This window comes from Ochotona curzoniae, unplaced genomic scaffold (genome assembly GCF_017591425.1).
Source record: "Ochotona curzoniae isolate NIBS_2020 unplaced genomic scaffold, NIBS_Ocur_1.0 patch175, whole genome shotgun sequence".
NCBI lineage: Eukaryota > Metazoa > Chordata > Mammalia > Lagomorpha > Ochotonidae > Ochotona > Ochotona curzoniae.
The window spans coordinates 287,272-391,660 of NW_024466723.1; the positions used below are offsets into that span (position 1 = coordinate 287,272).

General features: G+C 52.3%; 4 protein-coding genes and 1 non-coding gene across 10 annotated transcripts; 4 read left to right on the forward strand and 1 right to left on the reverse strand.

Moving 5' to 3' along the window:
• Positions 1–4,374: 4,374 nt before the first annotated feature.
• Positions 4,375–15,674, reverse strand: LOC121166576 (caveolae-associated protein 1). 2 transcript variants are annotated; one of them, XM_040995777.1, is made up of 2 exons: positions 15,069–15,674; positions 4,375–6,666 (listed from the first exon to the last, which is right to left on the reverse strand). In XM_040995777.1, the coding sequence occupies exons 1-2, from the start codon at positions 15,537–15,539 to the stop codon at positions 5,965–5,967; spliced, it is 1,173 nt and encodes a 390-aa protein (XP_040851711.1). In that variant the 5' UTR covers positions 15,540–15,674; the 3' UTR covers positions 4,375–5,964. The 2 variants fall into 2 exon arrangements, with proteins under 2 accessions (XP_040851711.1, XP_040851712.1); XM_040995778.1 differs by lacking the exon at positions 4,375–6,666 and adding an exon at positions 10,342–10,571.
• A 13,749-nt stretch (positions 15,675–29,423) lies between these two features.
• LOC121166577 (V-type proton ATPase 116 kDa subunit a1) lies at positions 29,424–81,047 on the forward strand. Of its 5 annotated transcripts, XM_040995779.1 has the most exons (23): positions 29,424–29,486; positions 31,546–31,707; positions 40,147–40,225; positions 44,316–44,413; positions 44,952–45,080; positions 50,972–51,075; positions 51,338–51,464; positions 53,116–53,198; positions 53,722–53,815; positions 56,682–56,894; positions 58,562–58,712; positions 60,495–60,634; positions 60,934–61,091; positions 61,492–61,582; positions 63,391–63,509; positions 64,684–64,900; positions 65,921–66,028; positions 66,866–66,940; positions 70,105–70,212; positions 71,098–71,115; positions 74,927–75,044; positions 75,305–75,476; positions 79,810–81,047. In XM_040995779.1, exons 2-23 carry the CDS (start codon positions 31,591–31,593, stop codon positions 79,901–79,903), a joined length of 2,613 nt encoding a protein of 870 aa, XP_040851713.1. In that variant the 5' UTR covers positions 29,424–29,486; positions 31,546–31,590; the 3' UTR covers positions 79,904–81,047. The 5 variants fall into 5 exon arrangements, with proteins under 5 accessions (XP_040851713.1, XP_040851714.1, XP_040851715.1 ...); XM_040995780.1 differs by lacking the exons at positions 29,424–29,486; positions 66,866–66,940; positions 71,098–71,115 and adding an exon at positions 30,518–30,729; XM_040995781.1 differs by lacking the exons at positions 29,424–29,486; positions 66,866–66,940; positions 71,098–71,115 and adding an exon at positions 30,518–30,729 and having other exon boundaries at positions 50,993–51,075.
• LOC121166614 lies at positions 32,133–32,235 on the forward strand. The gene has a single exon (XR_005885444.1). It is a non-coding gene; the product is annotated as a U6 spliceosomal RNA (small nuclear RNA).
• A 7,054-nt stretch (positions 81,048–88,101) lies between the features above and the next one.
• LOC121166579 (alpha-N-acetylglucosaminidase-like) lies at positions 88,102–97,506 on the forward strand. The gene is made up of 6 exons (XM_040995785.1): positions 88,102–88,509; positions 89,046–89,193; positions 89,693–89,839; positions 90,022–90,107; positions 91,032–91,288; positions 96,050–97,506. Exons 1-6 carry the CDS (start codon positions 88,133–88,135, stop codon positions 97,258–97,260), a joined length of 2,226 nt encoding a protein of 741 aa, XP_040851719.1. The 5' UTR covers positions 88,102–88,132; the 3' UTR covers positions 97,261–97,506.
• A 131-nt stretch (positions 97,507–97,637) lies between these two features.
• On the forward strand, positions 97,638–99,668 carry LOC121166555 (estradiol 17-beta-dehydrogenase 1-like). Its single transcript, XM_040995748.1, has 6 exons — positions 97,638–98,148; positions 98,235–98,402; positions 98,507–98,686; positions 98,794–98,887; positions 99,180–99,357; positions 99,453–99,668. Exons 1-6 carry the CDS (start codon positions 97,695–97,697, stop codon positions 99,666–99,668), a joined length of 1,290 nt encoding a protein of 429 aa, XP_040851682.1. The 5' UTR covers positions 97,638–97,694.
• The last annotated feature ends 4,721 nt before the right edge of the window (positions 99,669–104,389 follow it).

Below are 104,389 nucleotides of genomic sequence, written 5' to 3' on the forward strand. Positions count from 1 at the left end.
GTACTTGGGGTCCTGCACCCACATGCAAGATCCAGAAGCTCCTGGGTTTGGGCTAGCTCAACTCTGGCCACTTGGGGTTATTTCAGGGAGTGAATCAGCGGATCTCTGTCCCTCCTTCTCTGGAAAATCTGCCTTTCAAATAAAAATAAAGCTTAAAGTAAAAAGGGAAAAGAGAGAGAGAGAGAGAGAGAGAGCACCAGAGCCTGGGAGCTCTCAGAGCTGAATTCCATTAAGGTCTGCACTTGGCTCCATCAGCCCCTCTGCAGAGTCCCGGAGGCCCGCAGTTCCTGTTCTCCCCGCCTGTGTGTACCGATCCCCTGGGGTGCTTGACTTTCTTGGCCACCTTCCAGCATGATTTTCTTTTTCACTGTAAGCTGGCCACTGTAAGTCTTTTTCTTCCACACTCACGCATCCCATCAGAACGTTCAACCACGGACTGTCTATCAGGCAGAGGTCACCTAGGATGGTGTCATACAGGGAAGTGGTGGCTGTCTCCGTCTCTGAACGCACATTCTGCTGTTGGCACTGTGAAAACACCTGCGGTCGTGTGGGCACCCGTCATATGCCCCCCCGTCTTTACAGAATGCATGACTGAATTCTCAACCTTAACCAATGCTGTCCAATTTAAGACATGTCGAGGCTCTGATGACACAAGCGCCAAGCAAAAAGCTGCCTCCATCCTCCAGCGGCATCTCCTGGGATCCTCGCCATATTTATGGCAGTGACAGAAAAGCCCCCCTCCCTTAAGTTTTCCCATTTCCCCCAAGCAGCATTAATCCATCTCCAGGGTCCTGCTGGCCTGGATGGTTTATCTCTTGTCATCTCTCTGAGATGTTTGACCATTTGCCACTCCCGCTAATTGCAAGCCTTGAAAGCCAAGCAGCACATCTTGTCTTCTCGTCTCTGGCTCCTGGCACAGATACAAACAGGTTATTTGCGAGGAACCTCTGCTGTTTTTGCCTGTGCATTTTCCTTTCCACTTTCTACTGGCATGAGCAACCTCATTTCACTTTTAATTTCACATTTCCAGCATGTTCTAGAAATAATCACATGCTTGTAAGTTCCAGGTCTGGTTCCTGATTTTCCAGGCTGTTGTGGGTTTTTAGGAAATGAACCAGTGGGTGGAAACTCTGTATTTTTGCCTCTTGGATAAATAAAATAATAATAGATAAATGTAAAAGATATATTTACTTACTTGAAAGCCAGAGTTACAGAGAGAAAGAGAGGGAGGGAGGGATAGAGAAAGAGATCTTTCTTTTGCTGGTTCACTCCTCAAATGGCTGCAGTGGCCAGAGCAGGACAGGGCCTGAAGCCAGAAGCTTTATCTGGTTTCCCATATGGATGCAGGGACCCAAGGACTTGCACCATCCTCTGATGTTCTCCCAGGCACATTAGCAGGGAGTTGGATCAGAAATGGAGCAGCCAGGAATTGAATTGGTGCCCATCTGGGATGCCGGCCTCATAGGAAATGGCTTTAACTGCTATGCCATAGCATTCACCATACCACTAGCCCCATAAATGAATTTTTAAAAGATTTATTTGTTTTTATTGCAAAGTCAGATATATATAGAGAGGAGGAGAGACAGAAAGATCTTCCACCTGATGATTCACTCCCCAAGTGAGCCGCAACGGCCAGTGCTGCGCTGATCCAAAGCCAGGAGCCAGGAGCTTCTTCCGGGTCTCCCACGCAGGTGCGGTGTCCCAAGGCTTTGGGCCGTCCTCGACTGCTTTCCCAGGCCACAAGCAGGGAGCTGAATGGGAAGTGGAGTGGCTGGGAGTAGAACTGACGCCCATATGGGATCCCGGCGTGTTCAAGGTGAGGATTTTAGCCACTAGGCCACGGCGCTGGACCCATAAATGAATTTTTTTAACAAAAGGGCACAAATGGGGCCCAATGTGATAGCCTAGTGGCTAAAATCCTCAACTTACATGCATTGAGATCCCATTCCATATGGAGACCAGTTCACATCCCAGCTGTTCCACTTCCCTTCCAGCTCCCTGCCTGTGGCCTGGGAAAACAGCAGAGGACGGCCCAAAGCTTTGGGATCCTGCACCCATCCATGTAGGAGGCCCAGAAGAAGTTCCTGGTGCCTGGCTTCAGATGAACTCAACTCTGGCCATTGCAGCCACTTGGGGATTGAGCCAACAGACAGAATGTTTTTCTGTCTCTCCTTCTCTGTAAATCTATCATGTCCAAAGCTATCATGTCCCCATGTGCATCTGGGCCTGTTGTCCACTGCACAGCCGTCTCCAACTGAGGAAGCCCAGAGGCAGTACTCTTAACAAATAGGTGGGCAGGACAGCACTGGGTAAGAACAGAGCTGCACAGCACTGCTTAGTATGGAAAGCAAAGCTGAGGGGGGCAGTGAGGGGCATGGCTTGCAGTGGAAGGGGGCGGAGCCCAGAGGCTTTCACCTGTGGCAATGGCTGGGTATCTCTAGCGTCCTCTAGCCCAGAGAAAGATCCTTGATAGGTCTCTCTTGGCAGGAACAAAGTTCCTGGATCCCAGGCTCTGATTTCAAACTCCATTTCCTTTTGTAGGTACCTAACACTTTCTGGGCTGGTCCATCCTGGATGCTGTTCTAGAGAGCAGGAGAATGTTCAGCTCCCCAGGTGGCAGAGTGCACATGTTGGGCTGGTGGCAGGAAGCTGAGGTGCAACACAAGCACAGCATTCTTTTGATCAGGGCTGGCCCTCTTCAGGTGGTTCTGTTGCAGGCAGAACCCATGTAATGTCCTGAGTCCACTGCTCCAGGAACTTCATAACCTGGGGGTAAGTGGGGCAGGTGGCTCCGGGGGAAGCACTCAGTGTCAGGTATGTTGCCCATCACAGCTGGCGGAAAGAAGGATGCTGTAGGGATGTAACTCACATGTGCAAAGGTACTTCCAAAAATGCACAGAAAATAGTATTCAAAGAGAAACGCATTTTAGTGCAAGATATTCTGAAATCCACGTCTATGAGAGGCCTTCAAAAAGTCCACGGAAAATGTGGATTATGAAAAACTAGGCACCAACTTCACATTTCTAATTCCATTCTGCACACCCTCTTCTCTTTGACATTCACCTTCTCTGAGGCATAACCTTCGATGTTGCATCCCCACGGATGCGTCCTTTGGGTCAGGGATGCTGAAGGGAGCCTCTGGGGAAAGCCCAGGCTGCTGTGCCTCACAGCAAGGAAGTGACTCCCCCAGGGATACAAGGTCCAGACTCTCTGACCATTGGGCTACAGAGCCAGGATGCCTGCTTTAGAATACCACATCAGCCAGGTACCAGCTGAGTGACCTACGACAAGTCACTATCAGTTTCCTTCTCTCTAAAATGGGATGATGATGGCCAGTTCTGGCTCATGGGGCCCTCAGGAGACTCCATAAGCACGGGCACACATTGTTTGCAAGGGTTAAGCAGTCACTCAGGACAACCGCATCCCACATTGGAGTTCCTGTTCAAGTCCTGGCTCTCCTGCTTCCAATCCATCTTGCTACAGGTGGACAACCTGGGAATGGCAGGTGGTGATGCTTCAAGTGCTTGGGTCCCTGCCACCCACAGGAGAGACACAGTTTGAGCTTCTGGCTCCTGGCTTCGGCAGGGCCCAGTCCCAGCTATTGCAGACATTTGGGGAATAAACCAGAGGACAGAAGATGTTTCCGCTTTTCAAATAAAATTAGAAATAGGTAAAACCGAATTTACAAAGCAAATCCAGGCCAAAAGTTTCATAGCAACAGTTCTTGGTATAAAGTTACAGCTCCAGGGGTAGTGTGAGGATGTGGGGGTGGGGTTGCAGTGGCTGTAAAGGCTAATCCTCTGCCTGCAAGGATGCCAGTTCTAGTCCTGGTTGCTCTACTTCTGGTCCAGCTCCCTGCTTCTGGCCTGGGAAAGCAGCAGAGGACAGCTCAAGTCCTTGGGCCTCTGCTCCCACATGGGAAATCCAGAGAAGGCTCCCGGCTATGGATCGGCTCAGCTCCAGCTGTTGCAGCCATTTGGGGAGTGAATCAACAGTCTCTCTATAAATCTACCTTTCAAAGAAAAACTGATACATAAATATATCTTTGAAAAAGAAAAAAAAGTCAAGTGGGCTGGTGTTGCAAGTTAATCTACTGCTACTGGCCATGCTGGTGTTCTACATCAGAGTGACTGTTCGAATCCCCGCTGCTCCCCAAGGCAGTGGAAGATGGCCCATTTACTTGGGTCCCTGCCACCCGTGTGTTTCTCTCCCTTTGTTATTCCTGCTCCTCAGATAAACAACTATTTTTAAAATTCATAAAATCAGGGCGCTATACATTGGGTTTGAGTGCTGCAGGCGCCCCCACCCCCCTTGTCCCACACTTCCTTCAGTATCAGCTGCCTTCAGAAAACATTCCAACACACATGCTTCTAGAAAAGCAGGTTTATTGGTCGGGCTGCTCACCAGGACACAGCAAGGGGACAGGCTCCCCAAGAGCCGCAGGAAACTGTTTCAGCTCACAGCTCAGGCCCCTCTGTCCATCAGCACCAGGGGACCTGGCTGCATGTCCCCATCCTCCCTCAGCTAACCACCTCCAATCACTCCCAGAACATTAGGGAACCAAGGAAAGGAAAAGGAAGGAAAAAAAAAAAAAAGCCAAGCTTGTATTGTATAAAAGGTTGTGTCCCCAGGCTCGCCCCACCCCCCACCCCTTTAAACAATTAGCTGCAATTCTATAAAGCAGAGCTGGGGAAGGAGGAGGAGGCATCCAGTTTGGGATCCCTCCCTCTGGTGTTGACGGGGAGTGGGATGAGGGATGCGTTTGCTTCTGTCCAGGGGCATCTCTGGGCAGTGGACTCCAGAAAATGAGGCTCCAGACAGGAAGGAACTCCCTTCCCCCCCTCACCCACAAGATTCAGGAAAGCTGCCCTGGAGAGGCAGGGAAACCAGTGGGATCTTGGCAAGTCCTGCAGCTTTGTGTGGCAGCTCTGGGGAGGATTCTGGAAATGCTGCCGGGGATGAGGCGGGCTGCAGGGCTAGCTGCTGCGCACGGCGCTCTCCCCACCTGACGTGCAGCTCGCGCGGCTGGGTAGTCGGCCATTCTTAGCTTTTTCGGCTCGGTCTTTCTCCCAACTCTCTGCGCTCTGCAGCCTGCTGCTGCCCCCTTCTGGAACATTCGTTTTCCCAGCTTGGCGAGAACAGGCTGCAAGAGCCACCCAGGCCCCTGGACGCGGGCCTGGTGAGACTTCACTTTCTTCCCTTTGAGTCTTACCTTCCTTACACACTCCTTCCTCTTGACCCTAAAAAGGGACCTGCTGTCCCGGGCTTTAGCATACTGTTAACGAGGGGACGAATCCTCTCTGCACCCACTGCCACCTTCTCTTTCCCGTTCCTTTTCCCAAAGCCACAGCCGTGTGCACACTCCTGCGTGCAGATGCGTAAGCATGGAATTTTGTGGGTCGCTTCCCCACGCCCACTTTCCCCAAAGCTCTTCGTTATTGGGGGACCCCCTGTCCTGCTAAATCCCTTGCGCGACTCTCTCCTCCCCCGCCCCTGCCCCCCACCCCAGGTCTCAGATCCGCCTACAAAGGGGGGGGGGTCTTTTAAGTGAGCCAAGGTCCCCTGTAGGATTCCATTCTCCTCTTTAGAAAATTTGGCTTTGAAGAGTGGGCCCAGAAGAGCAGGAAAAAGAGCTCACGCACGCACGTGGCAGTTTCGGAGCGTGAGTGCGGCCAAAGGGCAGGCAGTCCTCCACCCACCCATCGGGAGAGCCCACCAAGGCCTGGCAGCGACTTCCTCCTGGATCTCCAACGCGGAGCACGCATTTTCACCCAGACTACGTCTGCACTGGGGCTGCCTCCCGCTCCGCCCTCTTGAGGGTAAGGGGTGCTGCTTTCCACTGCGGACCCCAGCAGCGAATCTGGGAGTGGAGGACTGGGGAGTGGGAGAGAGTAGGGGAGCGCAGGTGGTGCGAAAGAGGAAAGTATGTGCGGGAGAGGGGAGCAAGCGCGGGGCGGGGCGGGTTCAGTCGCTGTCGCTCCGGTCCACCAGCACGGCATCCGACTCCTCGGTGATCTCCAGCAGCGTGTGCACGTCGGGGCTGCTGGCGCGCAGCAGGTCGCCCGCCTCGCCGGGCTCGGCGCCAGCCTCGTCATCATCGGGACCCACCTCCACCATCTCGGTGGCTTTAAGCACCTCCACCTCGCCCTCGCGGATCTTCTTGACGTGGAAGGTGAAGGGTGGCACCTTGTACACGGCCGTCTTGGAGCGCGCGTACACCACGTGGTCGGGCGTGAACGACTTGCGCAGCTTGTCCCGGGACGTCTTGAGCTTCTCGCGCCGCTCGGCTGGCACGAGGCGCGTGCCCAGCTTGTTCATGCGCTTCTCCAGGGTGTGGCGCGTCTTCTCCAGGTTCTCCTTGGTCTTCAGGCGCGTCTTCTCCAGGTTCTCACGCGTGCGCACCCTGGTCTTCTCCATCTTCTCCTTGGAAAAGGCCTTCTTGAAGTCGTCCACGCGCCGCAGGCCGCTGCGCTTGATGCGCTCAGCGCGCGACTCCTCCACGACCTCCTCCACCTCCACCGCCTCGTCCGAGGACAGCTCCAGCGCGGCCGCGTCCTCCTCGGGACGCTCGCCCTCACCGGCCTCGTCGCCCTCCTTCTCCGGCAGCGCCTCTGACTCCTTCAGCGACTTGCTGATGCTCAGTTTGGCCGGCAATTTCACTTCGTCCTGCGAAAGGGAGAAAGAGCGGAGCGGACTTGAGTGAGAGGGTTCAAGAGAAGGGCTGGGCGAGGACTTGGGGCCAGCGAGGGGGATGGAGACGCAGGGCCGTGGTGGCGAGCCGGGGAGAGGGGGGCGCCCTGTGTGGTACTTGGGCCCGCCGAGGGGCGCTCGATCATACAGACAACCCGAGGGGTGACTCCAGGCTTCAGGTCAGAGCTGGGTGTGGGATCGTGGCGCGCTCCCATCTTGTCCTCGCGCCCTGCACGCACCGGCCGGAGCATTGGCACCACTCGCGGCCTCGGGAGACAGATCGACATTGGAAACGGGCAGAGCGCCCTCTGGTGCCCCGTGCCCCACACTGCCCGAGCCAGGCCTCAGCACCAGCGAGTGGCCGAGTTGGCTCAGGTCGGGGTGTAAGAGTTGAGCTCAACGGCCACCTCCGGCGGCGCCGAAGGAGGGAGATGTGAAGGTAACGTCATGGGCGTCCGTGGCCTTCATTCAAGCCATGTCAGATCAGCCTTTGGTGGGGAGGACAGCGGTGGTCCTAGCCACGCTTCCTTTGCTTATCTCCTCATTACTGTTTGGCTCTGTCCCAGCCCCTCCCCTTCAAGCAGGCTGAGCTCCGAGGGCCCGGGAACAGTGGATGGTCCCAAATTCCCCCTGATCCCAGAGCTCAGAGCAGCCTCCTGCCCTTCCCTCTTTCCCTTGGGGAACTCAGTGCTACCAGCGATTTCCATTCTAAGACTCCAACATCCGGTCTCAGGATCCCTGCTCCCTCACCACCACCACCAGGAGCCAGGGAAGCCCAGCGAGGGATGATGCCACCGCAGGCTCTGTGCTGTGTGCTCTTGAGAAGCAGCTCGAAGTCACAAACACCCTCCTCCCGTGCGCCCCTGGGAATCTCTGTACCACTGGCACAGAAATGCACTCCTCAGCCCTCAGTCTCTTTCCTCTTCCCGCCCATCCAGCTCCACCCCCCCCACCCCGCCCCGCAATTTCCTGGTTTACACTGAAGACTAAGGAACATCCTCTCCTAATTTCCTTTCCTCCCTGTCAATGGCATTAGCACGGACAAAGAAGGAATGCTGGCTCCACTTCTCCCAGCTGGCCACCAGCTCCGCAGGGCACCCAGCCACTTCCAAGTGCTCTGTCACCCTACTACACCTCCCAACAGGCCAGGTGACCTGGGCACAGGGCATGCTGGGACTTGTAGTCTCCACCTGCCACAAATGGCTCCTCGCTATCCTGGGTATCTTCGGCCTTTCTGTCCATGCCCCTGCCTCTTATCATCCACCGAATCATTAAAGAGGGTGTTTGGTTCTGAGTGTAGAAAGGGGCCCGATTCGCGTTGGCATCGCCTCCAATTTCCAGTTGTCCTCCGTGGGTCTCGCGCAGCCATTCTTCCTGACTGCTACTGGAGACTGGGGTTCCCTGACTAAGGCTTTTATGTGTCCTCTGGGTCCCAGCTCTCCGCCATGTCTTCATCCCTCATCAGCTGGAAGTTACCTGCAAACCCATTATCAAAAACATTTCCTTTCTTCCCTCCTCTTCACTCTCCCAACCTAAGGGGGGGTGGGGGGGGGGGAAAGCCGCACCTCACCAAAGTATGGGGAAGAGCCTTTCCTTTCCCTAAGCACAATGTGGATGTGCTGGGGAGGGCTTTAGGGTGACTGTGGGGGAACAGCCAGGAAACTGCCCCAGCTGCTGGAACACAAAGCCACATTGTCTCCCTGCCCCGCCCCCAGCATCCCTGCCTCTCCCTCCTGTTCCATCCCAGAAGGCGATTTTCCTGGCCTCTAGCTTCTTTGGCTAGCTGAGCTTGGGAGTGGGCAGAACTGCGGAGGGCACTGCAGGCTGTTGGCAGCCAAGGCTGACAGCCAAGGACTGCACCATCTGAGAGCAAGCCCACAGAGGGGTTTACCCTTGGTGTCTCCCCAGGCCGGGGGGTGGCGGGGAAGAAGGTCCTGGGAGGCCTGAGGCTGTAATAACCTCCATTCCCAGTGGCCGCCCCGGACGCTGCGTTCTTGGTGGACAGACAGGAGACAGGCGAAGTGGATTTGGCTGCCTGAATACCATCCTTTGGGCCTGGTGCTGGAGAGGAAGGTGCCACACCCTCTCCCCTCCATTCATGGGCTTCTCTCCCGTCGCCCCCCCTTCCTTGGCAAGTCAGGTTTCCCCCGTGACTCACAGCCTTGGAGTGCTGGATGGGCCCACCCAGTCTGCCTGTTGCTACAACAACCTTCAACACAATCCAAAACCGCCTCCCCCCACCCTGGTTGCACGGGCAGGTACCTTTGTCCCACCCTGGCGGAGCTCCTGAGCCCCAGGAGGGGAAAGGTCCTGCTCTCCTGCTGTTTTCCCCTTTGCATTCAACAAAACCACCACTCCCAACAGGCTGGTGTCCAGAGTGACCTTTAATGACCAGGTCAGAACAAAACCATGCATGGCCTCCTAGCATGTCCCCGCTATCCCCCCCGCTGTGCCCTGCCCCACTTGCACACAGCAGCTCCCCAACCCAGGAAGGCACCAGTTGAGGATGGATTTAGAGGAATCCCAGGCAAGTTTCCAGTCCCTGCTCCATCTCCATCCCCAGCCTCACTGTACAAAGCCAAGCTCTTCTGACTGAGGTGGCTTTGGTGAAGGCTGTCATTACATTGAACACCTATGATGCACCTGGCCCTCAGCCAGACACTTCACATTTGTGAAAGGGAAAAGAGGGCCAAATAAGAACCTCTCTTGACTCAGTGCTAGCCAGTTTTGTTCCCAATCCCTGTTGGGGAATGGCCAGAGAGGACACTGGAGGGAGTAGTGGGGAGTAATGGTGCAGGTGGAGGGAGGGTCCTAGACACTCAAAGCCCACCACTGGAACAGGCTGAGACTAGGAAGTGAAAGCCACCCCCTTCCTGCCACCATGAGCATTCTCAACAGGGGCAGGCCAGGGGGAGGGACTTGGGCTACCCCTCCAGAGCCGTGAACATAAACTGACAGGTTATATATGTCTGTAGTATGGAAATGTCATGGGGAGGAACAGATGGCAATTAGAGGGAAATTATTAAAAAAAAAAAAAAAAAAGCTCCTTTTGAGGGAAGAAGTGCTCATGAAAAAAGAAGAATTTGAGAAATAGCTGTGTTCCCAGGAGGCTGGAGGGTCTGGGCCAAGACAGCCAAGGCAGCCTCAGAGGGCCTCAGTGAGCTGGCAGCTGTGGGAAGCCCCGCCCAGGGCAGGCTCTGGCAAACAGGAGGGATCGCTTTGCAAAACAGCTTAAAAAAAAAAAAACCTGGAAAAAATCTGCGTCAATGTTTCCCTCAGCTCCAGGGAGGATGCGTAGAGGACACGCATCAGCCCCGCCACTCCTCCCCCCACCCCACCCAGAGAGGCGGGGGTGGCTTGGAAGGCTGTGGCAGCAGGCAGAGGGGGCAGGGAGGGGACCCTGCTGCTTCATGCACAGCTTCATGCAGGGCAGCCTGGGCGAAGTGCAGGTAAGGGGCTAACCTACCATGGAAACAGAAGCCAGGCATCATGTCCCCACCCGTCCCCTCCCCGTCACACACACATATTTCACATTCACTTGAACTCTACATAGCACCAGGGGCTTCCCCATGCCTGTCACACACAAACACACAGCAGTGGGCATCCTGCTCTGGCTGCCACCAAGCAAGGAGCCAATGGCAGACAGGAATGACTTCCTGTGCCCACCACAGCCCCACGCCACCCTAGATTCCCGCCTCGGCTGTTGGCTTCTCTGGGACAGGCTCCGGGTAATAGGGCAGGGTCCTGGGTGCCTGCTCAAAGGCTGTACACTCGGGCACGGGGTCGGGCTGCAGGTCAAAGGGTTCAGTCTCAGGCAGAAGGTCCAAAGGCACGGTCTTGGGTGTGGCCGGCTCAGAGGATGCCTTCGGCTTCTTCTTGGGCTAAGATGAGGAAAACGGGTTTAAAGGGGGCTTGAGGTAGGAGTGGAAAGGGTTGTGTGTGTCGGGGCTTGGGGACATGCAGACAAAGGCTGGTGAGGAGTGAGAGACACACCACACATTAGAGGGAATGGAAATCAGTTTAGATGCCACATCCAGGCAGTCAGGGTACACTCAGGTGAAACAAGTCCATGCCCACCAATGCACCCCACCTCCCCCACCACATCCCTGGGCACCTACTGTCCACCTTTCCCCAGCCATGGTGGCAAGATGACCATGGCTACCATGAGAGTGGGATGCAGCGGGGAGGGGAGGGCAGGGGAAAGCATTTCCCAAGAGGCCCATTGCTGGCCTCTGCCCGGGCCGGCTCTGCAGAGTGAGAGGGAAGCGCACCACTCCACTGTTTGTGGGCGCAGACACCGCCCATTCCAGCTCTTGCTCTTCTTCGGGGCAGGGTGGACACTGGGTACCGCCCCGGATAGGCACAGAAGAGCGCCTTCCGGGCTATTTTCCCCTTGGCCACATCCTCGCCTCCTGCTACCCTTGCCACCCTCCCTTCCCCGCCCCTCAAAGCTTGGGATGATGTAAGGCTTTAAAACGCACAGAGAGATCAGGCTGCAAGGCCAAGCTGGCTTGAGGACAGATCAGCCTGTGTCTCAGGGAACCCTCAGTGGCTCCTAACCCTCCCCGCTGAGGGGCTAGGCTGTCACTCTTGCTCTGGGCATTCGGAAGTCAACAGAAAGGGACAATGTCAGCACTGTCAGACTCAAGAAATGACAGGAGCAGTAAGGCCGAAAGTCGCCAACAACAAGCGATGGGTCCCGTGTGGCCCTCCAGGTGGGTACTGAGTCCACACCTTGACTACACATTGGCCTGCTTCGGCACTTAGAGGCTGAGCAGCTAATGGCCATCAATACTGCACACTCCTACACAAACACACACACAGGGTAGCCCAATGCCCAACTGTCTGCGTTAGAGAATGGGGACGCTATGCCCCAGTGTAGGACAAGGCCCCACCCTGATATATGCAGCAAAGCCTGGAAAAGAAGCTGGAGATGGGAAAAGTGAGCCTCCCCACGTAACCCCTGGGCACCCCTACTTGAATGACAATGAACAAGTGATTGCCCCTCTTAGAGTCTGGGTGGGGTGAGTGGAGAGTTCCCAAGCTAGGACAGGAAGGAGATGACGTGGGTATCTTTCAGGTGTCTTCAAGCTCGAGCTTCCAGGAAAAGGCTACTTTTAAAAGCTCATAGAGGACCCAGTGCAGTAGCCTAGTGGCTAAAGTCCTTGCCTTCAATGTACCAGGGTCCCATATGGGTGTGTTCCAGCAGCCCCACTTCCCATCACCTCCCTGATTGTGGCCTGGGAAAGCAGTCGAGGACGGCCCAAAGCCTTGGGACCCAGCACATGTGTGGGAGACCTGTGGGAGGCTCCAGCCATTTGTGGCCACTTGGGGAGTGAGCCAGCAGATGGAAGATCTTCCTCTGTCTCTCTTCCTCCCTGCATATCTGACTTTCCAATAGAAAGAAAATATTTTTTTTTAAGTTCATGGAAAAACAATCACTTGCACAGATTTTTTTTCATAATAGATGTTCCCTGACTCTCAGCTGCCTACTGTGCCATCACCTGACCTTTTCAACTGTGACCTTTATGATAGTCAAAATTGTATTAAATTGAAGAGGGAAGAGCACGTGGCTGGCATGATTTCCATTAATCCTGAGCATACCCTACAAATACCCTCTTAGCTTTGGATTCTGCCCAGGAGGAAAAAAAAAAACTCAGCTATTTTGGAGGAAGAGTATGGAAGGCATGCTCTCCGTGGCCATTGGGTGTACGGGCTGAAAGCAACCAGAGTCTTGATGTGGGAACAGGTTTGGGGTTCTTCTGGAGTCAAAGGAACTGTGACGGAGGGAGATTTGAGTGGGGTTGGGACTTGGCAAGGAGGAGCCAGCCAAGCCATCGCCATGGCCCAGGCATTCCAGAGGCTCCCCAAACCTCGGCAGCAGAGCTGGGGGTTTCAGCTGCCAGTCCCTAGGTGTAGTTCATCAACTCTAGAAACCTCTGTTTCCATTGTATAAACCTCCTCTGCTGGGTTCTCAAAGAACTCTAAAGAACTGGCCTGTGCAAGGGGTTTTAGAGCCAGTGCCACTTGGCCTGACCCGCCCACCGGTCCTCAGTCCACTCATTCCTGTTCCTAATTCCTGTTCTTGGCGGAGTTGATGATCCCCAACCCCCCCCACCCCACCTGCCTCAGCTGCTACCCCAGGGGAGGGGGCTGCCAAGCTTTTAGTCCTGTTCTGGGTACAGGAGGGAAAATGTCCCCAGGGGATCTCAGAAGTGGGCTGCATCTACTGTTTATGAATTGGATTAAAAGGGGGTGTGCGTGACTTCCCAGGTCCCTGAACCCAGCAGGGAGCCACACAGGGGTTCCTCCACTCCGTGTCCTCCTCCAACCCGTCCCGGTGCCACATCATCACCTCCCCCATCTGCAGCTGCAGCACTGCCTTCCTTTGCACAGGAAGCGCTTGCTCTCACGGCTGAAGTTCTTTGTCCAGTCCTTCCCTGTCTTGGCCTGGCTGCAGTTACACGCACGGCATCCTACCCCGCTGGGCCTGACTTTACCATAAACATTGCTGCCCCCAGTCTTCCCTATTAGGGCTGCCAAGGCACACGGCTATTTTTACTTCATTCTCTTCTCAGGGGAGGCCCTGCCTCTGCCTTCCTCCAGGCTGAGCCCCACCCCCCAGCCCCCACCTGGAACATCTGTTCTGCAGCTCAGGGAAGTTCAAGTTCAGCCCCACCCCAGTCGTTGGAGTCTCTTCCTCACCTCTGAGCTCCCAACACTTATTTCCCCAGTGGCTTGGGGGATGTGGGAGGTTGGCTCTCTGCCCCTCCCTGGCCCTGCTTTAGGACAGTCTGTCAAAGTTCACCAGTGATTATCCAGCTGTCAGGAGCTGCTGCTCCAAGCTCCCACCTTGTACCTCTCCCTCCTATGTCCCTCGGGGGTTACTCAGGCCTCTAACAATTTCTCAAGCCTCCACCCCACCCCACCCCCATCCTGTTTCCTCCACATTCTTTAAGGACACAGCCCCAGGCAAACATTTTGTACCCAATAGTTCTACTATTGGCCAAGAAAGTGCCTCTTAGGAAACAGTGGGAAAGGATAGAAAGGGGGACAAAGCCATTTCTGCCTTAGTCCCAAGGACCAGCTCCAGCACGCTCTCCTCCCTGTCTCTGTCACTCCCTCTACCCCAACCTCTGAGCCCTGTGCGCTTCTCTGAGCTCTCCCTAATAGAGCCCAAGCAGCTTATCCAAGCCCTGGGGCTGTCAGGGAACGGGGCTCCCAGAAAGACCCTCTCAAGCTGCAGCGGCGTGTTCAAGCCTCCCTGGCCTTTCCAACCTTCCAGCAGGGAGAAGGAGGGTAAGAAGGCGCCTAGGCTAGCCCTCCCTGGGGCCCCAGGATCCCGCCTCCCTGGGGTAACAGCTCCAGTCAGGCCCACGGGCAGCAGGGACAAGGGAGGCCCGGGCGTGGTCGTTCCCGGCTCAGCCCAGCCCTATCGGGACCCTGCACAGGAGTGGAGGGGAGGAGCTACACAGAAATTCCGGGGTGTATTTGGGACTAGGATTCAAAAATCGCACTTATATACGAGCGGGACCCAGAGGGAAGAGGTGCACAGAGAGCTTCCAGCGGCTTGGGGCCCGCCAACCTCCTCCAGCCCACTGCCTGGCCGCTCCCAGCCCTCGCTCCCGCAGATGTGCGGGGTGATTCACGGCGCCTACACCGCACAGCCCAGCCAGCCACCCGCCTACTCTCCTCCTCCGCAAGCCTCTGGGAGGCCCAGGCGACGGGCGCGCACCCGGAGGGTGTCTCCAAGGGCGGGCCTAAAGGCGCCCGGAGGCAGGGGACAGGCCACAGCAAGGAGTCAGGGCTGGATCGCGGAGGCTGGTGCGGGGGCGTGGGGTCCGGGAAGCGGGGCTGGCGGTCGGTCGCGTCTCCCGCCTGGCGCAGCCCCCGCCGGTGCGTTCCTGAGCCCTGAATCACCCGCTATATCGGGCGGGCAGCGGCGGAGGCCCCAGGTCCGGGCCCCGCTGCCAGTGTCTGCTTACAGCGGGGCCCCTAAAAGCCGCTACGGACCCCCTGGCGTTCCTGGAAACGGCCCCCAAGTAGGAAAGCGTTTCACCCGATTCTAGTTGGGAGCGGAGTGGTCTGCGAGGGGCAGGGTTCCCAAGTCCAGCTCCCTAACCTAGTCCCATTAGGAGTTTGGGATCCGAGGGAGGGGCCTGGCTGGGGAGGCAAGGAGTACAGGCGCGACCCTAAATCCCGCCGCTTTCCCTGACCGCACCCCACTTCCGCAGGGACTGGGCGGGAAGGAGGGCGGATCCCGCGCGAGGACACGGGCCCGGGAGGGCTGGAGAGTCGCGCCTGGAGCCGGTCTGCCAACCCCGAGCCCTGGGCCGGAGCAGCGCGAATGCTGGGCGCGGTCCTCTCCCCGGCCTCACCTGGTAGATCATGACTTTGAAGTTGCGGCGCCGCAGCAGCTCGGCCTCGTTGACCTCCAGCTTCTTAATCTGACCGGCCTGGCGCTCCAAGCTGCCCCGTACGGTCTTCACGTTGACGCTGACCTTGCGCACCTTCTCCAGGAGCTTGCTCACCGTGTTGCTCGTGGTGGCGTGCGCCTTGCCCAGCTTAGCCAGTTCGCCCTGGATGCTCTGCACCGCGCCCTCCATCTCCGCCTGCCGCTCCTCCAGCTGGGCTTGGGTCAGCTGGATCTGGTCGACGGCGCCGATTATCTTGTCCAAGAGGCTCAGCACCAGCACGCCATTCACCTGGTCCGACTTGATCAGCTCCTCCGAGCCGGTCCCCGACGGCTCCTCAGCGGCCGGTGCCCCCATCTGGGAGGGCTCACGATCCTCAACTTCGGGCGTCCCGGAAAACGGCCTCTCCACGATATGAAGTGTGACGTCCTCCATGGCTCCCCGGAGCCGTGCGGGACCGGCCGAGCGGAGCTGGAGCTGGAGCGGAACGAGAGGATCCGGAGAGAAAAGGGGAGCGAGAGGAAGAGAGCGAGAACCGAGAGGCGAGGAAACTCAAGCCACGTCCGTGCGCACCGGGACGCCGGCCAGCACTGTGGGGCGGGGGATCCGAGAGCAGCCCGGCACTCAGGCCAAACCCTGGAGCCTAGTCCCCCATTGGCTGGCCCTACCCCAGAAAGGGAGGGACCGGGGCAGTAGGGGTGACTGACTCGGAGGAGGGGTGCCACGGAGGGGGGCCGAGAGCTGAGCGCCCCACCCTGCCCAGCATGGTTGGAATAGTTGGAGCGGGAGACCCGGGCTTGGGCTGCGGAGGCGGCGGGCGCTGGACGCGGGTGGAGGAATGTGAGGGGGTGGGGTGGGGGCAGAAATCAGGTCCTGGGAGTGTTGCTCTAGTTCCCTCTGGCAAAAAAAAAAAAAAAAAAAAAAAAGCCACAAGAGTCCCTTCAGCTACTCAAGAATGGAGAGAGTCAGGTGGACGCTCATCAAGCAAGCCTTGCGATAGGAAGGGTATTCCAAAAGATCATCAGAAGGTGCATTTTTTTCCACGGGGTCAAAGACCCCTTCCACTTGCCTGTGTCTTTTGGTTTGAGTAGTGAACGGATCCCTGTCCGTTTTCAAGGAACGTCTGCCACTCCCAAGTGCTGGAAAAGCTTGAGGGGTCGCTTGGGGAACGGAAGGGAGATCTTGAGTGGAGTCTATGTCCGTGGGGTGAGGGCTGCCAGCTCCTGTTCCCCTGGGACGACCCTGACCGCCGGGCGAGGGCGGGCAATGTGATCTAGCAGAAAGCCTTCACCCACCTTACACCTCTCTACCAACCCACCCTCACGTCCAGGGCACCAGTGCCCTGAGGATTGAGTGACTAGAAGAGGGCCTGGAATTCCACCTCCATGTCCTACAATGAGAAGAGGCCCCTGTTGAAGGCAGGTGCCTGCCTGGACCACGCCTCCCACCTTCCCACCGCCTCAGCACTCTAAAGCTTGGGTAGAGACTGGAAGGTTGGCAAGCATGGCCAACCCACATGTGCTGTTTTTGAGCGTGCTGGTGGAATGGTCACCGAGCCACACCTCACCTACAGCGTGTACAAAGCAGCAGCGTAGCCACAGAAGTGCCAGATCCAGCTGACCCAAGCCCAGCTGGAGGAGCTACAGAAGGGCCTCCATTTTGCTGGCAGAGTCCCCTGGAGTGGCACCAGCTCCCTTTCCCACAGAAAAGTTGCAAACCTTTTCCCTGCTTGGGAAATCAGGCCTGAGCTTCCCTGGCTGGCCACAGATGAGGTTGACAAAAGGTCATTGCTGGTATGGCACCCATCCCCCTTGGGAGAGGTGACAAGCTGCCCTGCATAGATCCCAGACTCTGTCAGGCTGCCAGAGCGGCCACCAGCCAAGCAAAGGCTGTCCATGGCCCAGGCAGTGCCCTAATAGCCATTGAATCAAGTATTTTCCCTGCAGGAACATGTGGGCTTCATGCATGGGGCTTAAAGAGAGTAAACTGGTGTCTGAGATCCTGTATTTCTTAATGTCTACAGCTACTAGAACCGGCAGGTTAGTAACTAGTCTTAGCATTGGTAAGGCATCTGTTACAGTAGTTCACGTTCCTGATAAAGCCATTAGAGGATACAGTGACAGTAGAGAACCTAACAAACCTTCCTAAGGGTCTTAGATCTTAAAACAAACAAACAAAAAAATTATAGGGCCTGGTGTGGTAGCCTAGTGGCCAAAGTCCTCGCCTTGCACACACTGGCATCCCATATGGGCGCTGGCTCTAATCCCGGCAGCCCTGTTTCCCATCTAGTTCCCTGCTTGTGACCTGGGAAAGCAGTCAAGGATGACCCAAAGCCTTGGGACCCACGTGGGAGACCCAAAAGAAGCTCCTGGCTCCTGGCTTCCGATTGGCACATCTCTGGCTGTTGTGGCTGCTTGGGGAATGAATCAATGAATGGTTCTTCCTTTCTGTCTCTCTTCTCTGTATATCTGTCTTTCCAAGAAAAAAATAAAATAAATCTTTAAAAAAAAGATTAAAAAAAAAGATTTTAAACCATCTTTTAAAAATTATATTTACAGAGAGAAGGAGAGACAGAAAGATATATCTTGCATCTATTGATTCACTTTCCAAATGGCTGCAATGGCTGGAACTGAGCAATTCTGAAGCCAGGAGCCAGGAGCTTTTTCTGGGTCTCCCACACAGGTACAGAGTCCCAACTTTTAATTCCATTTTCCGTGAACTTTTGAAGCATCCTTATATGTGCCAACAATACATCTCAGCATTGTACTTTTTTTTCTAGCTGTGAATGTATGCTGGGTGTTGTTTCTTATCAGTACATATGGAACTGCAATGTCGGGATTATATTGTATTTATTTAACCAGATCCCCACCAAGGGACATTTGCAGATTACAATTTAAGCCCTCAGGAAGGGTAGCTTTGAAACAATTTTACTAGTTACTTTGTTTTGTTTCTGGTTGTCTGTTTACTAGGAGAAATTAACTCCATACCATTCTGGAAATGTGTTTCTCTTCTTCTTCAAGAAGGAATGCCAGTTGTTATGTACGAGTCAAATTATACTCCAAGACAAGTCCAGGGAGTGCGTCTCTGACTCATTTAATGCCTCCTTCACAGAATTCTTGCAAAAAGGCTCTGCCGTTGCATAGCTACATTGCAGACAGTTTCTTTCACTGTCCCACTTCTTGTTAAGTGCCAACTACATCCAACAGGGGGCATGCTGAGCCATGGTGCACCAGCCTCACCAACACCCCTATGCACCCACCACCACCTCCACCATGTCACAACATGTCTAGAACATTCCACTGGGTTACAGGGAAAAGAAGCAGTCATTCCCCAGGAGGAGGTCAGTGCGCCCAGCTTTGCATTTCCCCTGGCTTGCTGGGCTCGCCTACAGGCACACTGTTCCATTGTGTGCTTTCAGCCCCAGAGACAGAGCCTGCAAAAGGGAGAGTGAGGTCAAAGCAAACAACCCTGTGGCCCTGAAAAAGAACACCAGGAGGCAGCCCTGTCAGCAGTTAGAATCTCAGAGCATTCCTCCCACCTCCCCCACCCGCCTCCCCGCCTTTCTCTCTCCTTCACTCCCTCCCTCCATGTCTTCAGTAAAGTGTGACTGTTAACCATGAGCTAGATCTTGGGCTGGGGAATCTAAAAGAATGAAGGAATAAAGTCCAGTTTCTCTTATCGAGAAAGACAGACAGATAAGCAGCTTCTAGCATAACAAGACAGGTACCCCAGCAGCTTAGGGAAGGTGGTCACTCTTTGGGGCAGAGCACAGTGTCCAGGTTTGATAGACAAGGCAGGCAGCGCCTCCTAACCTCAGGAATCACATGAGGTCTGATAATGTTCAGGGACTGGCCAGGCCTTGCTCATCCTCTCTTATTCTGGTTCTGCTCTGAGTTTTATCCATTTACATCTAGGGATATCCAGCCAAAGGTGTGCTATGCTACACTGGGCGCTGGAGCTATACCGAGAGAGCTCCTGGGGTGGCAGTGGGTTTTGCTAATCATGACCAGCTTGGATAAGGGGTGCACCTGCACATCACAGAAGCTGTCCTATGTGTGTGGAGGACCAACCCCTGACAGCTGGTTTGCAGCTGCCACATGCAGGAGTGGGAATTTTCCATTTGTGTAACTTGCTGGCTTGATAGGCCCTGTCCTATCCTTGTTGTCAGTGAGATGTGCCTTCTTCAAAAGTGCCTTCTTTTTTTCTTCAAACATTAGGAGGTGGGGTAACTTTCTTGAGCGAGAAAAGCAGGACTGTTGTTTATCTGGTGCTGATGGAGGTGTCACTTGGGTGGTAAAACCCACTTCAAGGACACAGCCAGTGTGTTTGCTGTGGGGTGGGAAATTTTGTTTCAGGGAAACTACATTTCAGACCCATGTCCTGAAAATACCAAGAAAATAAGGGAGAGAGCATCCCACAAAATCCCTCCTTATTGCCTTGAGCATGCACAAAAATGAACACACACACATGCACACACACACGTTCCAGGGTCAATGGATGGCCCTGCCCTGACTGCTCAAGATTGGAGCCACCTGTTCTCACTTTTGTTCAGACTCTGTCTTCTATCACTGCACCCACCAGTCCCTCACCCTGAGCTTCTAGAGTTTATCCCAAATGGAGCCTTCCTGTCTGCTCAAAGAAGGGCATTCAAAAGTCACCCAGAAACCGTACCCCACCAATTACCTCTCCTTTTCTAATTTTCTAATTTCTGCTTTAAATAAAGCAGAGTTTTATTATTATTATTATTTTATCCTTGCTGACCAATATGTCCTTGGGAAATCTTCCATTAGGCCTTGGGACACAGTATTATTTTTATCTCTTTCTTGTCCTATTTGCTAGATTATATTTTCTTTCATTTTCTTTTTTTTTTGAAAATCAATTTTAGTAACTGCTGGCAAAAGTACAAGAAATTGGCCGCTTTATGAAGGTATAATTCACATACCACACAGTTTAAAGTATATAATTCAGTATTTTTTGGTTTCACTTTTACATTTTTAAAATTTCTTATTTTAGAGACAGATTGGGCTCCCATCGCGGATCATTCCCTCAATGCCTGTAACAGCTGGGGCTGGCCAAGGTTGAAGCTGGGAGCTGGGAACTCGATCCAGGTCTTCCACACGGGTGGCCAAGGCCCAAGGACTTGAACCCTCATCTGCTGCCTCCCAGGGAGCACAGGAGCAGAAAACTGGGATTGCAAGTGGAGTTTGGGCTTGAACACAGGCGTACCAGGGGTGCCCCAGATGCTGCACCAAATGCCGGGCAGTCCTGGCATAATGAGTTAGTATCACATGCTGCAGGGTGGGTCAAGACTTCCGTTGTTTTTGTAGCAGGATAATCTCCCTTTGTATGAACATGCCATATGGTGTTTGTTCATCAGTTAATGGAAATTCGAGTTGTTTTCGTCTGCAGGCTATTACAAATAATTCAACTATGAGCTTTCATGACATTTTCTTTTTTTAAATTTTACATTTTGATTTTATTTTTAACATTGTTTACATAGTTGAGAGGGATGCAAGCCCAGTGGTCTCCAACTAGGGTAGAGAGGGTTGAGATATGGAGAAAAGTGAGTGGGACAAAGAGTTCAATTTTTTTTTTCTACTGTGTCTGCAAGGGAGGAGAGGGAGCTGCACCTTGCTGTCAAACTATATTATTATCCAGGAATGAGGGTATGATGCTTCGATCATGTTTTAGAGACCCTGGTGTGGGGAAAGAGACTGTTACTTGAGTGGTTTTGATACTTCTGAGACATCATTGGTTTAGAAGGACCAGGATTGAGAAAATCTTTCCAAAGTCTCTCCAAGTCCACCTTAAACAGACACACACACCCACACACACACCCACACACACATTCTGTGTTGGCGTGCCTGGGTTCCAGTTCCAACTGGGCTCCTGGTTCTATTTTCCTGCTGATGCACAGCCTGGGGGCAGCAGATGACAGCCAAAACAGGAGTTTGGGTTCTTGCTAACCACTGGCTTGAATTTCTGGCTTTGGCCTGGTTAAGCTTTCACTATTGAAAGCATTTAGCGAGCCAATGAGGAGAGACACATTCTATCTATTTATATGCCCATGAGCCAGTGGGGAGAGACTCTCTCTGCCTTTCAAATCAATTTTAAAAGCTATTGAAGAAAACCTTAAAAAGTAAAAAGGAATGAATAGACAGCTGCTGAGCAGGAAAAAAAAAATGGCAAGGAGTTGGCTTTCTAAGCAGAAGAAAGAACTTGGTAAAAGCACAAGGACCTCTGAGCCATAAGCTGAGATACAGGAGTGAATGCAGGTACATGTTGCCCAGCATAGAGCATCTTGGGAGGCCTGCTAGCAGGTCTAGAGGATGCATCGCACAGGTGTGTGGCATGCTTGAAGCAGGCTAACCAAATTGGAAAGAGGAATTCATTTACTCCCCTGCTAATGCAGACCCTGAGAAGCAGTGGCAAATTGACCACCGGAATGGAAGATTTGGAAGAAAGAAAGAAAGAAAGAGAGGATTATGAAAAAGGGGAAATCATAGAGGTTCAGGTTCCCTGGGAGTCCTGGAAGAAGCTCCTGGCTTCTGGCTTCAGATCTGCTGGGCTCCAATTGTTGCAGCCACTTGGGGAGTGAAGCAACAGACAAATCTTTCTCTCTGTCTCTGCTTCACTCTGTATATCTGCTTTCCCAATAAAAATTTTAAAAATCTCTAAAACAAATAAATGAATACATAAATAATAATTTTAAAAGATGAACCCCTTTCCTTTCTGCTTTCCTGCTGCAACCATGAGCAAGGCTTTCGAATGAGCCACTCTCAACACATGTAGTATGTGTCCAACAGATGTGTGCCTGTTGGCAAAAACCATGTCGTTTGTGGAATCTGGCCCTTATCCCAGAGAACAGCGCTTCCGCTCCACGTCAGGAACAGGAAGAGTATGAACTCTTGTTTGCACATTGATTCTCGGTGCTCTGTTCAGTTTCCACACTCCCATTGTGCTCTGTGTGTGCTTAAGAGCAATGACTCATTTTTCCACCCAGGTACATAGTCCTATGAATCCCAGGGGCCGCACACGGGTGTGAAAGAGCGGGCAGCACTGACTTATTTCCTAGTGTTCAACTCCAAAGAGATCATTTCAATGCTTCTTCCATTAGCTTGAAAAGAATGCGGCAGTTGAACTGATCAGATCACTCACACCCCAAGCCTGCTGGCGTTGACAAAAAAAGGCTCCATGCTGATCACAGGGATACAGAAGGAATAGATGAATAATTTGTATATTTCAAGGGCTTAATAATGTCACTGAGGAAATAAATGCACAAGAAGGAGAAGAGCTTCCTCCCAAAATGTCTCTTGATTAATACAAATGGGTATGAACTAGATCAACTAAAGTTTAGGAACTGAATTAAGATTTTCTTCAAAAATTAAAAAGAAAAGAATTAAAACAAAATGTGGAGACTAGCTGGGAAAAAGATTTTCACTCCAAAAATGTCTAAATGATTGGAGTCAGTGTTGTGGTATGCTCAGTTAAGATACTGCTTGCAATGCCAGCCAGCATCCCATATGAGCGCTGATTCCGTTCCAGTCCAACTCCCTTCCAGTGCACCTGGGAAGACGGCAGAAGATGGCCCGAGTTCTTGGGTCCCTGAATCTGTGTGGAAGATCTGGGTGAAGTTCTACTCCTTAAATTCCAGATTCCTGGCTTCAGCTGAAACTAGCCCTGCCTTTGCATGTATTTGGGAAGCAAACCAACAGATGGAAGATCTCTTCTGTCCTAGCAGCTAGGACATGAACTCGCTCCCATATGGGATCCCAGCACATGCAAGGTGAGGATTTAATCACTGAGCCAGTATGCTGGGCCTTCCTCTTCATTTTTTGCAACTCCACCTTTTTAATAAAATAAATAAATCTTTTAAAAATATTTTAAAATGATGGGGCTGTCAGGCTAATCCCCTGCCTGTTTTACCATATCCTATATGGATGCTGCAGCTGCTCCACTTCCCATTCAGCTCCCTGCTTGTGGCCCACAACAGCAGTAACGGATGGCTCAACCTTGGGACCCTGCACCCATATGGGAGACCTGGAAGAAGTTCCTGGCTTTGGATCAGCTCAGCTCTGGCTGTTGCAGCCACCTGGGGAGTGAGGCAGTGGACAGAAGATCTTCCTCTTGTATCTCCTTCACTCTCCAAATCTGCCTTTCCAATCAAAATAAAATTTTATTTAAAAGAAATTAATTTCAAAAAAGTGTGTATTTTCCCCACTCTCAATATGTGTATATTTATAAACTGAAGAGCAAAATGTACAAAACACATGTTACAGAAACATAGAAGGGACCCTCAGGCCTCAGATTCATACACCCTACTCCTAAGTAGGGGTTTGTAAGAATAACCCAGGACCCCTAATCCCTGAAAATATGTGGGAGGGGAAGGGGACAAGGGAAAAGAAGAAACTGAGAAGTACAGTGTTACCAGCTGGGTCTCCCTCGCTCGTGCTAAGGGGCGGCAGGGCAGCAGGCAGTGCAGTCAGCGAGGGTCAGTCCACATGTTACAGAGGTCCGCAGCACAGCCCCACGGCCAGGTTGGTCTCTAATCGGTGAGTGTGGAGGCCCAAACCCCGAAGACTGAAAGAAGAGCAGGATCAAATACCCCTAAACAACCTTGGGACTCCTACTGGCCTACCTTCGGCTTCCCCGGGGTTGCACCATGCACAAGCGCTCCTGCAGGCCGCCCTTAGCAACCCAGCTCTGGTTCCACCTCTACAAGGCCTCCAGTAGGCCTCAACCAGGCCTCCGAGTGCTTTGCCACCGCCCTGGGCTCCAGCCAGCAGCAGGCCGGGTGGCTTGGCGGATCCTGCACTTCTCTCACTGGTTCCTCCACGCTCTTTTGGCCCAGTCCCAGGACACCAGTCACCCAGAAATCGCGACAAGGGCTTGGTTGGCTCTGGTTTTGTTTTGTCCCCCTGCAGATCGCCCATCTCCAGCCCTCACTGATTGTCCTCTCTCTCTATGTATATAAACATGGTTCATTAATCTGTTTAAAAGGCAGGATGGTAGATAGAGATGACTTCCATCTGCTTGCTTACTCCCTAGATGGCCACAACAGCCAAGCTGAAGTGAAGAGACAAGCACTCCACAAGGGTCTCCCTTCTGTTGCCTTCTCGGGCATATTAACAAGAAGCTGGATCGGAAGCAGGGTAGGCAGCACTTCATGACACTTCCATGTGGGATGTTAGTGTTGCAAGCTGTAGCTTAACCCACTCCCCACACTGCCAGCACCCCTCATCTGTGCTCTCACATCTGTTTTTTCCCCCCACAGTGAGAACTCTTGCTCCCAAATCAGTAGACATGTCATTTGCTCATTTCTACAGTATGCACATAATTCCTATTCCCATGCCACTATGAAAACAAAACCATGAAGAGTTTTTTCTTGCTGTTTTTCCTGTCAAGACTGTGAAGGCCCAGGAATCATATTTTATTCAAAAGCGATCTGCGGGAAAGATTTTGGTTCTCAGGACTGAAACGCTGGCTGGGTACCACCTTCCACATCGGAGTGCCTGTGTTCAGTTCTTAGCCCTGGCTCCTGCAACCACAGCTTCTTGCAGGGACAGACCCTGGTGGCTTCAATACCTGGGCCCCTGCCACCACCATGAGAGACCTGTATTAAGTGCCTGTTCTTGGCCACTGGATTTCTGGTTGCTGCAGGCATTCAGGGAATGGGCTCAGCAACAGGAGCTCTTTCTGCCTTTTGGAAAAAAAAATTACTTGAGTTAGTTCATTTTCTTTTCTAGTATGGTGTTGTTATTCATTTGAAAGATGGGTTAGGGGCCCGGCGCGGTGGCGCAAGTGGTTAAAGGTCCTCGCCTTGCACGCCCGGGATCCCATATGGGCGCCGGTTCTAATCCCGGCAGCCCCGCTTCCCTTCCAGCTCCCTGCTTGTGCCCTGGGAAAGCAGTCGAGGACTGCCCAAAGCTTTGGGACCCTGCACCTGTGTGGGAGACCCGGAAGAGGCTCCTGGCTTCGGATTGGCATAGTATCGGCCCGTTGCGCTCACTAGGGGAGTGAATCATCGGACAGAAGATCTTCCTCTCTGTCTCTCTTCTCTGTATATCCGCCTTTCCAATGGAAAAAAAAAAAATAAATCTTTAAAAAAAAAAAAAAGAAAGATGGGTTAGTTTGGTTGTACTTCTAGTCAGTTCAGAATTTTCTCCAATTTTGTTGACTTAATCTTTTTAAATGTCATTGAAATGTTTAAATTTTTGAATAACCTATAAGGTTCTTGCTTTTAAATTTGGTTGTTACAGCTCTATCAAGATATAATCCCTATACCCAATTATTTATTTAAGGCATACAACTAAGTCTTTTTTAAAAATTAACTTATTTTTATTGGAAAATCAGATTTTTACAGTGAGGAGGAGAGACAGATCTCCAGCTTCTGTTTTACTCCCCAAGTAGCTGCAATGGCCGGAGTTCAGCTGATCCAAAGCCAGGAACCAGGGGTGTCTTTCGGGTCTCGCACACAGGTGTAGGGTCCCAAGGCTTTGGGCCATCTCAACTGCTTTCCCAGGCCACAAATAGGGAGCTGGATGGGAAGTGGGGCTGCTGGGATACGAACCGGCGCCCATATGGGATCCTGGTGCATTCAAGACAAGGAGTTCAGCCGCTAGGTCACAGTGCCGGGCCCCCAGCATGGCATTTCTAATTCCCACTGGCCAGAAGGCTCTCTGTCTCACATGCCCTTCATGGGAGTCACATGGGGTGTATAAAGTGTCACATGCCTCCGGCTCATTCCGATCTCCTTCTCCGTGTAATCATTAGCAGAGTTAAAGGATTCTGATCTCCCTTTAACTTCAAAGGAAGCCTCACAATCTGGTAGGCAGAAGTTTTAGACATTGCTTTTTTTTTTTTTTTTTTTTTTTTACCAAAACAGAACAAAATCCCAAACAACAAAAACCTTAACTTAAACACTCACAGGCTTTTAAAGTAAAGTAGAAGTGTTAGCTTGAGGAATTCAAGGTGAAATTGTAAAAGGGACTATTTCCATGGAAATCTGCAAGCCAACATTGCAGAATAGCAGTCAGAGGTTCTGAAACACTCCCATCAAAGATTCTTGGTAAAGGAGCTTATAAAGGGCTCTGTATTGTAGCCTAGTGGCTGAACTCCTTGCCTTGCATGCACTGGGATGCCATATGGGTGCTGGTTTGTGTCCTGGCATCCCCATTTCCCATCAGTGCCTTGCTTGTAGCCTAGGAAAGCAGTCAAGGATGGCCAAAGCCTTGGAACCCTGTACTCACCTGGGAGACCTGGAGGAGGTTCCTGGCTTCCAGCTTCAGATCAGCTCAGTTTCGGCCATTGTGGCCACTTGGGTAGTGTACCAGTGGACAGAAGATATTTTTCTCTATGCTCTCTGGATAGCTGACTTTCCAATAAAAATGAACAAATCTTTAACAAAAGAGTTTATAAGAATTAGAGTTCATTTTGACAAAGGAGGAAAACATTTTAAAACTTATTTAATAAGCTAGAACCATTTAAATGATCTACTAAAAGAATACAAGACTGTAACTTTAAAATCCAGGGCACAGCAATGAAGACATCTCTTGAAATGTTCACATCTCATACTGGAGTGCTGGGCTCAAGTTGTGACTCCGATTTGGATTCAGCTTCCTTCTAACATACATGCTGGGAGGTAGCTGGTGATGGCTCAAGTCCCTGATCCCTGCAGATCCAGGTCTAGCTCCAGGATCCTGCTTGCTTTGGGTCTGGCTATTGCAGCATTTAGGGCAGTGATGCAACAGATGGGAGCTCTGTCTACTGGTATTTTATTTTTTTTACTCTCAACTAACAATTTTTTCTGAAAGATTTATTGATTTGAAAGGCAGTGACACAGAGAGAAGCAAAGATAGAGATCTTTATCCACTCCATCACTCCTCAAATAGTTGTAATGGCTGGACCTGGGCCAGGCCCAAGCCAGGAGCCTGGGACTCCATTCAGGTCTCCCCAGTGATTGGCAAGGCCCAAGTACCTGGGCCATCTTCCCACCCCTTTTGAGGTGCTTTAGCAGGAAACTGAACTATAGTATGCAATGGCAGCCGTGCAGGCAGTGGCTCAATCCACTGTTACCAGTTACCAAGTTACCAGTGTCCATCAAGTAAATAAAGTTTTAGAAAAATCATAGAGTAAGTCAATTTAGACACAACTGCATCACTGGCTAAGCCCCTTAGGGAATACAAATGTCTTCTAGAGCAGCATTTCAAAATTCATCTTGGTGGACACAGGCCTCCATTTTCTATCATCTACTAAATTAGGGTAATAGCATCTGTCACTGAGTGTTGTGGTGAGGATTAAGTGGGTAGGTAGTTCCTGCCTACCAAGCCCTTAGCAGAGCAGCCTAACAGCAGTATTCATCCTCATCCCCAGCTCTGCCTTTTCATGACTGGGATTTGACTTCTCATTGGCCTGTGAGTTCCTCTAGGGTAGAAATGGGTCTGTTTCTTATTCTAATCCCTAGCTTCTAGAACCATTTGTGCCTGGCACATAGTAAGCCCTGGTTTAAATGGCTATTTTAAATGTCATTTCATTAAAAACAAGAAAGATTTATTTTTATCTGAAAGGCAGATTTACAGGACAAACCAGAGAGAGATATACCATCCGCTGGTTTAGTTCCCAAATGGCCACAGTGGCAGGAACCTGGAGCCTTCTTCAGGTCTCCCACGCAGGTGTAGGGGCCCAAGGCCTTGGATCGTCCTCCTCTGCTTCCCCAGGCACATTAGCAACGGACTGGATAGGAATAAAGCAGCAACCAGGACATGAACTGGTACCTGGTGATTCTTCAGGATGCTAGCACGGGAGTGGAGACTGAACCTGCTACTCTCCTGTGTCGGCCCTTGAAAGTTCATTTCTAAGCTTTGGGGGGGAAAAGGGATTGGGAAGGTAGATCCCAGTCCCATACACAGACGTTTAAGCCTGACTGCAGACAAGAGTGCAGATGTAGAGAACAGAAGGAAAAGAAGTAGGGTACTGGAGAGAGGGCATCAGTAAGAGGAACAGCAAGGGCAGACTTTCAGGAAAGCCACTAGAAGATTTCAAAGGAGCTTACCGGGGCCCAGAGGGAAGGCTGTCTGAAACGTAGTGTGAAAACCATGTGGTTAGCAGGCAGCTGACTCTGAGGGTACTCTTTATTTTTTTACTCAAAGGAAGGAAATGACAAGCATTGTGAAACTGCTTTCTAAAACTTGGCAGGTTTTCAAATGTGGTTGTCTGATTTGCCTGAGAAAGTTGAGAGGAAAAAGGAGGTAAGGGTTTGGGTTCTCTAAGGTATGAAAGGGGGGAAAAAAAAAAAGGACAATCAAATTATCTCCATTCACAGCATGAGATACAATGGCTATTTTTACCCTTCTTTCCTAGGCTGGCTAAGCAGCGTGGTGATGTTTTTTGTCAAGGAGACAAAATTAGTTAGCATGAGATTCTTCTTAAAAAAATGAAAAATTTCTCCTTATCCTTGAATCTCATAGGGGTTCTACCATCCAGAGAGACAGAACAACTAGTTTTGCGAGTTTTTCCTGATATGGTTCTAGTTATTACCAAGAAGTTCCCACTTTAACCTTCTTAAAAAAGGTGATAAAAAGTATCAATATATTTGAGAAAGACGTTTTAAAAATATCCAAAGCATCACTTTTGCAATAAGAAATGTGGTATTGTAATACCAAATTTGAAGAATCGAAAACCTTTAAGTGGCTAAAAGGGCCACAGGTATTACCACCAAGCAAGAGAAAAATTTACTTCTGTAACCTATGGTCTTTGGGGTGGGGGTGGGAGTTCTTGTTGCTGGAGAAAAACAGATCATGGAGAGTCGCTGGAAGGGACGAGGCACGCGCCTCGTTAAAGACTGGGCTCACGTGATCTCCCTAAGCCACGGGCTGGAGCTCATGGGTTTTCACTTTTTTTAGAGAAATGAGGAGAAAGTCTGTCAAAACGGGCCAGCACTATGCGCATTTTCCAGCGCCTACAGGTCTTAGGTCGTTTCATGAAGGTATCGCCCCTTTCATCCTACTACTTCTCCAGGAGACAAAGTCGTGAATCCCCAAGTTAGGACAATGAGGAAACAGAACGACCTTGCCCTTCGGCAGCACGGACTCTGAGCTGTTCGAGCCAGTCCCACAACCCCAAGCCTGCCCCGCCAGCGGCCAAGATGGCGTCAGCACGCCGGGCCCCGCCCACGCTCCGCCGCCCCGCACTGCGGCCACCCAGGCCAGGCCGCCTCCCATTGGCGGACTGCGATGAGGTCATCGCGGGGCGGGGCCCGGCGGCTGCGCGGGGGCGGGGCTCTGGTGACGCACGCACGTCGAGGCGCTGCTGCTGCTGGAGCCGCGGAGCTGTGGGCTTGTCTGCGGCGGCTCTCTGTGGCGGCGGTTGGGCCGGTGCCGGGAGGTGAGCCGGGGGATGTAGGGACAGCTCGGCAGGCAGCACCTTCGAGTGACTCAGGAAACTCTGGTCACCCCGTCACTCGTTAAAGGAATTAGCAGGCGTCTCAAATCGGTGGGAGAAAATAGGGGTTCACCTCCTCTTGAGGACCCCTCCTGTGGGCAGAAAATTCAGAGGTTCTGTGCCCTATAGAGGCCTTATTTTCACCCATGGAAGGGAAAAGCAGAAGGACTGAGGGTTACTGGGGAGGCAGAATTTGGGGAGACTTTCTAGAGGGACTCCCAATTTCGGTGATACCCGCCACGTACGAAGAGGGAGGTGTACTTGGGTCCAGAGAATTCCTGTTTGCTCTCTGGGTGGCAGGTGAATCATTCCCTGATGGGAGGTTAGGAATGAGTGACAGATGATCCCAGAGGCTGGCGGTGGGGGAGGGGACAGGGAGGCGCTGCGGGTGGGCCCCATCTTATGTAGTCTTGCTGATTGTTCGGATTTCATGTTGTGACTCCCCCATTCCTCCCAGAACAGCTTTGGCTTGGTTTTTTGTTTGGCTGCAGTGGTCTGGAGATGTTTTGGGAGACCTAGTCATTAGAGGGTGGGAGCGGGGAGGGACTCATGACAGACTATCATTGTCAGCCCCCAAAGGATGCTGACGAGGCGAGCTGTCCTGTGTTGAGCGGTTGTGGAGTCTCTCTGCTTGGTGCAGGTGAGGCAGGTGGGGCTGGAAACAGCTGATTCGGATGCACACAGGTCGCCAAGTCAGGGAGTCTCCGGGGCAATGCTTGTTTGTAAGCAGGTTGTCCTTGCTGCCCTGGATATGCAGTACGTGAAGGTTTTGTCCTTCTGAGTTTCTAAGATGTCTCCCAGCCTTCTCGTGGAGCCTATCTTCCTTTGAGGTCAGGCTCACCTGTCTCTGTTGAAGCTGGGGGGACCCTAGGATGCTTCAAAGCCTGAGCGTTTTGTTGCATCTATATTCTGTGCAGTCTGCCCTGCAGAAGGTGATTGAGAAGAAATAATCGCGTTTCAGGACCACTGATAGCGCCAGCCGCTTTTCCTACAGGCGGCAGTGGAGACTCGATCGAGATGTTTAGTGGCTTCACGCATGAGAGGATGTGACAGATGGAAGCCTGCGATTAACCTAGAAGATGGGCAGGACAAGCAGACAGCTGCGCGGGTGGAAGGCTTGTTCTCCCTGCCTTGCTGAAACTGCTTTGTCATTGCCAGTGTGTTGCTTTGAAATTGATTCTAATATGTAAGCTGGTTCCTCCTTGAATATACTCCTTGTTTATTGGGTTCTGTAGGTGTGTGTGAGGGTGAGGGTGTTTTCTGGGGCATCTGGAAGGTTAAGCCCTTTCGTGGGACTGTAGCTTTAGGGTAATGTTGCAACTCTGTTAGAAATTATATTGCCAAGAAACGGGAGAAGAGGGATGCTGACCCCATTTTGTAAGAGGTTCTTTTGTTTGTTTCCTGTACAAGCAATGAAGAGTGGGCAGTGTGAACATCACTGCCTCAGAGAACGTGTCCACAGTATTGAAAAAGCTGTGTGCTGCCCTGCTCCTGTCGCTATCCCTATCTTTTTTTAAATTGTGAATTTTATGGTACAATTCCATAGGGTCTTAGATTTCCCTATCCCCTCCCCAAATTCCCACCCCCCGACTGATTTTCCCCATATTGTTACAATAATATAGTCCTTCATAAGCAGTCATAAGTCCATCAGTCTGTTATTTAAGTGTGCCCTGACATTGCTGGTACAGACAATGTCAGACAGTCCAGCATCTATCCCTATCTTTAATCTATAATGTTGTTGGTTTCCTAAAATATTGTCATTTGATCGCAGTGTTGACTGCAAAGGAAATTACTTTTAATCTGCACTGAGAAGGGCAGAATTCAGTAACTGCCTTTGTAACACACACAGAGTTGCTGGTTTCCACTTGTCTAAATGGGATGTCAGACCTGCTGCTAAAGACCTGGCAGCCTGAGGTGGAAAAGCTAAAATGCCAAAGGCAGGAGCCTGCTGGGAATGTTGTTTCAGCTCAACCAAATCCTGTCCTTTGCTCCCCTGCCCCAGGTTGGAGAGAAGTCCTGGCTCTCGGTGGAGTGGACTGTCGCCACCATGGGGGAGCTCTTCCGCAGCGAGGAGATGACGCTGGCGCAGCTCTTCCTACAGTCCGAGGCGGCTTACTGCTGCGTCAGTGAGTTAGGGGAGCTCGGCAAGGTGCAGTTTCGTGATGTAAGTAGTGGTGTGGTTGCTTCTTGCTGGCCACTGAACCCTTGGTTTTCTCACCCTGCCCAGTTGCCTTGTAATGACTGATGTGGTTTTTATTTGCAGTAGTAATTTTATAAAACACTGGCCTTTCCGCCCTTCAGGCTGCCTCTGGAGTGTTTGTGCTGGCCTTTCCGTGCTTTGGCCAGCCCTACCCCTCTGAGAACCACACCAACCACTCCGAGGCCTGAAGAGGCTGCCTGACCAACCTGCTCAGGGCCTTTTGACACTTTAACACTCACTGTTGAATGTTTGAAGGGATTGTTGAAGTTTAGGATTTGTGTGTGTGAAAAGTATGAGGCATTTCTACAGCTATGTGGAAGTAAGGAGGTAGTGAATGGCCGTTTTGCAGCATTTTCTTAGGCAGTTGAAGAAGATGCTGAGTTGCTTGCTTGCTTTGGCAGTACACATACTAAAACTGGAACACTACAGGGAAGATTAGCATGACCCTGAATAATAATGAATATGTGAAACATTAAAAAAAAAGATATTGAAAGAAAATGAACAGGCTAAGAGTAAAACTGTGCTACGTGAGATGTGTGGCCTGATTAAAAGGCACAGTGTGTGTTGCTGAATGAAGGAGGTAGTTAGCAGTTTGCTGGTGTGCTGACCAGAATCCTCTCATTAGTCTCGAAGCTCCATATACTTCTGTTTCACAACATTATTATGTTACAGCTTTGTTTTTGCTTTTTTATTTTATTTTTAAGATTTTATTTTTTATTGGAAAGTCAGATATACAGAGAAGGGGAGAGACAGAGGGGAAGATCTTTTATCCATTGGTTCACTCCTCAGGCAACCACAATGACTGGAGTTGTGCCGATCTGAAGCCAGGAGTCAGGAGCCTCCTCCAGGTCTCCCATGCTGGTGCAGGGTCCCAAGGCTTTGGGCCGTCCTCGATTGCCCTCCCAGGCCACAAGCAGGGAGCTGATTGGGAAGCGGGGCTGCCCGGATTAGAACTGGTGCCCATATGGGATCCTGGCGCCTATAAGGCAAGGACTTTAGGTACTAAGTTTCCACACCAGGTCCTATTTATTTATTTATTTATTTTAAAAAGGTTGTCTTTTTATTGGAAAGGCAGATTTACAGAGAGAGAAAGAGACAGAAAGATCTGTCCACTGGTTCAATCCCCAACTGGGCACAATGGCCAGAGCTAAGTGGATCTAAAGCCAGAACTCAGGAGCTTTTTCTGGGTCTCCCCCTGTGGATGTGGGGTCCCAAGGCATTGGACCATCCTCTACTGATTTCCCAAGCTATAAGTGGGCTGCTGGATAGGAAGTGGAGTAGGCAAGACATGAACTGGCACCTATATGGGATCCCATTGTTTGGAAATGGAGGATTAAGCAATTGAGCCAATGTGCCAGCCCCTAGTTTGCTTTGTAGAAAAACATATATCTTAATGGGATGGCTGATATTGTATTTAAAAAAAGATTCCTTTATTTGAAAGGCAAAGTTACTGAAAGAGAGAGTGAGGGAGAGATCTTACATAACCTGATTCGCTGCCCAAATGGCTGCAATGATGAGAGCTGGGCTATTCTGAAGCCAGGAGATTTTTCCAGGTCTCTGACATGGGTGTGGGGCCCTTGACCCAAGAATGTGGGTGATCTTCCATGCTTTCCCAGTTCTAGAAACTGGATTGGACATGGAGCAGCTGGAACTTGACCTGGTGCTCAGATGGCACACCAGCACCACTGGCAGTGGCTTTACTGCTGTGCTGCAGTACCAGCTCTGTGGCTGCAACTTTACATTCATCAGCAGGAGGAGTTGGTTGAAGTCTTTCTTCTCCAGTGTGCGCTAAGCACGAGAAGACAAGGGCTGTCTCTGCTTTTGCTCAGTACTGTGTCTTGGGTGCTCCCACACAAGGCCTTGAATCAGTATTTGTTGGGATGATTGAATGGATGAAAGAGGAACCATGGTTGGGAGGGGGTTTGTCCATGTCAGCCTTTGTTAATGAGCAGCTTTTCAGGAACTTCCCAGTCCGAGAATTGCATAAATGTAATTGCATGACTGGTCTCATCCTTGTTCTCTGTAAACCATTTTGTCACAGCTGTGTTCAAGTGTTGTCCTCCGTGATGCTTTCCTTTGTGAAAACTCGTTGCGTCTTCCACTGGCTTCTCTCTGATCTCCACTCTCTTCCCCAGGTGTCCGTGTCCCCAGGTCAGCTTTTCCTTTTTCATCCATGTTGGTGATCTCACGAGTCTTCCTTTTTATCGAGCAGGCTGCCTCATCTCTTACCTCTTGCCCTGACCTCATGGTTTCTGTCCCTGTCACTACAGCCCTTTCTGCTTGCTGACGCTCAGCAATTCCACCCTGCTATTCCAGCTCAGCTTGTTAAGTTCTGACATTGTGTCATTGCACACACTGTTTCTTCATCATGACTTCCCAAACATGAGCCAATGCATTGAGATTTTCCTAGCTTTCCAGGCTTGAAACCTGAGTCAAGCCTATTGCCTTTCACTTGCAATTCTTTATCTGGTGCCATTGGTGTCTCCTTGCTGTCCAGCCTTCTTTCTCTTTTACTTATGCCATGTTTTCAATCATATAGAATAAGTGTGGGGAACAGGGCTAGGTGTTCACTTCACACAGCAGGTCTTTTTTTTTTTTAAAAAAAAGATTATTTTAGGATTCATTATATGAAAGGAAAAGAGAGACACACACACATCTTCAATCTGCTGATTTACTCCCCAAATGGCCACAATGGCTAGAAGCTGGGCTGGCCTGAAGCTAAGAGCCAGGAGTTCCTTCTGGACCATCCATGTGGGTTTAGGAGCCCAAATACTTGAGCCATCATCTGCTGCTTTCCCAGGCTTATTATCAGGGAGCTGGGCTGGGCTGGAAGTGGAGCAGCCAGAACTCAAACCAATACCCATATAGGGTGCCGGCATTGCAAGTGGCAGTGCCCATAAGCCAGAGCACCTGCTCCCAGATCTGCTTCTCATCCAGCTTCTTACTAGTATGCACCCTTGGAGGCAGTAGATGATTGATCACTCAGGTAATTTGAATTGTTGGCTGTTCAGCCGTGTTCATTAGCCTGGCCAAACCCTGGGTATTGAAGTTATTTTGGGAGTGAATCAGCAGATGGAAGGTTGATCTCTCTGTTATTGACTTTCAAATAAAGGAAATAATTTTTTTAGAGGCCAGTGTTATGGTACAATGGGTTGAGTTGCTGTGGCTGAATCCCAAATAGGTACTAGTTTAAGTCCTAGCTGCTCTGTTTCCAACCCAGTTCCTTGTTAATGCACCTGGGAAAGCGATGGAGCATGGTTGGCTCAAGTTCTTGGATCCCCTCACTAATGGGGGAGATCCAGAGGGAATTCTGGCTTCTGCCAGGCGTAGCCCCAGACATTGCAACCATATAAGGGTGAAAGATGTCATCCCCTCTTTGTAACTCTTTTTAAAAAAAAAAAAAAGATTTATTTATTTATTTATCTATTACAAAGTCAGATATACAGAGAGGAGGAAATACAGAGAGGAAGATCTTCCATCCAATGATTCACTCCCCAAGTGAGCGCAACGGCCGGTGCTGCGCTGATCCGAAGCCAGGAGCCAGGAACTTCTTCCAGGTCTCCCACGCAGGTGCAGGGTGCCAAGGCTTTGGGGCCATCCTCTGCTGTTCTCCCAGGCCACAAACAGGGAGCTGGATGGGAAGTGGGGCTGCTGGGATACGAACTGGCGCCCATATGGGATCCCAACACGTTCAGCGCAGCTCAAGTACTTGGATCCTTTTCATTCACACAAGAGATTCAGATGGACTTTGTGGTTCTTGGCTTCTGCCTGGGCTCAACCCTAGCTGCTGTGGGCATTTCAGCAGTGAACCAATCAGTAGGTGGAAGCCTTTTCTGTTAATCTAACATTAAAATAAACTAATCTTTTAAAGAGACCAAGTTAAAAGATAAGAATATATATATATTTTTTTTAAATGGGGGTTGGTTTTGTGATGTAGCAGGTAAAGCTACAGCCTGCAACACCGCACCATCCCAATTCAAGACCTAGGTGTTCTGTATTTGATCTCCACTTCCAGTTCCCTGCTAATAGCCTAGAAAAGCAGCAGAAAAGGGCCCAAGTGGTTGGGCCCCTACACCAACTGGGAGATCCAGAGACCACTCCAAACTCCAGGCTTCAAGCCTGGCCCAGCCCTGGTCATTGCAGCCATTTGGGCAGATAGAAGAGCTTGTTCTCTCTTTCTGTAACTTTTAAATAGGTAAATATCTTTAAAAGTTAATAAATGAAATATGACTTATTTAACAAATAAAATATGATTAAAAAAAACCAGGAGTCCAGCAGCCCATACCAAGGTACCTGAATTGATCCCTGATTCAAATCTCCTGTCGATCTCCTGGGAGGTGGCTGTGATGACTCAAGCTGTTGGCTTCCTACCGCCCACATCGAAGGCCTGAATTGAGTTACTGACTCTCAGCTTCAGCCCAACCCAAGCCTGGCTGATGTCGGCATTTGAGGAATGAACCAGGGAGTGAAGTAGCCTCTTGAATTGCAAAGGTTTTCTAAAAATAGAATGTACACTTCAGTATTTTGTTTTAAATAAAGATTTACTTATTTATTTGAAAGAGTTATGGGAAGAGAGGAAGAGACAGGAGGGAAAGAGATCTTCCATCTGCTGGTTCACTCCCCAGATGATTACAGCGGCTGAAGCTGGACCAGCTTGAAGCCAGGAGCCAGGACCTTGTTCTAGGTCTCCAGCATGGATTGCAGGGACCTGAGCCCTTGGACCATCCTCACAACTTTTCCCAGGCCATTAACAGGGAGTTGGTTATGGGATCATAGGCAACAGCTTTGCCTACTACTACGCTGGACCCAGTATTTTTGTTTGTTTTTTAAGATTTATTTACTTATTTTGAAAGAGAAAGGGAGAGACAGAGAAAGATCAATCTTTCATCCACTGGTTTACTCTCCAGATGGCTGCAATGGCCTGTTCTGACCTAGGCTGAAGTCAGGAGCTAGGAATTTCAGCCCGGTCTCCCACAGAGGTGGCAGAGCCCCAGCACTTGGGCTGTCTTCTGTTACTTTCTCAGTTCATTGACAGCTGAATAGAAAGTAAGGCAGCTCGGACTCAGACACCTGCCATATGGGATGATAGCTTTGTAGGCAGTGGTTTTAATCTGCTTTGCCACAACAGGAGTTGCACTTCAGGGTATCTTTAGAATGCTTAAAGATGCAATCATACCACAACCAGTCTCAGAGCCTTTTTTTTTTTTTTAAAGATTTATTTATTTGTTGGAAAGTCAGATATACAGAGAGGAGGAGAGACAGAGAGGAAGATCTTCTGTCCGATGATTCACTCCCCAAGTGAGCACAATGGCAGATGCTATGCCGATCCAGAGCCAGGAGCCTCTTCCGGGTATCCCACACGGGAGCAGGGTCCCAAAGCTTTGGGCCATCCTTGACTGCTTTCCCAGGCCACAAGCAGGGAGCTGGATGGGAAGTGGAGCTGCCAGGATTAGAACCGGCTCTCATATGGGATCCCGGGGCGTTCAAGGCGAGGACTTTAGCTGCTAGGCCGCAGCGCCGGGCCCTCTCAGAGCCTTTTTAAACTCTTTCGCATTACCAGTTGTTTCCTCCCCGCCTGGCACATTCGCTCTGTGGCCCTGCCCTCTGCGTTGGCTTAGCTGTCCGTGCAGTCCCTTGATGCAGGCGTGTGCTGTGTAGTCTTCTGTGACCTTTCTCTCACATACCACTGTGCTTTCAAATGTCTATCAGTATCTTTTTGGGAGTTTTTGAAATAGGAAATCCTGTAACAGATTAAAGTGATTGGTTTGGGTTTAATGTAGTTCCCTGCCAAAGGTAGCACTGTGAATTCCAGAGTGAAAGTCAGAGAGGAATGCTTCCACTTCCCCCGTGGGACCTGGGCCCTCGACCCGGTCTGGTTGTTCCCCTTCCCTGTTCAGTCATAGCAACCCCCATCTGTACCAGGAGGTCGAGCTTTTGCTTGGTTGTTTTAGGCTTTCCCATGCCCTGCCGACCAGTAGGGGCTGCTGCCGTCAGGAGTGGAACCTGCCACAGCCGCCATTTGGATGAGGGCCTGCCTGATGACTGCCTCCAGGATGGTCAGCTCGCTCTTTGGGGCTGCTTGATTCCACTGGCTGTGCCTTTTATCCCCCCAAATTGAATATAATTAATACAGCAAAAATCTGCCATTCAGTAATTTGTAGTATATTCACAAAGTTGTGCAATCTTCTCTGCTCTTTTTTATTTATTTAAAATATTATTTTTACTGGAAAGGCAAATTTACAGAGAGGAGAGACAGAGAGAAACATCTTCCATCTACTGGTTTACTTCCCAAATGGAGCAGCAGATGGAGCTGAGCAACAGATGGAGCTGGGTTGCCAGTGCTTGAAAGGGAAGGATTAACCAGTTGAACTATTGTGCCAGCTGCTGTTTTTGTTTGTTTTTATAGATTGATTTATTTATTTGAGAGACATTTGTTGGGGAGGGAGAGAAGTCTTTCTCTTGTTGTTTTTTGAAGATTTATTTGTTTTGATTGGAAAGGCAGATCAGATTTACAGAGAGGAGAGACAGAAAGATTTTTCATCCACTGGTTCATTCCCCAAATGGTTACAACAGCCAGAGGCCGAAGCTGAGCCAGTCCAGAGTCAGGAACCAGGAGCTTCCTCTTGGTCTCTCATGTGGGTGCAGTCTTAAAGCATTGGGCCATTCTTGACTTCTTTCCCAGGCCAGAAGCAAGGAGCTGGATGGGAAGTGGAGCAGCTGGGACACAAACTGGCACCCATATGGGATCTTTGCACCTGAAGGTAAAGGATTAGCTAATTGAGCTGTTGCACTGGTCCTAAGAGAAATCTTTCATCTGCTAGCTACTACTTAAGTGGCCACATCAGGCAGAACTGGGCACGTCTGAAGCCAGCACCATACTTGCTACACCATGGTGCCAGCCCCCCTAGTTCCAGTCCATTTCATCACCCCAATACGACGCCTTGTACCCATTAGCAGTCACTAACCATCTTCCCCTCCTTTGCCCCTGGCAACCATTCGTCTTCCTTCTGTCTCTACAGACTCACCTGTTCTGAGCATCCCATACACACAGGACATGAGTCGTGGTCTTTTGTATCTGATGTCTTCCCTTCAGCGTGTTCTTCCCAAGGATCCTGTGTGCTGCTGCCTCATTCCTGTCTATTCTGTTGTGTGGCTGCAGTCTTCTGTTGGCTCTCATCTGCAAGGCTTCTACCTTTTGGGTTTCTGTGGTTATTAAGGGCTTGTTTTCAGATCTTTTGGGCACATAGCCAGGGCTGGAATGGCTGAGTCGTGTGAATCCTGCTGTGTCAACCCTTTCAGGGACCACCAGGCTTCACACTGTGTTCTGTTCCTGTCAGCATGTGTTAGAGTTCTGACTTCTTTGTATCCTTCCCAGTACTTGTAATTTTCCTTGTTTTAAAAAATATTAGTGCAGTTGAGAAAGCATCATTATATACATGTTCATCGTCTAGAGTGACGTTTTGAGATAGGTACATGAGGCAGAAAGATAGAATCAAGCCAACTAACAGGTGCACCAACTCACTTAGCATTTTTGTGGTAAGACATTTGAAATGTCCTCTCTGTGTCGTTTGGAAAGGATACCATACATTATTGACTGCTGTCAGTCTGCTGTGCAGGAACGCTCAGGCCCTTTGTGTCTGGAACTTTGTGCCCTTTGACCAACAGCTTGTAATCTCTCCACTCCCACCCCTTGCCCTCTGCCAGCCTCTGCCAGCCAGCCTCTGTCCTCTGCCAGCCAGCCTCTGCCCTCTGCCAGCCTCTGCCAGCCAGCCTCTGCTCTCTGCTTGTACGAGTTCAACTTCTTACAGTATTTGTTTAACATTTTTCTTTAGAGAGACAGAGAGAGTGTATGTGTCCATGAGGTAGCGCAGGCTCCCACCTGCTGGTTCAGGCCCAAAAGCCATTCTGTTCCTCTTCCTTCTCTGTTATACTGCAAGCTTCTCCCTGAATGGGAATTTGTTTTATTTATTTATTTTTCAACACCCCAGGATGTCTGTAACATTGCTTTGTACATTGCTTGTGGTGTGTAAGTGAAAAACCAGCAGCCTTGAGAAAATAAAGTCCCCACCTGGGACAGGACACAGGGAAGTTTGCCTTCTGTCTCTTGTGCTCAGGGCAAGATAAGAGAAGGGAAACCCCATAGAACTGCTGTGATGTCCTTGGCCCAGGGGCTGGTGCTCTCAAGCTCTGGAAGCTCTGAGCCTGCTTGTCTGCCCCCAGGTGCCCTGTTTCAGGCTCAAGGGAGGAGGCTTGAGGGAGGCACATGATGCAGAAGGCGGTTATTGTTAGTGTTACAATCTCTATTGACACAACGCTGTTTTCATCTTGCAGGAAACACTTGAAGTAGAGGAACCAGAGTCAGCATTTGAATGTTTGATATTCTGTTGGTTTTTTTTTTTTCAGTTGAACCCGGATGTGAATGTTTTCCAGCGAAAATTTGTGAATGAAGTGAGAAGATGTGAAGAAATGGATCGGAAGCTCCGTACGTGTGATTTGTTCTTGTGTGGTATTCTGTAATGAATTGTTGGTGTTAGAACAGATATCTTAATAAAGGAAGAATCAAGGAAGGAGAAGATGAAAAGAAGAACAGTCTTGTGATTCTAATGTTGAGGTGATTTTCTGGTGTACAAATGGACTTTGTAGTGTTGTGGCTGGTGGGATACTGGGTATAAACCTTGTTTGATACAACAGGCTGCAAGATGAAACCACTGTGGGACCTTAGCCATATAACTGAGCTCTGAGACAGCACAGGGCAGTCAGTGTCAGCACAGTCACCTCTCTCTCCCTTCTCCCCCACCTCACCCCACTCTTTTTAACATGCATTTTATTGGGGCCGGCATTGGTGATGCAGCATGCTAATCCTCCACCTGCAAGTGCTGGCATCCCATATGTACACCTGTTCTTGTTCTGACTGCTCCATTTCTGATCCAGCTCCCTGCTGATGGACTGGGAAGGCAGTAGAGGATGGCCCAAAGCTTTGGGCCGCCGCACCCACAGGGGAGACCTGGAAAAAACTTCTGGGTCTCAGCTTCAAATTAGCCCAGCTTTTTCCATGGCAACCATTTGGGGAGTAAACCAGCAGATAGAACAGGAAGATGTCTCTCTCCCTGTTAGCTTTTTCTATAAACTCAAAATGCCAGACACAATCAGCAAGCCACACGAGAGGTCTTTATTTCCAAATAGCTGTGAGGCAGGGAGAAAGTGACAGAAGAGCAGAAAGAAACTGAGCAGAAGGGGAGAAGAGAGACAAAAGAGCAGAGCAGAGGACAAGGAGGGGAGAGAGGCAGACAGCATGTGGTGGAGAGACCAGAACAAAGGGAAGAGGCACCTTTACAGCCTGGAGGTGGGCATGGGCAGGTGCAGCTATAGGGGACCAGGCTCAATGCTGCAGGGGATTGGTGGGCCTGAAAGTCACTAAGCTTGCTTAGACAAGTGGGCCTTCAGGGGGCTGAGACCGAGGAGGCTTATGATAAACAGGCATTTGAGGTGGGCTGAGTCCAGGATGGCGGGGTCAATTTTCCAGGCCTGTTCCTTACACTTCCTGTCTGTTTGTAACTCAGACTTGTAAGTAAGAGAAATCGTTAAAATTAATTTTATTGATTTCGAAAGTCAGAGTTGTAGAAAGACAGGGAGAGAAAGACATCTTCCATTTGCTGATTCACTCCCCAATTGACCTCAGTGGCCAGTGGTGGGCCAGGCCAAAGTCAGAGGTCAAGAGAATTTCATCCAGATCCGCCACACTTGGGTCATCTTCCCTGCTTTTCCTAGATCACTGACAGGGAGCTGGGTCAAAAATAGAGCAGCTAGGACATGAACCAGCGGTCATTTGGGATGTTTTGGAGGCAGCAGCACCATTGGAGGCAACAGCACCAGAGTCATCTTTTTTTTTTTTTTTAAGTTTTATTGGAAAGTCAGCTATATAGAAAGAAGGAAAGAGAGAGGAAGATCTTCTGTCCGATGATTCACTCCCCAAGTAGCCACAATGGCTGGAGCTGAGCCAATCCAAAGCCAGGAGCTGAGAGCTTCTTCCTGGTCTCCTACATGGATGCAGGGTCCCAAGGCTTTGGGCCATCCTCGACTGCTTTCCCAGGCCACAAGCAGGGAGCTGGATGGGAAGCAGAGCTGCCGAGATTAGAACCAGCACCTATGTGGGATCCCAGCACATGCAAGGCAAGGACTTTAGCCGGTGGCCATGGCACTGGGCCCCAGAGCCATCTTTTAATCTGAGCTATATATGAGGGAGGAAACTGCCATTGGTTAAGGTCCTATTGGAGGTTAAAGTGCTTTTATACTTTGTTTTATTCATTCCCCACAGCATTTCTTCAAGAATGCACCCCCCCCCCATCATCTCCCTACCCTCCCACCCTCGCTGGCTTAACAGACTAATTTTCCGCCTGCAAGAACTAGCATCCCATATAGGTACTGGTTTGTGCTCCAGCTGCTCCACTTCCCATTCAGCTCCTTGTTTATGGGAAAGTAGCAGAAAAGGATGGGCCAGAGCCATGGAACCCTGCACCTATGTGGGAAACCCAAAAGAAGATTCTGGCTCCTGGCTTTAGATTGGCTCAGCTCCAGCTGGTGCAGTTATTTGGGGAGTGAACCAGCAGATGGAAGATGTTTCTGTCTCTCCTTCTCTTTGTGACTCTGCATTTCCAATAAAAACAAGTAAATCTTTAAAGAAATCTGATTAAAGGAAGAAGGAAGGAAAAAGAAGAAAAAACAAAGGTGCTTGAGGCTGAAAAGCAGATTAAATCTGTATAGGCAATTAAGACTCAGCTGCTCCACTTCCAGTCTAGCTCCTTGCTAATGAGCCTGGGAAATCAGGGGAGGATGACTTAAGGGCTTGGGCCCCTGTCTCCAATGTGGCAGACCTGGAAGAAACTCCTGGCTTCAGCCTGGCTCACTCCTGGCCATTGCAGCCACCCGGAGAATGAACCAAGAGGTGGGAAGCCTCTTTCTCTCTCTCTCTCTTTGTCCTTCTCTGTAACTTCACATTTCAAATAAATAAAATATACATATATTTTTTTGATTAAAAAAAAAAAAGAATGAAGGTGCTACCTCCCTTGTTAACTATGGAATCTGCAAGAGGTTTGGGGCCCTACCCAGGAGCATGAGCAGCTGGGAGGGAATCAGCTGGGAGCTAGCTGCACTGTCTGGCTCTCAGCCCCCTGGCTTGGCTGCTCTGCTAAGGCAGCCTCCAGGTAGCTCACAGTGGATCTGGCCTCCACCTAAAACATGTGAGGTGTTTCAGGTGATGTGTGTTTAAGATTTATTTTTATTTGAAAGGCTGAGTTAGAGACAAAGATCTCTGTCTCCAAATGGCTACAATGGCCAGAGCTGATCCAGGTTGAAGCCAGGTGCTTGGAACTCCATCCAGATCTTTCACAGGGATGGCCGGAGCCCAGGCACTTGGGCCATTTCTTGCTACCTTCCCAGTGCAAGTAGCAGGAAGCTGAATTGGAAGAACAGCAGGCAGCAGCCAAGACTCAAACCAGCACTCATATAGGATACTGGCATCACAAGTGACAGTTTAACTCCCTGTACCGCAAACCCAGCCCCTGGTGCTTTGTTATTTATTTGTTTGTTTAGAAAAAATAAATAGGAAAAAAACATAAACAGAAAAAGAAACTTTCCATCTGTTAACTACTCCCCCCCTCCAAATGTCAGCAATTGGCAGAACTGTGCCAAAACAAAACTGGGAGTCGGGAACTTAATCTGGGAATCCCACATGTACAGTGGGAAGCCAAGCATCTGAGCCATTGGCTTCTGAGGAGACATCTCAACAGGAGCGGGATCAGAAATGGAGCTGAGGCTCTAACTCAGGCGCTCTGATAGGGGACGCCCGTGTTCCCACCGGAGTCCTCTCTGCTGGGCCAGGCGCCTGTGCCTTCCTGGTGTTACAGGAGCCTCAGTCTCACTAAATATTTTGTTGAACTTGGTTTCCAGTAGCTCTGCTTCGCTAACAGTGTCTGTAACCAGCCTCGCTGTGATTTGGGGTGGCAGCTGCAGAGGGTGGAGAACTAAAGCAGCAGAGGGAAGGAAGGCAGCACGGGGTAGCTGCCCTCTCTGGGCTTGCTTTACAGAGTGTGCGATGGCAGAGGGGGGATGTGGAGGGAAACAGTTGTTTCCACAAGAAAGGTTTTTCTTGGGCCCTGACGTTGGCTCAATGGCTAAATTCTCCGTTTGCGCGTACCACGATCCCATATGGGCATCAGTTCATGTCCTGGCTGCTTCACTTCCCATCCAGAATCTTGCTCATGGCCTGAAAAGCAGTCGAGGCCTAAAGCCTCAGGACCTTGTACCTGCGTGGGACACCCGAAAAGAAAGGTCCTGGCTTTGATTGGCTCAGCTCTGGCTGTTGCAGCTATTTGGGGAGTGAACCAGCAGATGAAAGATGGTCCTCTCTGTCTCTGCTCTCCATAAATCTGATCTGCCTTTTTAATCTTAAAAAAAATTTTTTTTTTTATAAACTGTAGCCAGATTTTGAAACTTGCCACCCTCTCCCCCCACTAAATACTAACACTTTCAGGCATGGGCAGCTTCTTCTGAATGTTTGGTTTCTGTTGTTTCAGGATTTGTTGAGAAAGAAATCAGAAAAGCTAACATCCCAATCATGGACACAGGCGAAAACCCCGAGGTGCCCTTCCCAAGGGACATGATTGACTTGGAGGTAAGTCATGCTCCTGCGAGGGCCGCATGTCTCTCCATTCTGACACCCACATCCCTCGCCTGAGCGGGGGACAGTTGGGAAATTCTTGCTGGACTTGTCAGCGTAGTCCGTTAACTGCACATTTTTTGTGCTTGGGACTGAAATGGATTCTCTCTAATTTTTTTAAGGCAAATAATATCTTGAAGAGTGCCATATTGGTTCATTGAAACTTTCATATAAATGTGAATCTGTCTAGCAGTTTATTAATTTCACAGAGTAAATGAGTAGCCAATGGGTCTTTTGATCATTATTCTATCCATTTGAAATTCCGAGAAATTGGCCACACACACAGTAGGATCTATAGACAAAGCAGGAATATTTGAAGTTTAAAAAAAATAGCATGTGGAAAATTGTGCATCGGCAGCAGAGCCTCTGCTGGGTGGTGGAGCATCTTTGAACTGTCAGCAGGTTAGCAGTTCAGTGGGACAAATTCCGTTTACATCTCTGCAAAGAAGTATCCTATGCTTCACCTGAGTTTATGCATTTCCTTTCTTTCTAGGCCAATTTTGAGAAGATTGAAAATGAGCTGAAAGAAATCAACACGAACCAGGAAGCGCTGAAGAGAAACTTCCTGGAACTAACTGAATTAAAATTTATACTTCGAAAAACTCAGCAGTTTTTTGATGAGGTCAGACTATTGTTTCTTTTAGTATTTAAGCAGTTGATACCAGCTACACTTACACAAGTGGGCCATATTTTTATTCCAGTAATTATTTTTAATTTGCTAGTTTGGAAGCAGTATCATTTTTGCACCCTATTTTAGTTAAAGAAATGTCAGATTATGTTCCATTTTTCATGCAGTACACAGTCAGCCCATGGTTTCACATTTTCTGCAATTTTTCATCTCAAGATGGGGAAAGGAACCTTAAAGTAATTGTGTAAGCAGGGCTGAAATACATAAAGTTACCTTTCTGTGTTGGGTATTGTAAGGTAAGTATATGCTTTCGGTTAAAGCGGAAGAAACAAGTGTGGTGATATACCAAAGCATAACGAAGGTTGAATTTCCAGGCCTTTTATCATCAAATTTTTATTTATATATCATTCTCTGTGTTTATCTACCCTTGGGTAGATTTTCCAGAACTTTGGATAGCACAATGTCACACAGAGTTTTCAAGACTTTTTCATTCTGTCACATGGAAAGACATGGTGGTATGTTTCAATTTTTACACAAAACAACTGCGTACTCTTACAGGGAGGAAATGTTTTTATAAGCTCATGGGTCACAAACATAGGCAGCTTAAACTGCCATGTGACAGCTTGCTGGGATGACCCCATGGGAAGGATTTGGCGGCAGAATGTTTCATTCTAATTAAAGCCCAGGAGAAATCTTAGCTCTCACCCTTGGTGTGGCTTTTCTGGTGGCCTAAAATGCCGGTTTCTCTCTCTCTCTTTTTATGTTTACTTATTTATTGGAAAGGTAGGTTCAGAGAGAGAGTGGTCTTCATCTTGCTGATTGACTTTCCAATGAATACAATGGCCGGGGCCAGGCCAAAGCCATGAGCCAGGAGCTTTGCACTGGTTTTCCGCATAGGTGCAGAACTCCAAGAATTTGGGTCAACTTCCATTGCTTTCCCAAGCACATTAGCTGGAAGCTGAGTTCAAAGTGGAGAACCTGGGACTATCCCGTATGGGATGCCAGTGCCACAGGTGGCAAATTTACATAGTGTACCACATTACCAGTCCTGAGGTCACTCTTTCTGTCAGATGTTTTTGCTAGAATATTAGCAACATCTGACACATGTGAGATTGTTCTAGTCACTGTGTAGTTCTATAAGATTCATTTCCTTTACCTAACAGCAACAACAAACTTGGCAAAACATTTGAATGCAGAGGACTCATTTATTTTGTGTCTGATGTATTCTTGGTTTTGATTTCTGTCTTTTGAGAAGAGACCAATTCTCCTTTGGTTCTCTAGGCTGGAGCTGGGCTTCTCCACCCTGTAAGGCTCCTGCTAGAAACGCACCTGCTGAAGCGGACACCTTGAGGATGGCACCCAGCAGCCTGACTAAGGGGATGCTGAGGGGGTGCTAGTTAGAAAAGCAGTGGGCGAGGGAGAGTCTGCTGCAGCTGTGGTGCATTCCTCAGGAGGCAAGGATTTGGCTTGGAAAAGCTGAGCTGATTAAAAATATTAGCTGGAGCTAGGAAGGGGAAAGGCTCCTGTGAATCTAAGCCCGAGGTCCTTCCAAGAATCAGAGATCTGCCGTGGCTACGCAGCTTGCTTATTGGGTGGGGAATTCTGAGACTGGTGCTCACTTCTCTGACCAGTCCCTTGGCTCACCGCGCTGCAGGTAGTGGGGCAGTGGGACCAGTTCTTTCCGAGTGTTTGGGGTCTTTTGCCACAGACATGGCTTTTTTTTTAATGCCATGTCTTTTTTTGTCTTTTTTTTTTTTTAAGATTTATTTATTTTATTGCAAAGTCAGATATACAGAGAGGAGGAGAGACAGAGGAAGATCTTCCATCTGCTGATTCACTCCCCAAGCGGCCACAATGGCCAGAGTTGCACCGATGCCAGGAGCCCAGAGCTTCTTCTGGGTCTCTCACACAGGTGCAGGGTCCCAAGGCTTTGAACTGTTCTCTACTGCTTTCCCAGGCCACAAGCAGGGAGCTGAATGGGAAGTGGGACTGCCGGACTTAGAACCCACGTCCATATGGGATCCCTGCGCATGCAAGGCAAGGACTTTAACCACTAGGTTACCATTTTAGGCCCAGTTCTTTTTAAAAATATATACATATATTTATTTATTTGAAAGAGTTACACAGAGAGAGAGATATAATCTTTTATTTACTGGTTCACTCTCCAAGATGGCCACAGTACCCAGGGCTAGGCTGATCTGAATGAAGCCAGGAGCTTTATTCTGGTCTTCCATGTGGGTGGCCCAAACTCCTGGACCATCCTCCAGCTGGATGGAAGTGGAGCAGCTGGGACACAAACCTGTGCCCAGACAGTATGCTGGCATCCAAGGGGACAGCTTTACCTGCTACACCACAGTGGCAGTCTGCAAATGTTGGATTTCTAAATGAGCTCAAGCTATTGCCCACAGATCCAGCATAAACCTTGCCTCTTGGTCAAAACTTGGCTACTTTTAGCATCATTTGGAACTTAATTCTGTTCTCAACTGCTTTCCCCTCTTCTGACATGCCCATTGGTTCCCTGTATGGGTGTTACCATGATTGTATAAACATGTCTTTCATGACCTGAGTCTACAGATTGGAGTGAATCTCTTGTTCTTGGTCTTTTTAGGAGAAAATTCTCAATGAAAACTGACATGTGGGCTCCCTTAAATGAAATGTTTTTCATTTTTATGAGATAATTTTTAAATAAAGTAAAATTAAAATAAGAGGAACCAGTCCCAAAGATGATAGACAATTTTAAGCCTTGCAGGTTATGAAAGTAAGCATCTTTATTTATTTGAGGTAGACTCTGGGTCTTCATGACATTGCATGCCCCACCTGGGGTGAGCTGTTCTTCTCATATTTACTTAAACTTTTTTAAATTTAATCTCTGAAAGTGTGGGTATTTCGAGCCCTGGGCTGTGGGTGCTTCTCCCTCCCCTTCTGTCTTCCTGGCCCCCTCACGGCGCCTCAGGAAGTGGGCCAGCCAGAGCCACTTTGCCTCTCCTCTCCAGATGCACTGTCAGCTCTTTGCTGCTTCTTGGCACTGGCCCTGGACACAGTTGTGTTCCTGGCACGGACCTGGCCCTGTGCTGCAGAACAGTGCCTGCCATGGCCATGGATGAGGCTTCCAGAATGCTCACTCCACCCTCACAGCGAAAGACAAGGAAACCAGAAGACACTTAAATATCTGAAACCTAGGGTTTTTCATGAAAATTATCTCCATGCCAGAAAGTGTGATGTTTACAAATGACCTAAAACACTACCAGTTTTATATCTTTTTTTCTTTCTTCTCGTTTGGTGAATCTAATCCATACTTTCAGTTGGCAGAAAATGGCCAAATCCAAAAATGTTCCTTTCTGTGTCCAGGCACGGGGTTGTGAAAGGGGACAGTAAGCATATTGAATGCACTTATGATGTGAGAGGAATACAGATTCCAATGTCGCCTTTTCTTATGTAGAGCATTTAAAAATGACGTGTTGATGATTATCCTTTTCTCAGTCTTCTTGCTTATGAAGAGCTGTAAGAGCTGGAGAGATTTCTCTGCATCTTTTACCATAAGCACCATAACATATGAGAACGTAAAGAAGACTGGAAAAGTAATGGTTAATGGCATGCAGCTCCCCGCCTTCCTTCCCTTCTGAGTTTTCCATCCATCTGCTTTCTTTATTTTTCTTTCCCATCTGCCATCTTCGCTGGGGCTTGGGTGAGCACCCTTACGTGTTGAAATGCAGTCTGTCTCTCCCTGCAGCCAGACGGTGAAAGCGTTTGCTCTTGGTGACTAATGTGGCTTGATTGGCTGTGTTGCTTAGACTTCAGCGCATAGAAGATAGAAATTGGAGAAAAAAAGATAGAAGTGGAACTGAAGTTCCACTTTCCATGGGGCCTGGTTGTTAGTGTCTGAGCGGGGCCGGGGACGTAGCAAGTTGTTGAGAGGCGTGTTGACACTGTTGGTGTTGTCACTGCCAGAATCTGAGGTTGAGATTTCAACACTCAACAGCACAGTGGTCGGGTGCTGCTTCTGAGGACCCCCATTAGGGGCTCTGGTCCTGCTACTTCCCTGTCAGGCACAGTTTTTCTTTAGAAATGTGTAAGATCCCTAAGACTTGGGATTCCGAAGTCTGAAGTAGTGAAATGAGTATCAGAATGTTCTCTAAGCTTCTGTTTCATCTGAAGCCTTTTATCTTGAGAGCTCTCGCTCCATTTTTGGAGTGGTGCGGTTGCCGAGTGCCGTCTGTTGTCCCCTCAGTTGTTCCCTTTAGAGCACCTGTGTTTGCATTGAGTCTAATGTGTGGGGTATAACGTCAGTCTTATGACCCAGACAGGCAAGTAGGGGGAGTCTTGTGGGCAGCAGGTGGTTTCGCTGGGTTTTGCCCAGGGATGAATATGTTGAAATGCTGCAGCTGACTGGATCCTCAAAAAGCTGCCCACAGTCAGATGATGGAATTTAAGTAGAAGCAAAAGAGCCCCCTGAATTTCCATGTGGAGCAGGCAGTGACCAGCATCCACACAGGGTCACCCTGAACTTCTTGAATCTCGTGTGGGATTGCTCTGCCCCCGATGTGCTCATCACTGCTGCCCCACTCCCTGCCCCACCCTCCTTTTTTCCTTTTTATGGTATTCGTCTTTGCTTCCCAAAACCATTGCCTTCACGGCTTAGGGCTTCACACCCAGCGTCTGGTTTGTACCCTTCGTTGCACATGTGCCCGTCAAGCGAGTCCCCGTGCAACATTTTATGGTCGTGCTGTTGACAGGAGCAGAATCCGGTTGAAGTTTGGCATGAAGATAGTAGAGAACAGTTCTGTTGACGTTTTGCCAACAGGGAACGTTGTTGTGGTTTCTAGCCTTTGGTCAGGCAAGCAGCATGTGGATTGCCCGGTCGAGGAGCGCAGGCAATGGGGAAGTTGACTGGACTGTGTCAGCAGGGCAGCTTCTGCTTTTTCCTGGGAGTAAGCAGGGCTAAGGGGAGTGGGGCAGAGAGAGGCCTGGTACGTGGAAAGCTCCTCTCCCCCTCGCTGCCCTGTATAAACTGTCACAGTGGAAGTCATTCTGAGCCTAACCAGTCACCCTGGCCCACGTGCCCCAGACTGGTTTCCTGTCTGTTGCCTTCCCTTCACTGACTCCCAAGCACATGCGCAGGAATCCTTTGCTGCGAAGCCCAGGTGACCATCATCTTCCTAGAGCCCTGGTCAGACACGGGCGCACCTGTAGAAGCTCGCTCTTCCCTCTGTGGACACAGCGGAGGCCCAGGCCCACCCAACTATGTTGCTGTTTGTCCTTGGGAAGAAAGAAATGCACTTTACATCCCACCGTTTGAGGCATTTCATACATGGCCGTGCTGCAGGCTCTCCAATTAGGAACTTGTAAAGCCTGGCAAACCCAGGCCTCTGGAGACGCCCCTATGTGTTTCTTGGGTCACCCTGAACGCCACAGGTGCTGCCTAACCTCTCGCCTCGTGAGAGGCTCTGTCTCCACCCACTCACATAGGGAACATTCCCATTTGCAGCTGCCTTGGAGTTAAATTGGAGAGCATTTGCACAACTGCTTCTGTTTTGCTCGCATGGGAGCAAAGGTGCTTCCTGGTTTTCTTGTGGGTGGTTCAGTAGAAAAAATGGCTTCCACGAGTAGCAGGTTTATACATGCCACCATCATTGAATGTTTTTGCTTTTGTTCCTTGTTTCTAAAACCGTTTTCCCCAGATGCTTTCCTGGGGGCAGTTATGCTTTCTTTATCTCATCCATATTTGTTTGTTTTCTTCCCCTCTTCTTGTCTTCTGTGGGTGTGTCTTATCTTTTGGTGGTTTGGTTTTCCTTTTCATCTTTATTTTCTGAACCTGTCTCCTGGTTCCTCGTTCCCTGCATGCCACTAACTATTTTCATTAGATATTAATTGATTTGTGAATTCAGGCTGAATTGCATCATCAGCAGATGGCGGATCCAGACCTGTTGGAAGAATCCTCATCCCTCCTGGAGCCGAGTGAGATGGGAAGAGGCACACCGTTGAGACTGGGGTAAGGGTTGTAGCTGTCTGTCTGCCCGTCCTCACCGCTGCTGCTTCAGAGAACACTGGGGCTGAGGACTCACTCTCCTGAGCCTGTTGTGAGCTGTCGCTCGGTCTCTGCCTTCTGCCCCTGAGCTGTCTACCAACCATTTGGATCCCATAGCACATCACCTCCTCCATTTGCTCTGCCCTCCTCATCATTCCCGTTTGTGTTAAAATCAACCCTTCTTCTGCGTGGAGCCAAGCACCCACCCTCACTCCTCTCCCCGCAGCTTCGTGGCTGGTGTCATTAACCGTGAGCGCATCCCGACTTTCGAGCGCATGCTCTGGCGGGTGTGCCGGGGCAACGTGTTCCTGCGACAGGCCGAGATCGAGAGTCCCCTGGAGGATCCCGTGACTGTAAGACAAGGAGATTGCACTGTGTGGCGTGGGCCTTGCAGAGGGAGCCCAGAGCAGGAGGCCCAGCCAGGGCGCCCCCAAGTCTGACCCCGCCACCGAGGGGCCCCAACATTTATCCCTGCCTTGGCCTTGATGTTTCCTCTACATGGGCTCCAGTCACCTGGACCCATGCCATGTACGTGGCATACACACTTTTCCAGCTCATTCTGTATGGCTATTATTTTTCGGGGAAATCTGCATCTTCATTTAGTTTATACTGTCACTTTATATTTTTCTCTTACTGATCTGGGACTAACAGAAAATATGCCTTTTTTGAAAATTAACTTAAAACAGGTGATTTCAAAATTGGGAGTATCTATAATATGAAAGGAGGAAAGATTTTCTCAACTGTGATTTCGTAAGCTGATTAAGTTTTGCTTGTGAGGGTTTGTTTCTGGTCTTTGTTAGGAGAATTAGAAACCGAATTTAAGAGCAGATACTGTATGAGTTAGGGTGACCCTCCCCACCCAGTGCTTTGGCAACGGGGACAGCTTAGCGTGCTGGCATTTGACTTGCTGGGACAGGAGTGGATAACCTGAGCGCTTATACACAAGTACAGCTAGTCCTGACATCAGGGATCGCAAACAGAGATTACACGTACTGCAAATACTTCACTTCCCTTCAGGTTTTCATATTAGAAAGTTGGAGTTGGTTTCTCAGCTCTGCATATTCTTTGCTTGCCTGACAAGAAAGATTGAGTTGTGAGATGTCTCGGGTCGGGCAGATCTTGCACCTCTGGCTCCGACCCTCTGTGGGCTGAGGGAGGTGTGTGCCTCTCTAGGGGCTCGGCTGTACAGTCCAACCAACGTGTTCAGGTTATGGAAATGCTATATCCTGCGGGCACACCTGATGTGAGCTGTTCTTGGGAACATACAGTCAGGCTTCCTCTGGGCAGCTGGGAAAGGGGCCCAAAGTCTATGCAGAACAGCACGGAGAAGGGACCTCACAGGCAGCTCAGACTCTCAGACCAAGGGTCTCTGTCTCTGTGGTTTGTGTCCACCAGAAGTTTGTATTCTCACACAAGGATGGTACATGCTGTACTCCAGTAGGAGAAAATGCAGGCCCCAGAGGCATCCCCCGCTATCATCCCACAGGCATTGGTTCCTCCAGTCCTTCCTGCCTTCTAGACTTAGTATTCAGAATGAGTTGCCTGCCTCTCTTGCCACAGCGTGCATTCACAAGTCAGGAGGTTCTCGGTCAACTCGGTTCCTTGTGGTTCCACAGCCCCTCTACCTGGGGGTGTGAGTCTTCCTGGATCTGACAAGAGAGATGGCTGCTTTTTTCTCTCTGCTCTACTTTGATCATTAGGCAATGTAGGTTTAAAGCTGAATTGTGCATAAGGCTCATTAATGTAAAGAAGAACATCATCTTAGCTTCTGTGCCAAGCTCCTGGTTGGCTCAATAACAAGTAGAGAAGGAGCTTAGAGATTGGCAACTAGAGGGTATATGTTCTTACAGAAGCTTACAAGTGGAGTGCAGCAGCAGTTGACGTATAGGATTGCCACTCCCTTGCAGGAGCCCCCCCCCCGTTCCTGTGTCACCCAGAAAGTAACTCAAGTTTCCTTCTGACTCAGAGGCCTGAACTTGTTGGTTTTTTGATTCTGGGGTCTAGGGTGACTACGTGCACAAGTCCGTGTTTATCATTTTCTTCCAAGGCGATCAGTTGAAAAACAGAGTCAAGAAAATCTGCGAAGGGTAAGAGACGTATGGGCAGGCCTTCACACGAAGGGGCGCAGCCTGGCTGCAAAAGGGAATCCTGTTCTTTGGCCTCCCTGCAGGGTCTGCCTTTTAATCACTTACGGTCTTTTCAAACAACTCTAAGTAGTCCAAGCTCACTTTGTGAATTTGTGAAAGCCCTGTTAGAGCCAGAGCTTCCTTTCCTCTGGCAAAGATAACCAGGACTCTAAGGGACAGGTCATTTGGGGATAGTGATGTGTGCGCCCAGCCTCTGAGCCATGGAGGTCGAGTCTTTCTGTGTTTTTTTTTTTTTTTTTTTAATTCTGCCTCATGGACAGGTCTCACCCCAACCCCCCACGTCACTTTTCTCTAGTAATTTATGGCATGTTTTGCTTTTTTGTTTGTTTGTTTGTTTCAACAAAATTGTGTAGCTACAAAGAATGTCCAGTTCAAACATCCTAGCCCTGCGCATAGACTATTGGACATAAATAATGTTGACTGACATTAAGCCTGATTCTAAGGCCAGCTCTGTGTGTCCCAGGTTCCGAGCCTCACTCTATCCCTGCCCAGAGACCCCACAGGAGAGGAAGGAGATGGCTTCCGGAGTGAACACCAGGATTGATGATCTCCAAATGGTACACAGAGGGCCTGGGGGAAGTTGTGAAATACTATGGCGGGATACTGCTCTCCTTCCTTCCGACCCTGGCAGTTTATCAGGCACCTGGAGCAGCCCAGGATACCAAAAAAAGAAATGCCCATGCTGACACGTCTGTCCAGGAGCTGTGGAATGTCTCAGGGAACGGCTGCTCAAAATAGCAAGACAGGAATGCTGTGCGCCTGGAATCTGAGTCGCTCAGAGTATTCGGTTCCTGTGTGCCCATAGGCCTCAAAAGTCTGAGTGGGTTTTAGAGATTTATTTACTTGGAAGGCAGTTAGAGAGAAGGACACACACACCTCAAGACAGGGTGATCTTCCATCTGCTGGTTCAGTCTCCAGATGGCTGTGATGTCCTGGGCTGGGCCAAGCCAGAGCAGGGAGCCAGGAACTCCATCCATGTTTCCCACATGGGTGATGGGGGCTCAGGTGCTTGGGTCATTTCCTGCTCCTTTCCCAGGAACATTAGCAAGGAGGTGGATCAGAAATGCAGCAGCCAGGACTCGAACTGGAGCTCGTATGGGATGTCAGCATCACTGGCATCGGCTTAATGTGCCGCACCACAGTGACTAGCCCCTGAAATATTTTTTCATGATTATAAAATGCATGCAATTAGTTAACAAATGATAAAAGAGTCCATGTAAAGTTACTTTGGCGTCTCATACCCACAGCCATTTGCCTTTGATCAGCGCCTAGCACTGGCGGCTAATTGCAGCTTCCTGCTAATGTTGACTCTAGGAGGCAGCAGTAATGACTCAGGTAGTCAGCTTCCTACCAGCAGCGTGAGTTCCTGGCTCAGGCTGTGGCTTCTCTGGCTGTTGTAGTTATTTCGTGTGGATAGTAGTGTATCTGCTGTCTTTTGTTCTTGCTTGTATTTACTCATTTTGTCTGTCTTTCAAATAAATAATAAGTTTTTAAAAATATTTGAAACGCAAAGTTACAGAGAGCATGTGAAAAAGATCTTCCATCTACTGATTCGTTCCCCAAAGGCCAAGGCTAGGCCAGGCCAGAGCCAGAAGCCAAGAGCTTCTTCCAGGTCTTCCATGTGGGTGCAGGGTCCCAAGCAGCTGAGCTAGCCTCTGCTGCTTTCTTAGGTGCATTAGCAGGAAGCTGAGTCAGAAAATGGAGCTACTGAGACTCAAACAAGTGCCCATGTGATATGCCTGCATTGCAGGTGGCTGCTTAACATGCCATGACCACGGTGCTGGCTCTGGTGCTGGTTCTGCAACTGGATCTTTAGAAAGGGATAAAGTACCATGGAGTAGGATGGGGAAAGAGAAAACCCAATAGAGGGTTTCTTGCAAGCTTGCCCTTCTAGAGGGCTACAAAGTGATTGTGAAATGGTTAGCAGCTGGGAGGGGAAGTAGCTGTTCTCAAGTGACACAAGAGCTTCAGAGTGGGTCGTGGTAGGCTGTCTGGGGAAGCCACCTGCCTCGACCCAAAAGGTTCTCAGGGGGTAGCTGCTGTTTTGTCCTGAACTGGCTTGAAGAACCTTCTATGGTGGGACTTGACTAACTAATGTGGTTAGTGTGTGGCTCTTTTCAGACAGATGTGGAAATTTCTTTTTTTTTTTTTAATTTATTTATTTATTGGAAAGTCAGATATACAGAGAGGAGGAGAGACAGAGAGGAAGATCTTCTGTCCGATGATTCACTCCCCAAGTGAGCGCAACGGCCAATGCTATGCCAATCTGAAGCCAGGAGCCAGGAACTTCTTCCGGGTCTCCCACATGGGTGCAGGGTCCCAAAGCTTTGGGCAGTCCTCGACTGCTTTCCCAGGCCACAAGCAGGGAGCTGGATGGGAAGTGGAGCTGCCAGGATTAGAACCAGCGCCCATATGGGATCCTGGCGCGTTCAAGGTGAGGACTTTAGCCGCTAGGCCACGCCGCTGGGCCCAAGATGTGATTTCAAATAGCTTTTCCCATAGGAATGTGAGTGGTGAGTTGTTTGCCTGATCCCTCCCCATTACAAGCCAAGGATTTAGCCTTTCTAGCTTTGGAAACTTGCAGCATTCGGTGGTGACTAAGGCAATGGAATGTGAAATATCCCTGCCCCTTCATCTCACCCTGATCTTGGCAGTGATTCCTCTGAGGAGCTCTGCACTGGTTTCCTAAAGGAGTCACACTAAAGCCTCCTTCCTCTGAGAAGCCAGACAGAAGGGTAATGGTGTGCCTGCCTCAGTGAGGGCCGCAGGCCGCCCAGAGCCTGTCACTGTGAGGGCCTGCCACTGTGAAGACCACAGGCCGTAATGGCCTGCCACCGTGCCATGAGGGCCTGTGGCCATGTCGTGAGGGCCACAGGCCTTGAGACCCTGCTGCTGTGAGGGCTTGCCACCATGGGGGCCACAGGCCGTGAGGGCCTATGCCATGGAAGCTACCGTGGCACCCCTGAGGTGCCCTTGAGTCCAAGTGTCTCAGGGCTGGCACTGGCAGGCAGAGTTTCCCACAGAGCCCTGGTGCTGGCTCATGGGCAAGGCTTCCTGCAGCTTGCTCTGGACTGTGCGTTGCGTGTTCGACAGCTCCTGGGCCTGTGCTCTGAGATTCAGTTACAGCTGGTAACCTACATGTGTTTGCCTTGCGTTGGAATTTAGTTTGAATATAAAGAGAGAAGCAAAAATCATTTTCCCCTACTTGTGTTCAACGTGAAGCTCAATGGAAATGAATGTTATTAACTCACATCTTGTGTAGTTTTGCAAATACATGTACCTGATTGTGTGTGAGCTAGCCAGAGCAGAAGACAGTTCTCCGACTGTCTTTTCCTTTAGGGAAAGAATGGCCTTTCCACCATTCATACCCTTAGCTCCAAGCCTGGGGTTAGAAGGCTCTCTCCCTTGTTCCTCTTCCAAAAGGTTCTGAATCAAACGGAGGATCACCGCCAGCGGGTTCTGCAGGCAGCGGCTAAGAACATCCGGGTCTGGTTCATCAAGGTGCGGAAGATGAAAGCCATCTACCACACACTGAACCTGTGCAACATAGATGTGACCCAGAAGTGCCTGATTGCGGAAGTGTGGTGTCCCGTCACTGACCTCGACTCCATCCAGTTTGCACTCAGAAGAGGCACGGTAAGACCCCGGGCTGGCAGCTTGGTCTTTGTCCAGGATGAGAGGGTCCCACGGGTTTGTGTCTCCAGGGTAGCGGCCTTTTTACTGACAGAGCTCTTTAATGTGTTCACTTCATACCCTGGTAGGTTTCTAACGTAGCCTGGAGTCTGAGCCCTGTTTTGCACTTGGGGAAGCTGTGCTTTACGGAGGTGAATGATTTGATCAGAGGCCCTTGATCTTTCTGGGTAGCTCATGACCTGGGCATCAGTTTCCTGACCCATCCCCTATTTGCTTACATGTTAATTTCGGTTGGAGCAGCTGCTTGAGCTGTGACACTGCTCTGAGAGCCTGGAGGGGCATGGAAAGGGCCGTGAGCCTCTTGTGGCTTAGTGGAAGAGGGTGACATGCCGACCCCGAGACAGACTGTGCCAAGAGTGGCACATATATGGAGAGGGTGGAGCTTCTCCCTCTGTGGGGTCTGGGAACAGCTTCAGGAAGGTGCCATTTGATGAGGACTTTGAAGAATGGGTAATGAGGAGAGGAAAACAACATGGACAAAGGCAGGAAATACGGTGCAACAGGACGTGGTTGGGAAAGAACAAGAACTGGAATGGGCTGGCTCAAAGAACAGGAGGTGGGCCTACAGCAATGAATTAGAACCTGATTAGGAAGATGCTAACCAAACAGATTAGAGGGTTTAGATCCAATCCCAGCGGGAACAGAGAAAGGATGTGATTAATGTGGTTTTAAAAGAATAAAAAGAAAAAAAAGATGAATCTGCTGCTGATCTCTAGGGAAGAGGGTGTGTGGGTGGGGGTCAGTTAGGAGGTTATCAGAAACATATAAGTGACCTCCAAGATAGGGCTTGACAATGGGAAAAGGAAGTAGTGGGCTGGTGGAAGGGCTGTGCTCCTAGCCAGGTGCAGGAGGAGCAAGGAGAACAGATTCAAGTAGTTAACGAGGAGGATGTAGGTTCCCTTCATGGTAGTCAAGTTTCCCCACAGTCTTAACTGACAGGGGAGCGTATATTCAGTTGCAGCTGTACGGAGGTGCTAGATCAAAGTCCCCATGGGACAAAGCTAAAGGAGTGAGACTGGCGAGAGACAACCAAGGGGACAGGGACAACAGTACAGAAAGCAAGGCCCTTAGGCAGAAGAGAAAGCCAACAGAGGCTGATGGCCAGGATGGGGTGTCTGAGGGATACAGGCACTTTCCCTAAGCAGGCAGATCCGCAGGGCCTGTGATTTGCTTACAGGAAAAAGAACCTTGGATGGAGTAATGAGCCCACTTTGAATAAACACACTCAGACACGCGGTACAGATTTGGGGGAAGAGAGTAAAGGGTGTTTTCGCTGTGAGAGGAACAGAGAATGATAGTACTCAGCTGCAGAGGAGGGCTCCCATTGGCTCTGCTGACACATTTTCTTTCAGGGAGACCATATACTTCCCAAGGCTTCATTGGAATCTGCCAATGTACATCTTATACCTCATCCCAGTTCTCTAAATGCAGGGGCAAATAGCCTGTAATTTGTTTTTTTTTTTTAATTAGTTTTATTAGGATAACAATTTGCACATAAAAGACATGTATTTCATGTGTAGAGCTTGATGAATTTTGATAGACTCACCTGTGTGGCTAGCACCAGTAGCAGGAAGCCAGCCTGATGTTGATGTCTGTGCTGGTGTCTCCAGGAACACAGTGGCTCCACCGTGCCCTCCATTCTGAACCGGATGCAGACAAACCAGACTCCCCCAACCTATAACAAAACCAACAAGTTCACATGCGGCTTTCAGAACCTGGTCGATGCTTACGGAATTGGAACTTACCGAGAGATAAATCCAGGTAAGGCAGCTTGAGTCCTTTCCCTCCAGGACTTCTTGTTTGTGTATGTTTTAATTCCTCACTGATGCTTTACAGCAGTTGATCTCAGCTGTTATAGGATCCCTGGGAGGTAACCATGGGTGTAGGGGGTAGGAGTATCAACACCTCTCGAGGAGAGGTTGGGGGAGCTCGTCACCCAGGGGCTACTAACTCCTGACTTTCTCCAGAAGTAGTGTATGGAAACCACTTGAAAACTGTTTCTTCTAAGATACCTAGTGTCTATAAATGGCTTCTTGTGGCCTTCCTGCAATAGGATAGAAAGATAGATGAGATTTTTTTAAACATTTATTTTTATTGGAAACAGAGTTTATAGAGAGAAGAGACAGAGAAGGATCTTCCATCTGCTGGTTCACTCCCCGAAGACCACAACAGCTGCAGCTGAGCTGATTCAAAGCCAGGAGCCAGGAACTTCTCCTGGGTCTCCCACGGGTTCAGGGTCCCAAGGCTTTGGGCCATCCTTGACTGCTTTCCCAGGCCATAGACAGGAAGGTGGATGGGAAGTAGAGCAACCAGGACATGAACCAGTGCCCATATGGGATCCCGGTGCTTAGAGGTGGAGGAGGAGCCAGAGCCATTGTGCTGGCCCTGAGACAACATTTTAATGTTTTGGGACCAGGGCAGATTGATTCTTTGTTTGAAAGTTAATGATTAGGGCCTGGTACAGTAGCTCAGTCCTCACTTTGCATGCATCAGGATCACATATGGGCACCAGTTCTAATCCCGGCAGCCCTGCTTCCCCTCAAGCTCCTTGCTTGTGGCTTGGGAAAGCAGTCGAGGACAGCTCAAGCCTTGGGACCCTGTACCCATGTGGGACACCCGAAAGAGGTTCCTGGCTCCTGATTTCAGACTGGCACAGCTCCAGCCATTGGCGGCCACCTGGGGAATAAATCAACAGCCGAAGATCTTCCTTTCTGTCTCTCCTTTCTGTATATCTGACTTTCCAATAAAAATAAATAGATCTTTAAAAAAAAAAAGAAAGTTAATGATTAAATGAAGTCAGGATTTGGTTTCAACTAGCAGCTTCTGTACACCCTGCCTTGCTTCAGCCGTGGGTTCCCCATCTTCTTGCTACTCAGCTCAGAAATGGTCCCAAGGCCAGTGCTGTGCTCAGGTTAAGCCGCCACCTGCAATACCTGCACCCCACATCCGAGTGCCAGTTCCATTCAGGCTGTTCTGCCTCTCATCCAGCTCCCTGTGAATGTATTTGGAAAAGCAGTGGATAATGGCCCAATACTTAGGCTCCTGCCGTTCGTGTTGGGGGTCCTGGATGGATTTCCAAGGTTCTAGCCTCAGCCTGGGCTAGACTTGTGTGAAGGGAACCACCGATGGTAGATTTCTATGTCTCCCTCCTTCTCTCTCCCTCTTCCCCTCTTTTTCCTTTCTCCTCCTCTCCCTCTCCCCTCTTCTCTGCCTGTCAAATAAGAGTAAATCTTAAAACGTGGCTGTACCACAAGAGCACATTTGGCCTGTCCTTGGAGCAGTGTCCCAGGGGTTAGAAGAAGGGAACTGAAGGATAAAGCTGGCTTCACTGGGGCTACATGCTCATCCCCTGTGCTCATCTATGTTTAAAATGTTAGCAGGAGCTCAAAATCCCCATAGCCACCATGCGACGGGGGCAGAGCCTGCCCTGAAAGAGCTGCCCGACGTCCCTCTATGCAGTGGCGGGGGACCGAGTGGCTCCAGGTTGACCTTTGGGGACTTGTGGTTTCGTGTAACTTGTTTCTTCCTTGGGTCTCCTTGTAGCTCCCTATACCATCATCACATTCCCCTTCCTGTTTGCTGTGATGTTTGGAGACTTCGGCCATGGCATCTTGATGACTCTTTTTGCGGTGTGGATGGTGTTGAGGGAGAGCCGGATCCTCTCCCAGAAGAATGAGAACGAGGTGATGTTTTTCATGTTGTTTCTCTTGCTTTCATTCTGGAAACTCTGATGCAGAAGTCTTTGATCCGTACGTTTACCAAAAGGAACTACAAATGTTGAGTATGAGGCCGTGTGTTTTATAAGTGAATTTCTCAGGAATTTCTCATTGGTGTTACAGTCTAGCCTCTGGCATCTGCCTCAAGCTCCTTGAACCAGGGTGAAGCACAGTAAAGTGGGAGGCAGGGGCTAGTATGTTCTAAGTGACATTCATCATGAGCTGCAGGGAGTCCGTTCTCACTCCTTCTTCTTTCTGGTCCCCAGATGTTCAGCACTGTGTTCAGTGGCCGCTACATTATTCTGTTGATGGGCGTGTTCTCTATCTACACTGGCCTCATCTACAATGATTGCTTTTCCAAGTCTCTGAACATCTTTGGGTCATCCTGGAGTGTACGACCAATGTTCACTATATATAATTGGACGTAAGTTATGGAAAAGCTAACAGTGAAAACCTGTGGTTCTCATATCCCTCCCTGATTTGTGAGACACACGGTGACCTAACACTCCTTCCTTCTGGAGCAGTTGTCCAAGCCCACCCCAGAAGAATGTAGGGTCTTCTGAGGTTTGTGCTTCAGCCCACACCATGCCTTGGGATGTGTCCAGCAAGGGTCAGGGAACCTAGAATGTCAGCTAGGTGCATGTGTTCCTGATGTAGCTGGAAAGTGTATTAAAAGTGTTAATTTTTCATTTTGTCGTCTTGACTATTAACACCTCCTCTTTGTAAATTAGCTGTTGTCATTTCTTTTGGGATCAACTTCTGAACCCCAATAGTTTCCTGCTTTTGACCAAAACTAAGCATGACTTTTTTCCCCACGTGTGTAGGGAGGACACGCTTCGGGGAAATCCTGTACTCCAGCTGAACCCGTCTGTCCCTGGTGTTTTCGGTGGACCGTACCCTTTCGGCATTGATCCGGTAACAACTCCTTTGCTATATGTCAACCCTCAGTGTGTTCACTCTGACCCTGAAGTGAGAAAACTGAAGTGAAAATAACTATTGATTTGGTTTTCAGTTGACAGAAAACCTTGATGTGTTTGCTCAGGGTACTTCAAAGCCATTGGAGGTCTGAGTCTTGGGGAGGGGTGGGGAAGAGTAGACTGGGGGGCAGGTCTGTGTTCTTCCCACGCCACTTCTTTCTGAGGTGGCACAGGTGTTAACCCAGGGGAGGCAGATATTCCAGACTCCTCCAGATTCCTATTTGTGCTTGCTTATTCTTTCTTCAGCAGATTTTTTTTTTTTAAAAGATTTATTTTTATTATTTTTTCATTGGAAAGGCGGATATACAGAGAGGAGAGACAGAGAGGAAGATCTTCCATCCGATGATTCACTCCCCAAGTGAGCGCAACGGGCCGATGCTATGCCGATCCGAAGCCAGGAGCCTCTTCCGGGTCTCCCACGTGGGTGCAGGGTCCCAAAGCCTTGGGCCGTCCTCGACTGCTTTCCCAGGCCACAAGCAGGGAGCTGGAAGGGAAGCGGGGCTGCCGGGATTAGAACCGGCGCCCATATGGGATCCCGGGCGTGCAAGGCGAGGACCTTAACCACTGCGCCACCGCGCCGGGCCCAGCAGATTTTTTTTTTGAACATTTATTTAGAAGGCAGTGTGACAGAAAGAAGGGGAGGAAAAGAGAGATCTTCCATCTACTAGCTCATTCTCCAAATTCCCACAGCAGACAGAGCTGACCCAGGAGGAAGCCAGGACTTGGGAACTCCATGTGGGTCTCCAACACGGGCAAAAGGAAATCGCAGGAAAATGTTAAATGAGGGTCATTATTTGGCAAACATGAGCTGTTGGCTAAGTCAAAACTGTCAGGAAAGTGTCCCAGGCTGCAGGTGACAAGAGCCAAGGCTTCAAACCGGATGGAGCTGCAGTGCCACAGGGCGGGAGTGGCAGCTCACAGACAGTGGGAACACTACAGAATGAGCAAGCTGACCATCCCGTAAGGAAAAGCAAAGGGGTTAGAGACTTAGGACTACATCAGGCCTGGGCCTGGGTGTTGTCTGCTTTAATGAATGAATTTCTTTTAAAAATTGGGTGAAGGGCACGGTCGCACAGTAGCTTAAGCCCCCTGTGGGGATGCCAAAATTTTGTGTTGTTGTTCCTGGGATCAAGACCCCTCTTCACTTCCAGCCCACTTCCACTCCTGCTGATGTGCCTGGCAAAGACCAGGTGATGACCCAAGTGCCTGGGCCCTGCCACCCAAGTGAGAGTACAGGGTGGGGTTCTAGGCTCCTGGCTCAGCCCTGGTTCAGCCCTGGTTATTGTGGCCATTCAGGGTGTGAACAGTGGGTGGAAGATCTGTGCCTATCTTCCTACCCACCTCTGTATGTGTTCCTCTCCTTTTCTTTGCTGCTGTTTCAAATAAATAGATACATCTTTAATGAAAGAATAATTGTTAATGCTTTTTTGTTGATGACAGTAGCATGGTCATTAAAAAAAATGAGGCCTTACCTTTTATAAAGCCATGCTGGAATATTTACAGATAAAATGACATGGTATCTGAATTCTGATACAGAGCTGAAGGTGGGTTTGTTGATACACGATGGGTATGAGTCTGAGTTGAGAATGAATGTTGAAGCTGGGCGATTGTTACACGGTTCTGTCTACTGGAGTACATGTTTAGAATTGTCCATAGTATAAAGCAAAAAGCTTTTTAAACCGACATGCAGTATTCTTCCCTCTGAGAATTCTTTGTGATACCTCTTGTTCTCTCGGGTGCTGGCAGATCTGGAACATTGCTACCAATAAGCTGACCTTCCTCAACTCCTTCAAGATGAAGATGTCCGTGGTCCTCGGCATCATCCACATGCTGTTTGGCGTCAGCCTGAGCCTCTTCAACCACATGTGAGTTGCCGTTTTGGTGCAGAGTGGGTGTGGCGTTTGGTGCATGCCTCTCCGAAGAATCACAGCGTATTGTGGGGGGCTTACTAACGAGGGACCCCATCCTGCACTGTAGACATGCGGCCCTGAGACAGGCACTTGGCTTACTGGGAAGCTGCTGGTTAGGGTTCCCGGCTCTGCTCCTGGCACCAGCTTCCTGCCAGTACAGGCCCCAGCGGGCAGGAGTGCTAACAGCAGCTACCCTCCTGCCATCCCCTGGGAGACTCCCAGCCCCAGGCCACTACAAACATTTAGAGTGACCCAGTGAATGTGCTCTCTGCCTCTCAGACTGATTTTTTTTTTTTTAAGATTTATTTAATTGAGAAGGCAGAATTACAAAGAGAAGAGATTGAGAGATCTTCATCCATTGGTTCACTCCCCCCAGTGGTTGCAATAGCTAGAGCTGGACCCATCCAAAGCCAGGAGCCAGAAGCTTGGAGCTTCTTCCAGCTCTCCCATGTGGGTGCAGGAATTCAAGGACTCGAGATGTTCTCTGCCACTGTCCCAGTTCATAAGCACGAATCTGGATCAGAAGTGAAGCAGCTGAGACTAGAACTGCTTCCCAGATGGGATGTTTGGCGCTGCTACACCACTGTGCCAGTACCTCAGAATTTTTTTTTTTAACTTAATAGGGCCCGGTGCCATAGCCTAGTGGCTAAAATCCTCACTTTTCGTACGCTGGGATCCCATATGGGTACCAGTTCATGTCCTAGGTGCTCCACTTCCCATCCAGCTCCCTGCTTGTGACCTAGGAAAGCAGTGGGGGATGACCCAGAGTCTTGGGACGCTGCACCCACGTAGGCGACCCGGAAGAAGCTCCTGGCTCCTGGATTGGATTGACTCAGCTCTGGCCATTACCGTTGCTTGGGGAGTGAACCAATGGAAGATCTTTCTTGCTGTATCTCCTTCTCTATGCATATTTACTTTTCCAATAAAATAAATAAATAAATATTTTTATGGGGGTTCCACCAGGGCCACTCTGAGTGCAAATGTCGGGAGGCAGCAGTTAATCCTGCACAGTGTTGCCTCCAAAGCTTCAGGCTGCTGCGACAGAAAAGTCTGAGGAGTACTGAGCTGTGTGCAGAAGTGGCTGTGGGTCTCTTTACCTGTAGCATTCTTTTTTTTCCCTCCTCGTTAGCTACTTCAAGAAATCCCTGAATATCTACTTCGGCTTTATTCCTGAAATAATCTTCATGACCTCGCTATTTGGCTACCTGGTCATCCTCATCTTCTATAAGTGGACAGCCTACGACGCACACACATCTGAGCACGCGCCGAGCCTTCTGATCCATTTCATTAACATGTTCCTCTTTTCTTACCCGGACTCTGGTGCTTCGATGCTGTATTCTGGACAGGTGCGTCAGCGAAAGTGGGCCCTCTGGATCACCCTAAAGAAAGTCTAGAAATATCGTTCTCTGGTCTTTGCTTTTTAGTCCGTGCTTCTGGATCTGAATCCTGACCATCCTCCGTAGCTTGCAAGGCTCTGCTGTGCTCACATTGCGGGATCCAGAAAGAAAGGGTGGAGTTAATGATCTGTGGGTTTTGCCACAGCATCTGTTAGTTATCTTGAGAAATTAGTGGTATTTATAGATCAGTGGCATTCACACTGTTTGGGGTAAATTTGTGCCAGCATCAGAAGCTGCATATTTAAATAGTGAACTTAAAAAAAATTAGGGATCATTGTTGCAGTGTTACATGCTAAACCTGTGCCTGCTAATGCCAGCATCTCATATGGGTGCCAGTTCAAGTCCCAGCTTCTCTACTTCTAATCCAGCTCCCTGCTAATGTACCTAGGAAGTCAGTGAAGCATGACCCAAGGGCTTGGGTCCCTGCACCCATGTGGGAGACCTGGAAGAAGCTGCTGGCTCCTAGCTTTGGCCTGGTTAACCATGGCTGTTGTGCCCCTTCTGGGAGTGAACTAGCAGATGGAGGATTTCTCTGACTGTCCTCCTGTCTCTGAAACTCTGCTTCTTGAATAAATTCACACAACAAAGTTAGCATTTATTTTCGTTCACTTAAAATGCAGACTCAGAGAGGGACCGCAGGGGCAGAGGGAAAGAGCTCTTCCTCCACTGGTTCACTCCCCCGGCTACCTACAGCAGCCAGGGCTGCGACAGGCGGAAGTCCAGAGCTTGCAGTTCCTTTGGGTCTTTCATATGAGCAACAGGATCTACTTACTAGTGCATCATCTGCTGCCTTCCCAGGCACAGCTTAGCAGGAAGCTGCGTCAGAAGTAGAGCAGCCAAGACACTTGAACATCCACATGCAACGTGGGATGTTGGTGTCCCACACGATGGCTTAACACACTGTGCTGCAACATCCCATGTAGTGGATATTCCTGTGATGTTCATTTTTATTTTCTTTTTACTTGGCAGAAAGGAATTCAGTGTTTCCTGGTGGTGGTTGCACTGCTGTGTGTCCCTTGGATGCTGCTGTTTAAGCCCCTGGTCCTTCGCCATCAGTATCTGAGGAGGAAGCATTTGGTGGGTATATTTCTGTTGCTAAAGCAACCAGACTGCCTTTTTTTTAAGATCCAAGCAATTTCCCAGTGGATCTGAGTCATTGTGCCTGAATCTATGGCCTCTCAGAGTGCATGGTGTTAACAGCCCAGAGGGAACACTGCGTGTGCTCAAGGAGAGAAATGTATATTTGCCCATCACACGTCTGGACTCAGCACTGCGTGGCTGAGCTAAAGCAGCGAGTCCTAAGCTTTTGTATTGCTTTGTTCCTGCTGTGCTCAGCAGAAGCCAACATCCAGGCTCAGGCCTGACTCGAGGCGGCAGAGGCCCAGGCCAGCCTGCAGGAGCTACGGGCGGCTGAGTCACCCAGGTGGCTTGCCCAGGCAGCCACAGCACTGACCCTCACACGTCTTGTGAAACTAGACACTGACACTTTTCCCAGCCAGTACAGCTGGTCAGACGGTTTGGTTTAAAGCATGCTGATGCATTTTTGTTTTTTGTTTTTTACTTTTTAAAAAAGTAGTGTATGTCTATGTTCCTACTTCGTGTATGTGTACATACAAATTCTACATATACACACAATGTTAAGTGTGCCCAATTTTCAGTATTGTGCATAATTTCTGGCTATCCAATAATGCTTGCATATCACACTGCCTGGGAAAGCCCAGTGACCCTGGTGCATGCAAACTCGAGTGCCCCTGTGGGGACGGTCCCTCCTGTTGGAGAGCAGCTGAGTTACGAGCCCCTCCTTCTCCCCTCTCTGACCATCTTCATCCTCCCATGTGCCCTCCATTCATCCCCCCTCGCCCGCTCCCCCATTTGTTTTCTTCTCCCTTCCTCTTTTCTTCCCATCACTATCAGGAAGGGCAACCTGTGGCGGCCCCAGTCAGTCCAGCCCCGACCCAGCAGGCACTAGAGGCAGCAACGGCTGCAACAGTGAGTGAACTAAACCCCGCAAAGTGTCCCGTTTGGCTTACCGAGCAGCAAACAGTGCAGCAGCATTCTTTTGGACCATACAGAGATCATGGGGCATGCGCTCTCATAGAGTGTGTCCTTGTTACCCACCAAAACCATGATGACAGAAGAGATTGCCACCTCTTAAAGAGTAGATTCTTCTGCCTCTAAAAAAATTATTTTATTTGAAAGACAATGTTAAAGAGGGGAGGAGGGGGAAAGAAAATCAGAGAGACCTTCCATCCACTGGTTCACTCTCCAAATGGCCGCAACAGCCAGGTCTGGGCTAGGCCAAGGCCAAGAGCCTGGAACCCCATCCAGGTGTCCCACATGGGTGCAAGGGCTCAAGTGCTTGAACAGCTTTCCCAAGCACATTGGCAGGAAGCTGGATCAGAAATGGAGCAGCTGGGACTCAAACTGGTGCTCGTGTGGCATGCCAGCTCAGCCTGCTGCTCCATAGCACAGACCTCTCGAATCAATTCTGGTGTCCTCTTCGCTGGTGATCCAAGTTTCTGTTAGGATATGTGAGTGCCATTGTGTCCGTGGGAGCGAAGTGGCTGCTGCCCGTCCTCTTAATTCATCATGACAGCTCACTGCTTTCATGCCTCTGCTTCATGGTCATGTGTTGGATGATTTTGTCTTCAGTTGAGCTCTTTGTACCTTGAGCTCTCCTTCACAAGGGACGGTGGCCACGGGGCCCTGTGAGCAGTGACTCTCTCTTCACATTTATGATGGTGTATTCTCTCTTCCTCTTTTTGGGGACACTCAGAAACCCTCAAATCCTCTGCTGTCTGTGTGAGGCCCCCACTCTGCCAGGGGCCTCATGTGTTCTGTGAATCCCTGTTATAATCAGAGACACCCATCTTGACTTTGCTTCTTTGGGCACTAACCTATGATTCAGTAATAATACCTGAATGTTGAGCATTTGTCCTTAGAAATATCCCTTAACCAAAGTCTCAGGCTGCATTCATATCTGATGGATCCATCGTTTTCTAAGTTATGAATCTAAGTTTTCCAGATCTGCCCAGCTTGTGCACTTGCACTTATAGTGGTGTACGCTCCTTGAATGAAAGTGAGAGATGATGTGGCTGCTGCTTCCTCCACTAGTTGTTCCCGATCATTCTGAAGTTGGAAAGCTCCTTCCTTGTCCTTCTAGAACCCTGATCTCCTGGGTCCCAGGAAATGACAGTCTTGCCATTAAGGGTTGTTCTCAAGCAGGGGCCTGGCCTCTCTTTCCCGCAAGGAATTAAAAACCCTTGAAGCACAAACCACCATCCTGACATTTCTTTTGCACACTCTTTCTGCTGCTTAGTGTCCGTACGTGTGCTTCTGAACAGAACCTGAGTCTCTGAACTCTGGCCACTTCTCAGATCAACTGCAAGTTCAAAGCCTCCCCGACCCCACCCCGGTCTGGTAAGGTTTTATTTCCCACCTTGTCCAGCCAGACGTGTTCCCAGAGAGCAGTTCAGAGGCGGTTCTCAGAAGAGCATTGGGTTGCCCTTTCTGCTCGGCTTCCGTTCCTCACCCACAGGGTGTCTGTGAGTGGCATTTCACTACCCCATTTCCCCTTTTTGCTGCTGTGTCTCTCAGCCCCCTTCCTGTTACTCTCACTCCTAGTGTTCTGAAGGGACCCTCTGTAGCATCTCGCTTGGAGACTGCACCTGACTGACCCTCACTCTGCTGTGTATGTGAAGCGCCAGAGCCATGTTAGGAGTTGTGTTTTAAACTGTAGCATTGCATTCTCTTCCCCTGGATTTACTCGGCCTTTAAACATTTGAGGGTATATTAGAGGCTGTCTTGTAGTGAGAATCACTTTTTGGTGGTGGCCCAGCAGTCCATGAAATATTCTGTTGGATATGCCAAAATTATGTCATTGCTCTGTTGTTGTTGGATATGTTGGTTGTTCCCAATTGTATGTGATCACAAACAACACAGTGGGGAGCATCTTTGGCCATATGTCTTGTCAGTCCCACAAGTATAGCTGTCCCAGCTGTGGGGCTACCAGGTCGCACGAGCATGTGGTTGCAGACCCTGACAGACCCTTCACACTGATCACACATTGGGTGCTTGGAGAAACTGTTTGGCAATGTGGAGTCCCTGGGCCCCACCCCAACCCTACCAAATTTACCTGGGGGGGGCAGTATCTGAGCCCCTGTGCTCAGAATGCAGCTTCGGAGGTCACTGCTGTGCAGATGACTCTCTAGCCAGTGCATGAGGACCACCGCCAGAAGAGGCAGCATTTGCACAGACCCTGAGGTCTGCACTGGTGAGTGGGCTGGAGTGAAAGTGTGGTAGGCAATGTGCCCCACAAGGTGAAGCTGAGGGTGGGGCCTGCAGGGCAGCAGACCAAGCCCACTTTCCCAGAGGCCCTCATGCAGCTCTGACTCCTGCCCAGCTCTGTGGGGGACAGGGCCATGGGGCTGTCCTCAAGTCCCTCTGCCTCCATGGCAGGGCAGCACCCCTCGGGACCTCTCAGACTGGATCAGCTTCTGTTTGCGCTTTGTCCCCAAAGGGTCTGTTGGCCTCAATAAGCTCATGGTTTTTTGCATCCAGTTGACTTTACAATCCTGCTCAGTCAGTACCATGCCTGTGTTGTGGGGGTAGGGGATGGGGTGGGGGGCTTTCACGCCCCACATTCCCACACTGAGGGCAATGGGACTCCTGTTGTTTGTTTTTCATTCAGTGTCCTCTAGCCACAGACACGTGTCATTAAGCTTTTCTCCTTCCCTGACCCAGACAGCTCCTTGTTCCTGGACAGAGCCACTGTGCTTTGCCTCGGCTCCTGCTGCAGGCAGCCTGGGTCCCGCCTGCACAGGCAGATCTGTTGTTCCAGGAAAGCTTAGGCTTCACAGAGAGCCGCACTTGGCTTTTCATTCAGGCAGGAGTCCCAGTTAGCAGCGTGACTAAGGCCGCATTGGTGTTCTTGGTGCACATAGCGGACCTGGGAAACATAGGTTTTGGGTGTGCGGGGCTGGGACTGGGACCGGGGAGGAGGTGGCTGGGGCCGGAGCAGGTATGGGTCCTGTTTGGTTGTTGGAATCTATGCCTCTCTGAGGTTTGTATGTACTAACCATCGCCCTTCTCCACCTCACAGAACGGCACACTAAAGCCCAGGCAAATTCTACTCTTTCTGTTCATCTGTGTAGGGAACTCTCAACTTTGGTGGGATCAGGGTGGGCAATGGACCCACAGAGGAGGATGCTGAGATTATTCAGCATGACCAGCTCTCCACCCACTCAGAGGACGCGGAAGAGGTAAGATCCTGTGCTGGGGGCTTCCTCTCCCTCCACCTCGGGCCAGCCCTTGTGCAGCCGAGGGGCTCTCACCAGTCTTCTCCATGAGAAATAGGAATGCTCGGAGTTAGTCCTGCTTTCTGGGCCTCTCAGAGCTCCACAGCCTTTTCCAGAGACTTGCCCCAGCCTGCAAGTGTTGCCCTTAGCACCCGAGGTGTCTCAATGCCCAGCTCACCGTACAGCCCCAGGCCCCTATATCCCAGCTCTTGTCACTGGATGCCAGGCCACCTCACTTGGCTACTTTCTTCAACCCTAGATCCTTGCAGGAGTCATCCAGTGATGCTGCTCTCCCTCTGTAGCCACTGGCACTTTGTGGCTCCCAGCCCATGGTGTGGCCTTGCTGCACCTGTTTGTTTGAGCCACTGGTTTCCCTACTTTTTTGCAGGAACTTTGCAGAGGAGTCAGCCAAGCTACACTTTTGCCTGATATAGCATCTCCAAGCCAGCTTTTTAAAATCACCCTCCTGGCCTGGCCTCCTTGTGGCCCAAAACCTCAGAGCAAAGCTAACTGCGCTGTTGGGCTCATCTAGTCATGTAGGGACATTTTTGAACAAGGCAAGTAGGAGTTGAGGACACAGTTGGACTCTGGCCACTTTCATTGTGTGTATGGTTTTTTTTTTTAACATAAGAAATTTCAAGGATTGGGGGTGCCTTTTAGAAACCACATATCCACTGCTCTGAATGCCTGTGGCTTTCCCTGTGCATTTCTGGGGAGACCACCGTCCCACGTGGAAGGCCCGGTCCACACTGACAGTCTTCCCCAGATGCAGCTAGTAGCCTTGCGTTCCTCCCTCGTGACCTTGTGTGTGCTGTGGCCGCCCACTAAGTGTGAATTTATGTTTGCAAGCCTACCGAGGACGAGGTGGTAAGACGCCAGCCGGCTTTGTCTTTCCTTGTATCTGGGGTTTCTCCTCATCCTTGTGATCACTCTGCTGACCCTGCCGCACCCCGGGGCTGCACCTGACACCGCGCATCCTGCATCTCACTGGCCATTTCTAACCCCTCGTGAACCTGTGTTCTGAGCAAACTCATCTCCATTCACTACATCTCGTGTTGGTCCCCTCTGTCTCTGTGTCGTTCGTTGACTTGGCTGATCTGATACCTCTGAGAATGGCTTTGAAGGAGGTGCGAGTAATGGCTGCAGCGGCTTTCTTGCGGGTGCTCCTGGGGCTTCCAAGCCGTTGGCCTGTGCCTTCTTCCTGCTCTGGTGTCATGGCAGCTTCTGCCGGCTGCGGGGGCGGCTGTCTCCTCCCTGCCCCTCTCAGCGCTTCTTAGCAGAGCTTCCCCTTCCTCGCTGAGACACAGCCTCCTCTTCCCGCTGCCCTCGTCAGCTTGACCACACTTCCAGTCAAGATCCCCACCCCTGGCTCCGGGTTCGCCCTGTCACCCAGCGGCCCGGCTGAGGCGTGGGAGGCCTTCCCAGAAAAATTAAGCCTTCTCTGCAAGGGGCTTATTGTGTCAGCCACGCATGGGAGTGACAGGAGGATGGAACGGAGATTGGCTCAGTATTTGGGCCCTGTCTAGAGTAGAATGCCTCGCCCAGCAGTGACTCCCTGGGCCACACACACATTTTGAATTGGTGTTCGTTTGTTTTTGTTAAGGCCATGCTGCACTGTTTGCATCTTCCCCCAAATTGTCTCTCTCAGATACCTGCACCTGTCAACAATGAAACCCTTCCCTTTCCTGCCTTCTGTGGTTCTCTCCAAGGGAGAGAGGGCTGGGGGTGGGGAAGCTTTGCTGCTGAAGGTAGCAGCAGGCGGTGCCTGGACTTCCTATGGTCTGGAGCGACTCCTTGGCTGGCATCGTGTTCCTGGCTGCTCACCTGTGCCGGCGCTGGCTGAGCTGCCTGGCATGCTGGGGGAAGCTCCTGCCCGCTGCTAGTATCACCGCCTCCGGCAGTGCTGCTTTTTAAAGGCCTTCCAAGCCACACACCCAGTGCCATGGTCATTGTCAGAGCAATCCAGCCACTCAGGCCTCCTGGTGTCCTTACTTGCAGCCAGCCAGTCCACGGTGGGGAACAGGAAGGAGGTCTCTAATTTGTTCTCCCCAGTCCTAGGCGGCCACTCAAGGACTTGACTTCCTTGGCTGCCTTAGAAGCCGTAACATTTTTATCAGGCCACTTGCCTCCAGCCTAACTAAGAATGAGTGTGACAATTACTTAATGATTTTGAACTAAACAGGTTCTTTTAAAAATATGCAGCCTGCTTTTAAAATTCTCCACCCCCAACCTTCCCACATTATGGCAACGAACATCATCCCACGCAGGCCATTGTTTTGGTCTGGTGGAGGTATTGTCTTTCCCTGGGGGCTTTCAGGCCGGCTGCAAGCCAGAGACCAGTCAGTTGCTACCTGGGAAATCCTAACCATGCAGCAAGGGTCCATGGCACCTGTGTCTCCCACTGTGTCTTCCCACCAGACGCTTACCCACTGTTCCTGCATCTATTCACCCTGTGTGTCAAACACTGTTTAGAAACTGAATGAGAAAAATATATAAGCTCTTACCTTTAAGGATCTCACAGGCAAGGTGGGGAGAGAGCCCAGGGCACTAGGGGATCACAGAAGGGGTACCTGCAGACCCTGAGGCTGGGGAAGGGGGTTCAGGGAAGGGATTCCTATTCCCTGGGTGGTAACCCCAAAGCTTAGTGGCGGGGTGGGCCAGAGTTCAACTTGGCTGTGGTGCAGTCAGGACTTCAGGAACTGGGCAGGGGTGAGGCTGGAGTCTAGCTTGGCTTGGCCCAGCCACTGTTGATATTGCCTCATTTGGGCGACAGGGAAGCATTGAAGGCAGTAAGACCAGAGTGCCTTAAAGCTTCATGCACGTGTTTCTGGAAATCCCCAGGGATGGTGTTGCAGGGTATGCAGGGTGGGCAGGGGTGCAGCATGGAGGCCCAGATACCACCAAGCCTGCTGGGGTTCAGGGGAGCCGTGGACCAGGGTGAACTGGAAAGGAAGGGGCTGATATGAGATCGAGCAAAGTGGAAGTCGCAGATCCCCAGGCCTTGGTAAAAGTCCAGGAGTGAGTGAAAATTGGAGTCTGACTTCCCAGGCTGCTCTGTGGACATGGGACCGGAGTAGGAGGAGGGCTTGGCACGGGTGAAGGAGAGAAGCCCGTGAGGTGAGTGTGAGCGGCATTGAGTGCTAAGGAGGCACACCCCCCTGGTACAGCAGGAGCAGGCAGCACGGCTGGCCAGGGATAGGCAGTGCACACATATGGGGATGTCCACTCTCCGGAGTGACCAGAGAGGTCCCCAAGGATTGGATACCTTCAAGCTGGCACCCCTGGGAAAAACTGACAGGAGAGTGGGGTGGGGGGTGATGGTAACAGACACCATGACCCTGCTGAGAAGAGTCACTGGTGTGTGGAGCAGAGGGGACATGCCACGAGGGAGACAGAGTGGCCAAGCAGGGAGGAACTGCAGTGACCCAAGGCTCATACATGCTGGCTTGTGCCAGGCCATGCTGAGTAACAGACCACCATGTGCAGGCCTGGGTTTCTCTCATGTCTCACCCCTCCTAAGAGCTTGCCCAGGGCTGGAGAGCAAGAGGATGGAGTGAAGGACAGCAAGGGCCCTGCTGGGATGGTGCTTCCCTTCCCCTCCCCTTCTCGGAGGGTGGGAAGGCGGAGGGAGGAGGCCCGCCATGGTAGCCCCCAAGCTCTCCGGACCTAGTTCTGTGCTGTCCAGAGCAGCTGGCTTTCCCTCTCAGCACAGCTGGGGGCCACTGCTGTGCCAGTGGGGAAGGCCTCTTAGCCTCAGGGTTTGGCCAAGGTGGCTCAGGGTGGCTAAGGGAACCGAAGCTTTTGGGGTCATAGTTGGACTTGAAGAGCCTAGCTCAGGAGAAGTGCTCAGAACTTCACTGTGGGAAGTCAGGAGTGGGAAATAGGCCCTGATGGCTGGCCTGGCCCAGCCTCTTTCCCTCCTCTGGCGCTCGGGTGATTCCGAAGCACCAGTGAGGACCTTGTAGAGTAGAGTTAAACCAATGAAAAAAGAGACCTTGATGTGAGGGCCTGCCTGATCGGGGAGTCCTGGGCTGCTCTCCAAAAGGAGCCCTAGGTAACCTGCTGCCCCCTGGAGGCCAGAGAAAGTACCTAGGACTTCTAGAACACTCCATGGTCACCCAAGCTGCGCCCGAAAGTCCTCCTGTGGGCTTGCAGAGTTGGTTCCAGCACCCCTCCGGTCTGGAAATCACTGTTGGTGTTGGGAGGGAAGCTGAGAGAAAGGGAGCGTGAGGCAGGCAGTAAGAAGCAGAGCATGCTCCAGATGTACCCATTCCCACCGTGAGACTTGAGCCACAGTTTCCCTGTGTTGTCTTTGCAGAGTGGTCAGATCGAGCCAGAGGAGGTCTTGTGGCTCTCAGAGGCTGTAACATGGAGAGGAAAGTGGCCCTGGTGGTCTCAGACATCTCCAGGAGGCTTCCCACTAAGGCTGGGGGACTTGGTCCCAGCAGTTCTGGTTTTCTGCCAGGCTCCAGGAATGGGAATCAGACCAGCAGGTCCTCAGGCCATCCCTAGGATCCCTGTGGCTGCCTCGTCCTCAGGGAGGAGTACTTGAGGTTGAAAGGCATCTGCTTGAGGTAGAGGGTGAGAAGGGCAGGCCGCTGCCCTGGGCCAGTCTCCCTCCCCTGCTGCCCCTTCCAGTCCCGGCCTCACGTCTTCTGTCTGGTTCCCTCCACAACAGTTTGACTTTGGGGACACCATGGTGTACCAGGCCATCCACACTATTGAGTACTGCCTGGGCTGCATCTCCAACACTGCCTCCTATCTGCGACTCTGGGCCCTCAGTCTGGCGCATGCACGTGAGTGTGCCTGTTCCACGCGTGGCCGTGGGCTGCCTTCTGTGCAGGTTCCCTGGGTGGGCGGCTTAGATGGAATGAGACTGGCCACGGGCTGGGAGAACGAGTGCAGCCGAAAGGACCTGCGCTTCCGCTGGATGGGCTGTGAGTTGGGGTCATCCCACTCGGGCCCAGATGGTGGGGACATCCCAAGAGAGGCAACCCCGAGGCCCACAGTCGCCGCCTGCTATCCTGTGACGTGATCCTGTATCTTCTGTCCACAGAGCTGTCCGAGGTGCTGTGGACCATGGTGATTCACCTGGGCCTGAGCGTGAAGAGCCTGGCAGGAGGCCTGGCACTGTTCTTCATCTTCACTGCCTTCGCCACCCTGACTGTGGCCATCCTGCTGATCATGGAGGGCCTCTCGGCCTTCCTGCACGCCCTGCGGCTGCACTGGTGAGGGGCGCTGGGGCCTGGGGTGGCAGCAGGGCCACTCTTCGGTTGTGCCGTGGGCCTGAGTCCCTTCTCCAGGAAGTATGACTTGCTCATGGCAGCAGCCTGGCACCTGCTTGAGCCATGAGGTCTGAGCACAGCCAGGGGAGCTGAGCTTGCCAACTCACAGGTTCCCAGGCGAGGTCCCTGGCGAGTGTGGTCAGGTCCCAGCTCCTGCCTGCATGGTTTTGTGGCTGGTGAGAGCTGCTGAGGTCTTGTGGTTTTTGCTTGAGGCTTCTTGTTTGTGTCTTGCACTGGTGTGTCACTGTCCTGACTTAAGAGCAGTGAAAGCTATTTTAGAATAATTTCCAAAGTCCAGAAAGGAGCTTGCACCTGCTGTACCCGTTCTGTCCCAGTGCTCTCTGGGTCGACCCCTGGCTGTGCCCCTGTGGGGTCAGGATTCCTGGGGGCCCCATCTTGGTCCCATGAGGGAAAGCCAGATCTGTGTGTGCAGTGACCATGACCTCACACTTGGGTTGCTAGATTTAATGAATCAGAATAGATGGCACTAGGGTACCTTGAGCTTGAAATTTTTGGAGTATGCACTCAGATCCAGAGAGCTGGGATTTTCCGCATCCGCCTGGGGGATTGCTACTCCCTCCGTTATGTGGGGATTCTCCCTCTTTTGGGAGTATCTCAGACCCCCAGGTCTGAGACCCTGGACCCCTGCTCCAAGGGAGACCCCCCTCCTCACAGTGCTGTAATGCAGCCTGCTTGGTGACCTCCATGTGGGGTCCTCTCTGGGCCTCAGGAGGCCTTCTGGTGTCTCAGTCCTCCCAGGCCTCTACACCTGGGAAACCCCTGCCCCCCTCCCTCCATTTGTCCTGAACCCTGGCTGGGTTGCAGCTCAGCCTCCTCAAAGATTCCACTGTAGATGCCAAATTCTGGGGGAGAGAAATGAGGCCCAGGAGGGCAAGGCACGGCCTTGCTTCAGGCTGCCCCCTCCAGCCAAGCTCTCCCACCCAACCTCCCTCCAAGCTGCCCACTCCCTGTCGGCCTTGTTCACTGTGGAGTGGTGGCGAGGGGTGGGGGGACCTCAGGAGAGCCCATGCTGAGAGCACTGGCCAGGACCTGTTATCAGGGCCCTCCTTATCAGTCCACTCTCCCCAACACACTTCCTCAGGGCTCGGGCCAAGGCCAGCTGAGAAGCCAGGCTTGGTGACTTTGCCCAGCCCTCTTGGCCGCCTGCCACCCTTGTTCACTCTATCTGTTGTGCCCCAGCTGAAGGGAGCAGTGACCGCCCCACTTTGTGGGGAGCTGCCAGTCAGTGAGGAAGGGACCGTGCCTTGCTGAGTCCTTGGCTCTCTCAGCTCACCAGCGCCTCCCAGTGAAGGTGTTGCCCACATCCTCCAGGATGGGAGTGTGTGTGTGTGTGAGAGAGAGAGAAAGAGAGAAGAGAGAGAGATGGATGAAGGCCAGGGTAAGCTCCAGATCGGCCACCTGGGCTGGAGCCGCAGCTATGCCATACTGGCAGATGGTCTGGAGCCCCTGGGCAGGACACTGCCTACCTGAACTTCTAAGACCATACCCATGGGACCAGGAATCTGGTGGCAGACAGAAATTATCATGCCCCTGGGTGGCATGACAGTGGCACCCTGGCCACTGTCAACAAGGGTGCAAGTGGGGGTCATGGCTGTCCTGCTTGAGAGATGACTACAGCAAAGGGTGACCCTAGGGGAGCCCCATGAGGGCATCTGAATGCCCCCTCAGGTGTGGTTAGGGGAACAGGCTCACCATATGAGTCATGCTTAAATTATGCATTTAGTCATAGAAAAACAATGTGGCTGAGGAAAATCTGTGAGGCCCCCTTTGTGCCTTCTTGGGGCAGGGGGTCCCTGTAGTATCTTCCCCACCACCAGAGAAGGAGTGGTGGGACTGTTGCTGTGTGCCCCCTCCCCACAAGCATGGGAGCGCCTTGGGTGCTGGCCTCTCCCCTGCTGAGGGCTGGAGGCCCCTGCCAGCTTTCTTGGTGTTTCCTGGGATGCCCCAGGACATACATTCTGTCTCTTTGGCTGGCTGACAGGGAAAGCTCTGGATCTGATAAGAGGCTGCTCTTGTCTGAGATTCATGTGGGGGTCCTAAGTGGTGGGTGACCTTTGACAGTATCCCACGGCCCTCTTCACTGTGTCCCCTGTCCCATGGACCTCGTGAGGCGTGCTGGCCTTTCTGCCTCCTGTGAGCAGCTGTCCTCGTTTCCTCAGCAGGTGTAGGCAGGCTGTGTCATGGCTATACCTGTAGCCAGCAGAGCTCAGCTGGCAGACTACAGCACGTGTGCATGTACGACTGGCCAGTGGTTCAGGAGACAGGCTCGGGGACCCGGTTACAAGAAGGGCCACAGAGTTGCCGCACATGACAGCCAGGAGCAGGCAGGCGGCCTCAAAGGAAGCACCCCTGAGTAGAGTTCAGTGTCAGTGGCAGGCCCTGCCCTTCACACCATCAGACAGATGTGTTTCCAGCACTGAGGAAGGAGCCAGAATAGTCACTGCACAGAGCTGGCGAGGCCTCACATGTCCTGCTGCCCCAGCCAGCCCAGCCGGCCCAGCCAGCATCTGCTGCTGTGTGCCACAGGGGCTGTCCCCACCCCGATCCCCATTAGGCCCCTTGCTGAGGCTGCAGTGGGTGATGGAGGAGCCCATTTGCACAGCAGGGCATCTCAGTGGCTTGGTGCATGCAGGTCCCAGAGAGGCCCAAGCAGAGCAGCAACCAGCAGAGAGAAAGGGCCTGCCTGCACTGGAAAGCTCCGTGTTTGTCCTTTCTCAGGAAGTGCTGCTCCCTGGGTTGGGAGAGGATGATGGGGCGTCTGCCAGGGAGTGGCTTCCAGGTTTGTGCAGTGGGGTTGGGGTGGAGATGGCTATGGGGCAGGGGGACTTGGGTGACCAACCCTGAGATCGGTGCACAAAGTCCCCAGCTATGGCCACCACAGGCCTAGGCATTGGTGGTCCATTAAAGGGGCCAGCCACCATCTGCCCTCACAACAGAACCTGTGTGCCATGTCCCTTGCTTCCCATGGAGCCTGGATCTACAGGAGGCCCCAGAGGGGTGCCAGGAAGAGGGTGCTGCCCGCATGTAGTAAGAGCTGTCTGTGTGAATTGTCAGCCGGGGGCTCAGTCCTGGATAGTCCCTCCCCACCCCCAGCATCTGCCCTGGGTCACAGGTTGGGGTCTGAGTCGTGGGAATTTGCTTTCAGTTGTTCGAAAGCTTTCTTATTAGATGTGGCCACCACTCCCCCAGGATGCAGACTTGCTCCTATCAGCAGGGGAGCTGGGCTGAATCCTGCTCCCCTGTGAGAATTAATCTGCTCCTACTCCCCTCCCAGCAGCTCCAAGACGCCCCCTGTACCCGCTGCCTTCTGATTTGGGGGTGGAAGCTGGGGCTAAAGGCTGAGGGAGGTAGGGGAACCGGTGGGGTCTGGGTGCCTTCGCCTGCTGAGGCCTTGGCCTACCACAGCCCCCTATGCTCCGCACAGGGAGCCCCGGGTCACAGAGTGGAAACTATTCCTTTGGGCAGCTACCCGCCGCTGCTTTCTCCTCTGAATCATGCATTTTTCGGCCCATATTTGGTGGTGATCTGGCTGTGGGCAGCCGTCCATGGCAAGCCTGGGGAGGAAACCCAGCCCACTGCTCTGCGGGAGGGGCAGCCTTCCTGCTCTCCCTCCCTCTCCCCCAGTAGACAGGGCCCCCAAGGAGCCTGCTGGGATGCATGCCGGATGCCTGGGAAGGCAGTTCGCATCAGCTTTTCCCTTTCGTCCCCAGGAGAGAAGCTCCCAAATGATTTTGTGATCACAGAAGGCTTCTGTTGTTTTGGGAGGACTCCCCTCCCCTGAACCCCCCCCCGCCCGGAATTCCTTCCCTGACCCTACAGTCCAGAATCACACCCTGTCAGCCCTTGGTGTCACCCCCTCCCCCAAGGAAAAGGAGAAGCAAGACACCCCCAGGTGCCCCAGCTTCCCTGCAGGGCTTCCCATGGAGTGGGCTGTGGGCACCCTGCCAGGAGGGCCCTTGGGATTTGTCCTGTGGCTCTCAGGGAATCGGCCAAGGGCTTGGGTTCAGTGCCACAAAGCAGGATCCATGCCTCATGATACAGGGCGGGGACGAGGACAGGTGAGAGTGAGGCTTAATGTGGGCAACTTGTGTGTGTGCACAGCCACCTGAGAGCACCCTGCCCATGGCTGCGTGTCACGGAGGGTGGGCCGGGCCTTCTCACAGCCCCACGGTGGCATCCTCCTGGCCCCACTATAATGTCCCCCAGCTTTCAGGAGGTCTCTGTGAGTGATACCCCTCCTCTTCCCTCCCTCTAGGGTTGAGTTCCAGAACAAGTTCTACACTGGATCTGGGTTCAAGTTCCTACCCTTCTCCTTTGAGCACATTCGGGAGGGGAAGTTTGATGAGTGAGCCGCTGATGTGACCCAGCCCCCTCCTGCCCTGCGTGGTGATTGGTTATGTTCCTTCTGCCTGTTGGTTGTGATCCCAGGTACCAGGCCCTGTGTTGCCCCTGGCACCTGGCTCCCCCTGCCCAGCTTGCTGTGTGTCATGATCCCAGCTGCTGTCCTGGCTTTCAGGGCTGCCCTCCTCCACGGGACCCTTGACCCCCTGCTGCTGTTGCCAGATGGCTGGACTGGTGTACAACAGGTTCTCTGTGCTGTTTTCCTCTAGTCAGGGGGATCCAGAAAGGGGTGTCCCCTCCAGTGCTTGTCAATCAGGAATTCAGCTGGAGCCACCTGGGCCATTACTAGGGACTCCTCCCCAAGGTGCCCTAGACACCCAGCAGCACCCTCCTAGCCCCGCCCTGCAGTGCCCCTCAACCCTCCCTGATTGTTCCCAGCACAGTGTAGCACAACTGGGAATGCAGACAGCCCCTGAAGGGTTCAGCAGACATGGGCCTCCCTCAGGCCCCGCCCACAAGCATGCCCTCAGGATAAAGATGGACACTTTCTCCTGAGGGGGATCCCCAGACCTTGGCCACCCAGATCATGAAGTCTTGAGTGTGAAACTGTGGCCCAGGCCACTGCTGTCTACCAGCCTGCCTGGCTCCAGCTCCTTCCCCCACAGCACCCTCTTCCCTTCCCCACCAACTACCTCCGCCCCCTAGGCCCGTGGGAGGTACTAGCAAGTCTGCCAGTCCTTCTGAGAGCTGTCTGACCCTGCCAGGTGCCCGCGTTGCCAGTCCTGCACCTGCACAGAGCTGTATATCCCCAGGCCTTCTGATTATGTGCTGGCCCAGCCGAACTCCTCCCCACCACCCTCTGTGGTCCAGATAACGCTACCCATGGCCACTTCCTACCCTGTAATTCCGGGGGGGGGGCCGGCCACTTGGAGCTGCTCCCTCAACTTGCAGGCAGGGCAGTCCTGGGCTTGGCCACCGGCCCCAGCTTCACCCCACGCTGACCATTGTGACTTGATCTAGACCATGTGTGCAGCTCTCCCCACTCCTCCCCTTCCCACCCCTGTTCACCTGCTTGGTTCACCGAGGGGTTGGAAGTTCTGTGAGGGGCCCCTGTGTCAAACATTCCCACACTGAATAAAGTGTATCTGACTTCCCCGGAAGCCTTCTTTCTCTGCCCACAGCCCTGAATCCTCAGCCTGGCCTTGCCTGCTCCCCGCCTCCTCCGGCACTGCTGCTAATCTCCGATCAAAGACCTTGGCTGGCAGACAGCTTGTGAAATTCTTACCTTATCTCAGCTTTCCCAGATGCCTTCCCACTCCCCAGCACCAAAACAGCCTTGCTGGGCTGTGGGGAGGGGTGGAGACTTCTCTCCAGCTGTACATCCAAACTGCCTAGGGGAAGAGGGGTTCTGGGCCTCTGCCTTCCCCCCTCCCTCCTCTGAGTGTGCTCCTGCTCCATGACTATTTTGGGCCCTGCTGCCTTCGACCTAGTCTAAAGGAGGCCCACCATGGGATCCTCAGGGCAGCTGGACAGTGCAAGGTGCTAAGGTTGGCAGGCAGCAGGCCGAAGGGCCCACAGCTTGTATGCCATCAAGGCAGGGAGTGTGGCCTCTGCTCCCACCATCCATTCCTCGCTCCTCATTCCTGCAGTTTGCAGCAGCTGGACAGCTGCTGCCCCAGGGAAGGCAAGCAGGAAGTAGAAGCCTCGGTGCACCCCATTCTACTCCATCCTTCTGCACCTGGAGCAGGCCCTAGGGGCTGCAGCCCTGCCAGGCTGCTCATGTTGGCTTTGGAATGTAAGGACCAGGCAATGAGCTCTTGGAACCTCCGGCTGTTGCTGAGTCAAAACAGGATAAAAATATTTAGAATCACTGGGAAAGCATTGAGGATCCAGGAATAGATGCTCACACTGACAGTCAAATGATTTTCGACAAGGGGCCAAGATAACCAAATGAAGAACTCTTTCAGCAGCTGGGACAGCTGGACATTCACACAAAGGAACAAAGTTGGACCCCTACTCCCCACATCCCATTACCAACACCAGTTCCAGGTAGATCCCAGCCCTAAAAGTAGAGTCACAGGAACACACCTTCATGACCTCAAGTCAGACGACGACTGATCTTTACTCAAAAGGCAGAGAAACAGAGGTTGCAAATAGCACCAAACCAGAGCTGGTCCAGGGTGAAGAGCCAGGCAAGATTCCATGCGAGCATCCCATGCGGAAGGCAGGAATGTAACACCCAAGTGCAAGGGTTGTCAGGGAAGCTGGGATGGAGCACAACTGAAAATGTGTGTCTGTGGTCAGGGTCAGGAAGCTAAGGATGCCTAGAACATTCGTGGAAGGTGGAGTTAACTGTTCCTGTGCATAGTCCATAGTTAATGGAGACCCTTTGTATTTGCCAATCACCTATCTGATAAGGGATTTGTAGGTAAGATATGTAAATAGTTCACAACCCATTAATAAAGGTGGATTTTACACAGCAATTTGAGTGGGCATTTCTCCAAATAACTTTGTTCATGAGCCCCTGGGAAGGTGCTCAACCACATTATAGTACCATGGACAAGCAAAAAAGAACCTCAGCATTTCCACACCAATCCACTAAAAGGCTGTGCTAAAGAAGATAATTCCAGGCCATGGCAAGCAGAAATTAGAACCCCAGATGCCTGCTGCTGGGAATGTAAAATGGACAGCTGCTTTGGAAAGTAGCCATGGCCCAGCGTGGTGAGGCATGTGAGTGTTCACGTGAGTCCCGGCTGCTCCACTCCGATCCAGCTCCCTGCTCACACACCTGGGAAAGCAGTGGAGGATGGCCCAATGCAAGAGACGCAGCTGGAGTTCCAGGCTCCACACCACAGCCTTATCCAGCCCTGGGGCAGCTGTTGGGAATAGAACCAGCAAATGGAGTGTCTACCTCTGCCTTTCAAATAAATTAATAAAAAAAAATTAAAAACCTTCAAAAGAGAATTTTTACTTCTGGATATCTACTCAAGATGCACGACCTACCGGCAAGTGTCCGTAGCAGCACTGCATGTAATGACCCAACAGTGAGGACAGCCTGAAGTCCACCAGCAGGTGGGCAGGTGTAGATAAGGCCCTGGTCCCACACTATGCTTGTCTGCAGTAAGAAGGGATGAAGCACTGCCCCATGCTGCAGCATGGCGAACCTCACACATTTTTTGGTAAGCAGAAGGAGACGCAGAAGCTGACCTAGTGCAAGATCGCATTTCTGTGAAAGGTCTAGACAGGAGAAAGTAAATTGGTGTTGTCAGAGCCTTGGCTGGAGGAGAGGGTTAAGATGGGCCAGGAGACACGGGGTTCCACTGGGAATGGTGAAGACAGACCATGATGATGGCAGCACAAGCCTGTGAACACACTAAAAGCTCCGGAGCTCCGCGCATCAGCCCCAAGGCAGGCACTGAGCCTGCAATGAGACGCCAGTTAAGGTACTCGTTTTCCATGTCAGGGTGCCTCAGTTCATGCTAACCTGCACAATTCTCACTTCTGGCTCCTGACTTCAGCTTCCACTGATGCCGACCCTGGGAGGCGGTGGTGACGATGCAGTGGCCGGGTCTCTGCCACCCACACAGGAGACTGGGATTGAGTTTCCAGCTTCTGGCTGTAGAGGGCATTCAAAAGTGAACTGGCAGATGGTTGCTCATTCTGTCAAATGGGGCGAAGATTCCCTCCCCTGTGATAGAAGCTGGCAGCACAGGACCAGTGAGTCCTTGGCTGGACCACACTCTCTGGGTCCAGTGGCCTTGGGCGGCATCTAGCCCAGCTACTGAGGAGCCAGGAATGTGCTGGAAGCTCCAGAGCCCTGGAGAGGGGGCGGGGAAGAGGCTGGATCATTCTCAAGGGACATGCTAACACATGGAACGCCCTCTACCCTGCCATCTGTCTGGTGGGCCTGGGCCCCTGGCCATGGAGCAGCCTCATCAAGCCCAGAACCAGTGTGGGGAATGAGGTCTGCTGTGCCTGGGAAGCCCCAGCCCTTAGAGACCCTGGGGGGGTGGGGGTGGAATGGGACAGGTGCAGCCTTCCCTGTGTGTGATTGCCCCCCTTTCTGTCCCTGGGGAGCTAGGGGAGTGGCATCCAAGGCCTGCTGGCAGCCTGAGAAGAGCCACCTGCCTCCCCAGGGCATGTCCTAGCCTCTGGCTGCTCCCTGGTGGCCATGCTGGGAAGGTTTCTTTCCTCCTTGGTCAAGATGGGCTGTGACAGGCAGAGTCGGTTGGCCAGGCTGGGGCAGGGCGGAGAGTGAGCCTGGATCTGATGTTGTGTGGACAGAGCACAGGTAGGTCCAGATCAAAAATGTAACGAGACAGACAGCAAGCAGAGCCCAGCCTGCTTGTGTCACTTGATGCAGAAAATCACGTGTCACTGTAAGACCATAGTAGAAAAGTCAAGGTTTCCGCACCAGCATCCTGTTACCCCAGGGCACCTTCTGTTTGCAGAGCTCCCCATTTTTTTCACATACACCATACTTTGGTGTAATGTACCATACTTTGGCCTTTTCTGAAAGATTTAGTTTACTTGAAAGAATTACAGGGAAAGAGAGGGAAAAATAGATCTTTGACCCACTGGTTCACTCACTCCCTAAATACCACTACAGCCAGAGCTGGACCAGTCTGAAGCCAGGAGCCAGGAGCTTCTTCCAGGACTCCCATGTGGATACAGATGCCCAAGCATTTGGGCTATCTGCTGCTTTCCCAGACTATTAAGGAACTGGATGGGAAGTAGAGCAGCTGGGACATGTACCGGTGTCCATATGGGATGCTGATGCTTACAGGCAAAGGAGCAGCCAGTTGAGCCTTGCATGAGTACTTGTCTTTAAGTGCAGTTTTCAGAACATCCAAAGCAGCCATCCTATTTGGGATACAGAAGGGCGGGCTCCTCTGTCTCTCCCAGAGTGAGGATTACAGCCAGTACCTCTGTGGAAGACATTAGCAAGTGAAAAGCAAAATAGATCCCCAGCTACAGTGTCATAGGATTTGGAGGCTTTCTAAAGGTGGTGGCCACCTCAGCGGAAAAGCTAGCCACGCCAGTTGTGTCCCAGACCTGGTGACCTCTGCACAGCATTCCTGCCACCAAGGCCAAGGCATGACCTCTGTGTGCCTCGCTATCTACAAGGATCAGCCACTGTCAATCAGAAAGGTGAGAAAAGTAAGTAACATTCCTGAGCTTTGGGGCTGGCTTCAGGCTAGCTCTAGTGGGCATGAGCTACCCTGGGGAGGGAGAAGAAAGAAGAGCAGAAGGCCAGAAAGTGACCCACCACAGTGCAACACCCAGGTCCCATAGGAGGGCCTGTGGGGGACTGGGGGTCTCCTCTCTCCAGGCTGGTCTTGGAGCTGCTTCCCAAAACAGCCTGAGAATTTCCTGGTTTGTGGAATTGAGTAGGGGGTTGGAGGGAGGGGAGGGGGGCACACACTCCCCCTGCAGGAGTGGCTTGGTGTACCTCCTGCCTTAGCAGGGCAGCAGCAAACCAGACAGGCTTGAAACCAGAACTCCCGGGGCCAAGTGAGGAGGTTCTCAGAGGAGTGGGCTCAGTTAGCTTCTGTTGATGCCAGCCAGTTTGGGGACTGTGCCCCCACAGCTGCAGATGGAGGTGGAGTGGACAACACAGGCTGCTGCTGGGCTGGCAGGGGCTGGCAGGGCATGGCAGCGGCCACAGGCAGGAATGTGGAACGGCCTTGGCCTTGGGATCTTGTGCCCAGCAGCTTTCTGTTGCTGTTGTTGGCAGACATATATGTTTTTCCCAGGCCAGAACAATGAGAACCTTCAGCTGCTTCCACGTCTCCCCCTTAGAGGGCAGAAGCCCACGCACTCGGGCCACACTCTGCTACTTTAACAGGGAGCTGAATCAGAAGCAGAGCAGTTGGCAATCTGATGTGGGGTGCCGGCATCCAGTGCTGTAACCTGCGGCACCACGGTGCCGGCCACGGCCTGTAGCTTTTTGACCAACTTGCCTCATCTCTTCCCTTTCAATCTGTCATTAAACCTAGAATATCCTGAAACTTTTCTCTCATCCATCGTTCTTGCCCTGGATTCTCTATACAGCACCACTCATAACTTGTCCTCTCCTTAGCCCCAAGGTCCCAGCCATCCAGAAAAATCCACACCCACCTGCAGAAGATTCAGAATCAATTTAGGAAGAATGAGAAAGGCTGTCCTGCTTGCTCCCCAACTCAGGTGCCACACACATAGGTAAGAGCAACCCAACTGCCTGAGTCATCACCGACGGGAAGCTGAAGCGAGGGACTCCAAGCCAATAGTGTGTTCACCACCAGCCCAAGTGCCAGCCCCAAGAGTGGCCTATCTAAAGCCCTCTGGTGCTAGGGTTGTGGCAACTGCAGGTGAAGCTGCCACTTGCAGCTCCACATCCCATACCAGTACCAGCCCCAGTCCCAACTACTTCCCTTCCAATCCAGCTCCCTAAGACCTGCACGGTAGGCTAGTGGCTAAAGTCCTCGCCTTGCATGCACCAGGATCCCATATAGGCGCCAGTTCTAATCCTGGCAGCCCCAATTCTCATCCAGCTCCCTGCCTGTGGCCTGGGAAAACAGTCAAGGTTGGCCCAAAGCATTGGGATCCTGGCTTTAGACCCGCGTGGGAGACCCAGAAGAGGCTCTAGGCTCCTGGCTTTGGATTGGTGCTGCACTGACCACAGTAGACAGAAGATCCTCCTCTCTGTCTCTCCTCTTCTCTGTATATATGATTTTCCAAGAATAACTAACTAAATAAAAGCAATCCAGCTCCCTGCCAAAGCACCTGGGAAGGCAGCTGAGGATGACCCAGGGCCTTGTAGGGAGAGGGGAGGCAGGCTGGGACCCATATGCTCACACTTCCCTTTCCTCCATCACTTCACTTCCCATTTTGAGCACCAGGCTGTTCCAGACCTGTCCAGCCCCCTTCTGTGTTTGGAGGGTGCAGGAAAAAAACAGTAAGACACTCTGACCTCAGCTCCTGCCAGGTTCTCGGGTAGACCAACCCCAACCCTGCCCCGACCTCAGCTCCTGCGGGCCCAACCCCATCCTGTGCCCAGCCCGGTGACGCAGTTGGGTACACACTTCCTTACAGGGCACCCAGATCTCGGGTCCCCCTCCTGTCTTACCAGAACTCTCAGCCATTTCTTTGTCCCTCTTTCCTTTGCATTCTTGCTCACCTGACAACACAGCCTCACATCTAGGGCCAGGATGCAGCTTCCTGCCCTCATGCAGCCATGTGGGCAACAGGGAGGGGGCTCCTGGTTCCTGATTTCAGTCTGTCCCAGGCCTGACCAAGGCAGCATTTGGGGAATGAAACAAGAGATGAAATCAGCCTCTCTTTCTCTCTCTCTCTCTCTCTCTCTCTCTCTCTCTCACATACACCCTGCCTCCAAATGGATAGATAAATCTTCATAAATAAAGAGCCCACTACTCTCTCCCCCACCGGCCACAGCTGGCTACAGTCAGCCATGCCTTGCACAGACAGGCAGCTGGACGAGTCCCAGGGCCTGGAACTCAGTGATGTGCAGCTCTGCTGGAAGTCCCATACTCCCGGCCCAGCACTGCCCTCCCATCTGCTAGCAGACACATACACCCTACACACACATTCCCTGTCCTATCACTCTTATCCCCCAGCCCTCAGCATGATGACTGCTGCCCTGAGCTGTGAGCCCTGGCACTGTGGGGTGGAGTGCCCTCACCAGGCTCCTGCCCGGTTCTGGGTCACTTAGCTCCTCCAACACTCCCAGCACTGGGCCTCGGGGTCTTTTTCTCCCTCCCACTCCTTCCAGCAGGTTCCAGTTCATCCCAGGATTCCTCTTGGAAGCATGGGACTGGGGGGCCTTAGCACACCCTTGCAGCCTCGCAGCCGTATGAGGGTTTGCTTCCTGCAGACCAGCGCGGTGGCCAGCTGTGCCCATGGGAAGTCAACCCCAAAGTCGTATTTCTTTGACAGGTGGATGGATGGCAGGAGCAGGCTCTGCGCGTGAGAACACACCGCCCCCCAGCTGGCCAGCGGGTCCCCGCCGTCTGTGGGGGTCTCCGACGTTGCTGGGGTCTCGAGCTCGGCCACCACGTAAGGTCAGAAGACGCCCCGAGGGCGCAGTCCGAGACCCGGAAGTCCAGGCGCCCCACCGCAGCAGCCGCTAGGCTCTCGCGTCCACGTGACCCGAGGTGCGCAGCTGATTGGGCGCGTCCCTCCAAGTCCCGGATCCCAGATTGGCAGGTGGTGGGCGTGGCCAGCCCCGGGCGGACACCATGCCGGCGGCGACGGTGGCCACAGCTCTGGGGTTGCTGCTGTTGGCCGGGGGCTCGGCCGGCGATGAGGCCCGGGAGGCGGCGGCCGTGCGGGCGCTCGCTGCCCGGCTGCTGGGGCCCGAGCGGGCGGCCGAGTTCGTGGTGTCGGTGGAGCGCGCACTGGCGGCCGAGTCCGGCTTGGACACTTACAGGCTGAGCGGCGGCGGCGGGGCGCCCGTGCGGGTGTGCGGCTCCAGCGGCGTGGCTGCGGCCGCCGGGCTGCACCGCTACCTGCGCGACTTCTGCGGCTGCCACGTGGCCTGGTCCGGCTCGCAGCTGCACCTGCCGCGCCCGCTGCCCGCGGTGCCCGAGGAGCTGACGGAGGCCACGCCCCACAGGTATCGCACCCGCCAGGCTGCCAGGCCCTCGCTGCTCCCGGCGGCCACCTCCAGCTTCCAGGGGTCCCCGCCGCGCTCCTGCCTAGGCTGGAGGCCTGCGAAGCCCGCGCTGTCCTCGCCATGCAGCAAGTTCGCCTCCCAAGTTCGGCTCTGCCTTTGACACCGGACGCCTGGCGGCCCATCGAGAAAGTGGCAGTAGCGATGTCCGTGTCCCACCAAGCAGGTTGTGAGAGTGTGCACGGTGACGCCCAGTGCACTTGCACTCCGTTGCTCTCCCAACCTCTCTTTAAAACTGCCTGCCTGTCCCCCTCCCCACAGAAAGCAAAGCATCACGCATCAGAGCCCGCGTTAGAATGCGGGACAGTGGCACCCTGCCCTCGCCCTGTGGTCCGGGGAGGGAGCACTTCCCAGAGCAGGGGCTCTGACACGTCGCAGGCAAATGGAATATGCACAGATGCTTAAGTTTCAGCTCATTGAGGAGGGGCAGGACCCCCCCCCCCGGCACTCGTCCTCAGCCCCCCTACCCGTGCCTACAGGTACCGCTATTACCAGAATGTGTGCACGCAAAGCTACTCGTTCGTGTGGTGGGACTGGGCCCGCTGGGAGCAGGAGATCGACTGGATGGCCCTGAATGGCATCAACCTGGCGCTGGCCTGGAGCGGCCAGGAGGCCATCTGGCAGCAGGTGTGTGCCCACCCCAACACCACACTGAAGCCTGGGGGTGTCTGTGGCCTGCACGTGGGCTCCAGCCCTCTCAAATGGAAGCTTCTATCCCTAAACACAGCCACAGGCTCACCAACACTGGGCGGAGGGGAGGTAGGGGGAGACTGCTTCCTCCTGGTCACCCCAGCACAGCTCATCACCTGACCCTGCCCACTGTGGCATTCCCCGCAGCCTTCATGCCCTCCCTCCCTGGGAGCCCACCTGTGCTCTGACTGATCCTGGGGTTGCCCCAGCTCCCTCTTCTGTGCAGGCGGCCTTGACTGTGCAGCTCCCCCAACCCCTCCCTGTGTCCCACCTCCTCCACACACAGCTCACCTGAGCCAGGAGTTTCTCCCCGCCCTTTGGCAGTGGGCGCTTGGCGGGTAGGAGCTGACTTTTTGTCTCAGCGCCAAATACAGAGAAGGTGAGAATGAATCCGTGAAAAGTGTGTTTCTATGTGTGGCTGTCCCTGTCCCCTCAGGTATACCTGGGCCTGGGTCTGACCCAGTCGGAGGTTGATGAATACTTCACGGGTCCCGCCTTCCTGGCCTGGGGGCGCATGGGCAACCTGCACACGTGGGGCGGGCCCCTGCCCGCCTCCTGGCACCTCAAGCAGCTTTACCTGCAGGTAAGACTACGGGGAGAAAGAGGGACGGCCAGGGAGTGGGGTGCTCCCCAGCCTTGGGCACCAGCCTTGGGGCTCCCAGGGGGACCATGCGGATGCTGCGGGCAGCCCTGGTGGGGTCCCGTCTGCCCGCCCACCGGGAGGCCATGGTAGCAGCGTTCATCAGCTCCCTGCTGTTGCCGCAGCACCGCATCCTGGAGCGCATGCGCTCATTCGGCATGACCGCGGTGCTGCCTGCCTTCGCCGGGCACGTCCCCAAGGCCATCACCAGGTGAGAGCCGCCCTCGTCCGCCACTCAGCTCGGGCTGGGAATTCTTTATGTCCTGAAAGATGTGACACAAAGACTGTGGCTCCAGTCCTCTCCCATCTTCTCCCTTTCCTCCCTAACTCCTTCCTGCACTGCTCTCTCCCTGTTCCTTTCACTGTATGCCTATCTCTGTGTCTATCTCTGTCCCATGTGTCTCTGTGCCTGTCTCTATCTTTATCTCTATCTGTATCTCTAACCCTAACCCTCACCCTACCAATCTCTGCATCTGTGTTGACCTTGGCTAAAGGTCAGAACATGACAGCGCCCTCATGTGGCAGCATAGTAGGACTGCCCCCTCAGTCCTCTGCTATCCCCGGCCGCCCCCACCCCCATCTCTTGGGACCAGGGGAGATCTCCCCTCACCCCAGGGATCCTGCCACTTCCCTTGGCGGCCTCCTCTGTGCAGGTCTGCCATGGAAGGGGGCTGCGTTGACAGTGGCTCACAGTGCAGTGACAAGGGCAGGACTGTGCAGAAAGGGCTCTGATCTGTGGTGAGCCACATGCTTCCTCCAACAGTGGGAACAAGGGTGGAGAGGCTAGTGAAGCTTGGAGGATGTTGAAGAGGAGCTGGGGGACACCTTGTATGCAAAGGCCTGGGGGTCCAGGCAGCTGGGGATGCCTAGAACTGACACTGCTCTCCCCATGGGGGCTGAATCAGCAAGCCTGGGGGGAAAGAGGCTGTGGGTCAGATGAGTAACAGATCCCCCTGGAAGTCAGGTGACATCAGGAGCTGGCCCTGGCCTGGGGGAGGCGGGGAGGAAGATGCTGACTCAGAGAGCCTGGGGGCTGGGGGATGATTGTGGGCGAGGTGAGTAACAGGCCTTGTGGAAGTCATGGGGTGCTTGCTGGTCTTCAGCAATACCTGAGCTCTGGCTCCCCTCTCCCCAGGGTGTTCCCTCAGGTCAATGTCACCCAGCTAGGCAGCTGGGGGCACTTCAACTGTTCCTACTCCTGCCCCTTCCTGCTGGCGCCGGGGGACCCCCTGTTCCCCATCATCGGGAGCCTCTTCCTTCGGGAGCTGACCCGAGAGTTTGGCAGCGACCATGTCTATGGAGCCGACACATTCAATGAGATGCAGCCCCCCTCGTCAGAGCCCTCCTACCTGGCTGCGGTTACGGCTGCCGTCTTTGAGGCCATGACTGCAGGTACAGTGCCTGGGGTGGGAAGGAGTTGTCCATACCACTGCCCCCCCTAAGGGACTGGGACCGCTAGCCCCCTCCCCTTGGCCATCATGGAAGCAGCCACATTCAGTTTGCAGCAAGAATTGGGGGCGGCGCATATGGACATGGATGAGGCAAGCAGGGACAAAGCCCAGCGTGATTGTTAGCCGGCTGGCTGACCTAGTTAGACAAATAACCCTTGTCCCTTTTTCTATCTGTTGCTTCATCTATAACCTGGGCTGCATCCCAGGGAGCGTGACGCCCTGCCCAGCCAAGGGTCATCAAGCGTGAGCCCTTGAAGGTCTCATACAGCCTTTCGCCTGGCTGCCGACTGAGGCAGGGATGCAGACCAGAGTCTAGGAGCTGTGCCCGCAGCCAGTGGGTGCCTGGCCCGCCAGGCCTCCTACCTGCCCCTCCAGGGTCAGGAGGGATGGGCCCCTGGCCAGAATGCCTTCTTAGTCCACCAGGAAGTGGGCAGCTGGAGCTCCAGAAACCTCGAGGAAGATCAGGGTGACTTCCTGAGAGTGGGGGCAGATGTGGATCCATGAGGGTGCCCCATGGGGTTGGTCCTAGCTGGCAGGCATGGGGGCCAGCTGCTTTCCTAGGGGAACATGAAGGACCGGAGCCCACTTTGGGCTGTTTGCCCTTTGGCCTTCCCAGGTTTGACCTTGGGAACATGTTGATTTTCCTGGAAGGTTTTGGTTTACTCATGTTTTCTCACCCGGGTTAGTCATTTCTGAAGTAGTTTTGTTTTACATCATCCATCCTTGGGGCATTCCTGATCCTTACGGAATGCCTCTCCTACTAGTGGGTCTTCCCAGGTTACATCCAGGATAGGAAAACAAATACTTCTTTAATTTCTGTGATTCTTGGAGACAGATGTTTCTCCCGGTGTAACCGAATTGTATTTTCTTGTTTCAGATCACAACTATTTCTTGAAATTATTTATTTATTTATTTGGGAGGCAGAGTTACAGGGAGAGAATGACTCTTCCACTCTTTGATTCGCTCCCCAAATGGCTGAGATGGCCAGGGCTGGGTCAGGCTGAAGGCAGGAGCTTCCTCCAGGTCTCCCATGGGGGTGGCAGAGACCCAAGTACTTGGATCATCTCCTGCTGCTTTCCCAGGCCAAGCATGGAGCTGGATGGGAAGTGGAGCAGCCAGGACACAAGCCAGTGCCTAGAAGGGATGCTGGTGCAGCAGGCAGTGGCTTCACCCACTGCATCACAAGGCTTCTATGGCTCCCAAATCCCACTGTAAAAGCAGATAAGACTTCAGCTCAGCTTGGCACAAACTCTGGGGACTTAGACGCAGTCCTGCAAAGCCCAGACCTCTACTTGCACCTCCCAGCTCTCTCCACCTTGGCCCAGTGACTCCTCCCTGAGCCACTAATGCTGTTCAGAGGCAGTGACAACAGTGACTCCACTCCTCAGCACCCAGTTTCTGTATTAGTCTGTCATGCAGCCAGAGGCTGGGGGCTTTATGAAAGAAATTGACTCGTTTCTTTTTTTTGTTTTTTCCAAAATTTTTTTTCCTTTTAAATATTTTTTACATAGTTGCACACCCATGTGGGTCATCAGTTAGGGTAGGGAGGATCAGGTAGGGAGGGAGGTAGGTGGGGCACATGTTTCAGGTTTGTTTATTTTTTCTCCTGTATCTGCAGGGGAGGAGAGGAAAGGGGCCACTCTTGCTGCCAAACAGTGTCAGCATCCGGGGATGGGGGACTCTCATTTGATGACGTCTTAGAAACCCCAATGTGGGGAAGATTGTTCTGAAGGTGTTACTTGAGTGGTTTTGATAGATCTGAGAAGTCGTTGCTTTCGCTGCTCCAGGGTGGAGGAAGTTGACACCTTAAGTGCATCCACAGACGCAGAAACATGTTGCAAAGCTTAGTCCAACCTGTTCTGCTTTCCATCCTCTGGCAAGGCAGTCACCATCCCCTGCTGGCCTCGATGAGCTGGCCATCACATCCCCGTGTGCATCTAGGTGTGCTGTCCGCTGCACTGGCATCAGCAACTGAGGAGGCGCAGTCCTGATACGTGTACTGCAAGGTTGAACATCAGATCCTGTGATTTTTTTTCCTGTGGCCAGCATCTGAGTCCAGCGATTTAGTCAAGGAGTCTTCCAAGAAACCTCATCTGGGGTGACCTCAGACTTGATTCTGTGTGTGTCAGGCTGTACAGGTTCATGTGCAGTCTGTCACCTGCACCAGCCAGTGCCCATACTGGTGGATGCAGCTGACTAGTCAGTTCTGACCAGCCCTATATGTCTCACATGAACTGATGGAAACTACAGCCTAGCCCAACCTGGTCCACCCTTAGCCCCAGCTCTCACAGTCACCAGTGGGAGCTGCAGCCAGCAGGGAAGTCCCCAAAGTTCCCCTACCTGGCCCATCCCCAAACCCAGGTCTTGCACATGCTGGCAGGTGCTTCATTCCAGCCTGGCATGGCCCAGCTGCAGCCTCAGCTCTCTCTGGTGGGTGTTGTAGTCTAGCCTAGCCAGGTGTAACCCACTTTGTCCTGGCTCTTGTGTGTGCCAGTGGGTGCTAAGGCTGACCTAGCTTGGCCTACCTTCAGCCCCAGCTCCCATGCTCCCTAGGGGAATTACTCAAATTCCCCTACCAGGCCTGCTGCCAGTCCCAGATCTCATGAGAGCCAGCAGGAGCAACAGCCCTTGCTTGGCATGGGCTGCCCTCAGTCCTATCCCTTGCACGTGCCAGCAGTGCTACAGCCTGGCACCGCCCAGCCTCTCCCCAGCTCCAACCTCTCCCCAGCCCCAGCCTCTCCCCAGCCCCAGCCTCTCCCCAGCCCCAGCCTCTCCCCAGTCCCAGCTCCCATGAGTGTTAGGTAGATTCCTGTTAGGTGAGTCCTATGGTCCAGCCTGCCTCGGCCCTATAACCACCCCCAGCTCTCTGCATGAACCAGTGGGTATTGCAGTCCCACAGAGGGGAGCGCGCAAGTCTCTTACAGAAGTCTGCACCCAGATCCAGTTGTCTTACATTCTAGTGGGTGCTACAGACCAACCTGACATGGCCTACCCCCTGCGCTTGACACTCACCAGGAGGTACCACAGCTTAGCCCAGCCAGGCACGCCCCTGACCCCCAGCTTTTGTATGCACCATAGGGTGGCAGGCAATACCATTTAGGCCAGCTCAGGTTTCCCACATGTCTGGGTGCCTTGGCCTGACTCAGAAATGCCCTCTAGTTCCCCCCACCTCTAAACCACTCTATCTCAGCTCTCTTGCCTACCTGCAAATGCAGTGGCCTGGTCCGTAGAAGATTCCAGAAGCCATTCCTTCCCTGTCAATCCTGCCCTGAGCTACTCCCACTCCAATACGTCCCCAGACCCCCCTTCCCTAAGTAATGTATAGCCTTACCCCACCCCCAACCTGAGGGCTGTGTTTACTGCCTTTCTTGACTTACCTAAACAAACAAACAAACAAAAAACAACACCAACCAAAGAATAAGCAAGTAGGCTGGCACACTGGCCTAGTTAACACAAATTTGGCCCTGATAGCCAGCTCCTGGTTGCCTTTCTCCCAGCAGTGTAGCACTTGCCCAGGTTCAAGGAAACCAGGCAGTTGAACAAGCTCACTTCAGCTTAAGGTCCAGTTCCAAGGGCAGGTCCATCTCGGGCAATGGTCCTCCTGCTGACAGAGTTGTGCAGGGGTGCAGGGCATCCCCCAGCCCCTGGCAGAAGACAGGGAGTATGCACAGTGTCTTCTTTGCTATCTTCTTAGGGAGCCACTGAGATTCCCCCTTGACCTTGGCCTAGTCCCAGCCACCTCCCAGAGGCCTCCTCTATGAACACTAGGCAGATTCAGCTTCTACCCTGCTGAGACCTCACAGGGGGGCTCAGGTTCATCACACATGCGCTGGCCAACACACTCGAACCCTAGCAGGGTCAGACATACAGATTCCTGGGCCTCACCCTGAATTTCTGCAGTCAGAAGGGCCAGCAGCTGGGGACCCAGAGTCTGTGCTTCTATAAGCTCCCTGGTCATCCTGGTGGTCACACTACTTAGCTGGCGCTGACCCAGAGCTGGGGTTCCACGCTGCAATAAGCAAGGCTGGAAGACAGGCGCTGGAAGAATGAGAGCACACGAAGTAATTTTAGCAAAGCGAGTAGCCAGGGTCCCAGGCCTAGAGGCACCAGGGCCAGCAGCCCATCCCACCCTGCCATGCCGTATTTATTGACCACATAGCAACGTTAGCTGATGATTGCAACTTTTGAGGCAGGACATCAGATAGAAAGTTTTTCCACTATGTTTGTTTCCCCGTACCTTAAAGACCAATCTGTTGCATACAAGGTGGTATACAATAGTGTTTCCCGGCTCCTGAAAACACCCACCTAAAGTATGGATGCTGGTGGCTGTCTCACTTTCCATCAAAGAACTGTAGTCGTGGTTTTCCAAGGAGACAAAAGCCTCCGATGCCGGGCAGGCAGTGTGTCTAGCTCTGGCTTCTCTGTGGCTTGCGCTCAGACACCAGTTGTCAGCTTGTGGGTTTCCAAGGCCACGGGTTATAACAATTGCTGTAAGGTCCCTGACAGGGTCAGAGTAGCACAGAGCAAGTGCCTGAAGAGCAAGCCCATAACGAAAGGGGTGGGGCTTGCTTGGGGAGGCTCTGTGTGACCCAATGGACCCGAGGAAGGGAGGCAGGAGGGAGTGGGGGACTTGTTTGCATCCGTAGGCAGGCCCCTCTCTTCTCATCACCCTCTTCTGTCCCTCCCTCCCACCCCACTGCAGTGGATCCTGAAGCTGTGTGGCTGCTCCAAGGCTGGCTTTTCCAGCACCAGCCCCAGTTCTGGGGGCCCTCCCAGCTCAAGGCGGTGCTGAGGGCTGTGCCCCGTGGCCGCCTCCTGGTGCTGGATCTGTTCGCTGAGAACCAACCCGTGTATAGCCGCAGTGACTCCTTCCAGGGTCAGCCCTTCATCTGGTGCATGCTCCACAACTTCGGGGGCAACCATGGCCTGTTTGGGGCTCTGGGAGCTGTGAATCAAGGCCCCGCTGCTGCTCGCCGCTTCCCCAACTCCACCATGGTCGGCACGGGCATCGCGCCTGAGGGTATCGGCCAGAATGAGGTGGTCTATGCCCTCATGGCTGAGCTGGGCTGGAGGAAGGACCCAGTGCAGGACCTTGAGGCGTGGGTGACAGGCTGGGCCAGGCGGCGGTACGGGGCCTCCCAGCCCGGCGCAGAGGCTGCCTGGAGGTTGCTGCTGCACAGCGTGTACAACTGCTCTGGCGACACCTGCCGGGGACATAACCACAGCCCACTGGTCAGGCGGCCTTCCCTCCAGATGAACACCACTACCTGGTATAACCGCTCAGATGTGTTTAAGGCCTGGCACCTGCTGCTCACGGCTGCCCCAGCCCTGGCCGCCAGCCCTGCCTTCCGCTACGACCTGCTGGACATCACTCGGCAGGCGCTGCAGGAGCTGGTCAGTGTATACTACGAGAAGGCCAGGACCGCCTACCTGGCTAAGGAGCTGGTGCCCCTGCTGAGAGCTGGGGGCATTCTGGCCTACGAACTCCTGCCTGCCCTGGACAAGGTGCTGGCCACAGACAGCCGCTTTCTGCTGGGCAGCTGGCTGCAGCAGGCCAGGGCTGCAGCGAGCAGCAAGGCGGAGGCCCAGTTGTATGAGCAGAACAGCCGCTACCAGCTGACCCTGTGGGGACCAGAGGGCAACATCTTGGACTATGCCAACAAGCAGCTGGCTGGGCTGGTGGCCGACTACTATACCCCACGTTGGCATCTCTTTATGGAGGCCCTGGTCAAGAGCCTGGCCCAGGGCACCCCTTTCCAACAGCGTGCCTTTGACAAACTCGTCTTCCAGGCGGAGCTGGCCTTCGTTCTTGGCTCCCAGCAGTATCCCACTATGCCCCAAGGTGATACAGTCGAACTGGCCAAGAGAATCTTCCTTAAATATTGTCCCCAGGAGGCAGTTGCCTCATCGTGAGACAGATGAACCACCCGTGAGCTGCATTCTCAAACTCCAGGCGGAAGCTGATTTCCCGGAATCTGGAACTAGACTGACACCAAGTGTATAGCCTGCCCCAGCCCACCCCCAGCTCACTGGAGACCGGGAGAAGGACCTGTGGTGGGGTCCAGCACAAAGGGTTGACAGGGAAAAGAAGCACATGCCTTTCAGCACCCCAAAGCTGGGTCGTGTGCCATTTTCTGTTTAATAAACAGATGAGCCAGTCTTTGTTGTGGTGAGGTCACCCAGAGGTGGGTGGGAGGAGGACTTGAGGGTGCAGCAGGGACCCTGGTGTGAGGGCCAGGGAGGAGGGACCCTGGTGTGAGGGCCAGGGAGGAGGGACCCTGGTGTGAGGGCCAGGTCTCCTCAGCCCTTGCCTCAGCGTCACTGTATTTATTATCTCCAAAGCACTGATGTTTCCAGGAAGCTTTGGTAACTGTCACTCCCCCCCACACGCACCAGCTAAGATCTGTCCCCAGGGAGTTGGGGAGGTGCTGGGTGCCCCCAGGGTACCCACACGTAATTGCACAGCTGTTCCTGCAGCTGGAAACAGTGGCATTCCCCTGCAGCCACCTCATTCCGGACCGGAGCTACAGAGCTGCCCGCAGAGGGGCTGGGGTGGAGTGGGTGCTCGGCTAGGCCTTGAGATTGCCCTGCAGACACAACAAGGGGTGGGGTCCCCACAGGCACGGGGAGGGGCAAAGTCCTTGAAAAGCTGCCCTCCTCCCCACCGGCTCTGCCCTCCCCCAGTGCTCCTGAGCCGCTGCACCATGGACCACACAGTGGTGCTCATTACCGGCTGCTCCTCTGGCATCGGCCTGCACCTGGCCGTGCGCCTGGCCGCCGACCCATCCCAGAGATTCAAAGGTACAGAGGGGGACAGGGCAGAAAGAAGAGCCAGAGCCCCTGGGGGGAGGTGAGATCCTCAGGACTACCTTCTCTCACACTTCCAGTGTACGCCACGCTGAGAGATCTGTCAGCGCAGGGCCCGCTGCTGGAGGCAGCCCAGGCCCGCGGGTGTCCGCCTGGCTCCCTGGAGATATTGCAACTGGACGTAAGGGATTCAGACTCTGTAGCTGCAGCCCGGGCACATGTGACCGAAGGCCGCGTGGATGTGTTGGGTGAGCCTTCCTTACCCTGTGTCGTAGCCATAGGGGCCCTAGCCAGCGGGCTGTGCCTATGAGCCTTGGGTGAGGTGGTTGGGGTCTGGCCCCTCTTGCTGCAGTGTGTAACGCCGGCCGTGGAGTGCTTGGGCCACTGGAGGCGCACTCGGTGGACACCGTGGCCTCCATACTGGACGTGAACGTGGTGGGGATGGTGCGGACACTGCAGGCCTTCCTGCCAGACATGAAGCGGCGAGGCTCAGGGCGTGTGTTGGTGACCGGCAGCATGGGGGGCTTGATGGGTGAGCCGGGATAAGCTGGAGCGCAGGGGTGGGGCTTGGGGGCAGGCGCCACCTGTTACTGGAGGTTCCCTTCTTGCACCGGTCTTTCCAACCACGTCCTCTTCAAGGGCTGCCCTTCAATGATGTCTACTGCGCCAGCAAGTTCGCGATTGAAGGTTTATGCGAGAGTCTGGCGGTTCTGCTGCCACACTTCGGGGTCCAGTGAGTCGCTTCCCAAGCCCTGTGAGCCCCCGGGGACTCCCAAACGTGTGTCCTACTGGACAGGCCGCTCTCTCGAACGGGATCCTGGTCCTGGGTCAAGCGTGGGTGCCAGGCACCGTGCAGGACACTTGACTGGCGCACATCGTGTTGCGCCCATGCGCGGTGCCTGCCACGGGGGAAGGCGTGGGTTGGTTACGGCCAGGTGAGTGGCCCTAGGTCTCGCAGCTGCTGCCAGGGCCCGCAAGTCCCAAGTCCCACCACCGGTGCGCACTGACCCCCTCCCCGTCCTCAGCTTGAGCCTCATCGAGTGTGGCCCTGTGCACACCGCTTTCCTGGAGAAGCTGGAAGGCGGCCCCGGCGGTTCCCTGGAACGCGCGGACGCCCAGACCCGCCAGCTCTACTCTCTTTATGAACGCCACAGCCAGGAGGTCTTCCGCGAGATGGGGCAGGACCCCGAGGAGGTGACGGAGGTGGGTGCTGGGCCTGGGAGTCCGGGCCGGGGGAGAGGGGGCGCGGGCGGTTTGTGGCGCATCCTGGACCGGCGCTGCTCCCGCCGCCACTGCAGGTCTTCCTCACTGCGCTGAGCGCCCCAGAGCCTGCCCTGCGCTACTTCAGCACCAACCGCTTCCTGCCCCTGACACGGCTGCGTCTGGACGATCCCAGCGGCGACAACTATGTCGCCGCAATGCACCGCGTGGTGTTCGCGGATCAGTGCGCCTGGTCTATGGCCCAAGGACCCGGGAGGCATGAGCCCGGCGCCGCTGCTGCCATCCCACAATAAAGACTTGGCTTGCTGTGCTCTCCTTTGCTTCTCAGTGTGCAATCCCACGCATGGGGCAGGGTGGCAGCTGCCCCTGTTACGCCTGCACGGAAACAGAAGCAGAGACAGAGGACAGAGCCAGCCCAGGGTCCGGGCTTCAGCAGCCCACAGCGCGGAGTCTGGTGGACTTGTTGGGGGAGAACAAGCCATAATGTCCTAACTGATCTGTACTATCCATTTTCTTATCTGTAAAATGGGCCCAAAGCTAGTCATAAACTGTAGTGAAAATGAAGCAAGAGAAGGCCTGAAAGGGGTTAGGAGAGAGGCGTCCATTTGTAATTGGAGAGGGGAGAGACACAGAGCGCTCACTCCCTTCAGCTGGTTCACTTTCCCAGATGTTCTCAATAGCCTGGGCCGGACTGGCAGAAGCTGGGAGCTCAAAACCAGTGGGGTCCTGCCTAAGGCTGCCGGGATCTGGTTGGCAGGAAGCAGGAGTCTGGAGCAGAGCTGCGGGCCAGGCTGGATTACCCCTCGGTCTGTCCTGTGGCAGGACTGGTTGATCCGGGTCTGCAGATAGGGTACAGCCCAGCTCCTAAGTTCCTAAGGGTCTGGGGGCGGGGCAGAGGGCAGGTGGAGGCCAATTGAGGAGGATGCAGGTGCGCAGGCGTGCCCCAGGAAAGGATGATTGGAGGTGGGGATTGGACCGGGCGGTACCGCCTCCCAGGAGGGGTAGGACGAGGGTGTATGGTGTGAGGCAGTGTGGCTGTGGAGCAGCTGGGGAGTGGAAGTGGAGAGAACCCTTCTGTAGTCTTGGGGCTTTGTGGGGTGTCTGGGAAGGGGGGCACTGAGTCCACACCTGTATCCACTAGAGGGTCTTGTCTGGGCCTTTGCCCCAGGGGAGGACCTCACAGTTGCCCTGCCACCTGGGCCGCCCTGTCCTGCTGGCCCAGGTGATCTGCGGTCTGCAGAGCATGAGGAAGAGGAGAGACCTGGGGGATGTGGAATTCTGAATGCGCCCCACCCATGCCTCGCACCTCTCTGTATGGACCAGAGACCAAGTGTGACCCCACTCTTGCATATACTCATCCTCTCAAAGATTTATCCACTTTTTTTTTAAAGATTTATTTTTATTATTTTTTCATTGGAAAGGCAGATATACAGAGAGGAGAGACAGAGAGGAAGATCCTCCGTCCGATGATTCACTCCCCAAGTGAGCGCAACGGCCGATGCTATGCCGATCCTCCCGGTCTCCCACACAGGTGCAGGATCCCAAGGCTTTGGGCCGTCCTCGACTGCTCTCCCGGGCCACAAGCAGGGAGCTGGAAGGGAAGTAGGGCTGCCGGGATTAGAACCGGTGCCCATATGGGATCCCGGGCGTGCAAGGCGAGGACCTTCAACCACTTGCGCCACCGCGCCGGGCCCGATTTATCCACTTTTATTTGAAAGGCGGCATTACAGAGAGAGGAGAGACAGATCTTCCTTCTGTGGGTTCACACCCAAATGGCCATAATGGCCTGGGCTGGGCCAGGCGAAAGCCTGGAGCTTCTTCCAGGTCTCCCATGTGGGTACAGGAGCCCAAGGACTTGAGTCATCTGCTGCTTTCCCAGGCAGTAAGAAGAGAACTGGATCAGAAGTGGAGCAGTCAGGACTCAAATCAGCACCTGTATGGAATGTCAGCACCACAGGCAGAGGCTTAAAATACTATGTATGCCACAGTGCCGCCCCTAAATTAAAAAATATATATATATATTTATTTTTATTGAAAAGGCAGATATACAGAAAGGAGGAGCGACAGAGAAGAAGATCCTCTGAACAATGATTCACTCCCCAATTAGCCGCAATGGCTAGAGCCAAGCCAATCTGAAGCCAGGAGCCTCTTCTGGGTCTCCCACACAGGTGCAGGGTCCCAAGGCTTTGGGCCGTCCTCAACTGCTTTCCCAGGCTGCAGGCAGGGAGCTGGATGGAAAGTGAGGCTGCCGGGATTAGAACCGGCACCCATATATGATCCTGGCGCATTCAAGGTGAGGACTGTAGCTGCTAGGCTACCATGCCAGGCCCCAAGTTTTGCTCATTTCCAACGACAGCTTTGCCCCCCCCCACCCTTGTGCCAGGGCTGTGGACCAGTGGTGACCCTGACTCTTCCTCTTCTCCTCCTTGGCACCGACAGCTCCACCTACAGTCTAGGGGCATGCTGGAAGTCGCCAGACTCCAAGCACTGTTAACTCACTCTCTGCCTGCTGCCACAGCCACCTAATAGTTTCTGGACTCCCCTGATCACAGGGCAGTCAGAATGACCATTTTAAACTCCAAGTCTGGGAGCCAGCGCTGTGGCTTAGTTGGGTAAGTCACTACCTACATTGCCAGCATTCCATATGGGCAGTGGTTTGAGTCCTGGCTGTTCCGTTTTCTGATCCAGATCTCTGCTATTGTCCCTGGGAAAGCAGCGAAGGATGACTCCAGGCCTTGCAACCCTGCACTCATGTGGAAGACCAGGAGAAAGATTCTGGCTCCTGGTTCTAGCCTGGTCCAACCCCAGCCATTGGGAGCATTTAAGGAATGAAGCAGGGAATTGAAGATCTCTTTCCCTCATCCTACCAAATAAGTAAAATAAATCTTTTTTAATATTGGAAGTCTGGGGCCATACATGGCAGTTTAGTGGCTAAATTCCTTACTTTACACATGCCAGGATTCCATATGTGTATGGATTCTAACCCTGGCATCCCCAATTCCCATCCACCTCCCTGTTTTTGGCCTGGAAAAGCAGTCGAGGACGGCCCAAAGCCTTGGGACCCTGCACCTGCGTGGGAGACCCGGAAGAGGCTCCTGGCTCCTGGATCAGCTCAGCCTCGGCCATTGTGGCCATTAGAGGAGTGAACCAGCAGACGATCTTCCTCTCTGCCTCTCCCCCTCTCTGTAGATCTGACTTTAAATTGGAAGTCTGGGGGCCTGTGTTGGGGCACAGCAGGTGAGGCTGTCGTGCCCTCTGGGCCACATTAGAGCGGCAGTCAAGGCTGTGGCAGCTCAGCTACTGAGGGCACCAGAGGATGACCCAAATGTTTGGGGCCCTGAACCTGCACGGGTGCCCTGGAGGAAATTCCTGGCTGCTGCATGAAAATATTAAAAAAAAAAAAATCCGAGACTGCTCATGTCTCTGCTCCAGGCCTTTCCCATGCCTTCCCAGCTCAACTTTATTCCTACCAGGTCTCCTTTCCAGCCTCATCTCCCAACACTTTCTGTTCCTTGTCACCTAAGGTATAACAGTTACTCTTGCCTCCTTCTTGCTGTTTTATTTATTTTTTAGAAGATTAATTTTTATTGCAAAGTCCGATGATTCACTCCCCAAGCGACCACAACTGCTGGTGCTGCACCAATCTGAAGCCAGGAACCAGGAGCTCTTCCGGGTCTTCCACACAGGTGCAGGGTCCCAAGGCTTTGAGCCGTCCTTAACTGCTTTCCCAGGCCACAAGCAGGGAGCTGGATGGGAAGTAGGCTGCCAGGATTAGAACCGGCGCCCATATGGGATCCTGGCATGTTCAAGGCGAGGACTTTAACTGCTAGGCCATGGCATTGGGCCTGTTTCATTTATTTATTTTAATGAAGATTTATTTTATTTCCATCAGAAAGGCAGATTTACAGAGAAGGATATAGAAAAAAGATCTTTCATCCACTGGTTCACTCCCCAAATGGCAATGGCCAGAGAAGAGCCAATCCAAAGCTAGGAGCCAGGGTGCAGGGTGCAGGGTGCCAAGGCTTTGGGGCCATCCTCTGCTGTTCTCCCAGGCCACAAGCAGGGAGCTGGAAGGGAAGTGGAGCAGTCAGGACATGAACCGGTGCCCATATGGGATCCTGGCGCTTAAAGGGAAAGAATGAACCAGTTGAGTCATTGCACCAATGCCCCCTCTCCTCAGGCATTCATTCTTGGTGGGTCTTGCTCTCAGGTGGGAATAAGATGCAGAGACGGTGGTAGACAGATTAGGTTGGTTTTTTGAAATGCAGTGTAAGAGTCCTTGGTGGGAGATGATGTATTTTTATCTGTTTGCTATCTGGAGGGAGAGCAAAAAATGCAAGTTTCTGTCGTTGCTCCTGACCCCGTGTAGAGAGGGCACCGGGCACAGTGATGTGGGGCAGATGGGGGAGAGCCTCAGCTTTCAGCCTGCGTGATGGCTCGTGATGGAAGCAGTCACCTGTTCCTGAGCTAGTTCATCATGCGGGGCAGGAACAGAAGCCCAGGGAGGCTGGGAAGAGATCATAAAGACATTATGGTGGAAAACTTGGGACCCTGCACCCATGTGGGGGAGACCCAGAAAGTCCTGACTCCTTGTGTCTCTCCTTGCTCTGTGTAGGTCTGTCTGTCTTTCCACACTTGATCTTAGCCAAAAGGCCGAGAAGTGATAGGTCTGCCTTTCCGATGAAAACGTTTCAAAATAAATAAATACATGTTTTTACAAGCGGGCATTTATGTGGTTCCAGAAAATAAGCCACTCTGCATTACTGAAGTTTCATGACAAAGTCACCAGGCCCCAGATTACCAGCCTCAGGGTCTGCCTTCCCTCAGCGGCTCATCCATGCCACCTGCCTCCCGGTTTTCTACCCTGGACCCCCTGTCGGCTTCTCCCCCCCACTCCCCTCCCCTCCCCTTCCCTCCTCTCCCCCGCCACCAAGCTCCTCCCTGCACCCCGGAGCATCCTCCGGGAGCCGCAGGTACCGACCTCCGCGCATCCCTGCCCCGTTTGGGGCTTCAG

Bases quoted from the DNA above. Each gene is read 5' to 3' on its own strand.
- LOC121166576 (XM_040995777.1), bottom strand. From the start codon at position 15,539: ATGGAGGACGTCACACTTCATATCGTGGAGAGGCCGTTTTCCGGGACG. The intron at 6,667-15,068 runs GTGAGGCCGGGG...TCCCTTTCGCAG, and splicing joins TCAAAGTCATGATCTACCAG to GACGAAGTGAAATTGCCGGC.
- LOC121166577 (XM_040995779.1), top strand. From the start codon at position 31,591: ATGGGGGAGCTCTTCCGCAGCGAGGAGATGACGCTGGCGCAGCTCTTC. The intron at 40,226-44,315 runs GTACGTGTGATT...CTGTTGTTTCAG, and splicing joins AGAAATGGATCGGAAGCTCC to GATTTGTTGAGAAAGAAATC. The intron at 75,045-75,304 runs GTGAGTGTGCCT...TTCTGTCCACAG, and splicing joins CCTCAGTCTGGCGCATGCAC to AGCTGTCCGAGGTGCTGTGG.
- LOC121166579 (XM_040995785.1), top strand. From the start codon at position 88,133: ATGCCGGCGGCGACGGTGGCCACAGCTCTGGGGTTGCTGCTGTTGGCC. The intron at 89,194-89,692 runs GTGTGTGCCCAC...CTGTCCCCTCAG, and splicing joins AGGAGGCCATCTGGCAGCAG to GTATACCTGGGCCTGGGTCT. The intron at 91,289-96,049 runs GTACAGTGCCTG...ACCCCACTGCAG, and splicing joins CTTTGAGGCCATGACTGCAG to TGGATCCTGAAGCTGTGTGG.
- LOC121166555 (XM_040995748.1), top strand. From the start codon at position 97,695: ATGTTTCCAGGAAGCTTTGGTAACTGTCACTCCCCCCCACACGCACCA. The intron at 98,687-98,793 runs GTGAGCCGGGAT...GTCCTCTTCAAG, and splicing joins CAGCATGGGGGGCTTGATGG to GGCTGCCCTTCAATGATGTC. The intron at 99,358-99,452 runs GTGGGTGCTGGG...CCGCCACTGCAG, and splicing joins ACCCCGAGGAGGTGACGGAG to GTCTTCCTCACTGCGCTGAG.